Source organism: Hyaena hyaena, unplaced genomic scaffold (assembly GCF_003009895.1).
Source record: "Hyaena hyaena isolate Hyena2069 unplaced genomic scaffold, ASM300989v1 scaffold_395, whole genome shotgun sequence".
NCBI lineage: Eukaryota > Metazoa > Chordata > Mammalia > Carnivora > Hyaenidae > Hyaena > Hyaena hyaena.
Window position 1 is genome coordinate 851,661 of NW_024081029.1, and position 144,179 is coordinate 995,839.

General features: G+C 39.0%; 3 protein-coding genes and 1 pseudogene across 17 annotated transcripts; 3 read left to right on the forward strand and 1 right to left on the reverse strand.

Annotated features, from left to right (window-relative positions):
* The window catches only part of LOC120244959, a 5,933-nt pseudogene extending 4,662 nt beyond the window's left edge, over positions 1-1,271 (forward strand).
* A 13,012-nt stretch (positions 1,272-14,283) lies between these two features.
* UTP3 (UTP3 small subunit processome component) lies at positions 14,284-15,987 on the forward strand. Its single transcript, XM_039251764.1, has one exon. The coding sequence runs from the start codon at positions 14,496-14,498 to the stop codon at positions 15,918-15,920; it is 1,425 nt and encodes a 474-aa protein (XP_039107695.1). The 5' UTR covers positions 14,284-14,495; the 3' UTR covers positions 15,921-15,987.
* A 12,264-nt stretch (positions 15,988-28,251) lies between these two features.
* On the forward strand, positions 28,252-108,106 carry RUFY3 (RUN and FYVE domain containing 3). 14 transcript variants are annotated; one of them, XM_039251803.1, is made up of 19 exons: positions 43,294-44,103; positions 61,184-61,237; positions 78,441-78,614; positions 79,430-79,547; positions 80,361-80,462; positions 82,231-82,354; positions 83,915-83,976; positions 84,859-84,924; positions 86,184-86,253; positions 89,340-89,432; positions 90,786-90,869; positions 93,246-93,413; positions 93,906-94,003; positions 98,106-98,225; positions 99,547-99,646; positions 101,319-101,383; positions 103,691-103,718; positions 104,774-104,851; positions 106,640-108,106. In XM_039251803.1, the coding sequence occupies exons 1-19, from the start codon at positions 43,926-43,928 to the stop codon at positions 106,781-106,783; spliced, it is 1,926 nt and encodes a 641-aa protein (XP_039107734.1). In that variant the 5' UTR covers positions 43,294-43,925; the 3' UTR covers positions 106,784-108,106. The 14 variants fall into 14 exon arrangements, with proteins under 14 accessions (XP_039107731.1, XP_039107732.1, XP_039107733.1 ...); XM_039251800.1 differs by lacking the exons at positions 43,294-44,103; positions 61,184-61,237 and adding an exon at positions 28,252-28,718; XM_039251801.1 differs by lacking the exons at positions 43,294-44,103; positions 61,184-61,237 and adding an exon at positions 28,252-28,718 and having other exon boundaries at positions 104,774-104,842.
* A 9,303-nt stretch (positions 108,107-117,409) lies between these two features.
* On the reverse strand, positions 117,410-131,006 carry GRSF1 (G-rich RNA sequence binding factor 1). Of its 2 annotated transcripts, none has more exons than XM_039251784.1 (10): positions 130,573-131,006; positions 127,968-128,124; positions 126,795-126,950; positions 126,301-126,444; positions 125,229-125,364; positions 122,931-123,112; positions 121,552-121,673; positions 120,354-120,489; positions 119,693-119,768; positions 117,410-118,785 (listed from the first exon to the last, which is right to left on the reverse strand). In XM_039251784.1, the coding sequence occupies exons 1-9, from the start codon at positions 130,924-130,926 to the stop codon at positions 119,719-119,721; spliced, it is 1,437 nt and encodes a 478-aa protein (XP_039107715.1). In that variant the 5' UTR covers positions 130,927-131,006; the 3' UTR covers positions 117,410-118,785; positions 119,693-119,718. The 2 variants fall into 2 exon arrangements, with proteins under 2 accessions (XP_039107715.1, XP_039107716.1); XM_039251785.1 differs by lacking the exon at positions 130,573-131,006 and adding an exon at positions 130,278-130,379.
* Positions 131,007-144,179: the final 13,173 nt, after the last annotated feature.

Sequence of the window (144,179 nt, forward strand, 5' to 3'; positions counted from 1 at the left end):
GTCTCTCTCTCTCTCCTAGAAATAAATAAAAAACATTAAAAAATTTAAAATATACTACAGGGACATCAGGAGCATGGCCTTTATACCTTATCTATATGTACTATATCTTTACCTCCTGTACCTTCGAGACACTAAACAATACAAAAGTTACTTTGAATCAACCCAGGAAAATAAACTGATAGAAGATCCTATTGGCACCAGAGGAAAGATCTTCTGCTGAGACAAGTTAACAAAAACGATCTCCAGAAGTGAAGCAAGATAAAGCATTCAAAAGTGGAAAATTCTTTACGTGTGTGTATATATACACAATATAATGAATATATAATTGGAACCAGTTTAACTTTAAGCATCCTGAAAGTCCCAAAACCATCCTGTAGTCACTCAGAGTTCCACAAATCTGTTGTACGTAAAGTTATTCACAAAGATTAAAGAGGGAGTTTTCTAGAGGGAGCTCAGCCTTTTATCTGACTGGCAATCTATTCCTCCCCACAAGACGATCCTGGCTGGCGTGCTCTGGACTTCCCAAAACACCTGTAGAGCACTCTCCAGCTCTACAAGAGCAGATGTAACTTATCAAGGACCATTATCAGTTCTTTTCCGTGGTGTCGTGGAGGCAGCAAACTCCTATAGGATGAAGTTGACCATCTCTTTCCCAGCTACTGGCTGCCAGAAATTCACTGAAGTGCAAACTTTGTACCTTTTATGATAAGTTCATGGCCAGAGACCATGCTGCTGATTCCCTGGGTGAAGAACGGAAAGGCTACATGGTCCGAATCAGTGGTGGCAATGACAAACAAGGCTTCCCTGTGAAGCAGGGTGTTTTGATGCATAGTTGTGTCCACCTGCTGCTGAGTAAGGGGCATTCCTATTTCAGACCAAGGAGGACTGGAGAAAGAAAGGGCATTGTAGATGCCAATCTCTGTGTTGTCAACTTGGTCATTGTAAAAAAAAGGGGGGAGAAGAATATTTCTGATTCACTGATACTACTGTGCCTCATTCCTTGGGGCCCAAAATTGCTAGCAGAATCTGCAAACTTCTCAATCTCTTTAAAGAAGATGATGTCCCCCAGTATGTTGAGAGAAAGCCCCTAAATAAAGAAGATAAGACATCTAGAATCAAAGCGCCCAAGATTCAAGGTCTTGTTACTCCATGTCTTCCAACACAAACATTGGTGTACTGCTCTGAAGAAACAGCATACTAAGAAAAATAAGGAAGAGGCTGCAGAATAAGCAAAACTTTCGGCTGAGAGAATGAAAGAGGCCAAAGAATAATGCCAGGAACAGATAGATTGCCAAAAGATGGAGGCTGTCCTCTCTGAGACCCTCTACCTTTAAGTCTGAGTCCAATCAAAAATGAGATTTTCTAAAAGTAATAAATAAGATCAGACATCCAAGAGAAAAAAAGAAAAAGAAAATATTATCAGCAAAGTTTAAAGATATGCTTAATAATGTTAAGGAGTATATAAGCAATTACAAGAGTATTTGTAATGCTTTATTTCTTAAATCAAGTAATAGTATGCATATGTTTGTTATATTATCTTTCAGTTTATATATTCATAATAAATTAAAAACAATTAAGAGTCATTGTTAAAAAATAAAGACCAATTATCACTCCAAACAATGCATGCTTATCCTTTCTCTTTCAGAATCTTAACCCTGAATCTATTTTGTAGATTAAGAATTAAATAATGGTCCAACATTTTGCATATTATTATAGGTTAAGCAAATGTTTAGTATTAAGTGCAGAATTAAGAATACTGAACTTTATTTCCAAAATTTCTAATCTTTAAAAGAATATATAAATGCATTTTATATGATCATACTTTTGTGCAAATTATTTTGTGTTCTTTTTTGTCACTGGTACATTTTACACACCAGTTTCCAAAAATTGATATAGAGCACATGTTAACCTGTGAAGTAGTTAGGTAACATTTTATAATATTGATATACCATCGTTTACCATAAAGTCTTTACATCCCACTTGGGGTTACCCTATTTACTATTATATCAAAAACTGCTTTTCAACAAATGTATGTTGCAGATCTAATACGTGTCTTGTATGTTATACCCTTGATGCAAAGACACAGATGACCATGACCAGCCAGGCCCTGCCTTCCCAGAGATTAAATTCTAGTGAGAAACACAGATAAGAAAAATAAAATAAACAAAATAATGATAATAATATCACAGTTTGTGATACATATAACGAAGGAAATAAACAAGGCAGTGTGACCAAGAGCAGGCAGGGCAGGGTTGAGGTAGTCTGCTTGAGAAGACATACTCAGGAAAGGCCTCTCTAAGAAAACATCTAGACTAAAATAGGGGCCTGTCCTGGCTTTCCACGCCACTGTAACAAATTACTCCAAAACGAGTGGTGTACAACACACGTGTGTTATCTCACAGTCCCGTGAGTCAGCAGTCAGTCCGGTAGGCTAAGCTAATTCCTCTGCTCCAGTTTCACAGTGTGGAAACCAAAGGGTCAGCCCTCCTGATTCTTATATTGAGGCGCTGGCAGAGAATCTACTTCTAAGCTCATTCAGGTTTTTGGCAGAATTTGATCCCTTAAAGTTTTAGGGGTGACATCCCTATCCCTTTGCCTGCTGGGTAACAAGAGTGGGACAAGTCCCTCTCTGGCCCCTGCTTTTGCCTCATCTCTCCTTCCCCCAGCTAGGGAAAGTTCTCAGCTTTTAGGGCCTCCTGTGGTTACACTGGGCCCATCCAGATAATTAAGGATAATCTCCCCATTTTAAGGCCCAAACCCATAGTCATATCTGCAAAATCTCCTTTGCTATGTAACAGGTCACACATGCACAAGTTCTAGGGATTAGGGCATGCACCCGGGGAGAGGGGTGGTGTGTAGAGGACATTAATCTGCCTACCACGGAATCAGACAGACATTGTTCCAAAACTAAAGGAAACAGCAAGTAAAAGGCCCAAGGTGGGAAAGAGCTTGGACAAAACAAGTAGCAGGGAGGAAGGCTCCTGAACTGCAACAGAGTGAAGGGGTGACTGTAGAAAATGGTACTGTGCATTTCTTTATAGAAGTAACATCTTTTTCCCATTTGAATTGTATAAGTTTAGGATCTATTTCGAATTTCAGAATTGGGGGTGCCTGGAGGGCTCATCGGTTGACCATCCAACTTTCGCTCAGGTCATGATCACATAGTTCGTGGGTTTGAGCCCTGCGTCAGGCTCTGTGCTGACAGTTTAGAACCTGGAGCCTGCTTCGGATTCTGTCTCCCTGTCTACCCCTCCCTTGCTCATGCTCTGTCAGTCTGTCTCTCTCTCTCTCTCTCTCAAAAATAAGCATTTAAGAAATCTGAATTTCAGAATTAATCTTTGTCATTCTAAAGTTACAGGAGCATAGGCATCCTAACTTCCAGTCCAATTTACCTCCCACAAGACTAAAAGTCATTAATATTCTTTTTTTTCATTTATATATATGGAGAAATTCCTTCCAACTGACATTTTTAACCCTAAAAATTTTTGCATGTTGCATACAGAATTTCTCAATATTGATCTGTATCTAATCACAATATATGTAAATTTATTTTTAGATATTAGGAGGCAAAAACTAAGTTTAAAAAGAACTCAAAATATGAGGAAGACACTTCATCCCAAATTCTTTTTAAAAATTAAAAAATTAAGACAAACAAAAAACTGAATTCTCTTTTTTTTCCAACGGCTTTCCACATAGACTTTATGGTCGTCTTTTGTGGTTAAATGTTTATGAGGAGAATTGCACCTGTGCTGTGGTCTGTTTTTAAATAAACTTGCACCTGCAGTGGCTTTTCACAGAACTGCTATTTGGGATATTACATGTCAGTCATTTGACTATCATGCAGAGCTCTTTCCTCTTACATTACTTTCCGGACCGGTCCTAATTTTCTAACAGCCTATTTCCAAAAATCCTTTGAAACAACAGTAATTTCTCTATAAACACAATAATAAACAAGTTTTCCAGGAAACTCCTCAAACAACAATATGTTCCTTTCAATTCAGGAATTCCATTGACCTGATCTCTCACTGTTTTAAGGAAATTCTATTTTCAGGGGAGGCCTCTGCTATCTATTCAAATATGTCTGCTTTCCTTTTCCTATACGTGATTTGCTAATTCCTGTTTCAGAATCATTTTTACTCTGTTATTTTCCTCACCATAAACTTCTTCCTTTCTGCCACCTCTTGTCAAAACTCCTAAAATCTTTAAAACTAATTCTAGTAAGTCTTCCCTGAGTAATGTCATCTCACTCTGTTCACTGCTTTACTCTGTTTCTTCATTGCTCATCTCCTATCTCTTTACATCATTTCACGAGTGAGCACACTACGTTACACTTTTACCACTTCTCTTCACATGTGTATAATTTATCTCTTATACTAAACTAATGCTTTCCGGCTGCAGGGAGGGGATCATAAAGAGCAACAGCAACTGGTACCCAAAAACAGGATATGAGGAAACATTATATACAAAGACTTATTTTAAAGTCTTCATATAAAAATTATAAAGAATTATAAAGACTCAAAAAATAGGTGAGAATATAAAGTTTTTCTTGCTAATTCTTCTGTTCATATATAAGTGCCATACTAAGTCTGTTTCTTCTAATAAGAAGAAGAAAGAATAAATCCATGGTGGAGAATATTCAGTCAATTATTATTAAGATACTGGATGCAGTCTTTCAAGACAATCATAGTAATTCTTTTGTATCTCTCTCAGAGTTTCAAATAAGTTACTTTGGCCCAAAAGATATGTTATAATTGTTTATTTCCCAAGTAATTTTGCAATATTATAGTTATAAATGTATCTGAATTCTAATAATTTACAATACCTAAAACAACATAACGCTTGCACTGTAAAGATATGTTTTAAGAGACACACTACTCTATCTACCACCTTCCTATTGAACAAAACAAAGTCTCTGGAGTCAGATTACTTGGGTTCAAATGGGGCTCTATTTTCCTCAATTTCATCTACAAAATGAGCATAACTGTAGTATATACTTCATGGGATTGAAGAGAATTAACAGTTGTAAAGCACCTAGAATGTGCCTGCACCACGTAAACATTCAAATATTTTAGCAACTATTATTATTATTCTTTTATGTTGACAAAAGATAGCATCTTCTTTTAGAATTACATAAATAAATGCTAAGGTATAAATGTAGACAGAATAGTGGCCCATGTAATATATCCATGTCCTAATTCTCAGAACCTGTGAGTATGTTACATTACATGGCAAGGAGGAATATAGGTAACAGGTAGAATTTTGGGTGCCAATCAGCTAATCTTCAAATCTTACTAATTCTAGTAAGATTATCCTAGATTATCCAGGTGGGTCAGCATTATCACAAAGGTCCTTAGAAGGGAAAGAAGGAGGCAGGGCAGTCAGTGAAAGAGTGAAAGAGAGGCTGAAGATCCTACACTGCTGGCTTTGAAGTTAAAGGAAAAAGCCATGACCCAGGGAATGAAGGTAGCATCTAGAAGCTGGAAAAGGCAAGGAGACATATTCTCTTGTAGAGCCTCCAAAAGGAACAGAGCCATACTGACACTTTGATTTTAACCCAATGAGACCATGTCAGACTTCTTTTTTTTTTTTTAATTTTTTAATGTTTTATTTATTTCTTAGAAAGCATGAGCAGGGGAGGGTAAGAGAGAGGGAGACAAAGAATCCAAAACAGGCTCCAGGCTCCAAGCTAGCTGTCAGCACAGAGCCCGACGTGGGGCTCGAACCCACGAACCGTGAGATCATGACCTGAGCTGAAGTCGGACGCTTAACCAACTGAGCCACCCAGGCACCGCATCCATGTCAAACTTCTAACCCACAGAACTGTAATGGTAATAAATTTGTATTGCTCTAAGCCACTAAATGTGTGGTAATTTATTATAGCACTAATCAGAACTTAATATAGCTATCATTTTGGCTCATAATTTCCTAGTATAATTAGGGCAACCATGTGTTTTTATTTAAAAGCATTTCTCTTTAGGGGGACCTGGCTGGCTTAGTCGGTGGAGCATGCAACTCTTGATCTCAGGGTGGTGAGGCAAGCCCCACATTGGGTCTAGAGATTACTTAAAAATAGAAACATTTTGTAAAAATTTTCTCTTTAGGGTACTGAAATAAAGTTGCCATTATAGCAAATATGTATAGGTGGTCTATAAGGCTAACGCTGCTTTCCTAGCATGGTCATTCTCTCTTTCAACAAATATCTGTTGACCTCTACTTTACATGTCAGGGATACAAGTGAACAAGATAAGTCTGACCTTTGAGCAGACGGGTTTAAGTCAATTGGATAATAACATATATTTACATGATGACTAAGTACCATGTGCCATAGGAGCACAGATGTTGGGGGAGAGGGGTAAGCAGGTTCAACAAAAGCTTCCCAGAGGAAGTTATATCTATGGTGAGATTTAAAGATGAGTAGAAGTCAGGGAAAAAAGGGATGAATATGGTTTAGGATAAGATATAACATTGACAATTCGGAGTTGAGAGAAAACATGACTTCAAGGAAATGAATGTTCAATATGGCAACAGAAACCAGACTATGTGTTTTCTATATTTCAACATACCTTCCCTGAAGTACCTATTACAGCATTGTGTGCTGTGCACACCTAAAACATTTACATGGATCTAAATTTGGCATTATTGTATGATATAGTTGTAGAGTAGTGATTTTGTATAGATAATTATACTTGATTATTAAATGTCTTCATTCAGCTCAGTTCCTTAGTAACATGAACCAAGTTTTCAAATAGAATATTATCAGTTATTTACATTTATACAAAAGGAAACACATGAACACTAACATGCTTACTGCTATTTTAAGTACTATATAGTAGAACATTAATTGTAGTAGCTGGTCATCCCAGTGTGAAGTAACGTTCTGACATGGAAATCAGTGTAGACAAAAGAAATTGAAGGAGAATAATTTATAGCAAAGAAACAATTTTACCAAAAATCACAGAAGAAAAAAAATAAATCTGGCCAAAATTAATCAATGAGGAAACAACAGACCAATCTCTGAATGATAGCCTCTAATTAGCCTTACGATTATTTGCTTATGCTCTGAACACATCTTCTACATTATGGTTTCCCAGGCCCAAGAACAAAACTGGAGAGATGAAATATGGCCGATGCCCCCTAATTCTTTTATTTCTCTGCCATTATATTGGTTGAATTTGATGCCGTATCTCTGAGCAGTCTTAATCTGTACACGTGAGGGTCCAAGTTTTTTCAATACATACTGAAGCAGAAATGAATGTCTCTAGGCTCTACAAGTTTTTCATTAGTGATAAAATATGAATTAGGAAAAGGTTCAATAAAATGATAAAACCAATTTCAGTGTGAGATAGACTTGGGTTTAAGTACCAGTTATATAACCTTGGGTAAATTACTTCATGTTTCTGAGCCTCATCTGTGAAAGGAGGATAATAATGGCACACTTCTCACTGGTATCTGATAGTAAGATAATGTATTTAAAATACCTATCACAGTACCTGATACATAATTAGTATCTCCCAAAATATTCAAGGTTATTGATTATAGCTAGTGGAGAAAGCCCCCTTCTGGACTTGATAAAAATGCGAGTTGAGCACAGATGGAGCCTTTATTCAGACATATTTTGTTGTTGTTGTCTTTGTTGGTAATTTTTCATGGCTTAGTTTTACAGAGCACATTTTGAGTTCTTAAACTTTAATAGGTTTAAATTACGTATTTAACTGTATATAGTTCACTTATTAGTCTGAACCTTTTAAATTTGACACTTGATGATGGATAGGTAGTCCTGTAACTGTAGCAGCAGGCAGTCGTATATTCCTGGTCTAGCTCATGTGTGCTACCTACTTAAGTAAAAACAACTCAAACCTTATTTGTCTGTTTTCAATTAAATATCAAATACAGTCTTATGTTTCAACTGAAGGCTGAACATCCCCAAATGTCTTTTCTAGATTAGATTTCTCCCAAGCTTCAGACTTATATATCCTACTGTCAAAAGGCACTTGAACTTCTTCATTGACACCTCAAAGGCCAAGAAAAAGAAATCTCAAAAAGAGAAAAAGAATAATGAGTATTTTAGTTTGGCTAGACTGTAGAATTCATTGAGGAAAATAGCAGGAAAGTAGCTGGAAAAGTAAGTTGGAGCAGATAAAGGTGGATCCTGAACATAAGACTAAGAACTAAGGCCTTCATTCTATAGAGAATGAGGAACGGTTTAAAGAAAAATATTCTACCTGAACCATGTTTCAAAAGACCTTCACTATCAAAAGTATAATTATCATTGAATCAATAGTAATATATAAATAATTATATGTATAAGGTTCCTCATGATAAAAAAATTAAAATAATGTTTAGAAAATAATTACCATAGTATTTAGTTATATTAGAGTTTGGAAGGGAAAGTGGTGTCACAATCTCATTAAATTCTTCATTTGGTCATTAAGGCCAGCAAACCAAGTCATCTTTAGGGTGGCTCAGTTGGTTAAGACTGTCTTCAGCTCAGATCATGATCTCATGGCTCATGGGTTTGAGCCCCACATCAGGCTCTGTGCTAACAGCTCAGAGCCTGGAGCCTGCTTTGGATTCTGTGTCTTCCTCTTTCTGGGGCGCCTGGGTGGCTTAGTCGGTTAAGCGTCCGACTTTCGCTTAGGTCATGATCTCGCGGTTCGCGGGTTTGAGCCCCGCATCGGGCTCTGTGCTGACTGCCAGCTCAGAGCCTGAAGCCTGTTTCAGTCTGTGTCTCCCTCTCTCTCTGACCCTCCCCTGCTCACGCTGTCTCTCTCTCCTAGAAATAAATAAAAAATATTAAAAAAAAAGAAAAGCTTTGAAGTGTTCATATATTAGTCCTGTATTTCAGCACAAGTACTATATTTTACTTCCAGGTCACTTTTAGGACTTTTGTGTCTATAAATAGAGACTTTAGCTGCAAAAATAATCTATAACCTACTGGTTTCAGAGCAAGTGGTTTCTAAGAGAAATGAAAGCAGATGGCAACTATACTTTATCTCTTCCATTTTCTTTTTTACACTTAAAAATAATCCTTCTTTCTTTTCCGCACCCAAAAATAGTTCAAGGAGTTTCTGTGATTATATTAAACTATCTGAACTATCAATGAGTTTTCCCATTATTGCTATCATATAAAATTATTTTTACCATTACTACTTCTCTAAGCATTTAAAAAAAACTACTTGTTTTGCCTTCAGTCAACCCAACTCAATCTATGACACCTGCATTGCAAGTAAACATGCATTTAACTATTAGCTTAAGTACACAAAGCCAGACATTAAATATATCATGTTTTACATGTTATTTTTACATTAAAAAAAGAGAATTGTGATGATGAGAGAAGCACGAAAGACAGTGCAATTCGTTGTTAAAGGCTGCCGCTTTGATATGCTGACAACTGAGGATAGCAACATATTTACTCAAGTTCTGACCTAGATTCTGGGGATGTAAAAAAAAGACTACATGGATCCAGACTTAATGGGGCTCATAGACTTAGTGGAGGGAGAGCAGTAAATATAAATAGAGAGATGTGTGAAACATGGGAATGCAAAAGAGGAAGTTCTTCATCCTGTCTGAGGAGGCCAGGAAAGGCTTTTAAGGTGACATGTAAAATTAGTCTCAAAGAATAAATAAATGTTCTCTAAAAAGTATAGAAGAAACAATATGTACAAAGAAAGAGCACAGCCTGTGTGTGTGTGTGTGTGTGTGTGTGTACATACACACATATATAGACAAGGCTGTATTACGTATGGCAGCTGTGAGCATGGGGTATGATGTAAAGTTTAAGATGTACACAAGAGTCAAATCATAAGGAATATAAACTTGATCCCATAGATATTGGAAGGTTTTTCAAAGACTTTCAGTTAGGGACCTATACAGTCATTTTTTATCTGCTTATTTGTTTTCTAACTGAACCTTAGATGCAAATAGTTGATTATTCCCCTTCATTTCTGGCACATTATCATTTTTTGTCAGAGAAGGCTCCTCTCCCATTCTTTCTAATCTCCAGGCTTCATCCCATTCTTTGCCCCTTTATAAACAATAGTTCTTTTTAATAAACATTATTTTGTTTATATGTTTTTACAAAATGTGTATTTTTTTGTGGACGCATTTCTAATTTATGTGAATGACATAGTATTCTGTATCTCATTTTTTGCTTTTCTCCCCAAGCACAGTGTTTTTAATATCAATTCATGTTGCTATATAGATATATAATCTACTGTTTCCAGTCACTGTTTCTAATTACCATGTAATTAAAGTGGCCAAATAATTTATAACCTAAATCATGAGAGTAAAAGGGTGCTATTAATAATTGTACCAGAATAACAGATCAAACAGGACTGTACCAGCTCTACCAAGATATATGGCCATCCCATGCTCCTAAATTCAATGACGTTCCACCATGACATTTTATTGATCTGCTCTTCCGGGGATAGGCATCCAGGTTGTCTCCAACTCCCTGCTATCAATAATAGTTTCAAACAGTCTCACACAGGTTCCCTTATGGGCCTATGTGAGATTTCTTTGTTAGCCAAAAAGATGTCTGCAATGATCTGTAAATTTCTAATATAAGTAATTATGAGGATAATGAAAAGATAAGCAAAAAGACAAAGCAAGAAATTGCAAAGCAATGTTTGGAGAATAGAGCAGTAGAGCACATAAGTTAGAATCAAAGGTTTCAGTAGGGGAATAATAAAAGGTATGGCTGGAAAGGCTACTTTTTGGCAAACTGAGGGAAGGTCATGTTTGCTATGAACTTTATCTTGACAGTAACTGAGAGTCATTGAAAAAGTTTTTAAACAAGGGTGTGGGATGATGGAAATGATATTCTAAGAGGGTATATCTGCTGATACTGAATCAAATGTACAGCAGAGACATGAGAAATGAGAAAATTTATTAAGGGAATATATGAAAGCCAGTAGTAGCGAAGCACTTAGCTATAATACAGTATGGACTTTGAAGCCAGAATGTCTGGGTTCAAATCTAGTTGTACCACTTACTAGCCTTATGATCCCATTTAAACTCCGTGTGTCTCAGTTTCTTAAATTAGAGATATTATAGTACCTTCCTCCAAGAGCTGAATTTCGAGAGCTTATAACAGTTCTTGGCACATAACTGCTCTCAATGTTAGTTATTGTTATTGTTGTTGCTAATATAAGTGTTGTTGCTGTATAGTCCATAATTGAGATCAATTTAAGCAAATCTGGTGGTAGAACACCTTGAACACCTGGAACTCATGCCCTGAATAAAGTATCCTAATAACACCTAGTGTGTCTTTCACAAACCCCTACCTTCCACAGTAAGAAAATCTCCCAAAGGTCTTAGAGCTTAGAATAAGGCAAAAAGATATTCTTGAAAAAACAAACAAACAAAAAAAAACACCTGCTGGTCCTCACTATGTATAGCTTGCTAACTCCTAAGCCAGGCATTACAATAATGTAATATTCAAGGTGATGATAAATTATAGTTGCCACAAATATAATGGTTAAATGTCAAATGCTATTTAATATTTATTCCTTTTTTCTGGGGACTATGTGTTTTACTCTTTAATTGGCATAGGCTTATAACACAGCTATTAAGCTGTCTTTTCAGAAATATAAGTTTTTGAAGAAAAAAAATTTCCTCACCTAAGTGGTAAATAACTCTAAGATTAAGCAATGGAAGATCAGGCTTTAGGAGCTGCTGGAATTGAATAATTAGCTTCTGAATGGTTCCTTATCAAAAAAACCTGAGAATGCTGGACTATAGCACTCTTTCAGTATTCACTGGTTAGTGTAACTCTATTCTAAATAGTTAGGAAATGTAATGATTAGTATAAACTAAATAATACTAGAGCAATGTGATCACTCCCATTGAAAATAACAAAAACATTTTTCTAATTTCAATGTAAAACTGTATGCATTCTGGTCCTGAAATATGGCCACAAACTCTCAAATAGTTTGCAAAAAATAAGCAAAAAAAATGGGATTTATGGACCTAAATAAAACTTAATTTTATGCATAATAAAATTTCATACATTTAAAGCATAGATATAATTACAGTCCCACTTAGATGCAACATTTTTAAAGCAATATTCTAAAATAACAATCCAGAGGCAATCTCTAATCTCTCTGATCTCTCACAACACTGGGTTTACATCACACGCTACTCTGTATTTTAGTAATCTAGTAATCTGTATGCTTGTCTTCTTTTGTATCTGATTATAAACTCTTTAAGGTAAGAGACTGTGGCTAATTTACCTTTGGATCTACTACACATGTAGTATTCTGCTACAGTTGGTAAGCAGTTAATATTGCTTAATGATAAAATCTATTAAAAATCACATTCAGAAATGAATTCTGTGCTTATCATCATAACATAGGACGTTTATCTATATCCTTTTAATTCATTAAATTGTATTTTCTAAAATGCTGTAAAGGTTTTTAAATGCTTAATATAACTTCAAACGTTTTAAAAATGGTTTAATTAGAAATCTCAATTTTCTAAAAATTTGTATGATTTTTCTTAATGACACTATATGTTCTTCAAAGAAATTGTATGTCACTCCTAATTTTAGCATCATATAGAAAGTTCAGCTTCCACCCTCCTACATTTGAAGGTGTCATTAATACTAAAAATCTGAATCTATCATATGTAATGTATGAAAACTTAAACATTGAATGATTCTAAGATGATAAGGCAGTCCTTTCACACTTTTAGCCCTAAAAACACTTATAAAGAAAAGTTTGATTAATTCTTCCCTTATCACCCTCCTCCTCAAATATTTTACTATGCTCTTGGCTTCCTTCATCCATCCACCCAGCAAAACCTACCCTCAGGAAAAGGTCTGAAACTCAATCACACTGAAGAGGCAAAGGACAATTACAACTCAGTGTGAGAGCCTGATGTGGGGCCCTGTCCCTGGTTTCTGTGCCAGGTATGCTAATGTCTCTGTTTCCTAAGTCTCTGTTTCCACATGTATCAAATGAAAGTAGTTAGAATTAATGTTTCTTAAAATCCATTCCAGCCCAGGTTATTGCCTTTAGGAACAAACATTTGCAGCCTTCTGCATCATTCATTCGCTATTGTATGTAGCATCCGAGATAAGTAATACTGTAACTTCAATCCTTATTCATTAAACTTACTCTGTGCCAGACACTACTGGGTCCTTGCAGCATCAGTGCTTGCAGAGATCTACTAGGTGATAGAGAAAAAGGGAGGAAAAGACAACTAAGGAAGTAAAGAGATCAAAGAGGCAATGCTTAAGCTCCCTTCGATATAGTAAAAATTTCCCAAACTTGGGCAGGAGAACTAAACACTTTTTTAAAGGGGAATGGCGTGTACAAAGGCAGCAACGTGAAGGGCACATCGAGTGTTTTCGGCAGCTGAAGGCTGCGTACCACAGGACAAATGTTCACAGTCCCTATCCCAATTAGAATTTTGCACGCGTCCTGGGATTATTTGATTAACGCGTGTCCCTTGCCAGGCCACAAATTCATTAAGTGCAGGAACAGCGTCTACGTTTGCCCACCATAGTCTTCCCAGTCTTACCCACTGTCTCGTGCTTAATAAATGTTGAAGAATTAAACAAAGGGTCCGCCCCAGAGTATGTCAGGTCCAAACATCTTGAAGACTGAACTGTGTTCACCAAAAAGAAGTGCGGTGCCTTCTGAAGCCAAATGGAGTTTCTGGGAGAGTCAAATCTTTGAGCGGGGCTCTCCCTTCGCACCGACACCCCTCGGGGACACCCTCCGGGACCCTAATCACCGCCGAGTCACCGAGCTCTCGGAGGGGGAGAGAGCTGGACTGGGCTAACAGCCGCCTAGAGGCTCTGCCAGGATTCTCGAGATCAGCGATGCCGGTCACGGCCTCAGGCTACGGTACCCAGATATGCAGTATTTGGACAGTGTGGAGAGAAAACAGCCTGTTTAATTTCCAGGCTGATAGGCGGAGAAGATATAGCACATCTCCAGAACCTACAGAGTTCCCACAGAGCTACGCTCGGGTCCGGCTCGGAAACGCCCGGTACATGCGCAGTACAACTCACTGGACAGCCCGTGGCCTCTCCCAGGCGAAGAGATAGAGCCCCCTCTACCGGGCCCCCGCGACCTCGACTCTCCGTCCCTCGCGATCCCACGTCCCAGCCACGCCCAGACTCGCGAGAGGATGAAGTCTCAAAGGGCTCTACGGAACGGAATTTCGCGTATTTCTAGTTCCTACACGGAAGGATTTTGATTCACCGGAATAGATTGGCAATAAAGTGCAAAAGCGAAAAGGGAAGTGCTCCTAACGAGACAAAGCCTACGGGGCCTAGCGGAAGTCCTGGTTCACACGCCACGCGGAGAGGATCCTGGGGGCCGGAAGGAGGTGGAAACCGTAGCCGACCGGTTCATCTGTACGCTCTGCCGGGAGTAGAGCGCGTGGCGGTTCCCGGAGGCGTGTTGCTGGAGCGCGTGGCTCGTGCGCGGAGGTCAAAGGTGGCCAAAAGCCGGACGTCGGTGTAGAACTTGAGATCGTGAGTTATGGTGGGGAGGTCGCGGCGGCGCGGAGCGGCCAAGTGGGCCGCTATGCGAGCCAAGGCAGGTCCCGGCCCAGCGGACGACAATGAAGACGACTCAGAATTGCCACCCTCTCCAGGGGACTCCAGCTACTATCAAGATAAGGTAGATGATTTCCATGAGGCCCGATCGCGCGCCGTCTTGTCTAAAGGCTGGAGCGAAATGGAGAGTGGGGACGAGGAGGAGGATGGCGATGAGGAGGAGGAGGTTCTGGCCCTAGATATTGCTGATGAGGACGATGAAGATGGAGAGAGTGCGGGGGATGAAGATGAGGATGACGATGATGGTGGGAGCTCCCTGCAGAGTGAGGCCGAGGCATCTGTGGATCCCAGTTTGTCGTGGGGTCAGAGGAAAAAACTTTACTATGATACAGACTACGGTTCCAAGCCCCGAAAACGACAAAGTCAACAAGAAGTGGAGGAGGAGGAAAAAGAGGAGGAAGAGGAAGCCCAGCTCATTCAGCGGCGCCTTGCCCAAGGCCTGCAAGAGGATGATTTTGGGGTGACCTGGGTAGAGGCCTTTGCAAAACCTGCACCTCAGGAAGATGAGGCCGAGACCCGGGTCGTGAAGGATCTGGCGAAAGTTTCAGTGAAAGAGAAGCTGAAGATGCTGCGGAAAGAATCACCAGAGCTCTTGGAACTGATAGAAGACCTGAAAGTTAAGTTGACAGAGGTGAAGGATGAGCTGGAGCCGCTGCTACAGTTGGTGGAGCAAGGGATCATTCCATCTGGAAAAGGAAGCCAGTACTTGAGGACCAAGTACAATCTCTATTTGAACTACTGCTCCAACATCAGTTTTTACTTGATCCTGAAAGCCAGGAGAGTCCCTGCACATGGACATCCTGTCATAGAAAGGCTTGTTACCTACCGAAATTTGATCAACAAGTTGTCCGTTGTAGATCAGAAGCTGTCTTCTGAAATTCGTCATCTCCTCTCATTTAAGGATGGTGCTGGAAAAAAAGAACTAAATTTAAAAGCCAAACCCACCAAGGCCAAGCCAAAATCTGTTTCAGAGACTGTTGCTGCTGCCTCTGCTGTTACAGGTATTTCTGATGATTCTGATTTTGATGAAGAAGCTGCACTGAAATACTATAAAGAAACAGAAGATAAGCAAAAGTTGAAGAGAAAGAAAGATAATGTCGAAGAACAGACTCTTGAAGATCAAAATGCAAAGAGAGCCATTACCTATCAGATTGCTAAAAATAGGGGACTTACACCTAGGAGAAAGAAGATTGACCGGAATCCAAGAGTTAAACACCGCGAGAAGTTCAGAAGAGCCAAAATTCGCAGAAGAGGCCAGGTTCGTGAAGTTCGTAGAGAAGAGCAACGTTATACTGGTGAACTCTCTGGCATTCGTGCAGGAGTTAAAAAGAGCATTAAGCTTAAATAAAATTTTCACCTAGCTTAAGTTTTTTTGGCAGTAATTTTAGATCAATAAATTTTTATTTTTAACTGAAGTTATTGTGTTGATATATAATACCTAACCCTAAATTTTAAAAATTCTTCTCGACAGGGAAATTTGGGTTATTGCTCAATTTTCTTTCTTTCTTTCTTTCTTTCTTTCTTTCTTTCTTTCTTTCTTTCTTTCTTTCTTTCTCTCTTTTTCTTTCTCTTAATAGTTTATTGTCAAGTTGGTTTCCATATAACACCTAGGGCTCATCCCCACAAGTACCCTCCTCCATTTTTCTTTCTTCCTTCCTCTCTCTTCTTATTTTTTGATCCTTTAAAGTCATAAATTCATACTAAGAAATAGTATGGAAGTACTTTTATATTTGGAAGCAATATGAAAGTACTTGGGAAAAACGATGCAGTTGAAAAAAGTTCTCCAGTATTCTTTCAAGTAGTAGCCTATGAGAATTTCACAGCTGGTTGTGGAGCAACAGTCAAACTTAGAATACTTGCATCATTTTTCTTGTAAAGTGAAAAGAGTGCACCTTTGCAATCATCTTATTTGTAAGAGTCTGTAAAATAGTTCAGACATATATTTCACTTACCTAAGTGTAATTCTTGAGCAGGATACTTGTTAATAAATAGGTTGGTCACCTTAAAGATTTTGTATATTGTGTGTACTAAAAGCGTAGGAATGTAGAGTAACTTTGGTTAAAAGTAGAGATGCTTTAATTACATTAATTGTGATCATTTTCTAACAGGGGTGACCTATTAGTAATGTGGTAAATAAGGTAAAAATTCTATTTTCCATACTGTACTGGTGACTTGCAGCAGTTGCTGTTTTGTATACTCTCATTTGCTAAAAATTTGGTAGGATTACCTACTGCTAGGTAAGTAACAAATTTAAATGGTAAAAAAGTTACATTTTTCTTTAGTTATTCTTGTTTTATGATAGGAAAGAGATGCTGAGACAGCAAAGTTAAAAAATACTTATTTTGGGGAGAGTGCAAAGGTGGGGAGGAGCAGAGAGGGGGACAGAAGATCCAAAGTGGGCCCTGTGCTGACAGGCTGACAGCAGCAAGCCCGATGTGGGGCTTGAACTCATGAACCACAAGATCATGAGCTGAGATGAAGTTGGACACTCAATCAACTGGGCAACTCAAGTGCCCATGAGATAGTGAACTTAAAAATAGTTGGGGTGATGCCAGGGAAGGAAATGACAGGTCTAGTGAAGGAAAGCACAAAAGATGTTCTAACTATGCCACTGTTCCTTCAATAATATCTCTAGCTGCTAGAGATGCAGAGATGGTCACTGGTTAATATTTATTAAGCTATTGCCATGTACCAGTTGTGTGTCACCTAATTTAACTTTTACAATAACTTTGTGAGGTGTGGTACTGTTCTCCGTATATCATTTATGTGGATGCTGAAGTTCCAGGAGGTTAACTTGAAAAAAGACACAGCCTTGGGATTTGGACCCAGACAGGCTTAATAGGAGCCTTCATTATCTTTCTCTGTGGCTTATAGCTCCTTCCTCAGGAGCACACTTGTCAAATTATTTTATCTTTTGTTTCCTTATAAAGAGGTTGGTTAGAAATAAAATGAACACTTGGCGCTAAGGTACTTTTGTAATCACTTTATTTGTACTTTGTTATTCCTCACAAATTCTACTATCTATATTTTAAAGATGAGGAAACTGTGACCCAGAAAAACCACTTTCTCAAGGTCATGTAGCTATTAAGTAGCTGGATTTCAATCCAGCCTTTCTGGCTTCAGAGCCCCTTCTACACTTCCTTTTCTGATATAGTAGAAAAAGTACAGGTTTTGCAGTTAGTAGAGTGCTTTTGCATTAATTACTTGGCCCTCAGACTCATTTTCTTTGTCTTCATCTTGGTCTAACTTGGAGATGATATAACGATAGTTAAGAGCTGTGAGATAATACAAAATATATGTATTAGCTCTGCCCCCCATTCTTGGCACAGAGTTCCTAAACCCTTTGTTAACTCCCAAGTGATAGCACTAGGAACATCTTTTTGTTTTTTTTAATGTTTGTTTATTTTGAGAGAGAGAGAGCACACACATGAGCAGGGAAGAGGTGGGGGGAGGGGGAGAGTGGGGGGAGAGAAAGAATCCCAAGCAGGCTCCACACTCAGTGCAGAACCTGACCTGGGGCTCTATCCCACTACTATGGATAATCTGAGCTGAAATCCAGAGTCCAATTCTTAACCACCTGAGCCAACCAAGCACCGCTTGGAGCATCCTTTGATCTAATGAGGTGACTGAGTGGGCTCTTGCATGGATCTTGGATGAGGGCTGATCACCAGAAATACCAGGCCATAATTAGAAGCTTGGAATTTTAAGCCCCACTCTCCATTCCCTGGAGAGGGAAGAAAGGCTGGAAATGGAATTAATGATTGATTGTGCTTATGTGAGAAAGCCTCCATAATACCCCAGCAGTATGAGATTCAAGGAGCTTCCAGATGGGTGAATGCATCCACACTGGGAGGGTGATACACTCCAACTCCATAGGGACAGAAGCCTCTGCTTGGCACCCCACACCTCACCCTATACATCTTTTTATCTGACTTTTCTTCTGTATCTTTTATCATATCCTTTAATAAACTGGTAAACATACATGTTTGCATGAGTTCTGTGAGCCACTCTAGTAAATCAGCTGGACCCAGGGAGGAAATCATGGGAATCTCAGATTTATAGCTCATCAGTCAGAAGCATGGTAACAACTTGAACTATCCAGGTAGAGAGTGTCAGAAGTGAGTTAAATTGTACAGCACCCAACTGGTGTCACAGAATGGCTCGGTGGGGGAAGAACTCACATCTGGTGTCAGCAGTATTTTGTGTATAGCAGTAAAGGAGAAACACAGGTGTAAAACAGTTTTCCCAATTTGAGGGTAGACTAGACTATCCAAGTTCCTAGCCCAAAATCACTGAGTCTGTGATTTTGGTTACGTCATCTCTCTGTTCCTTAGTTTTTTCATCAAACAAGAGTATTATGAGTAGTGTTACCTACTTCATACAGTTTTTACAAGGATTAATGAAACTTAGAAAAATGGCTATTATACAAAACTCACCTAGTAAGTGTTGGCTTTAACTATAGGGTTGTGAGAACACATCTCACACGCAGGTGCTCAGTGAATTGTAGCTAATAATATAGTGATTCCTATCATTACAGGAATATAAAGAGTAGTGTAGTCATATGTAAAAGTGATTGAGAAATTGAATATCCTAGGTTTAGAAGAAGAGGGGAGCACTGGGTGAACACTTGAAGGAATATAAATTCTGGCACAAGACAAAATCTGGCACAAGACAAAAAGCAAGGGAATGAAGTTAGAGGTTAAAAATATCTGATGCTGTATGTCAAATCCCTGCCAGATGTACAACATTGTGGTGAGGAAAAGATGTTTTAAAGGAAGAAAAACCGGGGCACCTGGGTGGCTCAGTCGGTTAAACGTCCAACTTTGGCTCAGGTCATATTCTCGTGGTTGGTGGGTTTGAGCTCCGCATCAGGATCTGTGCTGACAGCTAGCTCAGAGCCTGGAGCCTGTTTTGGATTCTGTGTCTCCCTCTCTCTCTGCCCCTTCCCCGCTCATGTTCTGTCTCTCTCTGTCTCAAAAATAAGTAAAAACTGAAAAAAAAATTGTTAAAGGAAGAAAAGCCTTCCATTTAGGAAAGTGGAAAAAAGTTAAGCCTGTTAAATATTCTCCCAAATGTCCCAAATACTTCTTCAGAGACCTCACAATACATTATAAACATAATTCATTCTGGAATAGCTAGGATATAGATGGTGCTATCCTAATTCCAAATATAAAAAATGGCCTTGCCTGATGTGAAGTGATAGCTAAAGAAGTAACAAAGACTGCTGTATATAATATTCATGTCACCCAAAGTTTGTATTTACTCAGACATTTTTTAAAGAGCACTGAGATGTGCTGGGTACCATTGTAACTCGGGAATCATAAATTGATAACTACTCAGCGTGATCACTTACCATAGTGACTCCTTTGGGGATTCTGTCTGGGGAGTCTCACGGGTAACAGTTCAATAAAATAGATTACTGGTTTCTGGCATTAGTACAAAGCAGCAACCTGTTTTCCATCAGCATGTTAAGGTATGGGTTAACTACTGAAAATTAAAATATTAAAAATTAAAGTAGAAGAAAATACCAAATTAGTGATACAGTGACTTACTCTACCTGCTGACTAGCTTTGATGTAGTTTCTCCAAGCCACAGTTTCTTACCTATATTCTTATAAAGGAATTCATGTATCCCTTTCATTTTTGTGTAGAAATAAATTTATTTAGCAGACCTCAATGGTCAAAGCTTTTTGGCAAACTGGGGAATTACTTTCTGTGATCTTACACATAAAAAATAGCTTTGGCAACTTGAATAATTATATTCACATATCTGACACAAACGAATAAATTCCACATCTGAGGAATGGCTGGAGTTACCTATTCCTTGTCTGAAGTAAAAAATTTTTAAGTTAATATGTTACAGTAATATAAGTTAACATTACCTAAGTAATTCAAGAAAGGTGAAGGTGAGTATAATTTACATCTCAGAGATAACAATGAGGAACATGTACCACTGTCTGAATAGTAAATGATCCCGAAAAAAATAGTTGAATCACGTAGGATTCAACTAAAGTTCCAGATTATTCAAACTGAATGTTGCTTCAGGTCATAAATCAGAGTTTAAAAAAATTCTTTTAGATAGTGATTCTTTTTAACACATTTGCATTTTGCCATTAAATGTTTGAACACAGAGACAGTATAAAAAATTTACCACCACCCAAATCAACAAACATTAACATGTATGTTTTAACTTATGCTTAAAGTATGGGGCACATGAGTGGCTCAGTTGGTTAAGTATCTGACTTCAGCTCAGGTCATGATCTCGCAGTCCATGAGGTTGAGACACTTTGGGCTCTGTTGACAGCTCAGAGTCTGGAGCCTGCTTGGGATTCTGTGTCTCCCTCTCTCTGTCCCTCCCCCACTCATAATCTCAAAAATGAGTAAATGTTAAAAAAAATTTTTTAAATAAATTTTGCTTAAAGTATATTTTCTCAATATCAAAGTTTTTAATTTGATGTACTTACTTTAGCTATGCATTCCAGATATGTTTTCTGGATTCCTTTAGCTATTCATTTTTGAAGAAGAAAAATAATGGCTTTTTTACATGTGCTTCAATGTGAAGTTTTAAATGATAGTAAATATTAAGAATAAATATTTTAAAAACTACAAACAAAACAACAAAAAACTCTTAACAAAAACTCTGGAGGAAATGAATAAAATAGTCTGCCTTAAACGATACAGGGTAGCAATTAGGAGTTTGACCTCTGGAGCCACACTGAGTTGAAATCCCAGTGTCACCACTTACAGTGTGTCCTTGGCCTACTTAATCTCTGTCCCAATGTCTTCACGTTGGACAATATATATATTATATATAAATATTTAAATAGTTAAACCATATAATATACATTTAGAATAGCACCTGGCAGATAGTTAAGTGCTTAGTGTTAGTTCCTATTAATTCATATAAAAAAATAATTTACTCCCCTTGAAAGAGTTAATTTTCTCCTTGGATCTATCATAGTGCTTTACAATCCAGAGTGCCTAAGGTGGTGAGTTTAAAAAGCAGATTTCCATTACAGATTCTGATTTAGCTGGTTTGGTGTTGATTTAGGGACTTGTATTTTTACCAGGGACCGTCAATGATGCTGATCCAGATGGTCTATAGAACACACTTTGGGAAACACTGCCCTGGGCATAATGGTTTAGGTTTCTCTTTGCTAATAACATGGACATGAATGAAACTAATTACAAGAATGAAATATGGTGTGGTATGAACATGGGACTACAAAACCTCAAACTTAATCTCATGAGAATCTGTTGAAAGCAATGGACCTTTCCCCTTCCCCAGCAGCCCCCCCCCCCCCCCCCCCCCCCCCCCCCCCGCCGCCAAACAATAACATAGGCTTAATCACATTTTACATACCACAAGTGGATTCCTGGACTCTCTGAAGCTAGAAGTCCTTGGGCCTCAGGAAACCTTACACTAGGGGACTGTTCCTTTTATCCTTAAGCATTGCTTTAAATGGCCTATGTTAATACATACACTAGGAGATCACCTTACGATGGGTGGGGGAGGGGTTTATTCAAAATAACTAGATAACTAAACAGAACTTTATTAACACTCATAATTTTTTACACTTATTAAATGAGCTCTTTTAGGCATACAGTTGACATTTGAACAACATGAGGATTAAGAACGCCAACATTCCCCAACCGCCACCCCCCGCCACTGAAAATCAGTGTATCATTTTTGAATCCCCAAATACTTAACTAGTAATAGCCTACTGTTGACCAGAAGCCTTACTGATGATACAAGCAGTAATTAACATCTATTTTTATATGTATTACATACTATATTCTTACAATAAAGTAAGATAAAGAAAATAATATGTTAAGGACAAGAAAATACATTCACCAATCTAGACTCAATTTATTGAAAAAAAAAAAATCCACAGATATGAGTACCTGAGCAGTTCAAACCCATAGTCTCAATGGTCAACTGTGCTTACATTTCATTCTTTTTTTTTAAAATGTTTTATTTATTTTTGAAAGACAGAGCATGAGCAGGGGAGGGGCAGAGAAACAGACACAGAATCAGAAGCAGGCTCCAGGCTTTGGGCTGTCAGCAGAGAGCCCAATACAGGGCTAGAACTCACCAGCCTTGAGATCATGACCCGAGCGGAAGTCGGACATTTAACCAACTGAGCCACCCAGGCACCCCATTACATTTCTAATCACACCACGTTCAAAGATACACATAAAAGGAAATTGAGGCCAAATAAATTTATTCCTTAAACTTCATTTTGAGTCCAAATTTTCTGAATTTTATCCAGCGTCCTGATGGCACAGAATTTTGAGAAGATATTATTTTTTAAATGTTTATTTTTGAGAGAGTGCAAGGTGGGGAGGGGCAGAGAGAGGGGGACAGAAGATCCAAAGCAGGCTCTGCCCTGACAGGTTGACAGCAGCAAGCCCAATGTGGGGCTCAAACTCACTCACTCACCACAAGATCATGACCTGAGCTAAAGTCAGAAGCTCAGCCAACCTCTGAGCCACCTAGGTGCCCCTTGAGAAGATTTTAGGAAGAGGAAAGGGATTTTTAGTGCTGGTGAGGGAGGTGGCCTGAGAACTATCAGGGGAATAAATCTGTTGTGTGTTGTAGAAAGGAGAAACTCAAAAGATGTTAACCTTTATAGAAGGACAGATGTTGCAGCTGAAGTGATTAATTGCTTAGTTAGGATGCTCTGGGACCTCAAAAGAGGCGTGTACCTCTTACATAAGGAAGGCAGAGAAGTTCTACTTGAGAGAATCCTGGAGGAAGAGTGAGTGTAATAATAGAAAGAATGCCAAACGTTTTAAAGTTATCCAAAGCAACAAGGGCAACACAAAGTTGGGAGATAATATTGGAAAAGTGGGGAGGGGGTAGATCATGAAAGACCTTTAGATTGTATCTCAGATATGGAGAAGGCAAGCAAGGTTTTTAAGAAACTGTGCAACACAGGGGCGCCTGGGTGGCTTAGTCGGTTAAGCGTCCGACTTTCGCTTAGGTCATTATCTCACGGTTCGTAGGTTCAAGCCCCGCGTCGGGCTCTGTGCTGATTGCCAGCTCAGAGCCTGAAGCCTATTTCAGAGTCTGTGTCCCCTCTCTCTCTGACCCTCCCCTGCTCACGCTGTCTCTCTCTCTCTCCTAGAAAAAAAAAAAATAAGAATCTGTGCAACATAATTTGATCAACCTTCAGACAATTACTCATTCTAACTTTGCAGAGCAATGAAATTGGAATAGAGGCAGGACCAGCTAGGAGTCCTTTGCAATAATAAAGGCAAGAAAATAAGATTTCAGTTAAAGCAGAGAAAACTAAGGGACAGATTTCACAGAAATTTAAAAGAGAATTTAAGGAATATATGAGAAGCAGAACAAACGGTGAATGAAATCATAGGTCAGAAAAGCAAACAACCAAATAGTTTCAGCAACACTATTGAGACATTAAAACTCAAAGCTGACACAAAATATGATAAGCTTCTCTACCATAAGCCTGTTGAATTCTACTTCACAGCAAACACAAGGAATACCACTTTGCTCTTTGCTGTTAGTAGATCTTCATAAAAAAAGATATAATTATCAAACTTAATCAAAATCATCCTCAACATGTTTTATTTTCTATGATAAAGGTAATGTATTCATTAGACTACTTGCAAGCACAGAAAAAGTAGAAAAATGGAAAAATACATCCATATTTCTTCCACTTAAAGAAAACTATCATTGTTTGACCTGGGTTAAATATATTGCTTAGGAGAAACAATTTTCTTTTTAAAAAAATTTTTTAATGTTTATTTATTTTTGAGAGACAGAGAGAGATGGAGCCCGAGTAGGGGAGGGGCAGAGAGAGAGGGAGACACAGAACCTGAAGCAAGCTCCAGGCTCCAAGCTGTGCCAGCACAGATCCCAACGGGGGAGGGGGTGGGCGGAGAGGACACTCAAATCCATGAACTGTGAGATCATGATTTGAGATGAAGTCAGCTGCTTAACTGACTGAGCCACCCAGGAGCCCCGAGGAATAATTTCTTAAGAGTGCATTCTGGAACACCCAAGTGGCTCAGTCGGTTAAGTGTCCAACTCTTGATTTCAGCTTAGGTCAAGATCCCAGAGTTGTTGGATGGAGCCCCAGGCCAGCTCTGTGTTGACTGAGTCGCTGGCTTAAGATTCCCTCTTGCTTCCTCTGCCCCTCTCCCCCAAGTGCTCAAGCTCCTCTCACTCTCAAAAAAAAAAAAAAAAAAAAAAAAAAATTGCATCAAGTAGTGCTTATATTTCTAAAACTATTAGAGACAGAATAAACATGGAGAGACATATATATTGACAAAGTATTTTTGCAATTAATATTTTGCAATATTAAGGCAATAACAGTCATCAAAATCTTGTGATTCAAAAGTAAAGCTAAGTGGACTCTACAGAGAGCTTTCACACTGAGGTTTTACATTAACTAAGCAGTATAAATAAATTGCTGCACTTATAAAATCAGAAGTTAGGGGCACCTGGGTGGCTCAGTGGGTTAAGTATCCGACTTGGGCTCAGGTCATAATCTCACAGCTCATGAGTTTGAGCCCCATGTTGGGTTCTGTGCTGACAGCTCAGAGCCTGGAGCCTGTTTGGGATTACTCCTCCTTCTCACTCTCTGTCTCTCTACCACTTGTATGCTGTCTTTCTCTCTCTCAAAAATTAACATTAAAAAGGTTAAAAAAATAAAATAAAGTAAAATCAGAAGTTAAACATGAAGTCTTAAGTTGAGTGTATTACTTTCAAATAAGTCTTTTCCCAAGTGCCACCCAATGAAAAATAAACAGCCCAAGAAAACCATTATTTTTAAATTATAACAAGCTTATATACTACACTAAAAAAAAAAAAGGCAAACAAAAAAAGAACTGTTCCAACTGTTTCCAAGTGATATTTTTTTCTTATCACAGCTCTAAAAAGCTTATGCTATGATCTTGCAGTCATGGGGATTAAGACCCATGCTGGCTCAGAGCTGAGCGGGGAGCCTTACTGAGATTCATTCTCTCTCTCTCTCTCTCTCTCTCTCGCTCTCGCTCTCGCTCTCGCTCTCGCTCTCGCTCTCTCTCCCCCCTCCCCCACTCACGCATACTCTCACTTTCCAAAAATAAACAAATAAATAAATAGCTTATGCTAAAAGTACACCCATGACACTGATCTCTAAAATGTTGTCATATAGTCTAAGTGTCCATCCTTAAAATCACAAAAGACTTTCAAAAAAATCAAAGATGGATAACTAAAAATAAAATGTAGGTAAGTTGAAAAGAATGTCATGCTTTACTTCACAAGAAAATTAATAAGTCTTGATTCTTACAGTGGCTTGGATTTTGTCACTTTAAAACAGTATTGTAAGATGTTCTGTGGATTTTCAAGTAACATGTTTAGGCTTGTTTTTATAATCTTGGCTACCCTAAATGTTTGTAGCCACTGATCAACTCTTATTGCACTAAAGCTTATGCAGAGCTGTGATTATATTATTGATCCAAGAGCTAAAAGCTTAAGGAACTAGGAACTTGGAGTACCATCCACCTTTAAAGAAAAGGCTCATAAATAGTCTTACCTATAAATTTTAAAGGACTCATATTTCAGCTGGTTTTCTATATTCATTACACTGCCACTTAATTAATGACATAAAGCATAAATATAACTGCTTTTAAATGCAGAGAGGTACACACAAACAGTACACTGCAAGATTCCACAGCATGTGGACGTTTCTGATACCTCTAAGGATCTTTACTAACTAGAAAGGAGAAAGCTGGCAATTAAGACTAGATAACACTTCATACTTTAACTCAGTGACTCCCTGGCTGATTGTGATTTGTTTGTGAGGACTTTGCTCTTTACTTCAACCTACAATGGAATAAGTGTATATTCTTATCAAATTCTTTACTAAAACATTGCAAACCATCTCTGTGAAGTAACTAAAATGATACTCAAAACTTTCTCCATGCAAAAACAAGGTAAAAGATCCAGTGACGAAAGGACATTAAAACCATATAATACATCTGAAATCTTTTAGTTTTTCTCTTCAAGGTATTACGCAGTTTGTAATTCCTAAAAGGCAAATGTGTTATTGAGACTCTCACCTGAGATGAAAAGTCCCAAACAACCTCCCAAAATACTAAAGATACAATGAAAAGCTTTCCCCCCCCTTCAGTTTTGTTTTACTACTGCAAATTATGTGCTGTTCTTCCACAGTGTCAAATATAGCTTATAATAATTACTTTACCCTATGCCAAACCTTGTTTTAAAGTCTTTCCCTATATTTCTTATTTAATCCCCACATCTCTATGAGTAAGTAATAGAATTTTTACAAAAGAGGAGTACTGGCTCAAAAGACAAATAACTTAACTCAAGGAGGCGGTAGCGCTGGGAATACAGGTCAGGGAAATGCCAGAAACTGAAAAGCTAGCTACCAAGAGATTGTCAGACCCCTTATAAATCAGCTTCTTGTAAACATTTTTAAAAATACTTTTTGCTTAAAAGTTTTGTTGGAAGACAGTATTATAAGTTTCATGTGAATTTCTTGTGCTTTCAAGAGTGATTTTCAGAGAATATTAATAAAAAGGTTTAGTTTCCTAGAGAAGTACAACTTTCTCTACAGAGGGAAAGGCCGACCAGAGAAAGAGAAAAGCAAGTAGGCAAAATGTTACACAACAGTGATTTTTAATTATAAGTCAACATGGATTCTATGCCAGCATTTTGCAACCTGAACCCAAAGCTAATCTGCTAGGAAATGCCAGGGTACATTCACAGAATCCAGCGTAAGAAAAAGCGATAATCACTGCAAATTGTCTTTATTCGAGAAAGAAATGTTTACTTCTGGGCATTACTGGATCAGTAATCATTGATTCAAACATTCAAAATAAAGCAACAGCGGCCAATTACTGGCGAGACGGAAGCACTATGAAAGTGAAAACCGCCGACCTATAATAGGCGCTTGTCTTATAAATTCTGATCTGTTTGGCTTAAAATGCACTCATGCGCACCCAGAACACCGGAAAACCCGGGAGTTGAAGTCAAAGCAAATACCAGATTTCCACAGGGCGCACGAGAGAGGGAACAAAAGAGGTGGTAGCACGGAGACACCCACCTCTAATTTCTCACATAAAAAGCTCAGGAATCAAAACCGTGAATCAACGGTTAAAGTTCTAGTGTGTGAAAGGCAAATGGTACAGTTTAATACCCGGGGGGAGGGAGGTTCCTTTTTAAAATTAGCTTTGTCCTCGGCTCCCACCCAGATCGTGGTGCCTCCGTGCCACGGGTGAAGCTGGGCGGCGACACTAGAAGGCCGCGAGCTGTCTCGCCAGGTCTCCCACCTTTCACGCACCGTGGGGGGCAAACACACCTGACACCTGAAAAGGGCCGTGCCGGGGGCGGGTAAGGACGCGCACCGGGCGCCGTCTCCTCCCCTAGGGTCGGGAGGGAGGTCAGCGCCGGCGGAGGGAAGCGGAAGGTGGGAAGTGGGAAGAGGACGCCGCCGCCCCCTAGGGGAGCCGCGCCGCAGGCTGGGGGCCGGGGCGGGAGGGGCGGGCGAGCGGAGGCGGCCGGGAGGGAGACCGCTCCGTCGGGCGGGGCCGTCGCTCCAGCAAGCTCGGACCCCGGCGGGGCGGGCTGTAGACGGCGCGGCGGAGCCCAGACGCCGGCCCGCTGCCAAGGAGGAAGGTGGCGGCGGCGGCGGTGCGGACGGGACGAGGCGGCGGCTCGCCGCCGTGACCCTCTGCTCCCCGGCCCAGGCCCGGGCGCGAGTACGAGGCGGCGGCGAAGGAAGGAGCGAGCATGGCCGAGACCGTGCCGCCGCCCAACGCCGGCGCGGAAAGTTGCAGCGAGGCACCGGCGAGGGGCGGGGAGCAGCTGCTGGAGGAGCCGAGCCGCGCTCCTACCGCAAGCGCGGACCGAGAGGGCGAGGCGGGGCCGCCGCTGGCCTCCCCTGCCGGGCAGTCGGAGCCCGGCTCCCCGGTGGCCGCCCCCTTCTTCCTGCTCTACCCGGGCGATGGAGGCGCCGGCTTCGCAGCGCGCCCGCCGCCGCAGCAGCAACAGCGCTCCTGGAGGACCCCGCCGTCGCCGGGCTCCCCGCTGCCCTTCCTGCTGCTGAGCTACCCGAGCGGCGGCGGCGGCGGCGGCGGCGGCGGCGGCAAGCACCGTGAGTGGCGGCGGGAAGGTGGGCACTCGGCCGGGAAGGGTCCAGGGGGGCTGCCGCGGTCCGGACGCCGCACTGTTTACCTCCGAGTCTCCCCAGGCCGTGGGCTCCCGCCCGGCTTCCCCTCCCCTCCTGGGCTGGGCGGCTCGTCCTCGCCAGCCTCCCACGTGCTCGCCGGGTCCCAGCCCCGGGTCCCAGGCTGGGTGCCTTCCCCCGAGGAGCCGAGGAGGGGGCGGCGCCCCGAGACCCGGCAGCCTCGTTGGCCCGCCTTCTGCGAGCTCCCGGCGCTGGGGCCGCGGAGTAGGTGTGGCTGCTGCGCCGCCGCCGCCGCCCGGGCGGCCTCGGTTGTACCGCTAAAATTTTTACGAGCGTTCACGCCACACCGTAAATATCAAAGTTGCGTCCAGGGGATGGAGTAGAGAATTCAGGAACAGTACGCGAGCTGTCGTGAATGGCATGTGTGGTTTTGGAAGGGCCCCTCCCGAGATCAAATCGTTTGGCAGGCAGAGGCCTCCACCTTTTAATACCGCCGCCGTGGGAGCCCTCTGAATAGCGCGGACCCCACTTTGTGCTTTATCAATCAACAGATGTTCGTTGCTACTTGCCAGGAGAGGGGCCCAAGAGTAGGCAATGTGTGTAAAAAGAGTTGGAGAAGTGTTAAATCTGGTTTAACAAGACAGGGTCTTACAGTATGAAAATGTGGCTGAAGATACAAGGCATGCTGTAGATGCCAGATACTTAGCTGTACGAGTTCTGAAAAGGGGGAGAAACTTACTTGCCTAACATGATGAGGGGATCTTTCCTAGAAATAGAGCTAGAGATTTTTATTTGTCACCAAAGCAAACCTTTTAACTGCTCTACACAACCAAGAAATCCTGACTTTGTCTTTTCTGCCCCTAATCCACGCCTGATGACATTAAGAGTCGAATGTTTTCTGTGTTCGTGTGCTGTGATTATCGCAGTTAATCACATCTCTGTGAGATAAATATGATCCCACGTTTTCAGATCGTGCTAAGGGATTAGTATTATTGAATGATTTGACCCAAGTAACAGCCTTGGAGTAGGGATGAAGTTGACCCAGATTCCTTGCCTACCAAGCCCATGCTCCTTAAACACCAAACTTCTGAAACTGGGGGCATGGTTCTCCTAGGTTAGGAGCCATTGGGTTCAGCTGGAGGTAGTAGTCTAGTGTCACCGTTTCTGTGTTTACCTGGAAAGAGGGCCAACACTGACCACTGAAAAAAGTCTTACTAAAACCATAGCTTGTGTGTTGGAGTGGTAGGTACTAATCTCAAGATGGAAGTGCCTAATCAAGGTAAAAATTAGTCCTTTAATAAGTAGGGGGAGTAAAGATAATATTCACAACATTACTTTCAATTTTGTAAGCTACCTGCTTTCTACTTTGTTATTTAAGCACAGCCTCCTTTGTCTCCTTAAAAATTTTATTTCTGTGTGATCTGCTTATTAACCACATCACTATAGGATGAAGACACTCCTATCAATTCTTTATAACTTTGTGGCACAACCTTTATTTATATTAATGTTTATTTTTGAGAGAGAGAGCAGGTGTGCATGAGTGTGAGTGGGGGGAGGGGGGGGCAGAGATCGAGAGACACACACACAGAATCCCAAGCAGGCCCCAGGCTCTGAGCTGTAAGCAGGGAGCGGATGTAGGGTTCTAACTCATGAACTGTGAGATCGTGATCTGAGCCTAAGTCTGTCACTTAACTGGCTGAGCCACCCAGGTGCCCCACAACCTTTATTGACAGAAGAAATTTTCAATTGTAGGAGTGTCAGCTGTGTGGATTATCTAAATTTCAGTTAATTTCTCTTTGATGCTTCCTACTATTAAGGGTTAACTTTATTATTTTTTTAAGTATTGTTAGAAAATTAGGGCCTAAGCGTGATCAAGATCAGGGATGGAGGACTTAAAGCTGAAGCTTCATAGGTGTGATCTGTTAGTCTCTACCTTACAATATTTGCAGTTATATTAAGTAGTTCTTGTTCTGAGTTTTTATTTTTACCTTATTTTTTGTTTTGTTCCTTTCTTTAGGGAGAGAGACCATGAGCAGGGAAGGGACAGAGAGGGAGAGAATCTTAACTAGGCTCCATGTCCAGCTTGGAGCTGAACATAGTCTTGATCCCATGACCTCAAGATCATGACCTGAGCCGAAATCAAGTGTCAGAGGATTAACCAACTAAACTACCCAGACGCCCCACCTTGTTATTTTTATACGTACTTCAGAACACATGCATACTTGGAAAAAAATATTCCATAAATTAAATTTTTTTTTGGTGGCTGCTCTGCAGAGTCAATGCAATATTACTCTTTGATGTACAGTAAAACCTTGGTTTGCAAGCAAAATTCATTCTAGAAACGTGCTTGTAATCCAAAGCACTTATATATCAAAATTAACTTCCCCATAAGAAATAATGGAAACTCAGATGGTTCATTCCACAACCCAAAAATACTCATATCAAAGTGATTACAATACTGTAATATAATACAAAATCACAGAATACGAAATATAAAGAAAAATAAGCAAACTAACCTGCACTTACCTTTGAAAACATTCGTGGCTGGTGTGAGGGAGAAAAGAGAGAGGAGGGTTATTGTGTAGGATCACTTTCACTGTAACTAACGGATGTTGACTACAGTACAGTATTAATACACTCCTGTCATATACTGTATTTAATGTAACTGGCAGTAAAGCAGCAGAGGAAAGGGTCTCTATCTGCAGGCAGCCTAACCTAAACTGAAGCAAAGCATTCCTAAGCTTACTCTTATATGGAAAAGCAATGGACTGTCCATAGGTGCTTTGAAGTGATAAAAACACATACTAGTGCCGGTTGTGGGCACCTTCCAACATTCAAGAATTTTTGCCCAACACTATGACCTGAGCATGGGACCTGAGACGGAGCATGAGAGAGCATCACCCACAATCCTGGAGAGAGAGAGAAACCCATTGGCTCAGTCGTGATCATGTGACATTTGGCTTCATGTATTACTTGTATTGCAAGACATTGCTTGTTATTAAAGTTCATTAGAAATGTCTGCTCGTCTTGTGGAGCACTCATAGAACAAGTTACTCACAGTCCAAGGCTTTACTGTACTTAAATATCAGAACTGTGCGTCTCCTGGCTGTTCACTTGAGCAACCTGCAGAAAGTTTTAAAAAGATTTCTCATTTCAGTTACTAGGACAGTACTTAGTACCCAATGAATATTTGCCTCCTCAACACCCAGTTTTTAACTCTTGCTAATGTATTTGCCTAAAGTGCTTAATATATAATAATTTTGAAGTGTTGTATATTAAGGCAATGCCATCTTTTTATTGTAGAAATCTTGACTGTATTCAGATATTTAAATTTTTTAAATTACATTTATTTATTTTTGAGAGACAGAGTGAGATAGGGTGCGAGTGAGGGAGAGGCAGAGAGAGGAGGAGACACAGAATCAGAAGCAGGCTCCAGGCTCTGAGCTGTCAGCACAGAGCCCGACGCGGGGCTCGAACCCACAAACTGTGAGATCATGACCTGAGCCAAAGTTGAACACTTAACCAACTGAGCCACCCAGGCACCCCATGTATTCAGGCATTTTAAAAATTAACCTTTACATTTGAGTTCAGAAGACACTGATAAAGAATAGCAAAAATGTATGCAGGGAAGGTAGCTTAAACTTTTCAGGGTTCAAGATATATACTATTTCAGTGTAAAGTCCTTCTAGACATAATGTCCTTAACATATTCATCATGCTTAAATACAGTAGGAAAGAAGGCTTCTGATTTGCCTTGTTGGATTATGTCCCTCTCTGAGTCTTTGAGTGCTAATCTGATGATACGTTATGCTTCTAGCTTTTAAATCTCATAAAAACTCCTCACCGTGCTTTAAAAAAATGTTTATTTTGAGAGAGGGAGAGTGAGCAGGGGAGGGACGGAGAGGGGGACAGGGAGAGAATGCCAAGCAGGCTCCGCACTGTCAGCACAGAGCCTGATGCAGAGCTTGATCTTCCGAACCAGGAGATCATGACCTGAGGTGGAATCAAGAGTCAGACACTTAACCAACTGAGCCACCCAGGTGCCCCCCCTACTAAGTCTTTTAAAAAATATTTGCTCTATAAAAATTACAAGTAAAACATAACATAAATCTATTCTCATTGTTTAAATGTTTACAGTACAAGAGTACATTGAGTACAAAGTGAACTTTCCTTTTGGGTAGGAGACCCGCCCCCTTTTCTGAGGATACCACTTTTGAGTTTGGTGAGTTTTCTCCCAGAACTTTAGCTTGCATTCACAGATATGTATGTGCTCATATTTCATAAGGCTTTTCCCCCTTGGTATATGACCTTCCACACCAGTTTCTCATAAACTGTATAAGGAGCTACTTTCATGCCATGGTGCAGTGCTTTTAATGCTTTCCTCTTCATCCTAACTTTAGAAGTCTTCTCGTGGATGCGTAAGAGATGGCTTCGAGGTGTTGGAGTGAAGAGGCACTCCTGCTGTCTGCATAGTTATCAGCTTCTCCTGACAGTTATTTCTTTCTTCTTCCAACTCCCAGAGCCACAGGAAACATTTATGTTTATGGCAATGGCATGCAAATAAACCCCCATTTCTGACCTTGTCTTTTCTCTTCCAATCACAGCAGTGTACTGAAAAGGTCCCACTCAGCAGAGAAGCAACTGTCTTTCTGTATTTGTACGTGCTGTTTTGAGATGGTAGAAGGGCTAGGAGGGGAAGAGAAGGAAAAAGGTGGAAAAGAATGGCAGCATTACTATGTCCACCCACTGTAAACTTGAGTATACCTAATAGTGAATGCCTTGCTGAGCCTTGGAAAGTGCGGAGATTGAGGGTTTCTGGAAACATTCACAAATGTGCTTTCTCACAGATGCACTTTAAGAATCCATGATTTGGGGAAGGAACTTTCTCATTTATGTATAAATGGAGGAATGAGTAAGGGGAAAAAACAGTTTTCTGTTCGGTTTATACACATATACACAATGTAAAGATGTGTATATTATATATGTATGTGTGCATGTGTATATATTATGTGTGTATATGTGTATATTCTGATTTTAATTTATCCTCCATGGACATTCCTATTATGTCTCTCTTTCTTTTTTCATTGTTTAATAGCACTCCAGAAAACATTATACCTGGTTAGCAGTTGAACACACATTAATTAGTTCATCTGTATTTTTTTTTAATTTTGAAAAGACAAAAATGCTTTATTTTGTAAATATAGAGGCATCTGCTCAAAAACTGAGAGGTATTGAGGGAAGGATTGAACAATGAGAACCCAAAAGTTTTGAGTGTTCATCTTTATACTAGTAGCTTTTAGAATAGCAGATGGAAGTGTGACTTTTTAGCTTTTTGGTATAATTAATGTAGACTGGTTTCTCCATTGACAGTGCTGTGATTCACAGGCCCTCAGCTCTTTTCCAACTGTCTTCAGCATACTTTACCTGTGTTAAGAATCACTTTCTGATCCACTAAATGCTATTTTGTCAAATGGCAGATATAAACACCCATTAAAAAAGGAAAAAAACCTTAAGAAATGTAGCATCTTCAAACAGAGTTTAATTGTAAGTTAGTGACTACCAGAATAGAGTTTAGAACTAAAGAGTGTCTAAATGCAGATGAATCCTTTGCACACACAGCTGCGATGACCTGACCTGAGGTATGGGGAGCTGGGTCATGCCTCCATTTCCCACATCCTTTGGCCACGACAGCCTGTCTGTGGCTTCCTTTCCTGATACAGTTTTTATTATCATGCTGCCCAAATTATCACAGTTTGTCTTCCCAACCAATTTCTCCCCTTCTGCTTCCTTTCATTTGTTTTACTTATTACACTTCTGGCCTGGCATTACAAAAAGATCACGCTCTCATTGACAAAACAACAATTTCAGAATATTAGATGTAATCTTTGAGACTTTGTTTTGACTGCTCCCCTCTTGATAAACGTAAGTTAATTTTTTTATAGACAGAGGTTTTCTTTTTCCTTATTTCTGGTTTTAGCTCCATTGTGGATACTAGAGGATCCAAAAAGGCTCTCCATTAGATGAAAGTTTACTGTAGTTCTGTAATCCAAACAGTTACAAAGAAAGAATGTGGGGGCGCCTGGGTGCCTCAGTCGGTTAGGCTTCCGACTTTGGCTCAGGTCATGATCTCGCGATTCGTGGGTTCGAGCCCCACGTCGGGCTCTGTGCTGACAGCTAGCTCAGAGCCTGGAGCTTGTTTCAGATTCTGTGTCTCCCTCTCTGACCCTCCCCTGCTCATGCTGTCTCTCTCTCAGAAATAAATTAAAAAAAAAACACACATTAAAAATTGTTTTTTAAAAAAAGAAAGAAAGTGAGTAGTAAGATAATAGTTGTTCTTAGTGGCTACCATTTATGGAATATTTTTATGTGCCATTCAAAGAGCTAAAAAAAGTTCACAGTTATCAGTACTTACTGATTTTTTTTTTTTCTTAAAATTTGTGATAGATAGAAGAGCCAGTACTTAAAAACTACTTTCTTAACAATGAAAACTGAATGGGGTGCCTGGGTACTCAGTGGGTTAAGTGTCTGACTTCAGCTCAGGTCATGATTTTGTGGTTCATGGATTTGAGCCCCAAGTCAGACTCTGTGCTGACAGCTCAGGGCCTGGAGCCTGCTTTGGGTTCTGTGTCTCCCTCTCTTTCTGCCCCTCCCCTGCTTGTGCTCTTTCTTTCTCTTTCAAAAATAAATAAACATTAAAAGAGGAAAAAAAAGCAATGAAAACTGAAATTATGAGTCCATATAGAATTCAAATAAGTAGATGGATACAACTTAATGTTTTTCATCAGAATATTTGATTCAGTATCTCTAAATGACTTCTCTAAATTATTATAAAAAACAAAAATTCTGATAAAGTAACCTTAGATTTAGAAGTTTACATTTTGGAGACACAGATTCTGTGGTTTTAGGATAGTTCTTATCTCAAATTTTAGCACATATCAGAATCACCTGGCCATCTTGTTAGCACAGATTTCTGGTCCTATACCCAGAGGTGTTTTGTTTGTTTTAGTGAGGCATGATTGATGTATAACATTGCATTAATTTCAGGTGTACAACATAATGACTCAATATTTGTTTATATAGCAGTTTTTTAAGTGAAGGACAGGACGAATTCATATTCCTGCATAGTGTGGTATCACAGCTCATGTTCTTGATCACTGTATGCTCCCTCACCAGGCCTTAAATCAGTTTAGGTAGAAAGCAGTAAGTTTGGTGTGTGTGAGAGAGAGGAGAAAGAGGGAGAGTGAGCAGAGCAAATGTGGCAAAGAAAGCATCTTTTGGGGCTAAAAGATTAGTATTGGCCTCAAAACATATTCACCTGACTTATTCTGTCTTGCATCTTTTTCCTTTTTGTTTAGCAGAAATCTGTTTTAAAGAGATGAAATCTTACAAAGAAGCTAAGAGGACATATTTTTCTAGTGTAAGTTATAGATAGTAAAAAGTCTGGGAGAATAATGTAGCAGAATTAACTAGATGAAGTAATGATATTTTCTTGTCTAACATATTTGAAAATCCTTAAATAATTAAAAATATTGCCTGAAAGATATGCTGCTTCTTTATCATTGTACAAAAGGTAATGGGTAGCCATCATAAATAAAAGAATCCTCGTGTATGTATGTACGTAAGTAAGCAAGCAAGCTCTATGCCCAGTGTGGGGCTCCAACTCACAACCCCAAGATCAAGAATCATGGGCTCTACCAACTGAGCCAGCCAGGCGCCCTAGAGAACCCCATTTTAGGAGTCCTGGGGTGGCTCAGTCAGTTGGGCGTCCTGTTTCAGCTCAGATCATGATCTCGTGGTTCAGGAGTTCCAGCCCCGAGTCAGGCTCTGTGCTGACAGCTCAGACCCTGGAGCCTGCTTCAAATTCTGTGTCTCCCTCTCTCTGTCTCCCTTTCCCTGCTCATGCTGTGTCTCTCTCTCAAAAATAAACATTAACAAACAAACAAACAAAAAAAGAACTCCATACTCCATTTTAATGAATTTTGCAGGATATTTGAGCTGTTATATTTCCACCCAAATCTTATTAGCATGGAAACATCTTCCTGTAGGGTAAAGTGGCTCAAGTATGAGCTTTAACATTTATTTTGGGAAGTCAGTAGCATAACATAGTATGACCTGAAATTATGAGAAAGGAAATGTTTTTAGAGTTACAGAGCAGTGGTACTTGAGAGAGTAAGTATCATCATGGTCCTGCCTGCTACTATAGCTATAGTGGAATAATTGTGAAAGGTTCACAGTCTTCTTAAAGCCCACCGGGCGAGGGCTGCTGGCCAAGGTGGGTATCCCTGAATGCAGGACCCCTGTTAGTGACTGGTTCTACACTTGTTCTGTACCAAATAGACATGACAGGCAGCATGTGTCAGAGGGAGTGGCATGGAAACTGAAAAGAAGTTTACAGGGGCAGAGGTGGGAAAGTTTGAAACCTCTTAAGACATAGGAAAAGAGCCTGTCAGACTGACAGCAAGAGGCATGTAGAAAGCAGAAATTGTTTGCGCATGTTGCCTTTTAGAATAGGGTTCCTCTAATTTTAGAGTCTGTTTAGGGACTCTACTGGCATTAACATCTGCTTCCTCTGTGTTTTTTATGAACTTAAATCTGGTCACGTGATATGAACGCTTGGTAAAATTCTGACCCATCGCTACTTCCTCCCTCAAGGCCCGAGAGGTGCCCCAGCATACCCTTTGCTCACATCTCCTTTTCACTTTCCCCTACCTCAGTCGCATGGACTTTCATTCTTACTGACTCACACTTCATGTGATGGTAGCTTTTTTTTCCCCCCAGAATTCTCAGGCACCTATAATGATGATAATGGCTACTGTTTACTGACTGCTTAGTTTGTACAAAGTGCCATGCTAAGCATTTTAGTTAACATTACTTCCTTGAAGTCCGAAGTAGTTAATATTATTATTCCCCTTTTGTCAGTGAAGAAACAGGCACAGAAACAGGTAATATGCCGAAGTTACTCAGCTTCCAGAGGTGGATCTAGCATTCGCAGTGGGCATTCGGACTCTAGAGTCCACATGCGCTGGGCCTCCTTTCCCACTTCCCATTACTGGAATCCCATCCTAAACTGAAGGCTCCTTTGCAGACAGCAGCAGCCCTCTAGTTCCTCATTCTGCTCAGCAAAGCCCTACTCCCTAAACAAATAAATAAATGTGAAATTCAGTAGTTATGTATATAAATAACACTGAATAACCGTCTGTGCACCTATAATTGCCTGTTTTGTGTCTGCTACCTTGTTCTGAAGTCCCTCGTGACTACCATACAGAAGGTGCCCTGTGCATGTTTATTAAATAAATGAATTAGGTACAAGTGACTAAAGCCCGTGTTAGAATGACTTGCTTGTTGGGGCACGAATATAGCTTGATTTTGTAGAACTTGGGGGTAAACTTGGTTAAGCTGAAAATATACCATTCCAAGAATATAGAGTGCTTTGAAGTTACATTTCTATACCAACAAGTATCTGTTGAGACTGATATTTGGTAGGTCCTGTTTTAAGCAGATGTATAATGGTGTGCAAAGCAGGCCCATGATCTTTGTGAAGCTAGTTATTTAGATTAATTTTATAGCTGAGTAAATTAGGACAGGAGGATCAATTTTTTAAGATCATCTACTAAGTTGCTGGCAGCTTTACATCTGTGAATGGTTGCCTACTGCCACTTAACCATGAAATCAGTTTTAATTACTAAGATGGGAGTTAGCTCTAGCCTTATGCTGGTTAATTTTAATAAGTGAAAAAATTATGCATTATTTTGTTTCTAACAAAATAATTAGCTCAGGTATAATCATTTTATAGTACTTATTATCATCCTTGGTTAATATCTACAAAGTAATACTGAGCCTTTCAAATGTATAAACCTATAATTGTAGTAATCTCCGCATCAGAGGTAGACATAATAGATTTTTGTCTGAGAGAAGGAAGGAAGTGAGGGGAAGGGAAGAGGGAAGGAAGACTGGAGCATGTGAAAAAATCATGATCATTCAACTGAATAATCTTCTACTTTAGCAGAAACATCGAGACTTTCCACCAATGTCATCATCATGATATTTCATTAAAGAAAGCCTTTTGTGCTGACAGCACCTAGTAAAATGTGGGGAGTGGGAGTATGAGAGTTATTTTCTTAAATTATAAAACTGTGATCCAGGAAGCCTTGGGAAGTAGAACTTGTGAGGTTTACAAACTGATTTAGTTGGACAAGACGATAAATTTTAAAAAGCACCATTATGTGCCCAATAGGAACTAGATAATAGGAGACAACTACCTATAAAAGAAATGTGAAGTAGTTTCTTACCTTCAAACCTGTTAAGAATTGGTATTCCTAAAGAAATCTATTTCTGGGGGTACCTGGCTGGCTCAATTGGTTAAGCATCTGACTCTTGATTTAGGCTCAGGTCATGATCTCACAATGGTGAGATGGAGCCCCGAGTGAGATTCTCTCTGCTCCTCTCCCACTTGTGCGCTCTCTCTCTCTCTTTCTCTCTCAAAAAGAAATCTATTTCTGAAAAGTATTTAAGTATTTAAATAATATTATTTAAAACAAAAAAATTAGAAATAACCCATACATGCTCACCAGCATGAAAATGGATCAGAAAAATTTTTATACATGCAATGGAATATTTATTTCCTCAGTACAGCAGCCGAAAGGATAAACTATGGCTGCACACTACAATGTGGATGAATCTTTAAAAATACAATGTTGAGGGACACCTGGGTGACTCAGTGGGTTGAGCATCCGACTTCAGCTCAGGTTATAATCTCACCTTTCAGGAGTTCAAGCTCCACATCGGGCTCTCTGGTGTCAGCACAAAAACCGCGTCAGATCTTCTGTTCCCCTCACTCTGTCCCTCCCTGCTTACACTCTCCAAAAAATATATATAAATAAATAAATAAATGAAATGCAGTGTTGAGTGAAAGGCCTTCATAAAGCATGAAACCCTTTCTATAAAGTTAAGATGAAGCTAATATATTGTTTAGGCCTCCATATATTCATAATAATACTTTTTAAGTAAGGTGATGACACACAAAATGCGGAAGTAATTGCCTCAAAAGGGCAGGCAGGAATTCTGAAGAGGGAAGGAGCAAATAAATTCATTGTTGGTTCATTTCATCAGTTAGGCAGTGATTTCATGGTTATATTTCTTAAGTATTAAAACGATACTTTGAAGTTTGGTATTTGAAGAAGTTCTGGAATAAGTCATTTTAGAAAATAATTTCCCCTTCATTAATCTTTCATACTACTGAATGTATCAAGTGTTGTTTTTTAAAATTTTTTTAATGTTTATTTATTTTTGAGAGAGAGAGCACAAGCAGGGGAGGGGCAGAGAGGGATACACAGAATCCAAAGGAGGCTCCAGGCTCTGAGCTGTCAACAATAGCCCAATGAGGGCTCGAACCCACAAACCGTGAGATCATGACCTGTGAGCCAAAGTCAGACACACTTAACTGACTGAGCCACCTTGGCACCCCTCGTGTATTCTTAATATGCCCAACTAAGTTAGTGGATGAGGAAGAACTTGGTAAGACGCTTATTTCCTGCTCTTTCCGTGGAGTGGTGGTACAATAAGTAGGATATCATCCTTCATTATGACCAGTGGTTTACCCTTTGTCAGCACACAGCAGGAGAGGTCTATGCTGGTATCACAGTTTCTCAGAAAATGCCCACTTGTTAAAAACCTGAACTGAATGGATAAGAGTAAGTGGAATAAATAGTTCGTAAAGTATGAAAGCTAATACAATTTTTTTTCTTCCTCAAATTTTAAATTTGTTAAATGTTAAATTCACATTTGGGAAATTTTGTGGGGACATTGTTTATATCATTTTGTGTGTATGTGTGCTTTTTGTTTTGTTTTTATTTTCCCTAAGTAAAACTTAATCCTTGGAGTGCTGACTTTTCAGGGCATGAAAGAAAACATGAACTTTGGTTTCAGGGCTTTAAGACAAATCTTGGAATCCCAGATCAGCCAGTTGCTAATTGTGTGATCTTGGTCCAGTTACTTGGCTCAACTTTGGTTTCCTTGTATGTGAAGAGGACATACCAATATCTGGTTGGCCAAATTCTTGTGAGGATTTGATATAGTATTTATAAAGCACCTAACAGAAAATAGAGATTCAATAAATGATAGCCACCTTAAGTAATTTTCCCCTATTGTGTAACAGGGACATTGGGCATGACAATCAGACTTTGTCTTATAATAGTAGCTGAGTATTCTTAAATTATTATTTTTTTAATTTTTCATGGTTTATTTATTTTTGAGAGAGAGAGAGAGAGAAGGGAAGGGGCAGAGAGGGAGACACAGAATCTGAAGCAGGCTCCAGGCTCTGAGCTGTCAGCACAGAGCCTGACGTGGGGCTCGAACTCACGAGCTGTGAGATCGTCATGACCTGAGCTGAAGGCAGACCCTTAACTGACTGAGCCACCGAGGTGCCCCTAGCTGAGTACTCTTTAAAAGGAATGTGACTTTTGACTTTGACACACGAATTTCATTTGCTATAAATCTATTATGATGTGGAAAATTTGGGCTATATAAGCAGCTAGAACATAGTATTATTCAGATCATCACCTTGGATTTGAATTTCACTTAGGCCTGTTAGTTCTGCTTTTAGGGCCACAGACTGTACCTCAACCCTCCTCACAACCGTCTTACAAATATGTGCCTTTATTCACAGGTGGGATCAAATGAGAAAAAAGTTCAGGGTTTGTCTCACTGATGACTTCATGTTACCTTTACATTCTAAGCTAATTTGTTTACCTAATAAAGCCCCAAATGTAAAAACAGTACTAAATACTGTTTAGAATTATTTGTTAGTCTTCTACAAATAGTGCCTGTTTTCATAGTAAATTCATTGCTTGGGAGCAGTGGGTAAGTGTTCCTGCTGAAGACTGCAGGGTGTTTACCTGCAAGCAGGTATGACTGAGATAGTGGATGGACAGGTTTTCCCGCTCACCCACAGTTCTTGTTTCTGAAATGACTGCTGGTACCTTCTTAAACTGAGAGAGAACCAGTGCAGGAAGGTCTTTCTCTCCTTGGCAGAAGTGTCTGTTGCTTTGGGCTTCCCTCCTGATTTCTTCTAGCTGGAGAGAAGGACCTTTGGAAGGAATGTTGAACAAGTTTCTCTGTTTATTGACCTAGCTTTTCTTGTTACGCTAGTGGGTTGTAGTCCATCCAAATCTCTTTAAGGTTAGTAAATGGCATGTTGGTTGGTAATAAGATTGTCATGGTTTGTGACAGGCTCAATTCAGGTATTGGTGGAACCAGGGAATCTCAAAGCATTCATATTTTTTTTTGTTTCTACTATTCTATATTTCAAGAATGTATCCGTCTCGGTGTTATATATACATACGGACAGGGCTCTTTGGCATTGTGATTCCAGGAACTATTCGGTGTAAGTTTAAGGATTTTAATATGACTGCTTACTAGGTTTTGAAGTAAAGCATGGCTTCAAGTGAAATGATGGACTATTCCCTTTAAGCTTGAATGTATAAGGTGGAAATATGTATGGCTAGAAAAGAATCGACGTATGACATATGATTAAATGTGAATGTGTTAAATGAAGGCATTATGTTTTTAAGTAAAAGCCTACATTATGCAGAAACTTGGTAGGGGTGCCTTGGTGGCTCAGTTGGTTAAGCATCCAACTTCGGCTCAGATCATGATCTCAAGGTTCCATGAGCTCTGTGCTGACAGCTTGGAGTTTGGAGCCTGCTTCGGATTTGGATTCTGTGTCTCCCTCTCTCTGCCCCTCCCCCATTCACACACTCTATCAAAAACAAATACTAAAAAATATTAAAAAAGAAACTTGGTAAATACAACTTCAAAAGTGAGGTTGGGGGACTGTGGGGGGGTTGCCATTAATTGGAAGGATTTTTACTTTTCTAACATCAAAGTTTTTTTCTTGCACTTCTATCCAGTCTAAAAAGTCAGGTTTTTGTACCTTGGAGAAGGAAATTATAATTGCCTAAGAGTATGATATTTAACTTGAAAATCTGCTTTGGCTTTTCTTAAAACACCACCTTTATAAAGAATTTTAGGGGCGCCTGGGTGGCTTAGTCGATTAAGCGTCTGACTTTCGTTTAGGTCATGATCTCGCGGTTCGTGGGTTCGAGCCTCGCGTCGGGCTCTGTGCTGACTGCCAGCTCAGAGCCTGGAGCCTGTTTCAGTCTGTGACTCCCTCTCTCTCTGACCCTCCCCTGCTCACGCTGTCTCTCTCTCTCTCTCTCCTAGAAATAAATAAAAAATATTAAAAAAAAAAAAGAATTTTAATAGCTAGGTATAGAGGATAAAAGATGGAAGTGAATTATGTGCTTTTTAAATTAATCTAACTGCCTCTTTTATCATCTTTGCAATGGAGAATTAGCCATTTTTAATTGTCTTCCTGTTATCTAGTCCTTTTATCCCAAAGTGAGGGAATTGATGAGGATAGGTGCATTGTGTTATGTCTGATCACAGTTTGACTAGCACAGTCTGGAAGTGGGTTGTACAGGACGAGAGCAGCAGCTTAATTGCTCTCCCTGCATCAGCAGCATCTATAAAGCATCCTGGGAATTGCTCGCCCTACGTTCAGAGCAGCTGGTCACATGAGCCTGGATTTTCAGTTCAGTTCATTAGTCAGCCATTTTGGTCAACACCCTGCTTACTGCGCACAACCAATCCTATTAGAACTCAGCATCCTGGCTCATCTGAGCAGATCCTGGGAGTGATTTCTGCAGTTCAGGATATTTTTTAAGCTAAATTGAAAATATTGGTTTATTTTTCGGGATTTTTTGGGGGGCATTTTTTTCCTGCACAAAGGAGGATTTTTCACTTATTCATGCAGAGACCAGTTTTTGAAAGCCAGCTAAGGTGGCATCGGCTGTGCAGCATTTAAAGCCTGTAGCCCAGCTGAAGGAGGAGGGGGTAGGGAAGAGAAGATAAAAGGACATAAGCTAGGAGAAGACAGGCATCATCTTATTTTGCTATGTGGTAGGAACTATCTATGAGAAAAGATAGTATAGGATTGCTTATCTTGAGCAGTTGGTTGTTAAACCGTAAGGTATTTTTCCTTGTGTTTTGTTTTAATCTCCCCCGCCCCTTTTCCTGAGAGCTTTGTTCCAGAGCTTTGGATTTGGGGTTTTGGGGTGAGGAAGTTTTATTTATTTTTGTTGGGGTAGGTGTGTGTGTTTGTGTGTGTGTGTGTTGTGGTCCCAGCTGAGTCATCATGTCTGCTCTGACGCCTCCAACTGATATGCCAACCCCCACCACTGACAAGATCACACAGGCTGCCATGGAGACCATCTACCTTTGCAAATTCCGAGTGTCTATGGATGGAGAATGGCTCTGCCTGCGAGAGCTGGATGACATCTCACTTACACCTGACCCAGAGCCTACCCATGAAGGTATGGTCAGACCCCGTCCACTAGTGTCTCACCAGCATCCACATTGTTATAGTAGCTGGGAGGGTCAGGGAGAGGTAGGAAGAACCTGTACTCTGTACTCTAACCTATTAACAACCATGACAACCTTTATCCTTACCTACCTACCACCCAGGTCTCCTTCTCTCCTTTACAGGGAAAAAATATTGTTTCCCTGCCCCTTGAGGTATCCTTTCAAAAGATGCTGGTGCCTATTTAGAGCTCTTTGTCTTTAACCCCCTAAAGAGAACATTTGAAGTCACTTATCACATTTGGCCCTAATTGATAACGAAGAAGCTATTTATATTGATTATATACTAAAATATTATAGAAATTACAGTAATTCTGAACAGATTAAGTTAAGAGAGCATGACTTTAGGATTGTACATGGCATAGTTGAAGCACTTGAGGTATTTTACCAAGAGGTATCAGGGTATAATGTGAAATAGGCTATGATACCTAGAAAATATTTGGTCATACATTGTATTTTTTTAATAATGTGGACTATAGATAAGAAAGCAGCTTTACATTCAGTGCTTATTTAATGAATATGGATGCTTAAAAAAGCATAATGCCTTGAAAAGGTTCCACATGATTAATAAGGTAAAGTATCTACCTATGGAATCTATTGGCCATTGCTTTTTATACGTTGTATGTGCTAAGTGTGATGACCCATTTGAAATTTCCAGTCAGTACCTTTGAGGCCTTTGAGGTTGCTTGACTTGTGACTTTGTCCCAGAACCTTTTCTAAATTATCACAGGTTTTTAGCTTGTACCCTTAATTCTCTTAAGTCCATGCCATAGAAGAGAATTAATTTGAGTCATAGCTGCAAATATTTTGTTTTTTATGTAATGGCCTTTTAACTAGTGTTTATTCTTTAGCCTTCAAATAATGCAGAAATGCTCACAAATGAGAATTTCTTTATCAACATCTGCCTGGTATGTAGGCATATCTGCTAAGTGGAGGGCATAAGGTGAATTGCACATAGCAGATTGGGTTAGGAAAAGTGATTCCTCGCCCTTGACCTTGTGTTGCAATCTTAGCGTGACTCAGATCTCACCCTTTATGTCTGAAAAGGATTTTATTTCCCCAGTTAGGCTTAGCCTTGAGAAAGTTTTCGAGACAATGAATATCACAGAACACAAAGCAGTCATTTTGGGTGTGTCTTTAAGGGCAATATTTAAGTAGTTTTTAAGACCCGTTGTGTCTTCACAATCAGTTTGTCAGTTGGACAGCTTCCTTGGCTCTAAGTCTCAGAATGTGCACAAGGGTTGGCAGACATCAGCTGGAATGCTATAGAATGCCAGTACTGTTTAAAAACAACCTCCAAAGGTTTAAGCATCTTTAGGGAAGAAAAATACGTTTTTAAAAGGCTACCAAGAAGTCTTTCAGTGAATACCTCAATTTACATAGTTCGTTTTCAAAAATACTCTCATCCATTTTGAAAGTAATACAATATGAAATATTCCCTTAATTGTAAAGTCCAGTATATTATTGTTTCATAAGTAATTTTTAACATTTTTAGTACTTCAAATATGTATTTGTTTCTTGAATAGGATTCCTATGAGTGAGCAAAAATGAGCTGTTTGGTTCATGTAAGCATTTACAGTAGTTCTATATGAATCCTTCATGGAGAGATCTGTGATGGAAAATGTACAAGGGCTGCAGCCTAAACTCTAAGTGGCACATCCTTTGATTAAGGAAAATAGACAAATAGGAAGTTCCTGACACCTTAGAATCAACTATAGAGGATGTGAAGGAAAATAAGGAAATACTGTCCTTGATTTTTGGAATTTTGCCTTAAACTGGGCAAGAGAAACAATAATTTCAAGCAATTAGAAATAGATATAATAAAAGAAAGTCCAAACATCTGTAGGATTAGGGATCTATGAAATAAGGCGGTGCTTTTCAGGGCTTTTATTTCCTTGCTCCACTGGCTAATTCAACAATGTCTGAACAGTCATTTGGATTCAAGAAGCATCTGCTTTAATATTAATACCAGTGATAAGTATTAGGTATAATTTAGCTATCAGCATGTAATCAGTTATCGCCAGGCCAGTGATAGTGTGAATCTCACCTTGTTGACAAAATGGAGCAGCTGGTGCCTGGACACACAGGAGGATTCACATTATACTTTCCAGCTGATTCATAGAGGGAAAGATGTCCAACCACACAAATCTGCAATGAGGCATCCTGACTCCCACAAGAGAAAATGGGAATAAAGCATCATACATCCTCTTAAGACAGTAATATAGATTGTGCATGGCCTCAGCTAGAAGCTTTGTAGTTTTCAACTTTTTTCTGAACCAGCTCCTGCCTCTCACCGTGCAGCCCACAGTGCAGGCCTGGACCCAGAGTTTCTGCCTAGCTTAGCCCTTAAATACGTGGGAATAGAAACATTCATTTCATTATTTCAGTGCTTGTTGGTAGTCAAGGAAGTAATCTCTCTCTCAGTACCTTTTATTTAAAACCAGGAGGATATCTATAAATGTGTAGATTTCCCCTAAGACAAGAGCCTAAGACTGATTCTACAGAAGAGGAGAGAGTTCAGGAAAGACTTCATTCAGTGAATGAGACTGGCCTGGACATTTTGGTTCGTAATTAGGTGATCATCAGGCAGACGCAGGGTGAAGGGGGGTGGGAGGGGAGACATTTTCAGCAGTACATGGTGAGCTGGGCGAGCTGGAGAACAGCAAGTACTTAGGGGTGGTAACTATCTGATTGTAGGTTGGGAAGATTGAGATAATTAATGTAAAGAACCCTATCAATGTTAGCTATGTTTGTAATAGGTATTCATGGAGCCATAGTTTGCATCATGTTTTTAAATACATTACCAATTTAATGTATATATTTGTTTTTATGTCTAATTTTTTGGAGCAGTCTAACTAGTTATTTACCAACAGACCAAAGTAGAACATTAGAAGCTTACATTCATGTAGTAGCATTATCCTTTCTTGGACTTCCATAAACAAGATAATTGATTAAAAATACAACTTAGTTATCAAGCAATACTTGTTTTCCCATTAACCTTTTAAAGCATGGGAATCTGATGTTGAGAGATGATGTCCACAGATGATCAATTTAATACAGTTAAAATCTGGTTACAAAGACAGCTATAAGCTTTGAAATTACTTTTTTGCCTTAGGAAACTTCCTTTTCAGATACAGATAATAAGAGATAGACTATGGAGGAAGTGACATATTGGACAGACAGGATGATTTTCAGGTTATTGTAGAGAGCAGACCTAATACATTCTGTTATTGCATAACTCTGCAGTTGCCCTGGTAGTTGCATTTTGCTTTAGTGGTTACTAGAATAGCTGGCATTTTACTGTAATGTATAAAGAGGTAGTTTATATGAAACCTCTGTCCTTGACATACAAGGACGTATTCTGGTCTGTCTGATGGTCAGAAGTATTTATTAGTCATCCCTTGATACGAAGTCCAGTTCTAGGGACCAAGAAATAGACAGCTTTTCACATTTCCCAAAGAACAGTCTGCGTTCAGATTATGGGTGCAGATTTGTGATCAGTTTTTCCATACAATACATAAGATACATCTTATCAGTAGAATATTCCCTATTGTAATAAGCCAGGAAAAGTCCCTTAAAGATGTAATGGAAAGTGTTTATTATTCATCGACTGTGGGAAGTGTCTGGTGTTGAGATCACTCCATTGACATTTGCCAGTGTACTTTTTCTCTTTAATGTCACCACACCCTAGTATAACCCAGTTCTGCTTGGGGTGAAATACATATGTTTTAATGAAAAAAGTGCCTGTCCCATTGGGCATTTTTGGCAGGGGAAGCCAAGTGGCTATTTACCAAGAAACTTAAGAGAATGAATTCACTATACTGCAGGGCTTCTAAACCTGGGACCCATGATCCTAAATATCATTCAAAAAATTTTATATCTGTACATTTTTTTCTGTAGAAAAGTTCTTAGTGTCCATTTAAACCCTCAAAGGAAAAACAAATAATGCTTTAAAAACTCAGTTCTTTTCATACATGTCCTAAGGTACAGCGCAGTGAACAAGTCTGGTCCTCTGGATTTTCTGCACTTATTTGACAAGTTGGGAGGTGCAGGGTGGGGTATTTCAAGCAAATAAAATGACAATCATTGCAGTGCAGTGGTACAGAGTAAAAAAATCTTATTCCAGAGAAGATTTCCAATCGAAGTAATGTTTGAGCTGAGACCTAAAATATGTGCAGGAGTTATCTGGGCATAAACTGGAGGCAAAGGAGTCTTAAGGGGTGGGAGTGGAGAGGAAGACAGTACTTAAAGAGACTCAAACGCCAGAACTGAAAGATGGTCAGTGTATATTTTCGTCCCCTTTCCAGATGTCCTTTCTAGTAAGTTTTCACATGCCTTACTGGGAACAAAATGTTGGGAGTAGTGGTGAAAATGGTAGATTTTTTTTTCCTCTTCTGGTTGTGCATAATGTTAATTTTTTAACATTAAAATCTTAAGTGTTTTAACAGTAAGTTCTCATTATGTATGTGCGTTTACTCCCATACTTTAATAAAATAAGCGTATATTAAATTATATGTGAATTTTAATAGATCTCCTGAATAAGACTTGATAGTCATTTCTCCTGTTAGAATAGAAATAGAAAATAGAAAAACAAAACTATTACTCATAATATTGAGTCCTAGTAACCTGCAGACTTCCTTTTCACTTACTTATATGTGAACATTCCTGTATCTTTTTGATGATGAACATGTATTTACTGAGAAAATGATAAGCATGCAATATTCAGAGTTTCTTATGTGAAATGACTTTAACTGAAGTTGATGAAAAATCAAGGCTACAATTTTCATAAGTGAATATATGTCATTTGTATCAAAAGTAGCACTTGACTGAACTATATAAAAATCATCTTTCTCCATTTAATGCAACACTTGTATAAACAGAAGGCTTCTGGCTATTATAGTTTTCTGTTATGATTAAACAAATAGTGCTACACGTGTTAGGGCATAAAAGAAGGATATATGTGCCCTTCCACAACAAAGTCTTAATTTTGTCTTTTATTTTCATTTCTACAACTACCAGAAGCTAATTAGGTCACATCTAGACTCATACACCTACTTTCAGCTTTTCTCCAAACCCATTTCTCTTCCTATCCTGATTCATTCTTCATAAAATTGCCAAATGAGTCTTTATGAAAGCAAACTTTTCATTCTTGTGCAAGAACCCTGGTTCAGGCAGCCTTCTGTATGACATGTAGAGTATTCCTGAAAAAGTGGTGGTGTTGGAACAGGAGGAGACATGATCATTTACTGAACACTTATTTCGTGCCAAGAACTGTTCCCTCTAAATAATATGTGTGTAGTATGTCATTTAATAATCATAACAACCCTTTCAGCCTAGGTACTATTATTACCCCCATTTTACTAAGTGTCATTTGGGAACGTAGTAAGTGATAAAGCCAGGACTCAAACTCGGGCAGCCACAGTTCAACCTGCTTGGGGCACTCCCATGCCGAAACTCAGTAAAATGTAAGTCCAACAATAGACCTGCATGTAACAAAGGACATCAACTCTAACCTATTTCCAGCAGTTTTGTACACAGTTGATCACCGAGTTAGCCAGAGTAAGTCCAGTGAACATCAAAATTAGACCTAAAGCATGCCAGTTGGGGCATGCTTGGCAATTGCCATCAAGTAAAGTGCTGATCTTAGCTTTTATCCACTTGTTTTCCTTTTCTTCTTTCTGCTCATTTTTATGAAGTGCATGAAAATATTTACATAATTGCAGAGATCATCCCAAACAGCAAAAATGGCACTCTACTAAACCTGACCTGGCTGGCAGACAGTGCCTTTATGAGCTAAATTTAAAATGTTTCTTAAGTAGATATACAAAATGATGTGTAAAGCTGTTTGTGGTAAGAGAAATGTTCCTGATTATGGATTGAAATAGTAAAACTACATTGAATCCTTAGTCTTTAGCCAAGTATTTCCATGCCCTTCTTTGGATAATTTTACTTATCTAATGTTTTTTCATACTCCTGTTCCATACTTAACCTATTTTAGCCAGGTTGTAGATTCTCACTTCTCCAGGACCCAGATTATTCTTGCTATTTCCCCTCTTGAGATTCCCCCTGCTGATATTATATCAAGAAATGGAAAGGCCCCTTGACTCCCTTCTTCCAGAAGCCCTTCTTTAGTATGTCCATTGCTCTTCATCTCCCAAATCATCTCTCTCAAATCATTGGGAATTGTCTGTGCCACTTGATTGAATGCACTTGGAATCATTCTCCAATGATTTATTTTAATCTCTATGATTCCTCATTAATGAAATTATGTAGGAAGTTCTTTGGGCAGGGGTGCCTGGGTGGCTCAGTTGGTTAAGCACCAACTTCGGCCCAGGTCATGCTCTCATGGTTCATGAGTTCGAGCCCTGCATGGGGCACTGTGCTGACAGCTCAGAGCCTGGAGCCCACTTTGGATTCTGTGTCTCCCTGTCTCTCTATTCCTCTCCCCCACTCGTGCTCTATTTCTCTCTTTCAAAAATAAATAAATGTTAAAAAAATTAAACAAGAAAGTTCTTTGAGCAAAACTTTCTTTTGCATCTTTCAGACGGCGTCATAGTACTGCGTACTGCTTATGGTAGCTATCCAACACACTTTGGGTGAATGCAGTAATGTCCCATAACCCCAGAAAATAATCAGTGGTGAAAGAAAAGATTACTGGAATACCTTCCCTCCATTACTCACAATTTGTGTGTGTGTGTGTTTTTTAGGTTTTTAAATTTATTTTTAAATGTATTTGAGACAGAGCACGAGCAGGGGAAGGGCAGAGAGAGAGAGACACACACACACAGACTAAGAAGCAGGCTCCAGGCTCCGAGCTGTCTGCACAGAGCCTGACGTGGGGCTTCAAACTCATGAGCTGTAAGATCATAACCTGAGCCTAAGTCAGACGCTCAACCGACGCAGCCACCCAGGTACCCCTTGAGTTTCTTAATTAATTTTTTTTTTAGTCATTTAACTCCTGTGCCAGACTCACTGTGTCTTATTTAGAAAATTGAAGTTTAGTATAATATAATAATTTGTTGTTGTTTTCTAATAAATCCAGGAATACTATTCAGGGCTGATGAAAGCAGGGGAAGCATTGGGCACAGGCTCTGCTGGTGGGCGTACACATTGGTGCAGCCTTGCTCACTTAATCTCTGTGCATCAAGAGCCTCCAGAAGTTAAGTCCCAGTGATTATACCAGACATCTGTCTTAAGGAAATACTCAGAAATACAGTTTTGTGATTTATAGTAGCAGGACCTTAAAAAGCAAGTTAGGAGTAGCTGGATAGGAGAGTGGTTCAATAAATTATAGAACATCTATACGCCAAGCCCTAAAAAAATGATTGTGGAGGAGTACTTAATGGCATAGGGAATTGCTTAGAATATAATTTTTAAAGTTTATTTAATTTAATTATTTTGAGAGAGAATGAGAGAGTGGGAGAGGAGCAGAGAGAGGGAAAGAGAGAATCCCAAGCAGCCTCCACGCTGTCAGCACAGAGCCTGGTGCAGAGCTCAAACTCACACACTGTGAGACCAAGACCTGAGCCGAAATCAAGAATTGGACACTTAACCAACTAAGCCACCCAGGCGCCCCCAGAATATAATTTTTAAAAGCCATTTCCCAAACTACATACATTCAGGTCACAATTTGTGTTAAATACAGGGGTACATATTTACCACAAGTAAGACAAAATGCACCAAAAATGTAAAAAGGGATTACCTGTGGACGGTAGAATGACAGGTAATTTTTATGATATTCTTTATACTTCTTTATGTCTTCCAAATACTCTACAAGAGGGTATATTAGTATGATCAGGAAAAGTCCTCATTTTTACAGCAGAAGGCTAATCAGTATTATAGGTGTGCAGTCATCCACCTGACTCGTATTTAAAAAGTACTTTCCTTAACAGTTTCCTGTCCGTGAGCAGGAACAGATGCCTAAAAGCAGAGCTCCTGCTTTGGATTCACTTGTCAGAATAATTTTTTTTTGTTTCTAGTAGACATTTTGAGTATTTCCAAGTCATATTTGTGCACTGGCATGCTTTGTCTTCAACGCTGTCTAAAAGCTGCAGTGCGCAAGGTGACCCACAAGGTCTAGACTTAGATGCATTTGACTTATTTCTTTCAGAAGCGTTTGGAAAATAAAACCTGAATTGTTAGGATTCAAACAGAATCCTGTTACTGTTCTTGGCTTTCAGTATGGCACACCTCCATTTGTGATCTGCCCTTGGTGAGATTACCGGAACATTTGTTGCCACCAGCCCAGATAGCCTCAGATTTATATTGTCAGGTTCTCCAAGTTGTGACTACATGTGCACAAGGCAGCCTTTGTGAACTTTTCAAAGCGTGGACGTGGTAGCTTTTAATACCATCTCAGAAGCCTACTGGGCAAAGTTCTTTGGACAAAGTTCAATCCCTTTCTTTTTGCTTTGCTGTGGAAGAGCTCGGCTAGTCACCCTTTCAAGGTAAGTTTTACCCAACTTTTGTAAAATCCTTTCTGGGAGAGAAATGTCAGCAGAGCTCTGTGATGCCTCCAAACTGACCGTAATGTGCTCTCCCTAAAATCAGACTCTCCTTCCCACTCCAGTTCCTTCCCAACTCCTTCTTAGGCCTGCACTGACATCCACATTAGTGCACTGTCACTAAGCATAGTGCCTTACTGTCTTTCCTCTGTGTTGGTGAGCCTTTCTGGACCTTTCTTAGAACAGAGCTTTTTCTTTAATCTTTAATTTGTGCCTTTCTTAGTGGAGTTTATAGTAACTCTTCCTTGGGTTATCAGCTTCCAGGGCAGGTCATTCCTCCTAAACTAATCTTTGACATATTTATCATTTTCCAGAGGTAAATGCTGTACCAGATTAGATAACTACTCAGTGATGGAGCTCAGATTGGAATTCACGTTGTCGGATTCCCAAACCCGGGTACCTGTGAGACCTGGCCGGAAAGGGCGAGTGCTATCATTTGAGAGTACCCACAGTATTCTCTGCTCTTCGGTTGTGGTTCTGTATTTTGTTTTTTGGCAGTACTCCCTTTTTGTGGGGAAATGGAAAGTATAATGGGGCATGATTTTCCATTGTGGTTCCTCCAGCCCCCCGCCCCCATCCACTACAGCTGCTACGAAGAGCTTTTCAGTCCAGAGGAGTAAACACAAGAAACTGTTCCTTGCAATTTTTCATAGTTGAACTTTGCCAGAGAACAGATAGAAAGATTTGATGAGCCTAGAAGCACATGTGTAGAGGGACAGAGAAATAGTCTTCTTGACAAATGGCCCCTAAATAATTATTTATTTTTCATTATAATTAAATATTCACAAAGTAAAATGTATATATGTCAGTGTGCTGAAAATGTTTTCTAATAATATATATTATGAATATAAGTATTTTATGAAAACAGCTTTATATTTTTCTAGTTATATAAATGATGTATTCACATTGTAAGAGTTACAGAATAAAGAAGGGTGTAAAATACAAAATAGTAGAATTCACCTAAAGTTCTATCACCTGTTTAAAAAAATTTTTTTTAATGTTTATTTATTTTTTGAGAGAGACACAGAGCACAAGTCGGGGAGGGACAGAGAGAGAGAGGGAGACACAGAATCCAAAGCAGGCTGCAGGCTCTGGGCTGTCAGCACAGAGCCCGATGCACCATGAGATCATGACCTGAGCAAAAGTCGAATGTTTAACAGACTGAGCCACACAGGTGCCCCAGTTCTAGAACCTATTGATAACCACTAATAAGATTTAGTAACCAGATAGTCTTTTTTATTAATATATACACACATGGGGAGCCTGGGTGGCTCAGTCGGGTGTCTGACTTTGGCTTAGGTCATGATCTCCCAGTTCATGGGTTCGAGCCCCACGTCGGGCTCTGTGCTGACAGCTCAGCCTACGGCCTGCTTTGGATTCTATGTCTCCTTCTCTCTCTGCCCCTCCCCCTCTCACACTCTGTCTCTCTCTGAAAACTAAACATTAAAAAAAATTAGAAACACAAACACACACACACACACACACGCACACAGAGTTCACTTACAGGCTCACACAGTTATACTGCAAAATCGTACCATTCCTGTGTTGTGTGGCCTGCCTTTTTTCCTCTGTAGTATCTTTCCACCAGAATAAATAGAAATCTGTATCACCTCACTTAATGTCTTTAGTTTTTTGGATATTCTGTAATTTCTTTGACTTCCTTATTACAGAGTTTTATATTGTTTCTAAATTTGGCCACCCCTGACATTTTGGGTATTTTTACCCAAATTATGTTTATAGTTTGAACAGTTTACCAATTTTCATTTTTAGAAGTGGAGTTTCTGGCTTAAATAGTAATATATTTTAATTTTTTACACACATTTCCAAGCTGCTGTCACCACATTTTAAAAATGTTAATAGCATGCTGTGGTGAACTTTCATATTGGCTACTTCTTTTTGTCTTTTGCTGCTGCAGTTGGTTGTGGTTTCTCGCAGTACTGAAATCTGAACTTTCCAAAGGAAACAGTTGTGGTTTTTTAGGACAGTTGGTTTAGCAGCTGTAAACTCCATGCTTATGTTTTATCTGTTGTTGGTGTTTTTAAGCTAGTGACAATATCTTTAGAAGAGAATGAGTTTTACTGTTAAATGTACAATGAGAAGTTTTCTATGATTGCTGGAGGGTTTTTTTTTTTAATGTTTTATTTATTTCTGAGAGAAGAGCGCGAGCGCGCGCGAGCAGGGGAAGGTCAGAGAAGGAGGGAGACACAGAATCCAACACAGAATCCAAACCCCCTGACGCGGGTCTCGAACCTACAAACCGAGAGATCATGACCCGAGCCGAAGTCGGAAGCTCAACCGACTTAGCCACCCAGGCGCCCCGCTGGAGTTTGTTTTCTGGGATGAAAAGGCTGCTAGGATTTCTCTTTTCTTTCTCCTAGAGCGGTAAAATTCAGGGTGTGTACTAGACTTCAATTCCACTATGTCTAGTCCTGTGGGCAGCAAGCTTCCCAACTGAGGTGTATCAGACACTTCATGATTATTTCTGCCATTGCAGCCATCCAGGCAAGGGGGCAAAGAGGCTCTACTGATGTGGGGAGGCCCCTTTTCCCTTACCCTCTCACCCCCCACCAGGCCATGTCCTCCCTAGCCTTCCAGTATCACGGAGCTTGCTCACCTGATTTAGGAATCCGTTTTATCTTCTCTTATCTCTCTAATACCAATCTCTCTTTACCTTATGTCACAGTTACTTAGTTCTGAAGGGAAGCACCTGTGGATATTTCATATTTGTGACTTCTGTATAGACTCGCTGTACTAACTGCCTTAGTAAAATCTTTTGCTCAACATAAAACCCAAGTATTAAATAGCCCAAGTGTTGATAACCGTATTAGGAAAACCTATAGTACTTTTGTGTCTTTCTCCTTTCACACAGAACACTTCACTTCTAACACTTCTAGTCACCAAATGTATGTGCATGGGGCGGGTGGTGCGACACCAATTCTGTGACACCAGCTGGGTATGCAGTTTAACTCACTTCTGACTCTGCCTACCTGGAGGTAGTGTCAGATCCCACAGGTTAAGAGCTCAGCCCCACAGAACTGCCCCCCACTCTAGATACTAATCACGAGTAGTAGATCCCCAGGTTACCCACAACTTTTGTCCAACTTGACTACAAATCAGAGGTCCCCCTGACCTCTTTCCCCTTAGATTCACTTATTTTTCTAGAACAGTTCACAGAACTCAGGGAAACACTGAAGTTTGCCAGTTTAAGAGTTATGATAAAACGATACAGATGAACAGCCAGATGAAGAGATACATAGGGTGAGGTGTGGGAGGGTCCCAAATGCAGGGGCATTTGGTGTGTCACTGTCCTGGTATGTAGATGTGTTCATCCACTGGAAAGCTTTCAAACCATGTACTTCTAGGATTTTGTGGAGGCTTCCTCACATAGGAATGATCAATAAACTCCATTTCCAGCCCCTTTCCCGATCTCTAAAGAAGTGGGAGATGGGGCTGAGAAATCCAAACATATAAGCATGGCTTGGTCATTTTGGGGACCAGCCCCCATCGAGGAGCCCACCTAGAATCCCCTCATTAGAACAAAAGATGCTCCTAGGGCTTGTATCACTTAGGAATTTACAGGGGTTTCAGGAGCCCTGTGTTAGGGACTGGGGCAGAGGAAGACCAAATAGATATTTCTTATTATAAATCACAGGATCACAATCACTTAATGTTACTTTTTTCCAGGACCCTTTGTGTTTCTTTGGTGATATTTTTGTTTTTACTCTACTGTGGGGAAAAGATAGATCTTGGCATAAATTACTGGTTTATTAGAACAGAACCTCTTAGTACTTTTTAAAATTAGTTTAAGTTTTCTATTATAAAGCTAATTAGGTTATTAGTTTAAGAGCATCTCAGCTTTTAAACTTGTCATTTGGTCTGCTTATGTTGGCTTATTTTTACCCTGTGTTTAATATTTAGGTTTTTTTTTTTTTTTAATTTAACCCCACTCCATTTTCTTTCTTTTTTTTTTTATTTTTATTATTTCTAGGAGAGAGAGAGAGAGACAGCGTGAGCAGGGGAGGGTCAGAGAGAGAGGGAGTCACAGACTGAAACAGGCTCCAGGCTCTGAGCTGGCAGTCAGCACAGAGCCCGACGCGAGGCTCGAACCCACGAACCGCGAGATCATGACCTAAACGAAAGTCAGACGCTTAACCGACTAAGCCACCCAGGCGCCCCTATTTTCTTTTTTAATTATGGCAAATATACTTGGAGGAATCCAGCTTGTCAGTTTCTTGTAAAGGTAAAGTTGACATTGAATCTAAGGTATGCTAAGTACTTTAAATTAGTTAGCTTTCATTTTCATAATAGTCGATTAAAGAGTGCTTTACGGTCAGTAGGTGGGGCTTCAGGAAGGCTTTCCCCCAAGAAACTGGAATAAACTTTTTAAGAATAAGACTTTAAATCAGAGCCCCCCTAATATCAAAGAGACAATGTAACTTGGTTAGATTTATCTCTAAACTTGACTGTAACTTTGTTCTCAATAGTTACAAGACTCCTGGAAAAAGAATCTATCAAGAAGAGAGATCTCACAGTCCTGGATACATAAGCAATGGGGAAGCACTTTGAGCTCATTCAAGCATTTCTCAGGAGAGACAAGGAGCTTCAGCTACTTCCCTCATCTGAGAAAAAGATGAACTACACAGGGCCCAAGGCCTTGTGAGAGTAGTGGCCCTACCCCAAATCTTTATCCATGTCAAAGCCAGGGCCCCTCCTACCAGGCCACATAGCCATCACCATTGAGTCACCATGTTCTGTAAGAGCAAATATTTTGTGGTACTTCCTGGTTATTTCCAGAGCCATGTATATTAGTTTGTTGACTTACTCATTCTTAGACTTGAAATAGAATGATGGCCAAGAAGATAAGTCATTGAACTTCAGATATGGTATGCTTTCTTAATTTGGGGCCATTGTACACTCCCTGCCTTGTCTCTTATTTCTTGACTTTAGAAAATGTCTTTGTTCATGTGCATCTCATGACTCTGTTAGGTGCACCATTTTTAACCATTTAATCCAAGCATTTAGAGTGGAGTGGTGGTCCTTATATTTCATGACCAGACTTAGTGCACCACACACAGTGACATTTCTAAGCTATGCACTCACAAGGAATCAGTGTTCCGAGTGGGAATGAGCCTGTCTGTTTAGCCAGAGTAACTTTGGAAGCTCCCTTTACTATTTACTTTAACATTTACAGTGTACATTTGACATAGCTCTGACTGATACAACTCTGAATTATATATCATCTATAGCAAAATTTTAATACGGGTCTGTCTTCTGTATCAACTAGCAAACCTTTAGGTTATTGCTCTGAAACTTGTGAATATGTATTACTATGACACAAATTAAAGTTACTATAGATTTTTAGATCAACAAAAACATGCTGAAAGCAACAAAGTATAAAACCTGGAAAAACGAAACATTCCTGGGAAAAGACCAGAATTGTCCATACTACTACTATCTTTGATTCATGTATTATACACTTTCATTGTTGTTGTTTTGACAATTTGAACATATTCGAGATAGCTTAATTTTTCAAATATTTTGTAAGTCCTTCTTTGAGGAATGTAGAAGAACAGCACAGCATCCATTCTTTATTGCAGTGAAATCCTGAGCATGCCAGGGTACGTGGAGAACAACTTTAGAAGGAGAAAACATGCCTTTTATCTTTCAGGGGAGGAGGGCTCTTTTTATATTGATTACATCAATCTGAGACTCATAACTTTAAATTTTGTTTTAAAAACAAAATATGTCTGGTCGGAACAGACTGGGAACTGCTCTTGACGGGACATGGAAGGGGAAAGTCAGAGAGGTCCCTCGTACTTGCCAACCATTCCTACCTAGAAATTCGCTTTCCAGAGCTCTTCTGTGCATGAATCTTGGAGGATCTTTATATTTTACTTCGATAATTAGGTACTTTTATTTTATTAGGTGGCAAATATAGTTTCTTGGTAAAGAAAATGAAGGATAAAATAGCAATATTCACCTTGCTGACTTTTCACAAGGTCAGCCTAGCAAGTCTGTAAAGTAATGTGATGGTTAAGAGTACATTCTTGTAAACCTATACTCCTACATAATATAAACTTATAGCATATTGTCAGGAGATTATACTTGAAAGAGATATGTGGAAATCTATCTATATATAGTGTATTTTAGCACTAATTTACTATAAAATAATAGTAACTAACGCATATATTATGCTTTTTCTATATGAAACTACCTACGTGCTTTGCACATACATATACACAATTGCAAAATCCAAAAAAGCTCTAAAAACAAAGACCATTTTTCATAAATTTGCCTGAATTCATTTGGTGCTAAAACATGACCTGAATTTATTTGAGGTTATTTATAGTCTTTATTTATCCTATTTAATTTGAACATTCACTTATTTCCTACAAAAATACTAATGTGCTTGATTATGAAGTACTCCCCCACGGCTGCTAGTTCTGCATGGTTTTGTGGGGTTTCTTGTTCTCAGTATTTACCATTTTGCCTTTCTAAAATTAAAAAAAATAATAATCTGAGTTTCAAAATATATTTGGCTGAAAAATATTAACATGAAGGACTTGGGTGTGTGTTACCCTTTTACTCCTCACAACAGTGCTGTAAGATAGGTAACTGCTCTTTTCCCTGTTTTCCAGAATGAGGAAACTGAGAAAGAGGTGAAGCATGGGGACAAGGTCATAGGGCCCATGAGGAGGAGCTGGGATCCCGGCCCCAGTGACCCTGAATCTGTTCTCGGAACCACTGTGCCCTCCTGTCTCCCTTTGTAAAGTGACTTGCTTGGGATGTTGACACAAGTTAGGGATTTAATCCTAGTTCTCTGTGCCCTACTCCTGTGCTTGGTTTTCTAATTATTAATTTCTAGACTTTTTATTTTTTTATTTTTTTTTTATATTTTTATTTATTTTTTTATTTCTAGGAGAGAGAGAGACAGCGTGAGCAGGGGAGGGTCAGAGAGAGAGGGAGATACAGACTCTGAAATAGGCTCCAGGCTCTGAGCTGGCAGTCAGCACAGAGCCCGACGCGGGGCTCGAACCCACAAACCGCGAGATCATGACCGAAGCGAAAGTCGGACGCCCAACTGACTAAGCCACCCAGGCGACCCTAATTTCTAGACTTTTTAATTGGGAGGCAGTACAAGTGTAAAAGGTTCTAGAGTCTTGCATTCTCTTTATATTACCTGTCCTCATGTCTGGCCTAACCAACAATCTATATATAATTTTCAAAAAGTGCTACTTTAATCACATATCAGATTATTACATCCTCATCTGCTTCCCTGTTTCTGAATTTAAATTAAAAATTTTTTTACATATTTGTATGTTTTTTATATATTTTTGTAGGATAAGTGATCATATATTTATTTAGCAGTAGACTGTGCCCTTACAGCCCACTTAAGAAACCACTATGTCATATCAGAACTAAAAATTAACCTGTTGAAGAATTACAGTGATAATATAATAAACTAGTAAAAAAGCAGGCAAAATGATAAATTCTTTTCCTAGATGGTGATTCCCACTTGTTGCTTCAGATCAGACCCTGTGCTGGTTTCTGTGATAGGTTTTTCAAGAAGGAAGGCTTAACATGCCCATTTTCATTTTTGTATGCTTCATCCTCTGAGAATTTCCCTTTATTTGCTGCATATTTACACGCATGAAATTCACGTGATTTTGTGAGTTTTAGTACGAATATTGCAGATGTGTACAATGTAATAGCTTCAGAATTTCTGTGATGAAGCTGGTGTGCTTTTTGAAAACTTTCTATTGGTTCTCAAAATTTATTTCCAAAGTCATGTTACAGCCTTAAGACACAGAAGTTACTATATTTGTAATCTTCGCATTCTTTTCTGTCCTTTGACCTCATATGGAATATTCTGTGTACAAGAATATTGGCTTTATAGTAAAAGGAGAGAGTATATACTTTTAACTGAGTACACATCTGTATTGAATTATAAATGATTTATTTTGTCTGTCTTCAAAGCAGCATCTTTTCCTTTATTTTTGGCTTGGGGAAGAACTGTATGGGTGGAGGGCTTTGGGAAAGGTATTTGGACTTTTCTTTGGTTATTTTCAGAAAAGTCACTAGTTTGTATCATGAAATTTGGCCTGAATCTAAAAAGCATTCCACATATTTTCCAGCTTCACCAAAGTGGTCAAAACAAACGTTGAAATGAGGCCAGTGTTGTATGCACTTAAAACACAAAGAGCCTAATCTTGATTTTCAGTGGAAAAAAAAAATCTTTGTTATTTTTTTATGGGATATGAATCCTTGTTTCCTTTTGTTAGAAACTTTGAAATTATTTTAGCTTGGGAACAAATTTAATAGTAGTAGTTGATATCTCTGCTTAGAGTCCTACTCCTCCTTGGGTACGTTTCCAGCCTTTTTCACTGTTAATCTCTGGGTTAAACTGAAATAATCCTAGGAAATCTCCCTTTCAGTTGTCCTTTTGAAACCTTGTTTTTAATAGCACTTTTCTTTCTTGGCTTGCATGACATTTTATCTTTCTTTTCCTTTCTTTTTGCCGTTTGCAAAGACTCTTGGGAGGATTTGACAGATTTGGTGGAGCAAATGCGCGATGATACAGAAGGTGCGTGCCACACCAACATCTTTCAGCTTTTTTTCCTTTCTTTTCTATCTTCTTTGTTTTTTCTTTTTTTTTAATTTCTAACCACCTTTTGATTGTTTTCCATAAGCGAGACTGTCAGCTTTAGGTTTTATTTCCCATGGCAATAACTGGAGTAGCAAAAATATTTGCCACATTTTCCATACAGGTACTTCATTTGTGCAGGATTAGGGTTTTCAGTGTCTTGCCTTTAAAATCTTTATCCTCGTGGTTCCAAGTAAAGCATATATGTTTATGCTGTTCCTTTAGGATATTTGTTAAATATGTTTTAAGGGGACTTTATTTCAAAATTATATCACATTTTTCTATGGCTATTTTTTCATTTGTTGGGAAGATGTAAAAAAATTTATTTTTATCATTTGTGAAAAATATATATTTCTGTGAATTTCACAGTAATCAAAAACAAACGGATGCCAGGAATCTGAAGTATCCCGTCCGGAATGTTGTTCTGATTTGTAGATTTCCATAACACGGAGCACTTTCAGCTTGGTCCTGTAATAGCAGTACTTTCCAGTGAAACCGCTCTCAAAAGTAGTACATATGCTCCAATATATGAAGTTTCCCCAAACCAATAATTTTTTCTTCTGTAATCTGCGCCTAACGTTAAGGAGCTGAAGGTAAATTACACGTTTTATAATAAATGTAACTCTTATCACTTATATTCTCCCACCTAGCCTGGGTGCTAAAAGTCCCCCAGCTTCAGCACACACTCTCCTAGTACACACCGGAGACCGGCTTTGCGTGCCAGGAGTGCCATCAGCCTCCTCTCCTGCCTTGTTCCTACAGTGTTCCACCCGGAGCATTTACTCCCCTTCTCCCTTCCTTGCCCTGCGGCCCTGCGCCCCTGCGCCCCTGCGCCTGCTGTGCCTCCCACACCACCCTTTAGTCTAGAAGTGCGCTTCACGAAGGAAGTGCTCCTTGACAGCTGTGGCCCACATTCATTTCTCCATCCACTCAAGTTCTTCAGAGAACTTGGAGCTTAAGACTTTTTACTTGTTCTCTACCTCTTGTGTTTATCGTCCTAGTTCAAGTGTAATATCCTTGAGAACGGAGGTTGTTTTAAACTTCTTGGTGTCCATGTGAGACCTGGGGTGGTACTGTGCTCAGTCCATTTGGTCACACCAGAAAAGACTAAGGCAGTTCTGTCTCTGCAAATGCCCAGTAGTTTCTTCTTCAGCACTTTACTTTGAATAAGTAAATTATTTTGAGTTTCATCTCATTTCCCATAGTCAAACTATATCTTTATTACATCTTTGACTCTGATTTTAATATAACTAGTTACATATAATTCAATGAAAGAGCAAATCAGTATTACCTAGTTGATTGACAGTTCATAGACAATGAAAAAAAGAGGAGGTGTTGATTCATTCAGTGAGTAGCAAGCACTTACTATTATGTTAGCTGCTATTATTATTATTTACCAGTCACCACACAGGAAGGTTTTAATTCCTTTAATAGACTAGGTACTAAAAAAATGCTGCCTAAAATCCAACAAATCTATGCCCTTCTTGAAGACTTCTTCCCTAGGACTCAATCTGGCAAAATTCCATTTCTTTAATACAAAGTACTACTGAAAGAATCAAGCCTACTGTGAGTCAGCCTCCTCTTTTTCATCTTGTATTTGTGGGAATTTTTGTGAATGATTATCATAGGTGAAATCAGAAAGGGAAACAAGGTGAACTGTAACAGTATAGCACATAAAAAGCCCAGAACATGTGAACTGTGTCAATACTTTGATGATCTTAGTAAATTTCTAGTCATGTGGTATATGGTAATGTTGGTCAAGAATGTATTTACTGAAAAGTCTTTCTGGAATTAGTTTCTTTTTTAAAAAAAAGGACTATCAGAATGGTGGAAGGGAAAGGGCTTTACTCATTAACTTTTTTGAGTCATTTCATCCCTGTCTTTTTTATTATCATTTTCTACTTCTCTTACCTCATTTCAATTATGTAAAATGCTAGTGTTTTACTGTGTTATTATGTGATAAAAAAGTTTTTCTAAAAGTACTTGTAACAATAAACACGAGTTAAAGAGTATTGCCCACATGTAGCACTAGCAGCTCAGAGTCTGGGGTGGGTCCTGTTTTCAGATCTGAGAAAGCTGAAATGTATGTAGGCTCAGAACTTTTCAGGAGACCTTTACCCTTGAACTGTTTCAATTCTGTCTCTTATCTGTTATTATGGATGTGTTATAACAGTTGACTTTTTAATAGATGAAGTGTTAACACTGGCTTCCAGCCTCCTAAAAATTTGCTTTTTAACATAACAAACTCTAGGAGGTTACAGATTAGAACTATGAGCCTTTGGGTTTTGTTTTATTTTAAATTTTATCAAGATTGAAGTTTCTTCTGGTGAACTGATTTCTTACAGTGATGGTTGGTTTTACATGCAATGTGTCTGTCACTCCTGTTAAATATAAAGTCTCTTCTGAGGGCAGAAAGGTATCTTGCTTACAACACTAATCAATCACCTGGCATCTCATCTCATATACCATTAATTTGTGTCTAAAAGTATAGAAACTCACGACAAAATTATGAAGATTAAATGAAATAATAAAAGCACATAATTTGCTATCTTTAGTTTCTCAAATATTAAATTCCTTTTTCTGTACTCATTACTAGCCTCTTAAATGGATTCTGTGAATTTGCAGTTGTCCAGATTACTGCCCATCTCTGTGAGCATTGAAATAGTTGGGATGTTATTTGAATTAGGGAAATGATACACCTGCGTGAAATATTATTTGATCAAGACTGTGATACTGGCTTCTTGACATTTTCCTTTGGGTTAAGGCTTAATGTCCACGATCATGAAAAATGGAAGGAACATATCTAAGAGATATTCTTAGCAAGTAACACTGTGTCACATAGTCATTGAAAAAAGCTTTATTTTTAAATTGTTGCACTTATGTTTATGGAGAACCATAATAATTTTAGTCACTAACAATGTTTTATTCTTAGTATGTCCCAAACATTTCTAAATATTTAACACATCCTAATTTGTTTAGTCTTCAAAGCTCTAGTATTGTTTCATAGATGAGGCAAGTGAGGCCTATCCCATTAAGAAAATTTCCAGGTAGAAATACTACTCAGCAATAGAAAGGAACAAACTACTGATACACCCAACAGCTTGGCTGAATCTCTAAGGAATTTTGCTAAGTGAAAAAAATGTCAATATAAAAAGTTACATACTGTGTGATTACATCTATATAATATTCTTGAAATGACAAAACTATAGAAATAGAAAATAGTAGTTGCCAAGGGTTAGGAGAGAGGATCCCCAGATGAGGGATCCTTGTGTTGATGGCAACATCGTGCATCTTGAGTGTAATTCAGTATGAGTATTCTGGTTATAATGTACTCTAGTTTTTGCAAGCTGTTACCTTTGGGGGAACTAGGTTAAGGGTACACACAACCACTATAATGTTTTAGAACTGCATGTGAATCTACAATTATCTCAAAAAAGTGCAGAGAAAAAGAAAAGAGACAAGAAACTTTCCCGGAGTCACACAGGGAATAATAATTCAAGTAGAGTTAAGACTCCCACAGCCTCACTCCAAAGCTTGTACCCTTAACCACCACACCAGAGTTCCAACTTATTTGACTCAAGACCTACTGTAAAAATTTGTTTTCATCAAAACTCAGTATATACATCATTTATTTGTATGTATCTGGAACTTAAGTTTCATAAAACAATGCCTGACCTTACTGTGGTGGGACAGAGTAAATCAATTTTATACTCCACTAAGGTTGTGACCTTTAATTTGAAAGCTGCTCTAGGTACTAAGTTCTAAGAAAGAGCTCTTTCTGAAATGACTCAATTTTGGGTTCTGTTCCAAGCATACGATTATTGGCATCCTCCAAAGGCTGGGCTGCTAACCCTTCCTCCTTCTGTTTCTCTATAAACGATTTCCTCTGATGAAAGCATCTAATAATTGCCACTATTATCTCTATGTTAATGATTATCCAGTCTCAAACTTTAATTTGTATTTACAGCTATGTGATGAAAAAATATGTTGAGAATACTTCCCACATAAATATTCTTTACCGTATCTGAAACCAATGTGATTTTACCCCTTACCCCCCCCAAACAATTACTCAGTTTTTTCATTTTTCACTTCCAGCCTCACAGGACAAAAACCTTGGATTATTTGTGACCCCTCTCTTTCCTTACTGGTATAGTCCTTCATGGCAGGCAGTTTGGTCTTCTTCCTCCCAAACTCATTTTGCATAATCCTTTCAGACTCATCTTCAAACTTATTTTCAGAGTTTTGTTTACACTGTCTCTTTGCTCAAAATTCCCTACAGTAATTCCCATTGCCTGTTTCCTGAATATGCAAGTCTACTTTTAGAGATCTCTGCCATCTGACTACCCTTCCTGTGTTTTCCAGCTCTCCCCTTGCCATTCTGATTCTCTTTACCTTATTTCACACATCCATTCACACCTTTTGCAATGTGCTCTTCCGTGTTTTCTGTGATTTCACTTTGAGAGTCTGCCTCAAGTCCTACAGTATATGGTGGTGTCTCATTTGGAGCCTAAGTGTACAGTATTCCACTATTAAACTAAAGATTGAGATTATTCCTGGTTTTTGATCAGGTCTGGGGTTTACCCTAATTATAAGCTGAAAAATTAGCCTGATTCTGGTCTTGGATACTGGCAAAAGCCGCAAGACTCCTGGTCAGAGACAAAGGGCTTTATTACTCATGACTCTGTAAACAGCCTGAACATCAGCACACTTTTGTCTTGAACTAGAGTCCCACCTAGGAGACACCATATGGTCCAGCAAGATGCTCTGCATGTGGTGGGTGTGTGTCGCAGCTGAGGAACACTGACTTTGGAGAACCCATTGCTTTTATTGGAAGCAGTAAGAAAGCCTCACCTCTCATGACTATCAGCTGCATAAACAGCCCTGACCAATGACCAGATAAAAGAGTGGTCAAGATCTTGCAGTCTTAATACAACCCAGCCAAAGACAATTGTCTCTCCTAATATTTTACAGGTAAAATATAAAGAAATGAGAAATTTCTCCAGTATCAGGGAATGTGAGAAACTGAGATCTAAGTCTTCTAGATCAGAGATCTAGCCATTCTAAGTCACAGTGGTGCCCTCAACATTTAAATTATTTCTGTGGAATAAGCTGAGCAAAGCAAGGAGCTCTTGGATTTGTACTTATCTCCTAAATTTCTTATGTTGCCTCAAAACAAAGACGACTGACTATTGTCCTGACTTATAAATGTTCCCAGAAATTTTCTTTTTTTTTTTTAATGTTTTATTTATTTCTAGGAGAGACAGACAGCGTGAGCAGGGGAGGGTCAGAGAGAGAGGAAGTCACAGACTGAAACAGGCTCCAGGCTCTGAGCTGGCAGTCAGCACAGAGCCCGACGCGGGGCTTGAACCCACGAACCGCGAGATCATGACCTAAGCGAAAGTCAGACGCTTAAGCGACTAAGCCACCCAGGCGCCCCGTTCCCAGAAATTTTCTAAGTATTCTATGGTGGTGTGTTTGGGAACTTTCCAAAACAAAAGTTGATTATATTATGACACGGGAGCCCCATGAAGAAGAAACCAGTGCATTTTCATAGGGAACTCTTGGAAAAGGCTGTAAATGGACATCTTTTAAAGATTAGAGAAGTAGATGCCTAAAAGAAAAGCGCTTTTCCTTTACTGCTCACAATACTTCTGGTACCAATTATGCGGGAGGTTTTCCCACACCAACCAATTCTCCAGCATCAGTTCAATTCTGACACTGTGTACCTGGGGTTAGTGAAGACTTCGCGGGTTGGGGGGTTACTCCTGCAAGGTGCCCCCTCATTTCAGATGCTAACCGCTAGGCCAGGTTGTCACCTCTGCTCCTGACCAACCAGGTCTAAATCAGGTTCTTGTGACCCCCTCAGAAAGTTTGATAATTTGCCAGAATGGCTCAGGCCTCAGGAAGAGTTTCATTGCTAGATTATGGTGTATTATAAAAGGGGACAGCTCAGGACAGCCAGGTGGAGGAGGTGCACAGGGTTAAGTGTGTGGGAAGGAGCGCAAAGCTTCCATACTGTCTCTGGGTACTGCCCCCTTCTAGCACCTCATGGTGTCTACCCACCCAGTGGCTCTCTCATTCTTTGGTTAGGAATTTTATGGAAGTTTCACTACATAGGTCTAATTGATTAAATTACTGGTTGTTGATGACTGAACTCAGTCTTCAGCCCCTCTCCCCTCCCTGGGGTTGAGCTTGGGGTTCAGCTGAAACTTCCGACCCTTTAATCACATGGCTGTTGCTCCTGGGTAACCAGCCTCCATCCTTAGGGACTTCCCAAAAGGTGCTCCTTTTACCCTTAACTCTGGAGGTATTTCAGGAGCCAAGGACAAAAAACAAGTATTATAACAAAAGATGTTTCAATGGCTCTTATCACTCAGGAAATTATCAGGGTTTTAGGAACTCTTTGTTAGGGATTGGGTAAAAACCTATGTATATATATATATAATTACTATTATTTCACAGTGCCTTAACCAAGAATGAGTGGTAGTATATAAAAGAATGGTTTGGAAACATTAAATCACCAAATAAGATCATTCATTTCAGTGTTAGTGCCAGTCAGAAGGTGGTTTTGGTTATTTTCAGAGATGGGAAAACAGCAAAGAGGTAGCCTTCTCATTGGAGGCTGGCAGATAAACCTTGACCTGAAGCAAGAGAAAGCAGAACCGTTCTTTAACTTTTAATTATGGAAGTTTTCAAGTACATAAAGTAGAGTAATGACTCCTAAAGTTTCCATCACCCAGCATCAATAATTGTCAATATTTGCTGACTGTATTTCACCAATTTCCATATTTTTGTTTCTGGGGTACTTAACAACCCCCAACGTAGGATTTTTTGACTTTACAGTGATGTGAAAGGGATATGCATTCAGGAGAAACCATACTTCAGATTGCAACTTTTCATCTTTTCTCAAGCTTTCCCATGATGTTGGACAGCAACAGATAAGAATGGCTCCTGGTCAAGCCGTATGGCCACAAGGGTAAACAAACAATACACTTAAACCTCCCTGTGCTGTCAGCCGTTCTGTTTCTCACTGTCAGTACAGTATTAAATAAGTGACATGGAGCATTCAACACTTTGTTATAAAATAGGCTTTTGTTAGATGATTTTGCCAAATTGTAGGCATGTTAATGTTCTGAGCATATTTAAGGTAGGCTCGGTGTATTAAAGGTTAGGTGTTAATTTACAATATTTTCAACTTAAAATGCATTTGTTGGAATGTAACCCCATCATATCTTGAAGAAGATCTGTATATAAAGGAAACTCCAAACGGTATGCCTTACCATTTGTAAACACTTTGATATTAACAATAATTTCTTTTTTTTAATCTTTTAAATATTTCTGAGAGAGAGACAGACATAGAGACATCGAGAGAGAGAGAGAGAGACAGCATGAGCAGGGGAGGGTCAGAGAGAGAGATACAGAATCTGAAACAGGCTCCAGGCTCTGAGCTGGCTGTCAGCACAGAGCCCGATGCTGGGCTCAAACCCATGAACTGTGAGATCATGACCTGAGCTGAAGTCAGACGTTTAACTGACTGAGCCACCCAGGCCCCCCAACAATAATTTCTTAATAGTACCTACTATTTACTCAGCTCATTTTCAAAGGCTGCTTATCTTAAATATGTCTCTTCTTAATTGGTTTATTTGAATCAGGATCCATACATAATATACATTATTATGTCTCTTAGGTGTCTGGTTTTTTTGTGTTTTTTTTAATACTGTTATTATCCATTTACATTCCTGTTTGTTAATATAGACTGTAATATAAGTTTCAGGTGAAGAATTTAGTGATTCATCACTTACATACAAGCACCCGGTGCTCATCAAAACGGGTGCCCTCCTTAATACCCATTGCCTATTTAACCCATCCCCCTGCTCCCCCCACCTCCAGCAAGTCTCTAGGGTTTTTTTTTTCTTTTTTAAAAAATTTTTATTTAATTAATTTTTTAAATTTACATCCAAGTTAGTTAGCACATGGTGCAACAATGATTTCAGGAGTAGATTCCTTAATGCCCCTTACCTATTTAACCCATCCCCCTCCCACAACCCCTCCAGTAACCCTCTGTTCTCCATATTTAAGAGTCTCTTATGTTTTTGTCCCCCTCCCTGTTTTTATATTATTTTGGCTTCCCTTCCCTTATTTATTCCCTAGTTTTTTTTAAAAAAAACTTTTTTTTAGTAGTTTATTTATTTTTGAGACAGAGAGACAGAGCACGAGTAGGGGAAGGATGGAAAGAGAGAGGGAGACACAGAATCTGAAACAGGCTCCAGGCTCTGAGCTGTCAGTACAGAGCCTGATGCTGGGGCTCAAACCCACAAACCGAGATCATGACCTTGAGCCAAAATCAAGAGTCGGATGCTCAATTGACTATGTCATCCAGGTGCCCCTATGGGATGTTTTTTTAAATGACAAATTCTGTATCTTTACCTGTTATGGATTTCCTGTTTCTTAAGTCAGTTTTGGTCATCTGTATCTTTATTAGAAATTATTCATTTTATCTAGGTTGTCTAATATTTTGGCATACAATTGCCAGTAGTATTCTCTTCTAATTCCTTTTGTTTCTGTAAGGTCAACAGTAACCTCTCCTCTTCATTCCTGAGTTTAGCAATTTGAGTCTTCTCTCTTTTTCTGTTGGTCAGCCAAGCTAAATGTTTGTCAGTGTTGTTGATCTTATCAAAGAACCAACTATGAGATCCAATGATTTTCTTAGTACTTTAACATGCTATTTATTTCTGTTCTGATCTTTTATTACCCCTTCTTTCTGGGGCTTTCCACTGCTATATGTGTTTATTGGTTGCCCTTGAGGAAGCTTGTGTGAAATCATGGAATTAAGATATGCTAGAGCTAGAAGAGTCATGTAGGTCAGTGCCTTCTCCAACTTTAATGCACATACAGATCACCTGGGGTCTGGTTAAAGTGCAGAACCTGATTCAGTAGTACCATTGGAGCCTAAGGTCTCCCATTTCCAAAAACTTCCAGGTGATGCCAGTTTTGATGCCAGGGCTACATGTGCCAGTGGCAAGGATCTAGTTCATTGGTATCAGGGTTGTTTGTGGGGTTTTCCAAACCATGTTGTTGCCCTCCATTCCAGGGATAATATACTCCCCCTGCTTGAGAATTGGTGCTGCAGTGAATCATTAGGATTGATATGAGTGTGTGTTGTTTCCATCAGATAAAAGAATTACTGAACAAGCTTAACCCTCATTTCACAGATGAGGAAACTGAAGCCCCAAATTGGTGAGACTCCTTGCCTGGTGTCCAAGTTAATAGGTGCAAAGAGGTGATTAATATGAAACAGATCAAGAGTAGTGGGCAAATATAATGTTTCTGGTAATAAGGATTGATTTTAGCAAAACACATCTTTGATTACGCTGTTACCAAGGAAAGGTAGCAATGAGGATAAATAAAATTTTATTGACTAACATCTTGTTAGTCAACCCAAACAAAATGTTACTTAAATGTATTTCCTCTTTATTACTCTTGAGTAGAATTTTATATGATATTTGGAATTGCATTAAGGAGAATAGATATATATACATAGATAATCTAAGGGTCCTAAGACTTTTTTTTTTTTTTTTTTTTTAAATAGTTTATTGTCAAGTTGGTTTCCATATAACACCCAGTGCTCATCCCCACAAGTGCCCTCCTCCATGCCCATCTCCCCCCTCCCCCCCACATCCATCAGTCCTCAGTTTGTTTCTCAGTTTTCAAGAGTCTCTCATGGTTTGCCTCTCTCACTTTTCCCCACCATTTCCCCCCTTCTTCTCCCCCATGGTCCTCCGTTAAGTTCCTCCTAATCCTCCTATACGTGCAAACATATGATATTTGTCCTTCTCTACCTGACTTATTTTGCTCAGCATAACACCCTCAAGGTCCATCCATGTTGCTACACATGGCCAGATTTCATTGTTTCTCATTGCCATGTAGTATTCCATGGTATAGATAAACCACATCTTCTTGATCCATTTGTCCGTTGATGGACACTTAGGCTCTTTACATGTTTTAGCTATTGTTGAGAGTGCTGCTATGAACTAAGGGTCCTAAGACTCTTGATTATTTTTACATTTTTAAAAAGTTTTTTTTAATGTTTTTATTTATTTTTGAGAGACAGAATACGAGTTGGGGAGGGGCAGCGGGGGGGAGACACGGAATGTGAAGCAGGCTCTATCCAGGCTCTGAGCTGTCAGCACAGAGCCCGACATGGGGCTGGAATCCATGAACCATGAGATCATGACCTGAGCTGAAGTCAGATGCTTAACTGACTGACCACCCAGGCGCCCCAAAAGGCTTTTATTTTTAAGTAATCTTTACACCCGGCGTGGGGTCAAAGTTACAACCCTGAGATCAAGAGTTGCATGCTCTACCGACAGAGACAACCAGGCACCCCATCTATTGATTAATTTTTTAATGTTTTAATACTATTTATTTATTTATTTTGAAAGCTTATTTATTAAAGTGAGTGAGGGCAGGAATAGAGAGAGAATGAGAGAGGGAAAGAAAGAATCTCAAACAGGCTCTACACTGTCAGTGCAGAGCCCGACTTGGAGCTGGGACAAACCATGAGATCATGACCGGAGCTGAAACCAAGAGTCAGAAGCTTAATTGAGTAAGCCACCCAGGCGCCCCATCTATTGATTATTTTTAAATGAGGACTGAGTCAATGTTCATGATTCTCTTGTATAAATAAATAAGCGTCATTAGAATAGTTAATGGTGTTTTATTATAGGATCTTTTTAGTGCTCTCAGTAATTTGTTCACTATCAAGGACTAGTAATTTTATGCCTAGTTTTATACTCTAAGAAATACAGGGGCACCTGGGTGGCTCAGTTGGTTGAGTGTCTGACTTTAGCTCAGGTCCTGATCTCACAGTTCATGGGTTTGAGCCCTGCATCGGGCTCACTGCTGTCAGTGTGAAGCCTGCTTTGGATCCTCTGTCCCCCTCTCTCTCTACCCTTCCCCTGCTTGCATGCTCTCTCAAAAATAAATAAAACATTTTGAAAAATAGTAATAAATATGTTAAAAAAAGAAATATTACAGAAAAAGTTCAAAATAGATTTATTTAGAAATTATTGGCCTTCAAACATTCTGAACACAGTAAGCTTTCCTTTCTATATCTTTTGTTAGTTTGTCATTTTTAATCTCATATTAATGTTCTTAGGTATCTTTTGAAAATTTCTACATGACAGCTTTTGTTTCTCATATAGTATAAATTTTTGATCTATCAAATAACCAGGAAGTTTTAAAGAGTAACTGCTTCTGTTACATATGAATTAATTCCCAACTTACCAAGAATTGGGTACAATATAACATATTTAATATTAACATGTTAAGTATAGCTTAATTTTCTTCAATTCTTAAAACATTTCAAGATTGGTCTGTATGAACATCAGTCATTGCACTAATGAGATGGAAGAAGGTCTTGGTCAGATGATGGGTTTGCAAAGCAGTGTGACTCAGTGTCACCCTTAGCTGTGTGACTTTGGGTTCAGTTTTGTCATCACTGGTAACTAAATGAGCCTCATTACTCTGTAAAGTTCATTAATATTTTCTTATATAGAAATTAGCAGTCTTGAAGACCTATAATGAGCATACACATATTCTTGAAAGAACTTTGGTTTGAAAATCAATTAATATAGTTTATTACTGTAACTATGGTCATTTCTGTAGCTTCTTTAGTCCACTGCTTCTGGTATGTTCCCCCACCCCCACCCCCCCGACCATGGTGCTTTGTGCCACTACCCATCTACTCACCAAAACTAGAAAATTACTCTCCATTCTTCCTCCTCCTTCTTCTTTCACATCTAAGTGGTCATCAAGTCCTGAAATCCCAACATCCTACCCCTAGAACAGCCCCCAAAGCGAATTCCCTCTTCTCTACACAGCTCTGACGGCTCTGGTTTCCTTCACCCCTTCTTATTCCTCTCCCCAGCTGTTGCAGGACACCCTTTCTTGCTCCACAGCTTTGAGTTCTTGCACCTTTCCAGTTCATCTTCCATGTGGCTATGACAGTGACTTCTCTAAAGTTCATGTCTGTGGGCTGCCTGCCTGGTTCAGTCGGAAGAGCATCTGACTCTTTTTTTTTTTTTTTAATTTTTTAATGTTTTAGTTTTTATTTTTTGAGAGAGACAGCATGAGCAGGGGAGGGTCAGAGAAAGAGAGGGAGATACAGAATCTGAAGACAGGCTCCAGGCTCTGAGCTGTCTGCACAGAGCCCAATGTGGGGCTTGAACCCACGAACCATGAGATCATGACCTGAGTTGAAGTCGGACACTTAACCGACTGAGCCACCCAGGCGCCCCAAGAGCATCTGACTCTTGATCTCAAGGTCATGAGTTTGAGTCATGTGTTGGGGCAGAGATTACTTAAAACTTTAAAAAATAAATAAGATTCAAATCTGTGACATCACACCTCTCATTAAACTCTTGACTGTTAAGGTAAAATCCATGTTCTTTAACAAAGATCCTTAGCAGTCTCTCCTTTCCCCCTTTCCCTCATCTCATCTCATCTCACAGCGTTTACTCATATGTACCATAAACTAATGGCACTCTTTCCATTTTATTTTTCTTCGTGTGCCAAGTTCTTTTCATTCTTCAGCCTTTGCCTAAGCTCTTCCTTCCATTCTGCTCCCTTCCCAGTTTTTGCCTACTCCTCCTTGCCTGACCACTGTCTGTCCTTTAAGACTGAACTGAAAAGTCTCACCCTGTGTTACTGACGTATATGACACCTAATGATTTCTGTATATTAATTTTGTACAATGCTACCTTTATAAATTATATGTTTTTACAAATTTTGTTTGCTTGATTTTCTGGGTGTAGAATCAGATGGTGTAAGAGCAGTAATATTTGATCCACTCTTTTACAGGTTATATTTTTCCAATTTCCTTATCTTCTTTAATTGCATTCCTCCACCTTCAGTACAATGTTCAGAAATAGCCATGTTAATACATATTTCTTAATTTTCTTAAAATGCTACAGATTGAATAAAAATATTTTATTAACTGGGAAAAAAAATGTCTCAAGGTGCCTGGGTGGCTTAGTCAGTTGAGCATCTCACTTTTGATTTTGGCTTAGGTCATGATCTCATGTTTTGTGAGTTCAAGCCATGGTTCAAGAGTTTGAGCCCTGAGTCAGGCTCTGCGCTGACCGCATGGAGCCTCCTTAGGATTCTCTCTCTCTCTCTCTCTCTGTTTCTCTGGCCCTCACCGCTGTCTCACATTCTTTCTCAGGCTCTCTCTCAATATAAATAAATAAATTTAAAAAAAATAGCCTCATTCTCTGGGAATTTATATATACATACCTGCCCTTTAAATTTGAAGGGAAAGGGCATCTGGGTGGCTCAGTCGGTTAAGTGTCTGACTCTTGGTTTCAGCTTAGATCATGACCTCACAGCTTCGTGGGTTCAAGCTCTGCATCCAGCTCTGTGCTGGCAGCCCTCCCCCTACTTGCACTGTCTCTGTCTCTCTCAAAATAAATCAATAAACTTAAAAAAATTTTTTTTGAAGGAAAAAGGGGGCCAGGTCAGGTAGCTTTCTTCTGTGCATAGTTCCATAATATCCTGTGTATACTTTTGTGGGTGTTAATGTTAACAGTGCGTTTACACAGCCTCTCAAACTTTCCCACATCCAGTGGCAGGGGAAAGGGTATTAGACTTGTGTACAGTGTGCCTGAAATTTTACATTAATATCACATCTAGTATCTTAGCCTTAAAATTTATACAAAATTTACATTTGATTCCATAGAAAGAGGATACTTGACCTAATATAAAAACATTCTAATTTTATTTGTTTTGGAATAAAATTGATCTTTGTCAAAGATGATAATGATTATTGTGAAATTTCAGGTGTTCATTCTAAGTTGCCCTGTATTTGTTCTCCAGACATTTGTGTACACCAAGTTTGATCAATAGTGAGCACTTTGATGTCCGGAACTAGGTCTCTTATCTCTGGAATCCCAGCATTAAATATCTAACACCTAGTAGATGTTCACTATTTAATGAAAAAAAATGAATGAATGAGCAAAAGTTGTTTTGAAATTAATAGAGTTAAATGTTAGCATTGTTAAACAGTTTGTTATTTTTTCTCATAGAAAAAATATGACTAATGACATTCTGAAAGTCATGCTTTTTTTTTACTTTTTATTTTTTTATTTTAGCGCATGCATGAGCAGGGGAGAGGGACAGAGGGGGGAGGGAAAGGGGGGGACAGAGAATCTTAAGCAGGCTCCACGTTCAGTGCAGAGCCCGACATGCGGCTCAATCCCATAACCCTGGGATCACAACCTGAACTAAAGAGTCAGATGCTCAAGCACCCCTGAAAATCATGCACTTTTAAAAACCAATTTCTGGAGAAACAAACTGAGAACTGATGGATGTGGGGGGGAGGGGGTAGATGGGCATGGAGGAGGGTACTTCTGGGGATGAGCATTGGGTGTTATATGGAAACCAATTTGACAATAAACTATTTGTAAAAAAATAAAAATATATAAAATAAAATTTAAAAAAAAAAACAATTTCTGACCTGTACAATATAACAAAACTTTAAAATGAAAACTCTTACAGTTAAAAGTATCAAATATACAGGAAAGATCACATTGTAAGCATTCAGTGTAATGGATTTTCATACACTCAACAGTTTTACATAACTGATACCCATATCAGAACGCAGAACTTTGCCCGCCCCCAGAAGTCCTTCCGTGCGCCCACTGGGTTGCCGCAACCCTTTTTAACTGCATATATATGTTTCACAAAATCATTTTATACTCAAGTACGATTTAAGACAAGTAACAAACTGATTGAATGGATTATATTTTATTCTGTGACAAATTAAGTTAGTGATTTGGTGATCATTATTAGTAGCCAACATCACAAATTTTTTAAAAAAATAGTTAAAGTACTAATTATTTTCAGTAGTTTGATTTAGCACTAACCAGGAAACGTAATTAAACTTAGGTAGTGCCCATAGTTTTGTATACAATTTGACACAAAAATGATGATAATAATAAGCATTAAATAATAAACATTTTAGCTACTGCATTAAATAATTAATAAAGAGCAGTAATGTCTTTTGAGCTTGTTATGCCTAATTGTAAAATTACCCTGATTTTTGTTTGACCTTCTTTTATTTGTTTAGAGTAGTAGTTATCAGTGGGGAAGGAGCCTGATTTTGTCTCCCAGGGGACAGGCAGTGGGTAGATACCTGGAGATACTTTTGGTGGTCATAACTGGAGAATGCTACTGACACCTAGTGGGGAAAGGCTAGGGTTGCTACTAAACTTAATTTACAGAACTGCACTTCCAACCGGGCCCCCCCCTCCCCCCCCCCCCGTCAGAGAAGTACTGGCCCAGAACAGTAGTAGTACCAAAGTTGAGAGCAACATTTTCTATTTATTTATTTTTTTTTTTAAATTTTTTTTTTTTTAGGAGAGAGAGAGACAGCGTGAGCAGGGGAGGGTCAGAGAGAGAGGGAGTCACAGACTGAAACAGGCTCCAGGCTCTGAGCTGGCAATCAGCACAGAGCCTGACAGCGGGGCTCGAACCCACGAACCGCGAGATAATGACCTAAGTGAAAGTCAGACGCTTAACCGACTAAGCCACCCAGGCGCCCCGAGAGCAACATTTTCTAAAGAATGAGTGGACTGTTCGTGTTTGATGTAGATTAGCTCAATAGATTATAGCACCATACTAATAAGTCCAAAGTTATTAGGAACTTAATTTCCCTAGGCATTAATTCATCTTTCTGCATGGTTTATACACCCCAGACCACAAACAGATGTCTTGAACGTTTTGCTACTGATTGTAAGAGGAATAACATGAGGCAGTGTAGAAGTATAAATCCATCACCACTTCTGGCAAGAGTCTCCAGTCCCGCTCTCCAGTGACATTTTCTTGCCATCTGTTGGGAAGCGTTAAATAGAGAATCTAGTTGCTCTCTATAAACATTTATGCATGTATACCCACACACCTCTACGCCATCCATTTCTCCCAGTGATTATGAGAGGTTAGAAACAATGGTGTGCACATAAGTTCCGGTAACAAAGTTGGAATTTAATGTCTGAGAAAGCTGGTTTTCATGGCTGTATTTTAGGGGGTAGTTTTGTTGTCTCTTCCATTATCACATTGTGAGCTTATTCTGGTCTCAACAAGTTGACTGGCCCTGAGCAGAGAGAGTCACATTTGAGGCCTGGTGTTAAAACAGTTGTACAAGAAAGAATTAATGGCAATATATATACCAATCCTGACTTTATAATAAAGTATTTCTTTCAAAATATGACCTCAGAGAACAGCCCAGCAAGCCAAGACTTATATAGTTGGAACTCTGGCTTTGTTGTCTCTTACTGGCTGTGCCCAGGGACCGGCTCCTTCACATGCTTAGCCTCGTTTGTAAGTTGGTGCTATTGGTAACTGTCTCACAGGCTGATGTCAGGAGGGATTGAAATCAGAACTGTCAGAAGCAGCCCACAGCACTTGGCACAGGGTAGGCACCAGTAAGTGAAGGTAGCGAGTGCCTGGATTGTTCTGAGTTCTGTCAGATAAAAAGTGGTACTTAGCCCCTTTCATCCAGTAGTTTATCACACTCTATGCTAAGTCTTAAAAATTTGGGAGATGATACTATTGATTATTTCTAGTTTATGTAATAATGTTTAGTTTAAATAATGATGATGCTAATGAACATAAATAATAATACTAATAATGTAAATTGTATACTTGGAACAAAGTTGAAGTACTTTTTTTTCTACATTGCCTTTAATTTTTAGAGTGCCTCACAAACTGTAGAGAACGAAGGGGGCAGGGGCCAGGGTGGAATCACAGAGACCAGTGTGAAGGTTGTGAAGCTATGATGGGCACCCAAGTTAGGGTGGGGGCAGAGGTGGTGGCAAGATCATTAAGACTGTACTCAATGCTTGAAATTTGATAAAATAAGTAATTTTCACTGTTGCATCAAGGATATTCCTAAGGGAAACTGGCATCATTTTTTTTTTAACAGCAAGTACTTGGCAGAAAATACAAAATCACTGTCTTCATTCTTGCCAAGACACCCTCCATTGCTTTTGCACCTTTGATGCTAATGTCAACACAGTGAAACGCTGAATTTTTAAATGTGCTGTTTCCAGTAACCAGGATCCATCCTCTCCCTCTTTGGCTGTAGATCCTAATTATCTCATGGCTAACGAACGCATGAACCTGATGAACATGGCCAAGCTGAGTATCAAAGGCCTGATTGAATCAGCTCTGAACCTGGGAAGAACTTTGGACTCAGACTATGCACCTCTCCAGCAGTTCTTTGTGGTGATGGAACATTGCCTGAAACACGGCTTGAAGGGTAGGCCATGGGCCCAGAATGCAAATGTGCATGCAGCTATTTTCTAGCAATCTGTGCTCAAGAAAAGTGTTCTTTATGGAGCCAAAGAGTAAGAGACTTGAATTAATAATATTAATCTATTGGAATGCACCCTATATGAGCGCAGACAGGGAGACAGAGATGTGGTTGAATAAAAAGACATACAGGGCTTAGAAACACAGATCATTAAATGCTAGAGCCAGAAAATACATTACGAGTATCTAGTCAAATACGGCAGTTCTATTTGACAGGTGGAAACAGGCCTGGAATTTGAGGTAATTCACCCAGGGTCACACAGTGAGTGGAACAGAGCAAGTGCTAGGATTCAGATCTCCTGACTCTTGCTTCTGTGTTCTTCCATTTGACCATAAGTTTTGAGGGCAGAACCTGGTCTTGTTCACTTTGCTTCCTTTCTTCCTCGCTCCCCAATCATTAATAGCCTGGTTCTGAGTTACATATTTTTTCCCATTGGACTGTTTTCTTCACTAATACCTCACAGTTTTAAGTACTATATTGTTAAAATGTTACGTTATCCTTATCATAGGTGTAGTTGTAAATTCTTCCTGAAACAGGAAGGACTGAGTCTTGGGGAGTAGGGGAATTTTGGTTTTCACAAAATGTTATCTATTCTGAAAGCATGAATAATTTTAGAACTGTCTGATAATGTAGGATTAGTTCTCCAAAAGAAAGGATTAAATAGATGAGAGAGAAGTGTGTATATGTGTTTGTGTGTTGAGGGCATGTTTATGTTGTAAGCATATTAAAACATTGTTTTGGTTTTTTTTTTATCACCTTAGCTAAGAAAACTTTCCTTGGACAAAATAAATCCTTCTGGGGGCCTCTAGAACTGGTAGAAAAGCTTGTTCCGGAAGCTGCAGAGATAACAGCAAGTGTTAAAGATCTTCCAGGACTTAAGTAAGTTTAAGGTTGAATTCTGTTAGGAAAACATTAACCATTTCCTTCAAGATGAAAGATAATGATGACCATAATAATTTATTTCATAACAGTCCAGAATGCGTACTGTTTTTATGAGTAGGCGCTACTATGAGAGAATTGCCAGGATAGAATATTAAGAGAAGTGTGCCTGTGAGAGGTAATCATCACTAATTTAAAAGAGGTTGTATTCATAGTGAAATGCCAAAATTTTTCTTATTTTGTAAAAGTACTTGTGGGAATCAGGGTCTCAAGAAATCAGACCTAAGGAGGGAGCGTGCTAGACTCGACTAAGAAAAAGAATTTGTTTGGTGCAGTTTAAGAGCCAAGATTGTCAAGTAGACCTCAGGAACTGACACTGGGAACCTGCCTCAACGCAAAAAGAGTACTGATCATTTTCCCAAATTAGACTGGTTTAACTTCAGTCAGATAGAGGCCTAAATGGATTGTGTCCACATTGGTAGTATTTGGGCACTTAAATGATACTAAGTTTCTGAGGATTTACCAGTGCTAATGTGATAGAACATTTTCAGTTGGACCTCCCAGAGGTTTTCAAATTGTAGTCTCAAATTGTAGTCTCAGTAATTCATTCTCCACAAGAGTATTTGTCCCAAACACACCCCCAGTCCCACCAGCCCACCCAGAATTCCTCACGTAGGAATGTGGGGGAAGAGGTTGTAAGGAGCACCTCGGTGTGCCTGCTATTACTGGGGACTGTTAGCAAGAGTCAGTGGATCTCTCCCACTATGCTCTATGTCTGCTACTTTTAGTTGTCTGATTCTTGTGTTTCTGCAGGACACCAGTAGGCAGAGGAAGAGCCTGGCTTCGTTTGGCATTAATGCAAAAGAAACTCTCAGAATACATGAAAGCTTTGATCAATAAGAAGGAACTTCTCAGGTATGAACATCTTATTGAACTTTCTTCTTTTCTTGCTATATTCTATATATCATATGAGGTCAAATCATATAAATTTGCTGTTTTTGCAGGTTTAAAACAATTGATTCATGACAATTTCATATAGTTCAACTAATACTTTCTCCCACCCCTCACACACACATACTCAAGAATAGATGTTTATTTATCACATGTGCTCCATCTGTCACTGTGGCATACATTTGGTCCTTTGCAGGGTAGGTGAAAACTTAATACCCCCAGAAAACAGGAAAGGCTTTTGACTCCACCTTAGCATCTACCCAGACTCAGTAAGACAGGAAGTTGACATGTAACATTAAATTTAAAAACACACACAAAAATTCTAGATGGATTATAGATAGAAATGGCAAAGAGGAAACAGTAAAAATTTTAGAAGACAATATAAAGTAGACAAAAATTTCTTAAGACATAAAAGTCCTACCTGTAAAGGAAAAAAATGGATACATTGGTCTACATTAAAATGAAGAACTTCATTCATCAAGACATAAGATTAAAAGGCAACCCATAGAGTGTGAAAGAAGATACTTGTATTACTTAGTGCATATATTTAATAAATGATGTGTAATCAGGGCATGTGAAGAGCCGCTTCAATCCAGTAAGAAAAAGGCAGGGGCGCCTGGGTGGCTCAGTCAGTTAAGCCTCTGACTTTGGCTCAAGTCATGATCTCACAATTCGTAGGTTTGAGCCCCACGTTGGGCTCTGTGCTGACAGCTCAGAGCCTAGAGCCTACTTCGGATTCTGTGTCTCCCTCTCTGCCTCTCCTCTGCTCCTGCTCTGTCTCTCTCTCAAAAATAAATAAACATTTTAAAAATTTTTTAAAAAAAGAAAAAGGCAGACAAGCAAATGTAAAAATGGGTAAAGGATTTGAATAGGCATTTCACAAGAGAAAATCGAAATGGCTAGTAAACATAAAAAGGGGTACCTGGCTGGCTCAGTCAGTACATCTTGGGATTGTGAGTTCAGCCCAACTTTGGGGATAAAGATTACTTTAAGAAAATATATATCTAAGAGCACCTGGTGGCTCAGTGGGCTGAGTATCCATCTCTTGATTCGGCTCAGGTCACAATTTCATGCTTCATAGGATTCAGCCCCACATGCTTACAGCACAGAGCCTGCTTAGGATTCTCTCTCATTCTCTCTCTCTCTCTCTCTCTCTCTCTCTCTCTCTCTCTCTTTCTCTCTCTCCCCCTCCGCCCCTCCCCCTCCCTTTCCCTCCCTCCCTTCCCCCTCCCTTCTTCCCCCCCTCATATGCACCTGCTCTCTCTCAAAATAAACTTAAAAAAATATATATATAAAGATATGTAAGTTCACTAGCCATCATGTAAATTCAAATTAGAACAACAATGTGATATCACTACACACGCACCTACAAATTTTCTCTGAGAAAAATTTTAAAAGCCAATTTTTTAAAGTTGCATTAAAGATTGAAAAATTACCCCTTGCATCTCAAATACAAATATGTGGGGAAAGCATAAATGATCACTTCAGTGAAAATACCATTCTTATCACTTTTCTTTCAGCTAGACTATTTAATCCTAGAAGCTATTCATGCACCTATTCTCTAAAATAAAGTATTCAGGCCATCCCTTTTTTTTTTTTTTTTAGCTTTTTCTCTATTATCATAATACCCATATTCAGCTATGAGGCCAGCATTTTCTGCTTGTCTCATGATTACATCATTGGATTCTTGAGGTTTTGTTACATTAGAGCATTCTATGGATTTCTCTTGCAGTGAATTCTATGAACCCAACGCCCTCATGATGGAAGAAGAAGGAGCCATAATTGCTGGTCTCTTGGTGGGTCTCAACGTCATTGATGCCAATTTCTGTATGAAAGGAGAAGACTTGGACTCTCAGGTATGTGAAACGTGCTCAGTTACCAAGTGCATCACTCTGAGTTCTGTTAGCTCAGAACTTGGATTGATCAGATTATACCAACCAATTGAAGGGAAATTCTGTAGTCATAAGTAAGATTTTTAAACCTTTTGATGTGAATATAAGCAGTTACTTTATTTTTCCTTCTAATTTGACTCATTTATATATTATGAATGTTTTTCAAATTTTTCTCTTGGCTGTGATCCCTGTATAAAATATTTTGTACTGGGGCACCTGGATAGCTTAATCAGTTGAGCCCCCAACTCTTGGTTTGGGCTCAGGTTATGATCTCATGGTTTGTGCCTTGAAGCCCCACTTTGGGCTTACTGATTTCATCACAGAGCCCACTTCAGATCTTCGGTCCCCCTCTCTCTGCCCGTTCCCCACTTGTGCACTCTTTCTCTCAAAAATAAATAAAGCTTTTAAAAAATATATTTTGTTCAGACTGAAATACATTCACCTCCACCCCCCATACAAAGGCTAAAATATATACACAAGCATGGTAGTTAAGAATACAGACAAAAGCAGGGGTGCCTGGGTGGCTCAGTCTGTTAAGTGTCCAACTTTGGCTCAGGTCGTGATTTTGTAGTTCCTGTGGTCAAGCTCCATGTCGGGCTCTGTGCTGACAGCCCCACTTGCGCTCTGTCTCTGTCTCTCTCTCTCTCTCAAAAAGAAATAAACATTAAAAATTTAAAAAAAGAAAACAGACTGAAGCCAAACTGTTTAGGTTCAGATTCTGCTTCTTTATTTTCTAGCTGAATAAATTTTGTAGTTTCTTGTGCTACAAATTTCTCAATTGAAATACAGGGATTTAAAAAAGTATCTGTATCTATGTCATATTGTTACCGTGTGGAATAAAAGTACATGTCTTTCAACTACTACAGGGCCTGGCACATATTAATTGCTTACTAAATAAAGCTGTTGCTTTCACTTTGACTTGTTTCTATGAAATACTACAGCAAATTTCTATTACATTTTACTCTAAGTAAATAGGAAAAAAAAGTATGATATTTTGACCTGGATTAAAAAAATAATAAGATGAATAATAAAATAGCAGTCCTGAAAAATATAGAAGTAATGCATCAATGGAAGTTTGGAAGAATAGATATCAAATTGTTACAGTGGTCCTATCTGGGTGGTTGAGACTATGGGTGCTTTGTGTTACATCCCTTTATTTATCTGTATTTTCCAAAACTCCTTTAAGGAACTATGCATTCTCTTTGTAATTACAACTTTTAAAACATTATTCCTATAAGTAAATAGGGATTCAGTAGCAAAATACTTGAAAGAAGCAAAAGAGAAAGAAGCTTTAAATCTTAAATTTATATAAAGCATTCTATTGACTTTCTTTGTTAAAATCTTCTGTTGACTTGCATGATCTGGTCTTCTGGTCCTATAAAAGTAAAACAGTACATTTTCATTAAAAATTCCCAATAACTGTCATGACTTCATTGCTATTCTGAGTGCCCAGAAAGAGATACTGTATGATGCCTTGGAAAAAGTATCGAATTTTACATTAAATTCTGAAAATTGTCTCTGTAGGTTGGAGTTATAGATTTCTCAATGTATCTCAAAGACGGGAACAGCAGTAAAGGTAGTGAAGGGTATGTACAAAGAAAATTAAGTTTCTTTTCTCCTTAATGTTCTTCGATAGCATTTAATGTTTATAACAGTAGTGCTTTAATGCACTTGCTGAAAGAATTTCTGATTCTACAGCTTTAATAGAGTCTTGCCTATTGTGCCTCCTCGGCCCTAAAAGTATTTTTAGTTAAGTGATTTTCCTACTGTGTGGTTCAGGGGCTAACAAAAGGAGAAGGTTTATAAAAGGAATCCCTTGCTCCATCTCTTGAAATAATGTTTAAAAACATGGTCTTCTTGATCAGAAGGATTGAATTCTCCATTTCTTAAAATTTGAAATATTAAACATACATTATGGGGTTATGTACAATGTTAACATTCGGGGTAATGAGGTGAAGAATATATGCGAACTCGGCAATACTTTTACACCTCTTGTAAATGTAAAATTACTTCAGAATGTCCACATGGCCCTTATAAATGAAATCTCCTAGGGGCGCCTGGGTGACTCAGGCGGTTAATATCTGACTCTTGATCACCACTCAGGTCTTGATCTCACAGGAGACTTGTGATAAGTGATACCGGCAAAGCTAAAAAAGCTATCAATCATAAGAATAAATTTTTATTTTTTAAATGCTTCTGATAGATTACAGTGTTATACCTATAACCTGAGTTATTAAGGGATGTAAGCTATAACAAAGGCTTTATTAATATGGAGAATTTTTTTTGTTTCATTTTTAAATCTCTGAGTCTTTCTTGTTTGAAGGCATTATACATCAGGCCTGTCTTCTGGTTTCTGTGCTACAATTTTCTATGTTATATGAAAAGATTAAGGGAGGGATTATCTTGGTATTTCTAATGCTGTTTATTTTATGTCTGTATTTTCCTCCAACTCTCCCCTCCCATCCCAGGGATGGCCAAATAACTGCAATTCTGGATCAGAAGAACTATGTAGAGGAGCTCAACAGACATCTAAAGTAAGGAACGAATAAATACTTTTACTTCATCAGGGATTTTGTTGTGAAGGAAGGGAAGAGTAAATTGATGGGCCATGAGATAAATTCAGACAATACTCAATAAAAATAAATAGAATTCCTGCTTGCCAAGCACTGAGCTGGGCACTAAATAAATGGCATTTAATTGTTTGGGTGTCTTTAGTGAAAGGCGATATAAGATTAGTATGTAATTATAACTCTGGTGATTGACTAAGTATGTTCAGTTAAAAACTCTTAACCATGTGACATGTAAGTAGCAGTTGAAAGTAGCAGCCTACTTGGTTCAGTAAATGCAGCCACATACATCAAGGGTGATCTTGAGTCAACCACTCATTGCCTTAGCACCTTACAGTTAATTGTATCTTGTTTGTCCCTTGCATTTGTCATTTATACATTGAATTGATGGTATGAGTTTACCCTCTCTTCACCATCACTACCATTAATTTCCCAAATACTAAGTATTTTTCAGAACTGTCTAGAACATGAAACAGTCTCCTCTTTCTTGAGGAGAGCGATCTGAATTCTCTTGGTGGTCTCAAGAACATTGATGTTCTTCTTATGCTAACGACTGTCAAATAATTCAGAAAAATCGATCTGTCCATCCATTAACTATTGTCTTGCTTATAATTCTTTTAAGGAATTAACAATTTTAACTAAGACCTATTATATGATTATACCAGTATCAATATAAATTTTGAGTAGTCTTGGTTCCAGCTAGAAAATTCAAGAACCGGTAAATATATTTTCTCTGGGGACCAAGAACTAATAATGACCACAGTGAATTATGGAGATATTAATCAAGCAAAAGTACATTTGATAGTGAAATAGAAACATGACAATTATTTACTCTCTTCATGCATCAGCTTCATTATCTGTCTTTGGGGCTACCTAATGCCTAGGGTTGTTGAAAGGACTAAATGAAATAACCCAAATAGAATAATTTAGAAAAGTGCTCAGTGCATGGCAAGCACTTAATTCATGTAGCATATTATTACACACTGTGCCATGCATCAGCTCCTTAATTTCATCCAACAAGTACTTCTTAAGTGCAAGCTTCAGTGGCCAGGATGTAACAGTTAAGACACACAGCCACTTGTAAACTGTCTTAGAGCCTGCAAGTCAGTCACAAATTGTGGACTTTAGACAATGGATGATAAATGTGATGGGTGTTTAAAGGGAAAGTACAGGATATTGTTCTGTTTTTCAAGAGAAACCATTATGTTTTTTTCTTCTCTTGATAGTGCTACTGTAAACAACCTTCAGGCAAAAGTGGATGCGTTAGAAAAATCCAACACTAAACTGACAGAGGAGGTAAGTGTTTTGGAAACGCTTTGACATAGATTTCATAACGTGCGTTAGTGGAACCAGTCATTTCTGTGGAACTTTGGAAATAAAGGACTTGACTTTTTCACATAATGTCTGTAATAGGAATGATTCCTTGTTCTGATTGAGAATGGCCAGCTGGCTTATCTCAGGGGTGTCCGTTATCCAGTTGGACTATGTAGGTGTAGAACCTGGGCTGATCAGATATCTTGCTTTCTTCTGCATGAATGTTTTGTCTGGACTAGCCGAGAGTTAACAGTTAGCACATAGCTTGATGTTTGTTCACTCAAAAAACATTTGGGTACCACTTATGTGCTAGAGTTAGGCAGAGATTTATGTGTGCAGTGGTTGCTGTGTGCCAGATTGGCAAGCTCCCAACCTCAAGGACCTTATTTTCTCCTTGGGGTGGTAGGGTGGGGATAATCTAAAGAGCTCTGGTCAGAAGACTAGCAATCCCCTGCTGGTATGTCACATTGCTTAAAGTCATGTGCTTCTGAGCAAGCAAGTCACTTGACCTCCAGGAGGCCCCGTCCCTCACTGGCAGATGAGAGTATTCATACTTCCCCTTTCAGCCTCACTGTTGCCCTGAAAATCACAGAAGAAAAATATGTGAAAATCCTTAGAAAAGTCCCCAAAATAAGAATAAATATTAACCTCATTTTTGCTTCTGATTAATAAAGAAATTTTTTAACTTGCCAGTGGCTAAGCCACATATTTTTTTCTTCGATAGCATTAGATGTTTCTATGAAAAAATCTTAAATAAAATTTTCTGGGTGACCAAGACTTTTTCTTATCTATTTCTGATTATAACTACTCTGTTATATACCATGAGATAGAGTTGGTCTAAATGAAACCCAAGTTTAAGCACTGGTCAAGAAAATGCTGTTTAAAACACCTTCCTTACTTCTCACTTCTGTGGGCTTCACTTTTGGATGTAGATTCTTAAATTTTATTATAAGTTAATGAAAATTGGTCCTTAGAATTTTACCCTACGAAGCTTTTTTTTTTTTTAATGTTTATTTACTTTTGAGAGAGAGCATGCGCGTGAGCAGGGGTGGGGCAGGGAAAGAGGGTGCAGAGGCTCTGAAGCGGGCTATGCGCTGAGAGCAGAGAGCCTGATGTGGGGCTCGAACTCCTGAACTGTGAGATATGACCTGAGCCCAAGTTGGAGGCTTACCTGACTGACCACCCAGGTGCCCCTCTACAAAGCTTCTGAAATATTCTGCATAGAAATGTTCTGCCGTGTTGCTGCTGCTGCTCTGTTGAGGTACCGCGGCCCAACAGTGAAGCATGATCTCCAGAGCCGGGCAACCGGGATTCATGTCCCAGCTCCAGCACTTGCTAACTATCTAATCCTGGCCAATAACTTAGCCTCTGTTTCTTGATCTACTTCTCTGTAAAATGGGGATGATAAAATAACAGTAAGGTTTTTATGTGAAATTAAATAATACATAAGGCCTAGGCTAGTGTCTGACACATCGTAAGCACCCAGTAAATATAGTTATTAATTTTATCCCCTCAGTCACAAAACTTGTCCTTCTGACCTAGATTTATTTTATTAGCAGTATTAATTTGTTCATTCATGTACTTATTTTACCAGTAATATTTATTTTACTGAAACCTTGGATTTGTAGAGATAGGTAAGCACTGTATATAGGCTTTATAAAGAACAGGAAAGGCAAATCAGATCTGTCTTTTCCATGTATCTATATCTGCATGTCTTTTCCACTCAGATCTCTTTTCCATATATTTTGGATTTAGGAGGGCCAGTAAAAAAAGCAAGAAACAAAAACTCTTTTCCTCCCCTGAATTCTGAATCAGTGTGATAAATGAGAAGTTACAAACAGATGAAGATACAAAAACATCTACTTTATTATTGATAAAGCTGAATTAGAAGGCCCACTTAGATATATAGCCATAGTTTCCTAATACTTTCTCTGATGTAACATCTTGGGAGAACCCATTTGAGGGTGCCTTTGGATCTAGAAAGCAGACAGACCCACTTGGCCAGAGTTAACTTTTTTATGCACTGTTAGGCCCATGGAGCAGAGAGGAAAATGGGCTTCCAGACCTGTCTCTAGAAAGCATGGCTGAGCCCCATTCCTCTGTACTTACGCTCTAGAACCGGAACCAAGCAGAGCCTGTGCCCACTTCTCATGAGGAGATCATGTGAAGGGAGACTAGCCCCACCGAGCAGAGCCTGCCAAGTGCTTTTCCTAGGTGCACTTAGGCACTTCCCTGTTCTCTGTAGGAGAGCGAGGTTAGTGGGTACAGAGGAGGAAAAAGTGTTTCCTCTTTACTTTTCCCGCCTGTGGAATGGGGATATAAGTGTTTCCCCTTAGCAGTATACTGCTAATAACATTACCTTACCTGTTCAGGTGCATTCTCTTCTGTACTTCACAGTATGTTTTAGAGTGAGAACTTAATTTCTTTACTCTTAAAAATCAGCTATCAAAGTTCTTGTTGTAAGAACATTCATTTGTAAGATGAATCCCAAGGCATGAGGTGACGTTTTTTTAAAATATTTATTTATTTGAAAGAGAAAGAGTGCAGTGTACTTGCATATGTGCAAGTGGGGGAGGGGCAGAGAGAGAGAAAGAGAGAGGATCCCAAGCAGTCTCCACTCTGTCAGCTCAGAGCCCACTTAGAGCCCCATCTCATGAACCATGAGATTGTGACCTGAGCTGAAATCAAGAGTCCAAAGGTTAACTGATTGAGCCACCCAGGTGCCCCAAGGTGACCTCTTTATTAAACATTTTAGAAATGGGTATTATAACGAAATAGTGGTGTTACCCATGAGAACACCACTGAGGTAAACAATCTTAAGTTAACATTTTGGTCCTAAAAAAGTTTACACAGAAAGCAACAGTAGGAGATTATTTTTATCTAACCTAGTTTAAAAACACTCCTCCTAATTTCCCATACCGTAAGAACATTTTTATGGAGTCATAGATAACTTTATTTCCTTCTAAGAATGTTCAAGCCTGAAAATTATGTCCTAGCAGATCATGAATTATCTTATCCTGTGTTAAAAAAGAAAGATAAAAGATTATCTTTTAAATTTTTTTCAACAGCTTGCAGTTGCAAACAACAGGATTATTACCTTGCAAGAAGAAATGGAACGAGTTAAAGAGGAAAGCTCCTACATATTGGAATCCAATCGGAAGGTTAACCTTACAGGATTTATAAAACATTCCTAGAGAGTGCGATAAGGTGTTACCAGGACGGTGGGTAGGGCCTCTACTCTAGAGGACTGTTTGGAGGTAGCGAGCATACAGCTACTTGCCATAGAGCATGCTCTTTTGACTAAGACTCCCTGCATAATCGAGTGAATGATAAAGGTTATGCCAGAGTGAGGCCCCTTCTCTGACAGATGGTCCCTGGCTTCTCCGCCACCTACATCTGTTTAGAGACTCCAAGAACAGGTCTCATTCAATTTCTTGTTGTTATGTACTAATGATTTGCACTGTAGTTAAGGGTTATATCTATTATATTATATATCATTGTTTTTAGATCATGGTACTGGTTTGTAAGAAGTGTTTATCTGATACCCCTGGGAGTTACCGTGTACATGAGTTTTCCAGTATAGTTTGATACTATAAAAAGTATCAAACTTTTTATATATGTCTACACAGATTCTTTTGCAAACCTTTTATGTACTACACAGTTCTAAGCAGCCTTAGGTAGAGGACATAATTTAACACATTTAGCCCTTTATCATGACTAAAAATCATGTTTACCAATTGGCAGTTGAGTACTCAATACAATGATGCTACTGTAGGGGCTGTGGGAACTGATAGAGCTTCTAGCGCCTATACTTAAGCATCTCCAGGTTACTTAGGGTGCTTTTTCTCTGCTATTATGATTTCACTGGCATCCCTTGCTTCTCCATAAAAGTATGAGTGTTTCCCCGCTCCCTTACTCCCTTTTATCTTCATGCTTATAACCTTCTGTGACCTAAGAATCCAAATATCTGTAGTTATTAAAATTGTTCCTAAAGAAGAAGCAAGTAGGCTCTGAGTGGGGATGGAAGTCGTTTTCTGTAAGTAATGGGTTTGACTTTAGTGTGTGGACTTTGTGAAAACAACTGTGACTGCTCAGAACAGTTTTCTTTTGAAAGTTTCTGTTTTGAGCTGTGATTTCTCTGGATGGTTGGAGACACCAAATCGAAGATCTCTAGAGAAGGAATATATTACAGTTTTAACCTTTGGCCAAATTCATATTTTACAGTGAATACTACCTTGTGGTTAGAGGCCAACTTTTAAGACTCCTCCCCCTTGATTTGGTAACCTACCTTAGGACTTCAAACAAAATGTTAAGAAAACCCCATTCTGCCAAGAGTTTTTTATTTACTAAGCTTCCTCAGTCTCTTTGTTGTCTTCATTCATTGTTATACCTGTTTAATTACATATAATCATTTTCCTTAGTAAACAGCAGTACTAGTGCCAGCTAACACTGTATGGGTTTTATTTTTTTTTTTAATCCTTAAATATATTTACTATTTTATATATCTCTTCAAGGGTCCTAAGCAGGACAGAACTTCAGATGGGCAAGCACTGAGTGAAGCCAGAAAGCATTTAAAGGAAGAGACACAGTTGCGACTGGTAAACTTCACTTATGTTCTAGTAGTTCAGGAACCCATTAAACATAAAGGCCCTCTTAGTGAGCTTTGATCTTACAGACCAGGGTCAGGAACATTAGTAGTGTTTTTGTAGATCCTAAAAAACTGTTTCTCACTCTTCCTTCTTTTTTTTAATTTTGAGTATATTTATTGTGAATATGGTTATACATAAAGGCAAATTTTCATATGGTTGATTTTTACCTTCACTAGGCATTACTTGTATAAAACACTCTTAATCAAGGATATTACCTTCTTCCATAGGAAGGGCTAGTTGCTTATTGATTAATACAGTGCATATTAGAAAACTGTAGGAAATTTTTGGGGCTCCTGGGTGGCTCAGTTGGTTAAGCACCCAACTTTGGCTCAGGTTGGGATCTCGGGGTTCATGGGATTGAGCCCCACCTTGGGTTCTATGCTGAGAGCTCAGAGCCTGGGGCCTTCTTCGGATTCTGTGTCTCCCTCTCTCTCTGCCCCTTCCCTGCTCATGCTCTGTCTCTGTCTCTCACAAATAAATAAACATTAAAAAAAATTAAATGAAAAAATAAGATATTTATAAAAATGTAGGAAATTTTTAAATATCTGACTCAATTAAAATAGGATCTAGAAAATCCTCTTAGCTTAAGTCTTGGCATGGATTTTTTTCATATCATAATATTTGCTAAAGAGAATATTGTGCATACGAGCTCTTCTGTAACTCTTGTAATGATACTTTAGTTGCTTCTCCAACTTTTTTTTAAATTAATTTTTTTATTTGAGTGTAGGTCACACGCAGTGTTACATTAGTTTCAGGTGTATATTTCTCACTCTGTTTTTTAATGTTTGTTTATTTTTGGGGGAGAGAGAGACAAGAGCATGAGCAGGGGAGGCGCAGAGATAGAAAGACACAGAATCTGAAGCAGGGTTTAGTCTCTGAGCTGTCAGCACAGAGCCCAGTGTGGGGCTTGAACTCACAAACCCTGAGATAATGATGTGGGCTGATGTCACTTAACCAACTGAGCCACTCAGGCGCCCCATATTTCTCAGTCTCTTTAAACCCATATTCCCTATAATGCTTTCTCAGTCCATTTTCCGAGACAGCTTTTATATTTTATACTTTGTGTTACAAGAACATTAGGTATATGGAACCTGCTTTTTTAAAGTTTATAATCCCCACTCCTACGTCAGTCCTTACCCCTGTGAAGATTCCGATTTGTCTCCTTGGAGGGTGTGTATATGTGTATAAATGTATAATAATGAATAATACTCCTATAATAGATTTTATTCAAGTACTAGTATATTAATACACCCCTGGTATTGACATAGCAACTCCTGCAATTTTGATAGTATGACAAATGAAAGGCTCTCCCCCACCAGTAGTGTTTCTGAAAATAGGGAAAGCCTGCAAATAAAGGTGACCTGCTTTGTACTAAAAATTATCACCGACTAACAGTGTACAGAATAGATTTCAGGTGTTCTGAGAAAACAGCAATATAATTTTATTAACCTTGAAATAATATCATTTTCTTTCTATCAATATCATTTTCCTTCTATGTATTTATGGGTTAGATCTCAAAATACTTTCTATAAGGGAAATTCTAGAAATAATATATGTCAGTATTTTAAGAATCTGTCTCATTTAATCCTGCTAACCATGCACACAGAGAAGTACCTCAGCTAGGTGGCACATGATCAAAATCTTACACAAAATTTTCCACATTCCTTATGTCACAATAAGGTACATGTTTGTTAAAAAGGGAAAGAAACCAAGCAAGTCAGTCCTATATACGCCCCAGGCACAGCATGGATGCAGGAGAACCTCAAGTCTTTGTATCTTTGATCATCCGACAGTGTTGCACTAATAATGGTTGAAACAAACATGGGTTTCATGTTAAGTGAATATAAAAATTCAGTTAGCCATGTTGATCATTCTCAGTTACTGAGATGTTTATGCTGAAGACCCAAAGTATCTTTTGGCTTCCTTGAGCTCTCGAATATGTCAGTAACAGCCACATTGAAGAGAACTGCAACTATTTCATTTTACGCTAGCTACTGTAGCACTTTACATACATCTCCATACTAGGACATGACATCCCTTTTCTTACGCTCATGATGTGCCTCAAGTATGTGCGTATTTTAGATTAAATAGCAGTATCTTGGCCTACAAAGTTTTTCAGATTTGTAAATTATTGAGTAAATATTTTTTGTGATGATCCTGATTATCGTTGGTAATGTCTCTGCATTGAATGATACTTTGTAGCTATTTTGCCAAGGTCTTCAGACCTGAAGAGTTTTGGAATTCCCACCTTTTCCTGTGGATTTCCATAGCTTGTACTTAGTTGACGGAAGAGAGAGTAAGCAGTTTATTTCCCTTGGGGGGCAGGATGTTGAAAAAGAACTGGAGATCCAGATCAGCATGAGACAGGAGATGGAATTGGCCATGAAGATGCTGGAGAAGGATGTCTGTGAGAAGCAGGATGCCCTGGTGTCTCTGCGACAGCAGCTGGATGATCTCAGGGCTCTCAAGCATGAACTTGCCTTTAAGCTGCAGGTAGGGGAAATAAGAGGAATGGGCCCACTGGCTCTCCAGAATCCCAGGGCTTCCCAGAGTCGATCTCATTTTGAGGCTAGCTGCCACTAAACCACTTTAGGAATCAGATCATTGTAGGGTCCTGTGTTGCCGTTCTGGGAAGCCATGACCACTTTGCAAATTGTAGTGGGAAAAGGGGTCTGTTTTATCCATAAGATAATTTCTACGCTCCAGCCTAACTTGCCAACTGAGTTCTATGTTCCATTAGCTTTGATACTGAAATACGTTAAGTTGATGAACCTTCTGATGTTCATTTTTGTGACAAAGATGCTCACAGCAGTATTAATTTTAAACATTGCTTTTTTTTTTTTCTCTCCATTAAGAGGCTAACTGACACACAAATATATGAACATTTCTATTTGTCTATTTCCCACTTACTCTTAGGTTCAGGGTTCAGGTTATTTCAGGGTTTTCTGTTACATGTACATCACTCATACTTCTTTTCCGTAACAGAGTTCAGACTTAGGAGCGAAACAGAAAAGTGAATTAAACAGTCGTTTGGAAGAGAAGACTAATCAGATGGCTGCTACCATCAAACAACTCGAACAAAGGTAAAAGTGCTTTTTCTTTAGTGAAGCGCTTTGGGCTTTTAGTGCTGGAAGGAAGAGAAATGTGCTCTGCATTTGGCAAAGCAAGTGTATCAGATTCTCCCAATTTAACACCAGGCCTGCTGGTAGAAAGCCAGTGAAATTCTTATTTCTCTAAGATGTTAGTGAAAACGTTTTTAAGAAGCACCAGCCTCTGGTGACTGTTTTGAACAGCAGAACGATAACGCTCTCCCATAATCCCGTTTTGGTGTCTTGTTAGAGGAGGGAGAACTCTGAGGATGAAAGCACTTTTAAGTATGTTTGCAGTTGTTCTTTAATTCTTCATCACAGAAGTCTCGGAATGCAGTGGTGCCAGTGATGGCGGGGTGCTGAGGGCCCTTCTAATGCTTTAGCTCCTTTTCCTCCTCCCCCTGCCCCATCTCCCTTTTCTCTCTACTTTCTCCTGAGCAGTTCTGGAATGCCCACTGTCACCCCTTCCCACAATCTTAGATCTGTCTGTCTCCAGCCCTGTCCCCTCTCTGGACCAGTCTTGGGATTTTGTCTTTTGACGGGCTATTTCGACCGGTACCTACAATTCAGTCTGCCCAAAACACGTCCCCTTGTGAAGCAGTTGTAGCACCCACCGTCATTCCGCGTTGCCAGCCCATGTTGCCACCTTTTAACCCCCACCCCACCCTTTAGTGGGTGATACCCACTAAGTATCACCCTTCTTTTACTAAGTTGCTGGTCCCTGCGCATGCTTGCACCTTCCCCATCCATTCCTTCCCTAGTAGTCCCACCGACCAGAAGTGTCCTTCCTCTCCCCACTCCCCTGTTCCTGACATGCATTTTTTACATTCAGCCTCCAGTGCCACCTCTCCAGAGCTTCCCCTGATACTTGTCAGATAACAGTAATCTATGCATTTGTCCTTGTTGGAATTCCCAATGCCTTATACCCACACCTGCCCCTACTGCTTACCTCCCACTTTCTGCCTCACGTTACAGCCCATGTACATGTACATACATATCTATGTGTACCTTCTGATGAGAGTGTGAGTTTGTGGGGTTAGTTAAGGAATTCCTAAGCTCTGTCTCAGTGCCATGATCATGCAAGGTATTCACTCAACAGGTGCGTAAATGAAAGGATGAATGGGTGGCTTCTTTATTCAGATGATGCTTGACCACGGGGTGGTCCTAAATGGCATTGTATATTAATGGTAACTAACAAGCTGATTGCAAATTAGTAAACAAGTTAGAAACTTCTGGTTTGACTGGTTTTAAATAAAAAGGTATCAGGTCCAGGACGTCCTCTAAATGCTTGCTCATGAGCACTTACATGTTTATGATTTAACAAATTAATTTTCTTGTTCATAAGTTGTATTTTTGAAATGTTGTGCACATTATTTTTCGATAGTTTTTTGACAGCATCAAGTAGACAGAACTAAAATAATGACTTCCTTCTTCATGTATTAAGCTGACTTTTTCTCTTGTTATTTTTGTCTTTCCCATTTACTCATTTTCTCATTCCCCTTTCACTCCATTTTTATTTTTATCTTACTAATTTAGTGAAAAGGATTTGGTGAAACAGGCAAAGACCTTAAATAGTGCAGCGAATAAACTGATCCCCAAACATCATTAGGCATTTTGCAGTTGGTCACCTCGCAAGTCTGATGTACAACTTAATTGTAAAGAAAGAAATCTGAAAGTTATTACATTTAAGCTCTGATTCTACATAAAATGTCACCAAAAATTGACTTTAAATTTGTTGGGACTTAAAAAAAAGCAAAACAAAACAGTTTGATATATAGGCTGTGGGGTTTTTTTCTTCTTTATTTTCTCCCCAGAGTTAGAAACCTTAGTATAAGTTCTTAATTAATTGCCAAATAAACTTTGAGAAATTACTTCTGAGTTGACCGATAAATAAACATACCATTAAAAAAAAAAAAGAGGCCTAGGGAATAAGAACTCATGTGCGTATTTTATTGACACCTTTACAAGCCGTCCCTGACAATACCGGATTGTAGGTGCGCTGTGTGTACCAGCGAACCTGCTCGGCCACTGCGCTGGAGTGAGCGGGAGATGACAGCGTAGGACTAGGGCTCTCCTGAAGTAGCTCTGTGTCTCCTAGGCCCTGGCCCCTTTCCTCTTCTGTTGTGTATGTTTACTCCCCGAGCCACGGATAAGTACTTAGTATCTCACTACAGTTCTATTCTCAGTAACCAAGATTGCTTGCAACTTTTTTGCCTTAGTGACTTGGGGGGGGGGGCGGACCCTGTATCATTACATTTCTTTAAAGTAAATAGAGATAAAGGTAGTGATTAGGTAACTTACAATAATGTAATAATGTGGAAGCTTGGAAAACCCTCCTAATAACTTGTCATCTTCTACCTCTGCCATTTTCCTGCAGTGCCACTTCCTATTTAGATAGCTCAGAGAGAACAATTTTAATGAAAAACTCGTCTCCTATTAAAAAAACAAAAAAATAAACAAAAAAAAAACCCACTACATAATTTTCAAATCTATCTTGCTTTTCCTTCGGAAGCAAAGACAACAAGGTATAGACATGAGTGATGGGTCCCCACCTGTGTTCTTTGCTTAGAAACATTGACGCAAGAGCTTCTATTAGTTTCTCTCCAGATGGGGATTTGCTAACTTCTCTAGGAAGCTAACAACCTAATTTTATTGGAAAACCACTTCAGGGTAGAAAATAGATACCCAATAAACTCTTTATTATTTAGTCTAAAAATAAACATCCCCAGTAGATATTCACACGGAGTAATTAGTTAGCAGAGCTTCTTTTTCTAAGTGGCCACAGATCTACCCCTTTCTAGGCTTTGCATTGTAAATATTCCTATAAATACTTGGATTTTTTAAGATGACTTTTGATTTGGGGGAACAGGCTTTACATAAGCCTTCATTCCTTCAAAAGGTCTTGACAAAAAAAATTTTTTTTCTCATTTTGGTATGATTTGCAGCATTTCAGCTGCTTAGGTGGGAACAAAGATAACCCTTACCCTTTGCTTCCAGCTTTTGAAACTCTTTACCTTCTTCTTGGAAAAACCAGAATTAAGAGAGTAAGATAGATTTCACTTGTGCTTCTATAGGTCCTTACAGACTTGAACCAAAGTCAAGTCAAAGAGCATATGACCAACCTCATGGAATATCCTATGCTCTTGAACTTATTTTAGTTCTTATAATTTTGCACCTATTCTTATCTTCATCAACCTTTTGTGGTGATGAGTTGCCTTTTCTATGAGCATTTGGGAAGAGTACTCAAACACTAAAATAAAACATTTTAAAGACTACAGATAGCATGCTTTCAAATTCTATTATATAGAACCCCTGAGGTTTCACCTTTTAGAACATGCTTCTTTATAGGTGCAAAGTTATGGGATATATAGAAGAAAACATTTCATTAGAATTTTCCAGAGGATGCGATCAGGACTCTTACACAGGCCCGGTGCTGAGTTGTTTGTTCACTTAGTCACACACAGCCTGGTGGGAATGGAAAAGGAAAGATATGGCCAGACTCTGACAAAGGCTTTTCCTTATAGAAGAACCCAGAAAGCCTTGATAAGGGTTAATGTGTAATGTGACTTAATATGATTTGTGGTGTAGGGAAAGGACCAGGAAATGTTCTAATTCCACATATAATAAGGTAGTTGCCCATTTGCAAGTTCCAGTTAAGTGTGTAAAGCAGAAATATGAAGTACCAAACCTATTAGGAAATAAACACAAAAAGGTGGATTTGACTTTTAATTACTGTGTACTTGAGGTTGGCTTTGGATATGGATTTTCTAAAAAGTGGTGTTTTATTGTTTATCATCTAATGGCTGTAAACTGTAGTACTAGAATAAAAAAAAATTGGAAAATCAACTTTTCCTCTGCCTGGTTCACCTTCATCTTACTTTTCTTTAGAATTTGTTTCTTCTCCATCTTTTTTCCCCCCTGTATAATTTCTTCCCCTGTGTCCTGCAAAGCTTTTTGTTTGGTTGTTTGTTTTTCCCTCTCCCTCTGTCTCTCCATGCCTTCTTCCTTGGGTTGCTTTATTTTGTGTTGTAAACTTGGTCTTCCTCCCCACCATGGCTTTTGTTTTTTATCACAAGTTCATGTGGCTCACATCCAGATTGCGCCAGGCTGAGCGAGACCGCCAGTCTGCCGAATTGGACAACCGGCTGTTCAAGCAGGACTTCGGGGACAAGATAAACAGCCTGCAGCTGGAAGTGGAGGAGCTCACCAGGCAGCGGTGAAGAGAGGGCGGCAGGAGCCGACAGGGTGGTTGTGGGTAATTCTACAGCTAGCGGCGAGAGAGGGGGGTCCCGGGGCCCAGCCCCCTCGGTTTTGTCTTTGTAATGGCCTTTCTCTGGAATTAGGATTCAGAAGGCTTTCCCTATATCAGCATTTCCAAATCTTGTCAAACATGCTTTGCGATCAAAGAATTAGGAAATTAGAATTCAAGGTCCCAGATAAATAGAAAGGGGTAAGAGAATTAATAGGCAACCTAACACTAATAATGGTACTTCCTAAATTTTTACTGTGTGCAGAAATTTTACAGAGCACTTCACAGGCTTTCTGTCCTAACATCTTCCTATCAACCCTATTAGTAGTTGACCGTATTACCCCCATTTTCAGATGAAATTAAAGCTTAGATGGGTTCACTTTGTCCAGATTGACCCAGTTCAACTAGTCAGTGGCAGAATTCTAAACGCCTGTCTCTCTCTGACTCCCAAGTCCTTAACCACTCTTCCATATTATCTGTCAAACGAGACTCAGTTCTCTGCAGAAGCCACTGACTTCAAACAAAGAGAACTTTGTTGTTAGATAGAAAAGCACATGGCTACTAAGGACATTGGTGGCTGATGATGTAACTGGGCATTGAACACATAACTGTAAAGAGAGACCAGCTAATTAAAATGAAATGGGACTACAGTGTTAGTGCTTTCATATTGTTTCTTGCTGAAAATCTGTAAATACTGTCTTTCATTATAGCAAATCCTACTAATTGTCATTCAGTTGAACACAACTCTTTATTAAGAGTTAATATTAGGAGTGCCTGTGTGGCTCAGTCAGTTGTGTCTGACTGGCTCAGGTCATGATCTCAGTTTTGTGGGTTCGAGCCCCGCGTTGAGCTCTGTGCTGACATCTCATAGCCTGGAGCCTGCTTCAGATTCTGTGTCTCCCTCTCTCTCTGCCCCTCCCCTGCTTGTGCTCTGTCTCTCAAAAATAAAAAATGTTAAAGAAATATTGTAAGACCCTTAAAAAAAAAGAGTTAATATTAAATACTGATATTCAGAGTGGTGACCCTCAGGTACTAACTAGGAGATCTTAATTACATTCTTAATTATCCAAGAAAGATTTAAAAAATGTTGTCTGTATTTTAGTGTTACTTGTACTGTACTATATTTTAACACCCTAAAACCTGCTTGCTGCCCATGTATATCTGGTAACCTTTTATTAATCAAGTATTAAAATTTAACCGCAGAGCTTTAAGAAAAGGGTTTGGCGTTCTTTAGAGAACATGAGTGCAGAAATCCAAATTTTCATCCTTTTCCTCTCTTCTGTCGCAGGCACCAGCTTGAGTTAGAACTAAAACAGGAAAGAGAAAGAAGGTTACAAAACAACAGGAGCATCCCAGGAAAGGGCTTTCAGAAGCCAGAACCCAAAACGGTAATATTTGTTATTCCCTTGTTCATTTACTTAAGTTTTAGAGGCTACCCTGATGGGCTGGATGGTTTTCTCTCCCGGAACACAAGCTTAAGCTGGGGCCTTGAGTATGTGGATGGCAGATGAGAGCTGGCATGAACACAAGGCCTTGATTCTCAGTCTACCTCTGGACACTCTCTCTGACTTGATTTCATTTGGAAAAGAGGATTAATAACCATGATTTCCAGTGCCCCTCTTAATCCCTTTCGCGTTAGGATTATTTTGTTATCTTAACAAAAACTTGTGTTCCTTGGACTTCTGCTGGCTAACATCTTCAATAATATGTTGTAGTAATCTTTCCCCACCCTGAATTTCCGTTTAACAGAATTGTCTTCAATATGGACTTGCTTCTGTGTACCATTTTCAGAATCACGAGGATTTCATTTTTACTTCTCTTGGGAAATTAGAAGAGGGAACTAGTGTTGCTTGGGGAAAAGAAAGTAATATAGAGTGATTAAAGAGCAGGAGTAGACGTTTCTATAGAACAGTCTTAGGAGAGAGACCCTCAGCTCCTTAGTGGTAAGGAAGCTGAAATTGGAAAAGACCATCTCTGGGATCCATGAAACAGGAGCCTGTGTCGTCCAATAATAAAATCAGAAACATAGGAAATAGAAACACAGGGAAAAAATTATCTTCTTTCTTTATATTACATATAACAAAGCAGGACAAATTTATAAGCTTCTTAATTTAAAATTTCTAGAGAAAGAGATGCTAATTTGCTGGAGAGTTGAAAATACAGGTAAATAGAGATTTATTATATAGTACTCACAAAATACTACTCCTTTTGTAGCATGCCATCTTTATTATTTTAACTTAGCAAACATAAAATCTACTTAGAACGGCTTACAGAGATTTACTTAAATTCTTGGCCTCTTTTACCCTGCTTTTCTGGTGAGGCCTGAAGTTTCTCAATCTTGAATTGTCCTGCCATAGGGGCTCCAGGAGTAAATATTGCATCAACGTCCTTTCCTTGACACTTGAGTGGTCTAAGAATGTGCATTCTATTTTTAGAGGCTGATGGACAGCAGCTCAAGGCAGACAGCAGTGTCCACAGAAGGAATGCGTCACTGAAAACTGCCTAGGCAGGGCTTGCACGCTTTGGTAGAAATGCAGTTTGGAACTTTACATTGGTCCTTCAGAGTAAAAACTCAAGTTGTGTAGGCTGTGTAAGTTGTCATGGCGTTGTGGCAGCTGCTCAGTTGACTGTCCAGAGGATTACAGTCTGCTAGACATGGCCATGCTTGGTTTTACCAGTTTTCTAGAGCTCAGCTGGGAGTGGGAGGTAAAGATACATAGAGATATACAGAAGTAACTAAGATACCCTAAGAAGTAACATACCTTGAGCTCACTTTGCAAGTAAGTGGGATATATTCTGAATTTTATTTGAATTGCAAGAGTTATGGAAAATACCTACTCTGAAAATCATTTGTTGCAAACACTATCAGAATAATTTGTTAAGAAAGTACTTAGAGCAAAGAATGAGGAAATATTCTGGAAGTTAAATTCCTTCCCTATAATAATAAAGCTGCTTAATTTTATGCCTAAGCTAAGACGATACAGAAGAAAATGTCTGCAGCGTCATCACCTAATTTAGCAGTCTGAATAATTAATATATTGGGCTGTTTTCTTTTGGCAGGATGGGAAGCACAAAATTCAAGAGGACAATACTAAGCTTAAAAAGCCCCTGGATGAAGGCCACAGGTGTTTGTTAATAAAATACTAAGATATAAATTTATTCTGGGTGGAAGAGCGGGACCTTTCCATATATGTTGGCAGTGGCACCGACCAGACACTGACTTGTAATAGTAATTCTCCAGCAAGGTGTTTTGAAGGGGGGGGTGTGAACAAATCAAGCAGAGAACACATATTAAACCAAACCCACTTAGTCCATTTTAGAAGAAGGAAGGGCGATCAAGCTGTCCTCTGACTCTTCCTTGGTTAGTCCTCAAACTCAAATGATCCCCTCAAGGATTATTTCTCATCTTTACTGGACGGGTATCACAAAGGAACGAAGTACAGGTCATAGAATTTCTAAGATTCTTCAGTGTACTTGAGTATGACTTGTTGCCACTTGTGAGCTACGTGGAAGGCAACGATGTTTCATAAATCCTCTAATTTCCCTTGTGTCCTTTCTCTTAAGGGTCTCAAACAGCCTAACTCTTTTCCTTTTCCTTAACTATTCATCTGATTTGCTCACCATGAAAAGCATTAGGATGGTATCAAGGAGTGGACTTTTAACAATTATTTTAGCAAGTAGAAACATAACAAAATAGTACATAGTGCCACTGTGTAAAAGAACAGGTGCTCCAACTGTATGTATAACATTCTGGAAAAGCCAAAACAATGGAGACAGTTGCCAGGGGTTAGGGGATATGCGTGGATAAGCTCAGAGGATTTTTTAGGACAGTGACAATACTCCTATGGTATCGTAATGCTAGATACATGTCGTACGTTTGTCCAAACCCATAGAATGTACACCAAGCATGAACCCTAATGTAAACTGCAGACTTTGAGTAGTTATGATGTGTTAGTGTGGGTTCGCCGATTGTAACATTGTCTAGCGCCCCACCTCCGATTGTGGAATGTAGATATTGGGGGATGATGGGGGGGGGCAGTGAAGTATATGGGAAATGTCAGTACTTTCTGCTGAGTTTTGCTGTGAACCTAAAACTACTCCAAAAATCAGTCTGTTACAACAGCAACAACAACAGCAAAGGTTAATAACAAGAAAGACACCATAGGGGTTTGGAAACAGCTACACAGTATACATTTTTGGCAGCCGTCCCTGTCTAGTCTTTGATGCCTCAAGAATGAGGCAGTGTGTCACCTGAGCAAAGTAGCTGCTGGAGAAGATAAACCACGGAGTCCAGTATTAGACTGATTATGCAGGCATGTGGCCTCCAAGGCCAAAATGATTCCAAAGCCTTAAGTTTACTCCCAAAGAGAGCATGATCTGTTGTCGGACTAACCTTAAACTACCCCACAGATCAGCATGGGCCACAGAAAGGAACTAGAAAGGCAGTAAAATTAATGCGGGCTTAATTCCATACCAAAACCAACTCCTTTAGAATCAGGAGGACGTTACATGCCAAGTTTGGATTTAGGCCCTGGGAACATAAGACAAGACTACCTTACATCTGTAACTCACTTAAAAGTGTGTTTCACATTCATTATCTCCGTAACATTTTAATTCTAAGGAAAGTTTAATCATCTGTTCTTACTTTACAGATGTAAAACTGAGGAGCACAGAGAGGCGAGGTGGCACACCTGAATTGCCTCTACTCACCATGTCTTCTGTGTATAAGTCCTCTGTCTAATAGCTGTTGCCAGGGTTTGAACTGCAGTCCTAAAACATACTCAGGTTTCTTGGGGTTACGGCCCGAGGAACAGCCGAAAACCTGGTCACTCAGGCGGTTGCCCGGCCACTTGATGGAAGTGAACTGGAACCACTGTGAATCTGTGGGGCTTTAGCCCCAGAACTGCCTCTCCTCTTAAGATCGGTTCCAAACTGGGAAAGTCAGTGAGCTAGGTCTCAGGAAGAAATATTTCAGCCTGACTGGGTCCTCCTGTGACCATCTCGCTTTCCCTGATTAATTTGCTTAAAGTTCACATTTTAAGAATATTTGGAGGAGAGGACTAATCCATGACATACAACGGGTAGATTTTTATAATATCAGAAAAAAGAAACTTTTAAAATGTATAGCATTGGCCATTGGAGTTTTGTAGGCTGGGATACAAATGCTAACTATTCTCTTGGTAGTAAAAAGAAAACAAAAAATATAACTCCAAATCTATTTTCAAACAGGAACTATAATGTAGGTCAAGTATCAGATTCTAGTAATGGGTTTAACTGTGAAAATTTCTTTTCATTGGAGGTCAAGATTAATAATTATGTCAGTCCCAACAGCATAAAAGAACCATGGCACTGCTTTTTCTTTGCTTTTGAAATGATTCACGTGGAAATGTAGTAAGTTGCTGTTTGTTACTGTTTTTAATTTTCCATTGTAGGCTGCCGTCTCACCCTGTGGAAGAACAGGTATCCAAGTCTTCTGTTCTCAGCCGTCTTGTGTAAATGATGTGGTTGGCTGTTCCTAGCCATTCCTACCTGAACACAGGCAGCACGGGGAGTAGATGAGCGCACACAGGCCCCGGTGCCCCATCGTTTTAACAGTATCCTCAGCAAACATGCATTGGCCTCAAACTCACAGGAAGTAGTACAGCTCCGAGCAGTTTACTAAGGAGATGGCACGTCTCACTTCTTACTTGAAATTCTGTCTGACCTAAGAGTGAGACCTAAGAGAGCTCCCTGGACCTCCTTTTCCCTTAGTTTTCTCTTCTACAAAACAGGAAAAGTGCTCAGTTGGAAATAAATATAAATGGTTGTAAGATACTTTGCATGTAGAATAGGATGTGACAACCCATGAGAGACAGGACACATGTTGCTATGACTGAGTCACCCCTGTTATTTATGTTAGAATATTAAAAAAAGAAGAAAGGAAGGAAGGAAGGAAGGAAGGAAGGAAGGAAGGAAGGAAGGAAGNAGAAAGAAAGAAAGAAAGAAAGAAAGAAAGAAAGAAAGAAAGAAAGAAAGAAAGAAAGAAAGAAAGAAAGAAAGGAAAGGAAGGAAGGAGGAAGGAAGGAAGGAGGAAGGAAGGAAGGAAGGAAGGAAAGAAGGAAGGAAGGGTGAGAGAGAGAGAGAGAAAGAAGAAAGAAAGAAAGACGGACGGACGGACGGACGGAAGGAAGGAAAAGAAGGAAAAGATAAAAGATTGCTTTCTGTTCCCAAAGATATGGTAGGACAAGACGGATGGGGCTTTTAAAAACTTTTTACTCCACACTTATATACTTGAATTTTCTTTTATAATTAGAACCACATGTTACATTATTATAAAAATGAAAAGAACTACAAGGTTAATGATGGGATTCCTAGGGTTATATTAAGGCATGAGGACCATATGTAATTTGGTTCTTTAGTTTCCAGATAGTCTGCAGTGTGGTTATTTTAATTTTGTAACGTAAAAAAATGAATACTCTGAAAGTGTTAATATTTCGGAGGCTAAGAGAAACTAACTGGTTCAATCTGTGGTTTAGGACCCGCCGCGACTCTCCACAAAGCCACAGATGTGTCCGCTCTGCCAGCAAGATGGCAGCCTCGCGAAGGTAACGATGGTGAGAACCGAACAGGTTCTCCACCAGGATATCCATTACACCACTGGCCCCTTTCATAATAGGGACTTTGCTGTGTAGAGTGCAGAGTGGGGAGAAAAGCAAGAGGAGCAAGCATTTATTGTGTACCGATTTTTTTGCAGTCATAGTAAGTCATGTCAGTAAGTCTCCATGAACATAAATATAAATAAAACAAATTTATACATAAATTAGAGTGCCTCCCGTGTAGAATGTGCTATCTGTCTCCTGTGCTGGAGAGAGAGAAATGAACAGAGTGTAGACCAAGTCCCTGTTGTAAAGCTTATCTCCTCTGTGTCATCGTTTTATAGATGAACCTTGCGCTCAGAGATGCGAAGTACATTTCTCAAAGTCTCTCAAGTCATAAGTGGCAAGGCCCAGCTGCATCCTGACTTTGGCCCCGAAGTCTGTTCTCCTCCAGTACTCCATCCTGCTTACAAGAGATCAGACAGTTGGGGGGGGGGGGGGCGATTCTTTGAATTATTTGGAGAATCAGCCTCTGAGAGGGAAATGAGCTCTCTCCACCAAAACCACTTGTTTTCCCCCTCACATCCTCAAGCGTCTCTGCTTGAGCGCTTCCCCGGTTTCCTAGAGTAGGCAGATTGAAGGAAGTGTTCAGACACAGTAAGTGTTCTGACAGCTGGGTCTTTGACCTGCTCATAGTAGTTACCCCCCACCCCCCACCGCCCCCATGTGTAATGTGCCTAGTTCACAGATGTTCAGGAAATGAGCAAATGAGTGTAAGAAACAAGTGCTTGGAAGAGATGAGGAAATGTACCAGATTCTGGCTTTGCAGCTTCTATTTCACCATTTGTGATCATGCTGAATTTTAACAAGCGAAACTATAATATGACCTAGTCTTAACGGAATCAGATAAAGATGAACTGCGTTTATAGAGTTGGAATTGGAATTATAGAAATAATGCCTGTTTCTGGAAGAGAACCTAATTCTGGCTTTTCTAATCCTGCACAGTAACTACAATATGTCAGAGGAAAATTCCTCTTGGGCTTTCAAATAAAAGTGACCCCCTACCTCTGCTGCACCCTCAGGAAGGTGAATTGTTTGGGAGAAAGTAGCATTCTTACCAGGGGGGATCTACTCTTCACAGCCTTTACATAGGGACCCTTGGAGCTACGTGTGCACCACCCTCTCACGGCCTTACCAGTGACACTGCCATAATGACCCACGTGCTGTCCCACTGCATGCTCACTAAAGATTCAAAATGCTTAATATAGAGACTGATTTCCCTCCAAAGAGGATGCAGGAAGCTGTGCTCCTGTGGCACTGATATCCCGAAAGACATGTCTATAGCCAGTCACAGGGAAGCGTTAAGCACATCAGTGTTCAGAATTCTCCTTTCATTTCATGCTCAGCAAGTTTTTTAATCCTAGGCTGGCTATCCAGTCCATTGCTAGGTCACTCACTGCCTGCCTGCCTTATTTGGAGTATTCTTAAGTACTTGCAAACTAATTTTAGAATTAGCCCACCTAAAAGTAAATATAATGGGTGAGAACATTCTAAAAGTAAGCAGTTTGTGTATTACCTGTTCTTTTTAATTCTGTGGCACTGCTTCTCTTCATTTAGATCTAAGAACTAGACCGTAGGCTTCCTTGTAGACAGAAACTGTTTGGTCAGATACTCTCTGGCACATAGCAAATATTCAGTCAGTACTTAATTAGGCATTGAGCATTTACCATATTTAGCCTTTTCTATTCCGTGCATCCATATGCCCTGCTCTTCTTTTCCCCACCTAACCTCCTCTTCTCCTTGTAGAATGTGTGTAAGAACTGCAGAGGAACTTTCTGTAATGCCTGCTCAACAAACGAACTGCCTCTTCCCTCAAGTATCAAGCCCGAGCGAGTTTGCAATCCCTGCCACGAGCATCTGATGAAACAGTATTCCATCAGCCCATCGTAAGACTGGAAGCCAAGGCCTGGACCAATGTCTCTACCTGTGTTCGATGTCAAGATCTCCTAGAGCCCAGACCTTAGAATCAACTCCAGAGTTGATAGGAATGACTTAAATAAACCAGGTCCAGGGAGAAAAGGCAGTGAGTGGTTGGGGGGTCCTGGAAATTTTGCTCATTCTCCCTAATGACTGTACGAGTAAAAGTTACTCAGTTGAGCCTCTCTCTTCTAAATCTAAACAGCCTCACCTTTTTTTTTTAAACAACCCCACCTTGAAGGCTTAATTCTATAGCATGTCTTTGGAGGGGCTGTTCATTTTTATGCATAGTGATAATAATACTGGGGTGAATATAATAGGAGAGAGGGTCCAAAAGATAAGAAAAGGAAAATGATTTTCATCTCCCTCTATTAATGTGCAGATTCAAGGGGGAAAGATAAAAGTTACCAGAGATCAAAATGATAGGTATTACGTATTTTCCCTGGGTGCTGCTAGACATAAACATTGTTTCCTCTTCACCCCCACTAACTACCTCTTTCAAGTATCTCTACCAAACTGTGAACCCAAACTCAGGGAAAATAAATTAAAGAGTAATATAAATTTTGAATGTACTTAAAACAATATTATAATTTATTATAGTTTCAGGACCAGAAAGGTCCTGGGCTATAAGTGTTTTTCAATATCAGAACAAGAGGAACATTTGACAGTTTTTCCACTTAATGACTTCAAAAGTAAATATCTGCCCTTTTCAGAATGTCCTACTAAAAAATAAGCCAACGCCCTTCCTCGTCCCTCCCCGCTCTCCCAAGTCCTAAGGAAAATTGCAAGGTATTTTAAAGATAGAGTTTGACTTTTGCAAATAGGCTTTGAGAACAAAGCTAAGTTGGGTGTAAAATAAAACTAATTTGTCCATGTCTGAGAATAATTAGCTCAGAATAGTTATTAAATTTTCTTGAATAAGAAATACCTTATTCTGAGCCAAGAATTTAAATTGGAAAACGTGATGCCCAAACATCTCTTTGTAACAAATCCTTTGGGGTAAAAAGAGGGACGTGCATTCCAGAAGGGAAGGAAAGAAATGGTATATGCTATTTTGATTATGTTCCATGTGCCTAGATTGTTTGATTCCAGTTAAGACCTAAGAAGATACGATTCTGTAACTGGTTTAGAATTCTGGGGTGAAAACATCCTGCAACCATGATACTTGATCAATTCTGTCTCCTGAAGAGGGATATATATAGCCTGGGAAAGAGTTGTTATTCGGGAAATCTGGCTTGTTACGTGGTAAAGTTGAGCTGTAAGAGCACTAGGGAAGAATAAAATTTAATAATTCTAGCCTAGGTTGACTGTTTTTTTTTTTCTTTAAATATTTTGTGTGTGTTTGATTCTTCATTCTTCTTATTTTTGGCCACCTGCACGTTTTTAGCACTGTTCTAGGGGCTACAATTAGATAATGTGGGAAATTATCCTCAACTAGCAAACCTATTTAGTAGTTTTGAATTAAAGTGAAAAGAGGCAGCTCTGTACATGGAATATGAGGAAGAATAATTAGCCACTGAGATTTTATTGTGATTTACACATAAGCTACTTAGCCTTTTTAAAAATGTTTTATTATTTTGGAGAGAGAGCACACAAGCAGCGGGGGAGCAGAAATGCAGCGAGAGGGGGAGAGGGGGCATAGAATCTGAAGCTGGCTCTGCACTGACTGCAGATGTGGGGCTCAAATTCATGATCCGAGAGATTATGACCTGAGTCAAAGTCTGAAGCGTAGCTGACACACAGCCAACAGAACCACCCAGCCGCCCCAGCCTCCACCCCCCCCCAGCTTTTTTTTTTGAACAAAGCTCCAAAGATCTGTTATTAGTGTGTAATTGTCAACAAAAGCAAGGGAACTAAGCCATGAATGCCTTGACTTAATATTAGGCCTGTCTTCCTTAAAAACTGTTCCTTCCACTATTCACAGTAGCATCAACAAGAATACCATTCTTAGTTATAAACAACCAGAGGCAAAAGACTTCTACACTGAAAACTACAGAACACTGCGTAAAGAAGTTAAAGATACCAACAAATGGAAGGACACTCCGTGTTTATGCATTGGAAGACTTACTATCATTAAGATGTCAATACTACCGAAAACCATCTATAGATTCCAAGTATTCCTCCCAAAAACACCCGTATTTTTTGCAGAAATAGAAGCATTTGTCTTAAATTCATATGGAATCTCAGCGGACACCAAAATAACCCAAACAATCTTGAAAAAGAACAAAGTTGTAGGTCTCACTTCTGATGTCAAAACTTACTACAAAGCTACAGTGATCAAAACAATATGGTACTGCCACAGAGACCTAGACCAATGAAGTAAAAAAGAGAGCTTAGAAATAAACCTTCACATGTATGGACTAATGATTTTTGAGATGGGTGCCAAGACCAAAAGGGGCTTAACGGACAGTCTTTTCAACAAATTTATTGATAAAATTGGATGTGCACGTGCCAAAAAAAAGGGGGGGCCTCTACTACAACGTTTACAAATTAAAATTGTTCAAGATCTAAACAAATGAGCTAGAACTAGAACTCCTGGGAAAAAGGAAATAATTCATGACAACTATTTGGCAAAAATTTAGAAAGGACCCCAAAAGCACAGGTAACAACAAAAAATAAGATGTTGGACTTCATCAAAATTAACTTGTGGAGAAATTAGAACCCTGTGCATTGTTGGTAGAAGCCGTGCGGCCACTGTGGAACAGTGTGATGGTTCCCGAAGAATTTAAACAAAATTACCGCGTAATAGATCATTTCCCCTTGTGGGTATACTGTAGTCAAAGTGAAAGCAATGTACCTTCTGGGTATACTGTAGTCAAAAGGGACTCCAACACATTTGGAGGTTCACAGTACTATTTATAATAGCCAAAAATGTAAAGCAATCTAAGTGTCCCCTGACCAATGAAAGAATAATATGCAGCAGATACATCCAATGGAATATTATTCAGCCTTAAAAAGGAAGGAAATTCTGGGGCGCCTGGATGGCTTAGTCGGTTAAGCGTCTGACTTTCGCTTAGGTCATGATCTCACGGTTCGTGGGTTCGAGCCCCGCCTCGGGCTCTGTGCTGACTGCCAGCTCAGAGCCTGGAGCCTGTTTCAGTCTGTGACTCCCTCTCTCTCTGACCCTCCCCTGCTCAATCTCTCTCTCTAGAAATAAATAAAAAAAAACTTAAAAAAAAATTAAAAAAAAAAAAAGGAAGGAAATTCTGACATACTATTACATGGATGAGCCTTAAGGACATTACAAGTGAAACAAGCCAGTCATAGAACAGATGATTCCACTTGCATGAGGTTCTCAGAGCAGTTGAATACAGACCCAGAAAAATGGTGGTTGCCAGAGGCTGAGGGAAGGGGGGAGTGGATACAGAATTTTGGGTGGGGAAGATGAATATGGATTGGTACACCGATCCCTCTGCTGAGAGGGCCTGGAAGCCAACATTTGGTAATGATGGGCATAATTCAGTGTTCAGTTTTCTGTGGGGCCTGAGTGGCTCAGCTGGTTAAGCACCTGCCATTGGCTCAGGTCATGATCTCATGGTTTGGGAATTCAAGCCCCACATCAGTCTCTCTGCTCTCAGCACAAAGCCCACTTCAGATCCTGTCCCCCTCTCTCTGCCCCTACCCTGCTCACGTGCTCTCTTTCAAAAATAAACAAAAAAAAAAAAATGAAAAACTAAATGTTAGTTTCTAATACAATTCTCCAATAAAAGAAGCCAGGGCTCTTTGGAGAAATGGCTGATTCTAAGTCTGGGACATCTTGTTAATACCAGAAAGTTAAGGAAGTGGCATAAAAACCAAAAACAGTGCAGTATGAACAACAAAATAATGTAGTATAGAATTGTAAGCCAAATAAAATTTTGAGTCCACAATGATATAAAAGATTAAATAAATGAGGGAGAAGTGGCACCTCTACACAGAATTACAAATGGTTTATGCAGTTGTTCCTTCAAGAAGTTGGAGCTTAACTTTCTACTTCTTGAAATGTAGGCTGTGCTTAGTAACTTGCTTCAAAAAAGTACGATATAGAAAGGAAAAAAGGAAATTTATAGTCACCCAGCAAACTATCTTGGCAAGGTGATCAAAACTGATGTCAGTGATAAGTCAAGCTGATAACCTGAATCTTTGTGGTGAAAATGGCACCTTTGTGTTCTTCCTCCCCAAATCCTATAACCCCAGTCTCCCAGGAGAAAAACCTCAGGAAACTCCAATTGAGGGACATTCTACAAAGTACCTGACCAATATTCCTTAAAATTGTCGAAGTCATCCAAAATAAAAAGTCTGAAATTAAAGAGCCATGCTGACTAAATGGAATGTGTCCCGGGACAACAACAACAACAACAACAAAAAAGATCTGAGGAAAAAGCTGAAAAATCTAAATGAAGTGAAATGTAGTTAATGGTGATGTACTAATAATGCTAGTTTGACAAATCTGTAGCAATGTATTAAGTCAACTATAGTGAAACTGGTGATGTGCATACAATTCTATTCTTGCAATTTTTTGTATATCAAAAACAAAAGCTTACTTAAATAAAAAAGGGTATTTTCATACTCCTAACTATAGGTCTAACCTTATAGAACTTAACTTAGATCCCTAGATGCTGTTTATTTCCAAATAGAGTAAGAATTTTTCTCAGAATGAGGATTTTAAGTCAGATTTATACCTCAGTGTAAGTCAATAAAAATGTTTGATGAAACACTTAAAGGGAATTTAACCATTCTGTGGAAGGACTCCATGATGGACTAGTGATTTAGTTCTCAGGACTACTGTCTATTAGAACCTCATTGCACCTTTGCTCAACAGAAAATGTAGGCCTTTTTTAAAGAACTGTATTTCAGAAGTGATCATATTTTGATTATAAAACATCTTTCAAATACTTTAGCCTAATATATCCACTTAAAGTTCCCTCAGGTCAAATCTCAAGGATTCTTAGATATTGGTGGGCTTAAGGATTTGTCAATTCAACATTCCTGAGGACAATTTTGTATAAGAGAATCTTGTAAATCTGTCAGTCTATCAAATCAGAAATCAAGTATCTGACAAGTACCATTTCTCCACCAAGAGCAACCAACTCTTGGTTTTGGCTCAGGTCCTGATGTCGCAGTTTGTGTGTTTGAGCCCCGCATGCACTAACAGTGCAGAGCCTGCTTGGGATTCTCTCTCTGCCCCTCCCCCGCTCATGCTGTCTCTTTCTCAAGATAAATAAAAAATAAGCTTTAGAATAAAAGGCAAACTTTATTCAAAGACAACGTATTATCTTGAAATGTAAAGTTAGTTAAAAATAGAGCCAGTGCGGGGCGCCTGGGTGGCTTAGTCGGTTAAGCGTCCGACTTTTGCTTAGGTCATGATCTCGTGGTTCGTGGGTTCGAGCCCCGCATCGGGCTCTGTGCTGACTGCCAGCTCAGAGCCTGGAGCCTATTTCAGAGTCTGTATCTCCCTCTCTCTCTGACCCTCCCTTGCTCACTCTCTCTCTCTCTCTCTCTCTCTCTCTCCTAGAAATAAAAATATTAAAAAAAAAATAGAGCCAGTGACCAGTTGCTGAGGGCGTCAGATTCCTAGGAGTTAATAATTGAGCTTGGGAGAGAGACCCAAGGCCTCCAACAGGCATGTTGGGTAGGAAAGCTATACAAGTCCCCAGCAGCAACATTGCCTTACCATTTGGGAGTGCTACTTTCTGACCATAACATCCATTCATGTTCAATTATAAGGTCTATCAAAAAATAATTTATTCCTGGAATGCCTGGGTGGCCTAATCAGTGAAGCATCCTACTCTTTGGTTTCAGCTCAAGTTATGATCTTACGGTCAAGAGATCCATCCTCCCTTGGCCCCCCATCAGGCTCTGCACTAACAGCAAAGAGTCTGCTTAGGATTCTCTCCCTCCCTCTGCCCCTCCTCTGCTGGCAAACGGAGTGTCTCTTAAAATAAATAACCTTTAAAAAAAAAAAAACTATTCTTAGAAGTTAAAGCAGGTTAAAAATTAGCCCAATACTATAACTTCTATTACCCCATTTGCTTTCTTAAGAGGACAAGAAATGGATGGAATTACAGCCAGCCTATCAGAAAATTGTGAAGAACTCAATTTCTCTTTAACTCTTGGTCTTTATTCCCAAATGTCACTGTCACGTGGCAGAAAGAAAGGTTGAGAGACTCTTTAGTTCAGATGGAACCAGGTATGTTTTAGAATCACAGGTCTTTAAATATACTTGTGATATTTCACCTGTGGACTTCAAATTCAGTCTGGATCATTTGAAAGCTGGTGCTTAAATGTATGATCCTTGTGAATTTCACTGGGTCCATCCATATTCTAGTCCACCTTGGCTTCATGCCTTGTCACCAGGTACTTTCAAGATCATTTCACTAGGATGTCCTAATTCTGACACAGAACCTAGAAGCCATACAAGGGGAGATTTAAGAATTGCACCACATACAAATAACTTTTAAGTAAGCTTCACACCCAGCAAGGAGCCCAGTGAGGGACTTGAACTCATGACCAGAGATCAAGACGTGAGTTGAGATCAAGAGTTGGATACTTAACCGACTGAGCCACCCAAGTGCCCCCATAAAAATAATTTCTGCCATGATAAGCAACCAAAATGACAAAGAGCTGGAGGGAAAGGTATTTAGAGTTAGCTTGCTGCAAGAATTAAGGGCTCCTAATAAGAAAAAAGCCCAAACACAATATAAACACATTATAGAAAGGCAATCAGTAAAATTCAGCTTGTGGAAAGCTCTATAAATCTTATTTCTTCAAATAAGGGCAAAAGTAATGGATGGGGAAACAGATTAAAAGAAATTAACAGGCACTTCATCTTCACTAAGAAGATATCTGTATGGCCAAGACACATGAAAAAAATGCTCAACATCAATTGCCATGAACAGCAAGTTAAAACCACAACCAAGGTACCACCACACACAGAATGGTTAAAATTACAAGCTGGCACCAGTGAGGATGCGGGCCTGCTGGCACTCTCATACTGCTGGCTTATATAAAATAGGATGACCACTTTGGAAAAAAGTATGTCAGTTTTTAGTAAAATTAAAAAGATAATCAATCTTACAATTTAGGATATTCTACTACCAAAAAGAAAACAGATCCACAAAAAGGCTTGCACAAGAATGTTCATAGCAACTTTATTCATAAGAGCCAAAAACTATAAACAGCCCATTGTCCATCAGTTGTTCATCCAAGTGAAAGGTTAAACTGTGAAATGCTCATACAATGCAATATTACTCAGCAATGAAAAGGAAGAGCCGAAACAAATTGATGAATCTCAAAACATGCTGAGTGAAAAGTTACACAAGAAACATACTGTGTGACTCCATTTATATGAAGTTCTAGAATAAGCCGAACTAATCTATGGTGAAAACAAATTCTAACAGGGAGAAGGGATGGGAGAGGTGCAGGAACTGACTGGGTAAAGACGTTTTCTGATGTGATGTTAATGCTCCCTAGCTTGCTATGGGTTTTGTCACACAGTTGTGCATTAAAACTCAAGTGGAAGGTACACTTGTTCACTTCGCTGTAAATTTTACCTCAAGGAAACAAACTATAGTTAACAGTATGTATTCCAAAAAGCTTAAAAAGCTCAACTATATCGGCAACTTTGACATCTATAAAGAAAGAACAAAGACAGTTTGATGAATATACAGATATAATGTGAGGAAGAAAATAAGACAGAATATTACTAGATGTAGGTATAAGTATGTTTATAATTCAATTTTTCTTTATGCTTGAAAAATTTTAAAAATATTACGGGGGAAAGTCTTAACAACCAACTGCAAAGTGTGGACTGTTGTTTAGATCCTGATTCAAATCACTTTTTAAAACATTACTTTTAGGATATTTGTGTTAAGAAATTAGTATTTTTAGGAATGGTGGTACTTTTAAAAAGTCCTTTTTAAAGAAAAGATGTATACTGAAATATATTTAGATAAAATGATGCCATGTCTTGGATTTGCTTTCAGATTAATATGAGGAGGATAAATACAGATTTTAAGTGAAATAAAAGACAATTCACAAGAACACGAAATCCCCAAAGTCTTAAACACGAAATGCCCCCTCAGAATACCATTGCTTTTTTTTTCCCCTTTTAACCTGTCAGATTGGCCAAGAATAGACTGCTAACACTCTGTGTTAGAGAGGCTATGGGAAAACGGGCGCTTGCACTGCTGGTACAAACTAGGAAACAACAAATATAGACATAAGTTTAATTTTAGACCTAAATTACAGTACACATACTCTGACCATATATCCTAGAGAAATTTATGTATGTACAAAATGATATAAGTTTACACAAGGTAATTCATTTCAGCATTACAGTAGCAAAAGATTGCAAACAATTTACCTGTTCACCAGTGAGGGACAGGTTAAATTATGTACATCCATACTGTACATTTTAAAAAATGAGAGGATTTTATATACTGATATAAAATGAGCTTTAGGATGTATTAAGTGGGAAAAAATGGCACTGGACAGCATGTAGAGTATGCTGTAATTTATATTTTTTAAATGAAAATATTAATATTTGCTTATCTACACAGTAAAGATCACTGGATGTTTACATTGGAAACTGATGGCAGGGTTGCCTGAGAAGGGGATCTATGTGGCTGAAGAACCGGATGGGAGGGAGACTTCACTGTGTACCCTTTCATATCGCTGGAATTCTATTTCACTCACAAAATAAAATATAAATAATTTACAATTACCCCACCATTTATTTTCATATCATACAGATTTAAGAACCAAACTAAACCTTTCTATATCCTGGTCCTAAAATTCGGTAAGAAAACCACCTAACTAAAAAACTAGGCAGAAGATCTGAACAGACATCCCACCAAAGGCAGTATGAAGATGCAAATAGATACATCTAAAGATGCTGACCGTCGCAGGTCATTAGGAGTTGCAGACTACAACAAGATAACCAGTAAACACCTATTGGAATAGCTCATAGCCAAAGCAATGACAACACCAAACGCTGAGAAGGAACTGCTGCGGAACTCACATTCGTTGCTAGTGGGAATGCAAAACGACACCGCCACCTAGGAAGAGTTTGGCAGTTTCTCACAAACCTAAACATAGTCTCACCATATGATCCAGCAATCGTCCTCCTTGGTATTTACCCAAGTGAGCTGAAATCTTATGTACACACAAAAACCTACACATGAATGTTTATAGCAGCTTTATTCCCTTCCTACAAACTTCAGAGATTCTTTTCTAATCTGCTGAATTGAGGGAAAATGTATTCTTACTACATAACAGCAATTTTTTTTTTTCAAGACCCCTGGAACTTAGGCCTGCCTCTACTTTACTGCTCAGATAAACCATTCTACTTTATAATAAGGTCCTGCCAATTGAATGTGAACCCTGTCACATAATTTAGGGGAAACTCTTAGAACAATGGAATGTTTTAAATTATAAAGTGAATAGGATGTAACTCAAAGACAACTCTCCAAGTGAGAATCTGCTAAGGGAATCAGAAGATGCCAAAAGGGCATGTTGATTAATAATACACAGGGCCACTGCCTCAAAACGGCATGTGGCTGTAAGCGGCCTTCTCCTGCTTCCTCCTCCCCATGCCACAGAGCCTTCCACTCCACAGTGGACTCAGGTATCCTTTCCCACCTTGCAGAAGCCTGATTCGACCAGACAGAGGGGCACTTTGGCTCTGCTTCATTCTCTGATATCAGTGGGTGTATCAATCAGATCTGTCTTCAGCCATCTCCTCCTGGGTGTCTACATGCTACTTAGAAGTCTCTCCTGCAATTCTAGTAGCTAGCCAAAGCAGGATGGGCAACCTGGCCATTTCTAAACTACTTTTTATAGCTTTACCACAAAAGAGATTATAAAGACACAAAAGGACCCTAACAGAAGGGCAAAAATTCACTGTCATTACTTCTTTCAACAGCTAATGATAATATACAATCCAGTTTTGTCAAAGTTCAGGAGAGAGAAATATGTCTTTTGACTGGATGTACATAAAAGGTTACTTTTAATCTATTATGTGCTTTTCTTCCCCTTCCAGTAACCACATTTGCCCTCTCGGCAATCATTCATTTACTAGCCTAAATTGTAAGGTATCACCTACTAAAGGAGTAAAGCATCTGAATTTACAGAATGACTTCCCAAGAATGGCCACCTTTTGTACTGAGTACTCAGTCACTAGTGTGGGAAGATATACCGCTTCATGCTTACCCACCATGTAAGCTTTGCTCCATTCTTTTCCTAGAGATATGCAAATCAAATTCACTGGCTTTGAATTATTCGCAAGTGAATTAATTTCTCACCAGCCCCAATCCCAACAGTCCCTATAGATTTTTTTCAAGGCGACACCTACTGCTAAACAGAGAGAGAAAAGATCATATTCTAATAGATCATTCCGCTACAAACACCAGTTCTGATAGCTTCATACACTCAACTGCATGTGAAAACACATTTCTATTTAAGTAATAATACTGAAGATGTTAAGATGGTTAATTCATGCTCGTATAGGATGATAAAAACACAAACGAAATCTACAATTTCTTCTTCTACTATACCAGGACATGATGTAGTGAAAATATATTTGGTTGGTACACACAGTCCAAAATAAATACTCTTAGGTAATCTGCAGCCTGAAACAAGCCTTCATTTATTGACTACTTACAGTACAGTGATTTTGAATCTTAGCTGGTAATCAAAGATGGTTATGTATTAAGTGAGAGAAGACGTCATCTCTCCTCCAGGTATCACCTCTCAGAAATCTGGGCTAATTCAATTTTAAGAACTAGAATCGTATCTCCTGGTAACTATGTGGCAGTCATCACCCTGAGAACAGGTACAAGGCAAAGAAAGTATACAGGACTTTGATTCTCCTACACAGGTGCACAGAAAGTTAGTTTATTAATAACTACATTTTGAAGCCAGCCATTTTGATCCAATATTTAAATAACAAGCTGTTTAATATTAAGCAGAAGGTATTGTCACAATGTGACAGAAGTACAGCTTTATCCATAAACCCTTCACACAATTATACATTAAATGTTATTTTTATTTAAGCAAGGCACCCCTACTTGTTCTAAAATATGGGATATGCTATCCCACTGAAAAAGCGAATGAGACAGATTCTTTTCTCTTGGGAGCTGGTTTAAACTCAAGTGAAGCCATAAATGTCTTTACCAGTTGGGACTGTTCTGACATGTCACTTCACAGTTTTGAGATTAACACACACCCTACGGTTTACCCAAAATCAATAAAAGTTGGGGGTGGGTGTTCAGTGAGATTTAAGTCGAGACTAGAATTCTCTCCTTAAGTATTACAGGCACCAATGTCAAATGCCTCAGCACAAGGCGTAGAAAGGCAAAACATTTCTAGAGACCTAAAACTGCCAAATTATTGTCATTTACACTCGCTAACCTGTGGTACTTATTTTTGTTTTGATTCTTTCTTTTAAATTTCTATCCCTACCTAAGTAATCTAATACACATAAAATTAAAACTACTCTGCCAAACCATAATGGTTCAAAGGTCTGAAACCCTTCCTTGCTTTGGTGAGTATTTGGTTAAAATAAATCAGTATTTCATTCCCGAGAAGTTTTACAAACAGAGCTCTTAATTCATAGGCGGAAAGACAAAACCTCAAACAGATCATTTGCAAGATGGGAGGAAGATTTTCAAAGACAATGCTGAATAAAAATATGTAGTCTTTACACTGGGTAATACATCTTCCATGAAAACAAACTGTTTCATCATATAAAATAAAAACTAGATTTTTAAATCAGATCCTGAACAGATTAAACAAAAATTTAAATTTGTGGTTTATTTCATAACTCCAAACTGAATCTTTCCTTTTCCTTTCTAAACAGTCCACTATGTAATTTGTCTTATAAGCAATTAACCCAAAACCCCCAAATCCTTTCTCTAGCAGTTGTTGCTACAAAACTGGAACTGTATATTCCACGCCCAGAAAAGATGTGCAAATGAAATGCTTCCTGCTTCATCCTGAAAATAAAACAAAAAATGGTCCACATTTACTCAAAATGAAAAAGTGTCGGGGGAAAAAAAAGCATTGCCATATTATAAATTCAATACTTGTCTTTCTGTTTTGGTGCAAGTCCATTTGGTGACAAATCCATTAAGTTAAGGATAAGGAAAATTATTAGGCATTATTGTTTACAGCCTGGTATGAAGACAGTAGATTTTGAGACTTGAGCACAAAATATATTTTATATGGATTTTACTAATATTTAACATCACAAGATTATGGGACTTAATATCCAAAAATAGCCTATGACAACTATAGTAAAGAAATGCCCCATCTATTTCCAAGAAATCATTCCAGTTAACAGTCTCAAATGTACCACTATCTACAGAAAAATGATTATAGTACATTAAAAAATTTTAGGGGGAAATAGAAGATACTACATAACATTTAGTCAAAGGAGGGAACATCATTTAGATGTGTCATAGGTTAAGTTAATTCTATGGAATCATGTACTTCTTAGGACAACCATTTTATAACACTTTTTTAGGAAAAGAGACAGTGGTACATTAAGTGTACGTAACAATGATAGACCCTATTTCAGAAGTACTATTTTAAACATCTTAGTATCTTAGAAATGGAGAAAAAGTGTTTAGATTTTATAGGAAGAAAAGCTAATGTAAGCGCATTTTCAGCATAATTTACAGGTGTTAAAGGTAAAAATTATTTTCAGGCACATAGGATCATGAATATTGGGAATGATGCCAAAAGATTCTTTTTGATGCTTCAATATCATGATTAGTTTGGTCTTTATTTAAAAAAAAAAAAAAAAAAAAAAGACTGGTTTCCACCATATTATAAAGTAGTGAGTTAATGTTTAATTTATCAACTAAAAATAATTCCCACAATTGTACCTTTCAAAGTTACCTTATTATCTGGAGTCCCTGGAAGTCTTATTTTCCCTTTGGACATGAATTCAGGAACAATTCAATATACCTATGGTCTGAGAATGACAAAAAAAAAAAGATTCATTTTTAAGAAACTGAAAGGGAGGGGCGTCTGGGTGGCTTAGTCACTTAAGTGTCAGACTTTGGCGGAAGTCATAAGTTCAGGGGCTCATGGGTTCCAGGCCCCCGTAAGGCTCCGTGCTGACAGTATGGAGCCTGCTTGGCATTCTCTCCCTCTCCCTCTCTGCCCCTCCCCAACTTGTGCTTTCTCTCTCAAAATAAATAAACTTAAAAAAAATAAAAATTGTTTAAAAAGGGAGAAATAATACTGTAGCCATTTCCTCAAAGTTAAGACAGCAACTCACACTTTGTCCATTAGTTTTCCTAATTAAAAACAAAAACATTTAAAAAAACAAGCAAAAAAAAAATCCTACCTAACTCTGTACAGAAATATGCAGACTTATCAAACAAATGCTTCTCATTACAATATAGTGTTTTGTCCTTTTTACATTTAATTTAGTAGTAGTAACAGAGCAAGTTTTCCCCAGGAAAAAGTCTAGGTAAACTCCAAAACACAGAAAGGCATTTGTATGCAAAGACAGACATCCAAAAAGACAATGGAAATCATGGGCAGCACTTACGAACGTGAGACCGATCCTTGAGCATAGCTGCAACAGCATCCTCATGGGTATCGAAGTGCACATCTGCTTCTCCTGTGGCCTTCCCATTGGAACTGTATTCCATGGTGATCCTAACAGGCTTCAGCGGAGCAAAAAACTAAACAACAAAGAAAAGAAGCTAAAAGGAACATAATGGTAGGACGCCGGATTTCTAGAAGCCTTATGGTTCTGCATTTTTCTTTCAGACTGATTCTTACATTCAACAAATTTGTTTTTAGGAAATCTCCTTTGGCAACAAAGCAGTGACACATCTCCTCTCTTCTGGCTTTTCCGATCCTCTTGGAACTCAAGGTTACATTTCAAATTTCTGTTCACTGAAAATTCAAACTATAAGTATACTTACTATACAAAGAATTCTCAAACTTTTTAATGCCATCCAGGACTACTTTTATTAGTCCTCTCACATTTGTCCTTCCCTGTTTCTAAAGAGCATCCATCAAATATACTTCATTTCTAAGTAAGTCGTTTTTACCATGTTTTCATCAGACATGTACCTGTGAATCGGTTTTTTTTAAACCAGGACTACATAAATCACTACCACACTGAGTGGTGATCATCAAACCAAAGCAATACAAATGTAATGTTTTAATGAGATTGTGCAACCTCCATCTGGTTAAAGATATGATTCCTATCACGCTTTTTTAAATAACAAAGAAAGACAACTTTGAGGCCCCATTACTAATTGAAGACTAGGTTGGGACCTACCTTAAGTATATGCCCTCTCAAGTTCATGACATCAATATGGCTACTGTGGTTTCCCTTTCTTTTCATATAATACCTATTATAAAAGTATTAAAATTCCTTTTCCCAAAAACATAGGGAATCCTGAAGAAGCCTACGGTTCTAAGCATAGGAGCACTGGATTCTAGTTTAGTATACAACTGCCCTGTGACAAATTTCCTCTGAGTTTCAGCTTCCTAAACTCAAAAATGAATAAGCTGAACCAATTTGGAGAAAAAACAAACTTTCTTATGTTTTTTTTTATTTGTTTCTTGTATTTTTGTGTTTGTTGTTCCTCTACAACAATGGAGATGCCATCCTACTGTCCAAAGATAGTTCAGAAATATGGTATTTTCTTCATCTTTCCCAAATTAATAAGAGTTCAATTTTAGAACTTTTGTTCAAACCTATTGAGATTGGATATCTTACTGCCACACACGTTTATAATGTCTTGAGCATTAGCTTGGAAAGGCAATCCTCTCATGTGGACAAAATGTAGTGAAGATGTAGTTCCAAAATCAACAGCCTCTGGAAGCTTTTCGGACATCTCCTTAGGCAATTCTGAGAAGTGGAACAAAAAGCACCATCAGGAACATAAAAGCTTCCAGGGTTATTAACGGATTATAATTAGGTATAATCTTTATGTCAAAATCTTCAATTCTTCTTGAACCAGTAAGGAAGGGCTTTACTTTTATTTTTTCAATTTTTTTCAAATTTTTATTTTTTGAGAGAGAGGGACAGAGGATCTAAAGTGGGCTCTGTGCTGATCGCAGAGAGCCAGAAGAGAGGCTACAACTCAGGAACTGCGATATCATGACCTGAGCTGAGGTTGGATGCCTAACTGACTGAGCAACCAAAGTGCCAGGAAGGGCTTTAATCTTAAAAGCAAAAATAATCTGAATTGTGTGCCACTTAACAAATACCACCTGAACCCCCCACGAAAATTTAGTGCAAAGATACAGGGCCTCAAACTACTACAAGATTACAAACAAAACAAACAACCCTCCCAGACCAAAGCAGATCTTTCTTTTAAGATCAAAGAAAAGGAAAATGATTATGAATGAAGAAATAAAAGCAACAGAAATTTTCTGGGTTATAGGCACTTAAAAAACATATATATATATTTAATTATATAATTAATTATATTATATAATTAATATATTAAAAAACATATATATAAATGTGTATATATATATATATATATATATAGTAACGGGATAATCCCATAGCACCAGTTTAAAAAGGATTTATCAAACTTCAATGTTGCTTAGTTAGGAATCAGAGGAATAATGAAATATAGAAGCAAACAAAACTCCTTACTTCAGTCAACATTCCGGCTCTCATCTTTGTTTATTTAAGTTTATTTCATTTGAGAGAGCATGAGCGGTGGGGGGCCAAAGAGAGAGGGAGAGAGAGAATGTCAAGCAGGTTCCATGCTACCAGCACAGAGCTCAACACAGGGCTCGAATTCACAAACCGTAAGATCATGACCTGAGCCAATTCCCAAGAGTCAGACACTTAACTGACTGAGCCATCCAGGCACTGCTCACCTGTAAGTGTTGACATTTTACTTCCTTTGATTATATTTGTGCCACCCAACTTTTTATACAGAATCTACAAAAATGACTAAATAAAAAAAACTTTATGAAATAATAAACCCTTCTTCGTATATTCAAAGTATACACAACACTCAAAAGACAAATCTTCAACTCAATTCCCTGGTCCTCTAATCAAATAATTTCATACGAGATGGACATAAAGAATATTTTAATATCACAAAATAGATCCAGTAAGCCTCAACAAGATATAGGTCCTTACCTATTTCCTTCTCACTTTCAAAAGCTGTCATGGGTCGAATATCCTCATTTACTTCATGTTCTTCAAAGACCATTTCTGGCTCAGTTATATACTTAGCAGTAGGAGATGTCGTTTTCTTTCCCTTATGAGAACCAACATGTGTTCGGACTTCATTCCTTCTGCTTGGAAATATCTCTATATATCTATGTCAAAGCAAAAGTAAACAGGCACAAGCAATGCAAAGTAACTTTATAGCGAACTCATTTAAAATATAACATGCATATATAATATTTCCAACACAAGGGCCTTACAAAACACAAGTAATGGGGGAAAAGTAAGATAAGATATAGATATCAGCACATGAAAAGTACTCTCAACAGAGCAGGTCACTGATTTTATCTCCCTCACATCCCTGCCCAAGATAATAGTTTTCTTCATATACATTTTAAAAGTATTTTCTTTTCAAAACATTTTTTAACATTTATTTTTTATTTTACTTATTTATTGTTTATTTTATTTTTGAGACAGAGAAAGACAAAGCATGAGTGGGGGAGGGGTAGAGAGAGGAAGACACAGCTTCTGAAGCAGGCTCCAGGCTCTGAGCTGTCAAGCCCAGAGCCGGATGCAGGGCTTGAACTCATGAACCCTGAGATCATGACCTGAGCTGAAGTCAGATACTTAAACGACTGAGCTACCCAGGCAGCCCTTAACAGTATTTTCTATTCTGTCTTGCTTCATGAGGACAACGATGCAAAGATTAATTGTGTGTATAAAAACAATCTGGTAAGAAAGGTTTTGTTTTTTATACTTGGTTATCAATCTCTTGAAGCCTCACAAGTCAATTCTGTGAAAGTTAATGATATCTGTATAAGATATTAAAAATCAGGAGCATCTGGGTGACTCAGCTGGTTAAGTGTCCAACTCTTGATTCTGGCTCAGGTCATGATCTCATGGTCGTGTGAATGAATCCCATGTTGGGCTCTGCACTAACCATGGAGCCTGCTTGGGATTCTCTCTCCCTCTTTCTCTGCCCCTCCTCCAATCACATGCTCTCTCTCCAAATAGAATTTTTTAAAAAAAAAAATCACAGTATATGAGGAGTTAACTTCCCCCAGAACTTCACCAAGATACCAATGAAAATTCATGAACTAAATGTCAATTCTGATTTGCTATCTGCTTGCCAGTGGGATTATCTATTAAATCCAAGATTCTGGAACCAACTTTGTTTTGTTTGTTTTTTTCAACACTGCTTTTCCAAATTAAGTTATTAAGCTTGAACTGCAAAAATCATTTGTATTTACAGATCCATAAAGATTAGATAGGCACCACTTCTTAATTTAGTGAAGAGATTTATACACTGCCATAACATTCCCACATAAAAACACTGATGTGTTTGTTCTAAATATATAAGAAAACATGAAAACTACTGAAAGAAAATGAGGGTAAAGGGTACATTTTGCATAAACATTTTTATTTAAAAAATTCAATAAAGACCTTTGAATCAATTCTACACATTGATCCTGAAATACACAGCTTTAAAATGGCTTTTCATTTTTTTTTAAACTCCGAAGGAGCCAAATAAAACAGCCAGAAAGCAGCAAAATGACAATCCAAAATTTGATACTTTTGAGTACTCCTCCCAATTTGACACAAATGAACCTATCCATCATACGCATCCTAATATGTGATAAGCAGTATATAGCAACACCTATATTGTATCCATATCAAAATGTTAACCTAAATCAAGACTTCAGCTTTATCTTCCAGTTTTCAGGAAATAAGAGAGGATACAAAGGAACTAGTGGCACCATGAAGAAGCAATAAGACATGAAACACTGTACAGGATGACTGATTGGGTTTCTTCAAGTCAATTGCATTTAAAATGAGGAAGGGAATTAAAAAAAGGAGAAGGGGAGTTGCTCTAGTTTAAGAGAACTGGAGACATAATAACCAAAATGCACTGTGTGGACCCCATCTAGATTCTGGTACCACAAACAAATCCAACTTTAAAAGACATTTTTGATACAACTGGGAAAGTGATTATGGACTGGCATTAGATAATAAATTATTGCTAATTTTGCTGATGTAATAGTATTAGTATCCCATAGGAAAATGTTTTTTAAACAACCTTACTGAAAAATAGGTACAGCAAATATAATAAATGTTAATAATTTGTAATCCTAAGTGCTGGGCACTTGATAGGTCATCATGCTACTCTCTACTTTGCCGTGTTTAGATAATTTTAGCTGTATCACAGTGCATTCATCAAAATAAACCAACGTATGGTACTTCCACATTATTAGAATCTGCTTCACTCACCGGTTTCCAATTTCTTCTCTGTGTTTCAAGAGGGCTTGGTTGGCCATTTCTGGCTCTTCAAACTGCACATAGGCTTCTCCTGTTTTTCTTCTCCCTCTGTAATCCATGACAAAGGTGATGTCTACTATATTCAGTCCTAGGACACCAAAAAATTATTACAAATTAATGCTAGGAGCCTTTTTTATCCTTAGAACTAACACATTCATTCACATGCTACTAGTTTTTAAAATTTTATTATGAAAATTTTAGGTCTGTTTTGCTAGTGTCTCTAAGCTGGATACATGCCTAACGGAAAGAAAATTATAATGCAGCCAAAGCTAGGAACACCTACATATCTGTATTTCCAGAATGTTTAGGACCCATACAGTCAGTCTAAAACACACAATCTTGGGGCGCCTGGGTGGCTCAGTCAGTTAAGCATCCGACTTTGGCTCAGGTCATGATCTCATGGTTCATGGGTTCAAGCCCCACCTCGGGCTCTGTGCTGATAGCTAAGAGCCTGGAGCCTGTTTCAGATTCTGTGTCTCCCTCTCTCTCTGACCCTCCCCTGCTCACACTGTCTCTCTCTCTCTCAGAGATAAATAAAACATAAAAAAATAAAACCCACAATCTTTTTTCTTTTTTTTTTTTTGCTATTAATTAGGTAGTAGGGGAAACAAGAATTTAGACTAACATCACTACTAATGGTACTTTTTTTTACAGCTAAAAATCAGATGATAATGTTTTTAAGCCATATAAATTGTTACTGTCTAGACAAATACAGCCACTCTTATGAAAGATCACCTTCCTCAACAGTAAAAGAAACCTACATGAAATAATTTTGAAATGTGGCATCTACCAAAAATCAGCACGACAGGTCAAAACATTTATATAATCCATAAACACTGGTAATCTGTGTGAAGAGTTCTCCCCTAAAGAACCAAATATAACTGCATGCAGTTACCTAGGAGAAAAGGTCCATCTAAGATATAAAAGAGAACAACAGGGGAAAAAATGAGGCCTGAACATGATATAACTGATCTACTAATATAAACAGGATATAACTCATAAACATGATATAACTGAAAAGCACCTGCAAAGAAGTCGACAATGTCTTTCTCATTGCAACTATAAGGAAGTCCTCTCAAACGAACCACTCCATCATTTACCGCAGGTGAAGATTTGACCTGCAGGCTCTTCATTAAGGCGTCCACATCTTCATTGTTTATCTCATAAACTGCAATATAAAAGCACAAAAAGTACACAAATTTACATAACAAAGGAAGACATTTTAAGACATCACACCTGGTGAGTTACCCAAGAATTTTAAAATAACAAATGATATTTATTGACTATTTACTGTGTGCCAGCTGTAACTTATTTAAACATCCCAACTTGTGAGGTAAACTTGTATCAACATCCTCATTTTATAAATAAGAAACTGAGTTTATCTGTGTGCTTCATTTTCACAGCCTGTAAAAGGGTGTATTCCTAACACCTAACTACTTCATTACTGCTAAGGATCAAATGAACTGCCTTAGACAATATAGTACTGATCGCAAAAAGCCAGAATGTGACTTCACGTACCTTCCACATATCGCTGTCCCATGTACATGCGATGCTTTTCTAAGGCTTTTTGCACATCCTGCTCTGACTCCATTTCAATTAAGGCATCACCCCTTCGTTTCCCATCTCTATTTAAGAGGAAGTGTATTCCATTCTCACCATTGCGGATTCTGCAGTCTAAAAGTATGAGTAAAATCAAAACCAGAAATCAAACGTTCAGCTCAATTATACAAGTTACTAGAATGCAATCTTCCAACTCCAACAACAAAACAGTTAAAGCATGAACCAAAATGCCTATTGTATTCCTTACAGAAACCCCCATCACTGAAAGGGTCCAAATGCTAATGAGGTGGATGTCAAGATGTTCTACTTGAAAGACAGCAAACCTTAGCACAGAAGCTTATGATCTCCTGATAACTACAACAGCAAACAGGCTCAACACAGAACATACGATGTACTTCCCATGCTTCTACAATCAGTTTCAAATCACTTAAGGAATTAAAATATGATTAGGATTATATATAAGTATTTTCTTTTGTTACAATGATGACTGTAAGAACTCTAAAATAAATCCTGTAAGAATAATGTTGTTACCATAATTGAATTCTACCCCCTTTTCATTACCAAGGAAAAGATACCCACACTGCATACCAGTTGAAGATGTAAGTGGCTTCATAAACTACTTGACCCACACAATGGTATGCACATTAAGGTACTCAATATATTACTTTATGATTTTATAAAATTTAAGGTGCTATCTTCTAAAAGTCTTTTAAGAGGAAAATTAAAAATCACAGTCAGGTACAGAACTTAAAAACTAATTGTAGGTATGTAAATATTCCAAAAATGTTATAAAGGAAATTGTATCACTTGACACTAAGTGATCTTGCATTCTAAATGTATATGTTACATAGAGAGCTACTCTTAACAGGTTTTGCTTTTTGAACTTGAAAGAAGACTGGTTTCTACCATGAAGTTTTAACACTACATTTTTTAGTTGCATTTAAAGTCTTTGAACCTGGCATATGCCACAAATGGTACACACAGTGTCCCTTGGTATGCATATGAAACCAGTCATAACTAAACAATTCCCAAATACCAAGTAAGATGTCTATAGCATAGCTTAAATTGGTTTCTGTGAGACTACCTTTTACTCAGACAAAATTACATATTTCAAACATATGTAAAGTATACCTGAGAAAAAGTTAACCACATCTTCTATAGTGCACGACCATGGCAATCCTTGAGCTCGAATGAGATAAACATCATCCACTTCTTCTCCTAACTTGGACGAAGCCAATTCATACTCAGGGAGAGGTGGAAGGTCTTCCAGGTAGGTCGTTTTGGACTCCTTCCAAGAAGAACAGAAAAATGTAAAACTACTTAACTTTGACAGCCTACTTAGAAAATGTTTATTCCTGCAAACTAACACTCTGAATGGTATTCTTAGGAGATGGTTACTATTCCAGAGGCAAAGAACAAACTTCCCAAACCTAACTCATCCTATTTTGGCTTAAATTGTACACTCTAAAGCAACATGCAGGTATATCCCAGTGATTTGGCAGGAAATAAATTGTATTCAGGGCTTGATTTTAAATTCATCAGCCCCAAATTACACCTAATAATAGTATTTTAGTTAAGGCAGGACAAGAAGAGTCCCTTCAATGTGACAAATACAAGTGCCTCCTACTCACCATGTGCCATATTAGGCCCTCATCTCAAAAAGCTTACCATCTAAACTAAGACAAGCATTAAAAGATAAAATTCTTTAAGTGCTATAATTAAGATGTAAGATTACTACGGGAATTCAAAACAGAGCATTAACAGAAGAACCAAGACATTATATAAGATGGGCCTTTAAGGAAGGACAGAACTTTGACAGCAATATATAAAAGATAGGGCATCCCAGTTTGAGAGATGAGGGGAAGAAGCAGTATGAACAAAAGTTCATTTGCACAACAGCAATAATCCCATTTGGCTAAACTGCAAGAGACAATTAGGAGCCAAAGAAGATGAGCTGGCAAAAGGAATTTGGTACCATGGAGCAGAGGGACTTGAGTGTCAAGCTCAATGTGTTCCCTTACCTTGGTAGGCAAAGAGGAGTTTAATAAAAGATATTTTGGGCTGTGTAAAACAACAAGGCCTGCAAAGATTAATCTGTCATATGGTAAGTCCAACCAAATGAATAAGGGAAAGATCATAAAAGGTGACAGCAATAGTATAAGGTGACAGAAGCCTGAGACATATCTGAAGAACTCTAATTTTACAAGACTAGGCAAAAATTGGCATTTAGTAAGATTCCAATAAGCACTACAGCCATAACCAGGAACAACAACTGAAATTTTAAGACTTGCACTCTACTGGCCTAAGGAAATAGGTTCCTTTGCACCATCCCACGGTTTACATTAAGACTTAAGTCTAAATGGAAGGAGTAATGATAAATGTAAACCTCCAGCAGTCTTTTACATATTTAATAAAAATCCAACAAGCACAATTATCAATGTGGAAAGACAACTCAGGCTTTAAGCCAAGTGACTTGCACTCTATCAGGCTAAGGAGATAGATACTTCACTCTGTACGTTCTCTTCATTTTCATGAAGACTTACATATAATTTTAAGAAGTAAATGATAAAAAGTAAGCACAGTGTGTAACACTAGTAGAGGCTCAACAGATAGTACAATTTCACAGACAAAATAATCAACAGAGTAGCCAGCTGGCAAAGGCTTATTAGAGATAGTTTGTGTTTTTTAATAAAGGCAACATTCCCCATTTTCCCAGAATTCCACAAGCATCACAAGCTTTTACGAAAAGGACAGCACAAAGTACTGGGCCAGGATTCAAATCCATTAGCTCAGCCACTGGCAGACAGAAGCCATGCTGATCAGCCTCCCAATTTCCCTAAGTTCAAGGAGAAGCACAAACTGAATTAAGATAAATATGATCCAAGATATCAGGAGTGGGTAGTCAAAACGTGTGCTGATATCTCCCAGACGCCACGTAACAAGCAGAAAAGAAAAGCTTCCTAAAAGGCACAAAACATTTGCAATCTGAGTTCTTAAAGGGCACACACTGACTTTAAAGAAGAAAACACACTCCTGGGTCCCCAAGTCGTCCCCTCTTCCAGGCCCCCTCCCCCACTACCTCCGTCTCCACACCGTCCTCCCCGTCGGCAGCGACCCATGGTCCCAAAGGACCTTCTGCTAGAGGAGGTGAAGTGCAGAGGTGACCTTCAGTAAACTGGGGCGGCCCGCCTTTCCCCGGGGACACGAGGGAGAGGGGAGCGCTGGCGACGAGGCTCCTTCCCCCAAGGACCCAGCCCACGTAACTGTGCGTGAACCTTCCCGTCAGCAGGCTGCGAGACGCACCAGGGCCGCCTAGGCCTAGAGCTCTGACTGCACGCAAACTCCCGACCCTCCGCGCGTCCAGCCTCCCAACTTCACGACCAGCGGGCGGAGAGCGACAGGGATGCGGGCTGGGGGCATCAACAGCCTCTCAAAACCTACCATGGGCCGGCGGGAAACAAGGCCTCAACATTCACCCCTAGCCACACTTACACACTGCCCAACCGACTAGACACTCGAGAGAACAAAACAAGGAGAAAACCCGAGGCCTGGGAGAGCGTCCCTTGTTCTGGGGCCCAATAGGAGGACTGGGCGGGCGGGGGTAAGGGGGGGAGGGTGTGCGGCGCGTGCCGCGGGTCCCCAGGCGTGCACGCGAGGCGCACGCGGAGGGGCGCGGGAGCGCGTGCGCGCGGCCGGGGAAGGGTCCCGCGCGCGGCCCCTCGCGGCGCCCACCTACCTGGCCGTAGCTCCGCGCCGGGCCCGCGGCCGCCGCCAGCGACTGCGGCAGCAGAGGGGCACGCAGGGCCGGGTAAGAGGCCGCGGCCGCGGCGGCGGCGGAGGCGGCCGCGGGGGGAGGCCCCGCCAGCCTCCCGGCGGGCGCAGGCCCAGTCTGGAGGCCCCGCGTGTGAGAGGCGGCGGCCGCGGCCGCTCCGAGCAGCAGCAGCAGGCGGCGACGGCCCGATACGCCCGAGGGGAAGGACCCGGCGGCCGAGTAGAAGGGCAGGCAGGCGGCGCCGGTGCGCCGGCAGCTGCTGCAGTTACAGCCGCAGCCCCGGAGCAGCGCCCCGAGCACCCAGCGCGTCCCGGCCATGGACTCCGGAGGCGGCGCGGGGCCTGGAGGCGGCTGCGGCTGCAGCGCGAGCGGAGGGGGAGTGGAATCCAGGGCCGGGGAGGGGGTGCCAGGCACATGCGCCGCCGGCTCCCGGGGCAGCAGCGAGTCGGCAGGAGGCGGAGGAGAGCGGACTGCTCCGCCCGGTCTCCGCCCTGTGGGCGGGGCCGCTGGTGGGCCAGGAGGGGCCACAGGGCCTGGGGCCTACCGCCGGGTTGTTCTTTCCTTGGTTGGAAACTGAGGCCCGAAGGGGACGAGGCCGGGGGGCGGGGGGGGGGGGAGGGGGGGGGGGGGGGGGGGGGGGCGGGGGGGGGGGGGGGGGGGGGGGGGGGGGGGGGGGGGGGGGGGGGGGGGGGGGGGGGGGGGGGGGGGGCTCTTTGCTCTGGGAAGGGCCGAGTCATGGAACGCCAACTTGGCGACGCCCCTGCACCGTGTCTGAAGCGCATGACGTGAGGGGCAACAGGGCCGTTTCTGGAAGGAATTGTGCTACTCTGGTTATAAAGAGGTTGGGTATAATATTGGAGGAGGTTTAGTACCCCCTAAATTTGAGATATGAGCGGAGGCCAACTTTCTTGTTTCGTTTTGTTTTTAAGCTTATTTATTTATTTTGAGAGAGCAAGAGAGGGGCAGAGAGAGAGAGAGAGAGAGAGAGAGAGAATCCCAAGCAGGCTCCAGGCAGTCAGTGCAGACAATCCCGACTTTGGCTCAAACCCGCAAACCCTGAGATCTTGACTTGAGCGGAGTCAAGAGTCCCATGCTCAGCTGCCTGAGCCACCCATGTGCCCCTTCCACCCCCCATATAAAAGGAAATCTATAGATACTTATCTGCTGATAATGTATATAGCAAAAATAAAGCCTCTTCAAATAAGTTAGCGTGTTCATCAGTGGACAGGTAGAGGTTTGTAAAAGGACTGATTGTGCAGTTTCCTCCTCCTGAGTCCAGGACCATCACAGAGTATTAGGTGAAAGAGAGTTCTGAGAGTTAAAAATACAGAAAAAGCTGAAAGATTTAAAACTTTTTCTTCAGGAAGATCTCAAAGTGTAATAAACTACCAGGATTTCCGAAATTATCAACACTTTTCAGTCTTGTTTTATCTGTTACTACTATGCTGCAAAGTTTTTTTTTTCTTTGCTGGAATATTTTTAAAGCAAACCCCAAGGATCGTGTCAATCACCCTTTCAGTATTTATCCGATGTGATTCACAGCCTGTGAACATGTTAGGATTTCGCCCATATTTACTCTTGCCTTCATTTTGTTAATAGCTGAAGCCATCCTCCATAATATGCAAATCTGAATGGGTTAGCAATCTTAATGTATAGAATGAAATCTTGCAGATTATAATCAGGAGTAACACCCAATATTTAACACTATTAAAATAGGATACAAAGGAGAAGAGAACCTAATTTTTAACAATTATTCATTTATCTAACAAACATTAAGTGCTTTTTGTGCTCTGGACATAATGTTATGCCCTATGCAGTCAGGGATATAATAATAGGCTTACAACCAAATATCAAAGATGGTTAGATTTATATATGTCTAGATTATATAAAGAGAATAATAAGTTTTGTAAATGGACGCAAAGGACTTATGGAACACCAGTTTTCTTTTTCTTTTTTTTTTTTTTTTAAGTTTATTTTGAGAGAGAGAGAGAGAGCATGGGCAAGGGGCAGAGAAAGAGAGGAAAGGCTCTTTCTTTCAAGCAGGCTTGAAAGCCTCTTTCAAGCAGGCTCCACACTATCAGCACAGAGCTCCACAAACTCAGATCATGACCTGAGCCAAAACCAAAAGTTGGATGCTCAATCAGCTGAGCCACCCAGGTACCCCTGAAACACCAGGTTTTAAAATTTGTATTAAGTATTATTTTAGGGGCACCTGAGTAGCTCAATGGGTTAAGCGTCTGACTCTTGATGTGGGCTCCGGTCAAGATCTCACACTTTGTGATTTCGAGCCCCAAGTCTGTGCTCTCTCAGCACAGAGCCTCCTTGGGATTCTCTGTCTCCTCTTTCTGCCCTTCTCCTGGTTGCACAGCACTTTCTCTCTCTCAAAAACAAGTAAATAAATATTTAAATAAATAAAATTATAACCCAAATATGTATAGTGCTTTCTAGTGCTAAACTTTTATTATGGAAATGAAAAGACTCCTGGACAAATAATTTACACTGAGGGACAGTAGTGATGATGGAAATGAAGAGGGAAGATTTGAGATTTTACAAGGTAGAATCGACCGGATTTGAAGCTAGATTAGAGAGGAGATACTGTTTTCCATAATTTTACTGTTATTTTGGAGTAGGAAGAGGTGGGTGGGGATGACTTTTCATCCCTGGGAAAGTTTAGTATTCAATGTAGAAATATTGGAAGCAAGTCAACCCCATTTTGTGTTAAGCCAAAGAAGCCTGCCCTAGAAATATTCATTTGGGAGCTGTCAGTATAAATGAAACTGCTGATTTGGATGAGATTGCTAGGATCAAGGTTAGAGAGAGAGAAGGCCTAAAAAGAAGTGAGGTAGTACAACGTTGAATGCCCTGTAGAGGAAAATGAACTTGCAAGAGAAAAAGAACACTAAGAGAATTAAGAGCAAGTTAAAGAAAGCCAATGGAGTGTTTCTGGAAGGAAGTAGGGAGTATTTGCCACTGTCAAGTCCTTACTAAGATTGTTACTTACCTGTCAAATGAGATGAGAACAAGAAAAAAAGTATCTTAGATTTAGTGCTATGGGAAGCCTCCTGGAATCTTGTGTACAGTTATTTGGGCTGGTGATAGCAGAGGCCAGAATAAAGCAGGGGTGAGGAAATGGAGATAGAAGTCCAAAATAAGTTTGATTTTGTAGGTGAGAAAGAGATAAAGCAGTAAAGGAAGTATAGGTCAAAAGTGGGTTTCATTTTACTTTGTTTGGATTAAATTCGGTTCGATAAGGATGTAAGTGAGTAACCAGGAGAAAATAGGCAGAATTGATGAGCGGGTTCCTAAAAGGGTGAGAGGGCCTAGGTATCAAAGTTCTGGTGTAGAGATAAGCTTTATAAAGGAGTGAGCTCCTCCATGGTTTCTATAATAAAGCATACTGTTCTTCCGGTATGGTCATTTGACACTTATTATAGTACTATATAGAGTAGCACTGACAGTGTGTCAACATACTTCTCTCACAAGAATTTATGAGATAGAGCTAGTCTAAATCGGTGGAAGGAAACACTAGATTTGGGAGAGAGTAAGGAAAAGGACTGAGAAAAACAGTCCTCTCTCATTGCTAGGAAAGAATTTTCAAAAGAAGTCCTGTTAGCTCTAAAGAGCACATTATTGTGAGCTGGAGGAGGAGCTGGAAGGGGATGATTGTTCTGATTACTAATAAATAACTGAAGGAACACATTCTCTGTGCCCCTCAATTCTCAGAGGTGAACATACGTTTCTTCTGATATGCAATGAAGTGGAGTTAATCTTAAAGGTCCCACCCCACAGCCTTCTTTGCATTTGAAAGGAACAAAAAAATCATGAACCAAGGATGTCAATAAGCCTAGGGTGGCAAAAGGAAAAGGGATGGAAGTCAAGTACCATAAAGAAATGGTGCCCATTTGTGTAACCTGTGATTAAGATGCTATTCATCATCCAAGATTAAAGGAAGAAGTTTATTACATTGAGTAGATGCAAGAGAACTTTGGGAAAGTTATTTTCAAGGAAAGATAAAGAGGTGCATTTTATCACCACTATCATTGCTCCATTCTTTTTCTGACAAGGAAAATTGATCCCCTGGAGCCACAAACTCAAAAATTTGTTTTTGCTGCAGTGATGTGTTTCTTGGGTTAGCTTTATCAATTGACCTACATTCACTACTAACAAGTCCATGCTAAACAATTTTTAGGTCTCTCCCATAGATTGCATTTGGAAAACCATTCTGTGAAGGAATAAAATATACCCATTTATGCTCGACACTTGACACACCAATAAACTTCTAAATAGTGCAGCTTCTGCACTTGTTAAAGTTAGCTTGTTAAAATTAAGATTTGTTTCTAGAAAAGAGATTTGTTGTTTAAATGAAATGTACTATCAAAAAAGGGTAATATAAATTTTAAAAAAGGATGATTTATATTGATAATAGCCCATTTTTCCCATGTCAAATATGAATAAGACTGGAAATATGACCTATATTCCTGAGGAAGCTCTTAGAACATACTGTCAACATAGTTATTGACAAGGAACTGATTTATCCAGATAGATGAGGTGGTCACAAAACTGAATTACATATGAATGCTGAGATGATACTACTGTGTAAAGCTCATTGAGGATATTTAGAAAGTGGAATGATGGACTGGGGCATCCTCTGCCCATATATATATAAAGTTTATGCATTTGAGAGAGGGATGGAGAGAACACTAGCTGGGGCTTGAACTCATAAAGTGTGAGTTTATGACCTGAGTCAAGGAGTGATGCTTCACTGAGTGACCCACCCATGCGCTCTGCCTCTGGCCATATTTACAAAGATAAGGCGGTAGTGGTTTTTACTAGTCAGCCAAGGAGAAGTAATCACATCAACTAGCTTTTCCTAGGAGGGCAAAAGCTAGGGTACAACCAGAGTCCAAGTCTCTGAACGTCAACTGACACACAAGATACTAAATAGCCAAGAAACCTTTGTTAATAGGCATCATTCTGAACAATCACCTCTTTAAAATAGGTAATACATGTACACAGTGTTTAAAAAACAGTGAAGCCATGCAGGATTATATATATACACATGCACATATGCATACACAGAGTAGGGTAGCCTCTAACGACTGACCTCTAGTCATCCAATTCTCCTCAAAGTTACTATTGTTGTGTATCCTTTCAGAGATGGTTGGTGCAGTTTTCTCACTTCTAAATTTGGTAATTCCGCTGTACGTGGGATTTTGACAAGTTTTCTACCTGCTAAGAAAGAATATTCTGAAGCCAGTGTGTTCCTAAACTGAGAGCTAAAGGAAAAGGAAATGCAAGAGACACCTGAGATCCTCGTCTCAAGAAACAGGACACTGGGAAAAAAAGGTATGAAAGGAAAAGGTAAATCAACAATGATACTTGTAGAATAATGTTTCCTTCTTTAACGACATAGCTTAATTAGGAAAAACATAAAACTTCAGAGTCACATTCTCATAAAATTCTGGCTATGTCACTGTCAAGCTGTGTAACTGGTCATTAATCTTTGAGCTTTGCTCTCCCAAATTGTAAAAATAAAGATAACATTAACTACCACATAGAGTTGTGAGGTATCTGGTACTTAGGAAGAACCTAATAAGTGGTGTATTTTTATTTTCTTAGATACTGTTGAAAGGAAACGGTTATTGTTGTATTTTAATTGTTTCTTCCCTCTGACTCTACCTCAGTGCTCATTATGATAAATGTACTCTTAATCTCCTTTACCTATTTCACCTATCCCCTCCTCCTCTATAGTAACCATTAGTTTGTTCTTTATAGTTAAGAGTCTGTTTTTGTTTGCCTCTTCTTAAATTTGTTCATTTGTTTTGTTTCTTAAATTCCACATATGAGTGACACCATATAGTATTTGTCTTTCTCTGACTGACTTACTTCACTTAGCATTATACCTTCTAGATCCATCCATGTTGTTGCAGATGGTTAGGTTTCGTTCTTTTTTATGGTTGAATACTGTATTCCATTGTATATATATACCACATTTATCAGTCTATTGATGGACAATTATATTGCTTCCATATCTTGAATATTGTATATAATACTGCAATAATAATAGGGGTGCATATATCTTTTCAGATTACTGTATTTGTTTTCTTTGGATAAATACCTAGTAGTGGAATTACTGGATCATACATAAGGTATTCTATTTTTAATTGTTTGGGAAACTTCCATACTGTTTTACACAGTAGCTGCACTATTTGTATCTAAGGATTTAGGGCAGCTTCCTCCCTGGGAAAATAAGTTTTCCTTGGAACAAACAATGAAATTAGCAAATACCAAATCAAAGGTTAAATTCTAAGAGGCCTGTTCAAGTACATCTTGAGACCTAGGGAAAATATATACTCCACTGGTCTAAAGGATGACAGGGGAATGAGAATCATCACTGTAAAAAGATCTTGGAAGTACCTATTTCTTATATACCATATTTAGTCTTTTTTCCCCACTACATTTAAAACAAGGCTCTGTATCATAATAAATTATTTATACCTATCCACCTACCTACCTATCTGCATGAATCATATATATATATATGTATGTATATAAGACACATGTAGGTGAATAACATAGATCTATAGTTTTCGTTCATAACCAGTATTCAATAAATGTTTTTTAAATTAAAATCAGACCATTTTAATACATATCCACACACATATGTACAGACATATGTGTATGAATTAAGGGATATAGTGCTGGTTTTATACATACCACTTCTATTTAGCCAAAAAAGTAACAAAAATTGGGGGTCTAGAGCCAACAGTAAATTGGACATTGGCTAGGACATTTTCCAGTAAATACAGGAATCTATGTTTTCTAATAATCTTATATGTATTTTTAATTTGACTTTATAGGTTCCGTTTACTCAAACATTTACTAGAGGCTATTAGAAGTACACATATGGTACCTAATTTATGTTGAGGTCACTTTAAGTAAATATAATACTATTATCATTTGTATGGTGGCATGGGAAATGATTCACCAAGTATATAATTCCATTATGATTACTTGTTATACTTCATCTACACAAAATTATTCCACCCACTACTGTAATCACAAATTAGCCCTCAAGATTTCAAGAGAAAAAAAGGTTAACTGTAATCCATGAGGCCTGCTTTCTAGGTTTTTTCCTAGAGATGAGAACATGACATAGTTGATAGTCTAAGTTACCACAAGGATTATCCCTAGAAAAACTCAAAAAATTGCATTTCCACATCCCTCAATTCCACACCTATTCTCTGATACTTCTTACAACTTCATGTACATCTGTGGGTTTCTAGGTCTCTTCTCCATCAGAATATGTAAGATAGACTGTGTTTCAGTAGTGTCTCCTCCCCCAAGGTGGTCTCTGGCCCTTTGAGATATTACTCTACAGTTTTTTTTCGGCACTCATAACAGTTTCTCTCAGTAACAGTTATCTTGAATGTTGACCATAAATCTAATCTTATGCTTTACTAAGATCATGGGATTAGGAGTCCTCTATCCTAATTACCAAATATTTTGGAAATATTTAGTAAAGCATTTTTGTACTAGGCACTGAGAAATATATAATAAAAACAATCCCTGCTTTGAAAGCTCTCACAGTTTAGTAAGGAAAATTAATAAGAAAATCAATAGCAACACATTACATTACTACTATACTGAGATATGTCTGGATACCCTTGGACTTAAAAAGGTCTCTCACTCTTTTTGGATCAAAGACTATTTCAAGAAAGTTGACACCAAAGGTGGATCTTGAAGGAATCAATAAAGATTAGCAAAATGAAGAAGGGAGTGCCGTCCCAGGCAAAGGGAACACTTTTGATACAAACCCAGAGGCATAAGAGGACTTAGAGAATTCAAGGAATTGCAAATGGTTTGTGGTAGCAATACTAACATAATTGGAATTTTGAAAAGAGTAATAGAAATTAGGTCATTAAAAAGTCTTATACATATATTTTAAGGAACTTGAACTTTATATGGAAGATAATGGGATGTCCATTGAAGTAGGAAAGTGATATAAGCAGATTTACATTTAGAAATTGGACTCTGACAATAGTTTGGAGGAGGAATTGGAGGAAGACAAGAGACCAGAAGTAGTTATGGAGCTAATGCAATAATTCACAGGAGAAAAGAAGAGTGTCTAGACCATGAAAACAATTTCAAGACCTATTTGGACTAGTGATGGAAATCCTACTTTCCTGAAAGTGCCCTCTGTAAATAAGCCTTATGGTAGTTCTGGACATAGGCCAGGGAAAGGTCAAACTAAAGGAGCTAACAGACATGTATCAGAAGTAAAGGCTTTGATCCAACTTGTTACAAATTGGGGAAATATCAGACAAAAAGTTAATTTTACTCTATCAGAGAACATGAAGTCTTTGAGATAGAAAACAATTTTAAGGTGATTGAGAGATTCCGATCCAATGTTTGAATCCCCTTTATTGTATCTCTGTCAAGTGGGGAATCCATCCCATGTTAAATAACTCCAGTGAGAACAATCCACTATTTCTTAGAAAGGCCACAAACATTTACTCTAATTAAAAAAAAAAGAAAAACAAAAAAACAAAACCAGCAAGGTTTATAGGGACCTGCAAGCCCAGATTCCAGGGTGCTATCCATGTTTTCCATGGACTTCGTTTTTACTCTCTTCCTAAAATTTATCTCCATATAGCGATTTACATATAGGACTGACTTTATGGGAAGGTTGCCTTTTTTTTTTTTTTTATTAACTTTTTATTTATGGGAAGGCTGACTTTAAAGGAAGCTATTCTCTAAGTAATGTCATTTTGGGAGCCAGGAAGCCAAGCTTCTCCACCCTCAACCACCCCTGCCCCAAGCTATCATAGCGTCTCAAATGACACCATTAGCATTTCTGAAGAAATGACACATTAAACTAAGTCACACTAGGGTGTTAATGACATATCAGATAGATTTTATCCTGACATTGGGGACCCTGGAAAGTAAATAACCACGAGCAAAGGAAAGAGCACTAAAAGTGGAGAAGAGAAAAGCAACACTGAAGCAAGATGAGCCAGTTTACCAATGGTCCATGGACAGAGATGCTTAGTTGATTGCATATGAAGGACCTGGAATTTGTTCAAAATACAGTTTCTAGGATTCCTCCTTGTATTGTTTTGTCTCAGTAGAACTGGAGTGAATTTTCTGGCAATTCTGATACTCAGCTAAATATAGGAAGTGCTAGCTATGAAGCCATATTAAAAAACACATACACACACAAAAACATGAAACAAAATGACCCCCAGCTCACATAAACACACAAAATCAATGACCCTCTTCTGCCTAGGTCCATCTTGGTTTGTTTATACAAAGCTCTTGTTCTAAAGGTTCTAAGGTAAAGGTTATGGGGAGAGTCAATAGCACATCAGGTACGATGAAATGTGCTACTGACTTTTTTTTTAAGTTTCTAAGTTTACTTAAACAACAGGAGGTTTTCAACCAGTGGAATATGCTGATGAGTAAAAAATACCTAATATTTTGCCTTTAAAACTTCTTTTGGCAATTGCTGTATATGTCTCTAAGGATGAGAGTTTTATGAATTTGTAGCAAACAAATTCATTGGTCATTGGGCCTCAATGTGAATCAAGTGGCAAGTTTCAGCTCTGATTTCTGTTTAGGAAATAGACAAGGAGATAAAAATTCATTGCTATAATAGTGCAATGACAAGAAAATGTTCTCACAGTTATGGTTGAAGCATTCAGATCAAAAATATGAAAACAATTAGCATTTGTTTAGCACTTTATAGTTTATAAAATTCATTTGCATATTTGATTCTTCTAATAATTCTATAATATAGGTAGGATAGGTGTTGAGATACCAAAATTATAAATGAAGATTTCTCAAAACCCAAAGTTTGAGGGAATTTCCCAAGGTTTATAAGAGTATTCTTAGTTTTTAAAACAATCCCAGCTATGAGGCAGAATGTCATAAAGTGTTTTCTGCTTTCTGAATAATTTGAGTAAACTCAAAATATTAATTCAGGAATGTTAATAATTTATACAAAGAGTTGTTTAGTTACTCCTGGACACATGTAGTAAATAATAATAGAACTACCTTTAATGAAGATGGAGGACATATTCTGAGCCAAGCCCTGTGTCAGGTGTACAAATTACCTCCAATCCTCATAACAATGCTGCAAAATGTTACCTTATTTTGCAAAAGAGGAAATTGAGACTTAAAGAGACTAAGTGAGGTGCCCAATGCTTAATAACTAACAAATTGCAAAGACAGCATTCAGACTCCCATCTTTCTGATACCAAAATTATTTCATTACACCTTTCTTAAATGATTATAAGGACGTTTACTTACAGTCATCAATTTTTAGTCACTTTAAAATTACTCAAATTACCTGTAATGTTAGTTCATTCATTTATACAACCACACATGCTGAAAACGTCACACACACACTCACACACACACACACACACACACACACACACACACCACCCCACAGCTTATTTCTAGGGCCTGGACATTAGCTGGGTGCTACATGTAAAACAGAGAAAAAATATCCCTGTATGGGGTTTGTAGTCTAGCCTGGGAATTGTATCAGTGAATAAATAGCTAAAATATAAAGTGATGAATACTACTTAGGAATCTCTGCTGGAAGCGACTACCAGGAAGTCATCACTGCCTTAGCTGTGTACTAATTTTGAATATGTAAAATAGTAAATCACAACCTTTAGTGAATAGCATTTAATTGATTTATTTAATATTATATAATATGCTTGTAGGTAATGAAAAAAAGGAGACTTTTAAGAAATCCTTTTCCTTTTATAAATGGAAATTCCAGAATAAACTCAAATAGTAGGTAAATGCCGTAAAATGCTATAAAACCTTCAGAAGTCTGTGTAATCACTGATTTGGCTAGAGTAATTTTCTCAGTTTAATAATTATGACTATTATAGTCCTCAATTTTAACTCTGGTCACACGGTTGTAGCTGGTATTTATAACTACTATCAGTTCCATAGTTCCTTTGCCTTCAGCAAGCTTCTTACCTCGTTATGTTTCCTTGCCTGGTAGGGTGACCCAAACCTTCATCTCTGAAGTGTATGGATCAATAGTCCTACTTGAACTGGGTTGTTGTAGTTCCTCTCTTGGCTTAAATCACCTGATGTGGGAATAGTAAGAGCACATAAAATAGAGACCTTCCATAATCCAAACATACTCTTCCTTGGGGCACCTGGGTGGCTCAGTCAGTTAAGTGTCCGACTTCGGCTCAGGTCATGATCTCATGGTTCGTGGGTTCGAGCCCCGTGTCGGGCTCTGTGTTGACTGCCAGCTCAGAGCTTGGAACTTGTTTCAGATTCTGTATCTCCCTCTCTCTCAGGCCCTCCCCTGCTCGCTCACTCGCTCGCTCTCTCTCTCTCAGAAATAAATAAAAATTAAAAAGAAACAAACAAAAAATATACTCTTCCTTGTCCCCTGTGTGCTGGAATAACCCAGTTTCCTCTTGCCTGTTGATTCATTAGCATGAGGAGCCCAAAGTAAACAGATAGAAGTCTCAACTTCCAGCTTAATGGAAGCATTCTTGTGTCCTCTGGTGAAAGCATCCCTCCATTTGGAACTAAGACCTGTATACCAATAGAACCCAAAGTCACAAGAAGCAAAAAGTTTGCTAATGGATCACTAGGGATAATAATGAAAGGAGTCACTCCCATTTCTCCCCCTTTTATTCCCACGCCCATGAATCCAAGCACCACCCACATTATCTGACTTAGAGTATATACTGCATCCTAGAAGATGTTGCCTCAGCTGCACAAAGTATGCCATATGTCACTTAGCTGGTGCCATAAATGAGTCTTCAAAAAGCCACTCCACCATTCTATCAAATCAGTGGCTTTAGGGTGAGGGGGGACAGGGTAAGATTGGTGAATTCTATGAGCAAAGTACCATTACCATTACCATAAAGTACCATTACTTTATTTCTAATTTTTTAACGTTTTTATTATTGAGAGACAGAAGCAGAACATGAACATGGGAGGGGCAGAGAGAGGGGGAGACACTGAATCTGAAGGAGGCTCCAGGCTCTGAGCTGTAGCACAGAGCCCAACGTGGAGCTCAAACTCACAAACCATGAGATCATGACCTAAGCCGAAATCGGATGGTTAACCAACTGAACCACCCAGGGGCCCCTACCATACTTCATTTCTATATAAAGACTTCCTTCATTGGAAGTGATGCTATATGGAATACCATGACAGTGGATAAACCATTCCATAAATCCATGGATGGTGATTTTGGCATAAACTTTATGTATAGAGAAGGAAAATCTATATAGAGAGTAAATGTCTATTCCAGGAGGAACAAAGTGCTGGTCTTCCCATAATGGAAGTAGTCCAATATTATATTGATAATAAACCTGCTCCCAGCTAGGTGACAGATTCCCCTCAAGGAATGGTTCTGTATAAGGGGATCAGTTTTTATTTGCTCTAGTAACATAATCACATCTGGAATAACAGCTACGCTTGAAATCACTGTCTAACTGAGTTTACAATAATCTGCTGTCATTCTCCAAGATCCATCTGTCTTCTACAGGCTCTCCCTAATACTTATATATTTTACTGGCCAAGAGGTAATGTAGTATAGATGGATTTTTTTTTTCTTCCTAATGTTCATATAGGCATCTTTTTTTAGAAGTGGACACCTTCCAAATTCTATCAAAACTAGAAGGAAAATTGGAGAGTATTTTTCTTTAAAGCACTACTTTGGGAATATCAGCCATAAGGAAAAAGTAAGCACTTCTATCTCTTTATTCATAAAATAGTTACATTTACTGTGAATTTATCCTCACAACAACCTACAACTTAAATATTAATCCCATTTGTTAAATTGGAAAACTGAGGCAGTAGAATTAAATGACATGGCCCAAGTTTCATAGCTGGTAGAGTAGAGGAAGGTCTTAGCCAGATCCCTCACTCCAAAGGTCTTTCTCTTTATACTATACCACATTCTAACACATGAAATCATGTTATTCTCTTCTAGGACATGCTTTGGTATTACATGATATAATTTCATTCTTAAGAGAAATACAGGTAAGAAGATAATGAAAATAGTTAAAGTTACATGTTTTCAAGCCCCTTTTTTAAGTTTATTTATTTATTTTGAGAAAAAGAGTGTGAAAAGGGGAGGGGTGGCGAGAGAGTGAGAGAGAATCCCAAGCAGGCTCTGCACTATCAGCACAGAGCCCAGTCTAGGCTCTAGTCCACAAACCCCAAGATTATGACCTGAGCTGACATCAAGAGTTGGATGATTAACCAACTGAGCCACCCAGGTCCCCTCAAACACTTTTAAATTTTTTGTTTTAACATGCATTTTGAATTTTATAAATACTTTTGTAGCATTTACCTCTTCCATATTTTCTGTTATTTAAGGTGAATTGAGGTGAACAATGAAAATAATTATTGTGGAATTTAATCAAATCTTAAAGAGATAATGCCCATGAAGCAGTTTTGAAAATCTGCAGTTCCCTATATGGATGTTAGCAATTATTATTTATTGACTCTTAAAATTTTGTAAAATAGAAAAGTCAAAATGTATGCAAAATGTTTAGCAATAACTCATGGTC

Excerpts from the sequence above, each read along its gene's own strand:
- UTP3 (XM_039251764.1), top strand. The coding sequence starts at position 14,496 with ATGGTGGGGAGGTCGCGGCGGCGCGGAGCGGCCAAGTGGGCCGCTATG.
- GRSF1 (XM_039251784.1), bottom strand. The coding sequence starts at position 130,926 with ATGGCCGGGACGCGCTGGGTGCTCGGGGCGCTGCTCCGGGGCTGCGGC. Across the intron at positions 125,365-126,300 it reads CATTGTCGACTTCTTTGCAG|GACTGAATATAGTAGACATC; the intron begins GTGCTTTTCAGT and ends TTGGTGTCCTAG. Across the intron at positions 123,113-125,228 it reads AGAGAAGAAATTGGAAACCG|ATATATAGAGATATTTCCAA; the intron begins GTGAGTGAAGCA and ends GCTTTGACATAG.
- RUFY3 (XM_039251800.1), top strand. The coding sequence starts at position 28,337 with ATGGCCGAGACCGTGCCGCCGCCCAACGCCGGCGCGGAAAGTTGCAGC. Across the intron at positions 98,226-99,546 it reads GAGGAGCTCACCAGGCAGCG|GCACCAGCTTGAGTTAGAAC; the intron begins GTGAAGAGAGGG and ends CTTCTGTCGCAG. Across the intron at positions 99,647-101,318 it reads AGAAGCCAGAACCCAAAACG|GATGGGAAGCACAAAATTCA; the intron begins GTAATATTTGTT and ends TTCTTTTGGCAG.